We start from the raw sequence: 117,031 nt of genomic DNA on the forward strand, positions 1-117,031 counted from the left end.
TAGTGTATGTCTATACCAATCACCTGAAACTTTCACTGAAACTGGTTTTATTTTAAGACGTGAATGTTTCTTTTTGTAATCTTATTGGGGTGTTAAAGTGTTGACCTTAACATATTTAATGGGATGTTCTTTCAAAAACGTTCAAACGTACAAAAAATATATGAAGAAGCATTCAATTCTTATAATTACATTTGTATGCTATAACCCTGAAAATATACAAAATTTCCGTTTTTTTTCAATAAATTAGTAACATTGTCACAGAGAGCACGGGCGGGCGGGCGGGCGCCGCCGCCACAGTGAAGTGCAGTCATAGCTGTTGTATTTTATACGCAAATAAAATAATATTGCATGGAGGGCTTCAGTCAAAATAATGGATTCTGATGAAACATATATGTACTGTAATTATACATTGATACAAATGTTTCTGATTGATATGGTTATTTTCTGTATATATCTGGATATTAAGAAATTGATAGTAGCCAAACATTTGACAAGATCATACAAGAAACTAAAAGACGATTTATTTATTTATAGATGACAAATTTTTAAAATAGCATTTTATCAATTTGTGGGAAAGGGCGGGAAATAGTTCGTACGACTGGTGCCAGATGAAATGAAGATGAAATACACTGCTTTCACACTATAGTGCATGTAGATATATCTAAACAACAATCTGTTAGAACACAGTAATGTCCGCTACCAACCAATGTGTACGTTTCTCTAAAAAAGACTCGGATTATTAAAATGATTTTCTTAGTTCGTTCTTATAATATTGTTCTCAAGAGCAAGTCAAATGAACAAATGTTTTTGACGGACATAGATTAGGAGACCAACCGCCGTATTTACATTCGTCCAATCTGATTTCAGTTCCTGTACAATTCACTTTGTTCATAACAGCAACAACCTCTGTGGTCAGTACATGTTCATCACTGGGCGAGGATAGAACACCATCTTCATATCCTAACTGCCTACAAACAACTCGCGAGTTTTCCGCTGACCAGTTAGTTGAACAAACCCGTGACCATTGATCCATGTGATGAATTTCTAGATAACCAGCGTTTCTGCTATTGGATTCATCGTCTACTCTTAATCGAACCATGTGGTCTAAAATTAAAATAAAAGGAAAAATTGCAAAATAATTTAGTAAAACATTGGCATCTAGACTCTTACCGATTTAGAGAACTTCACAATATCGAAACCCATAAGTCGAATACTAGGATAAATGTAGTTTAGTGTTGTGTGCTGTTGGCCAATTGGTTGTCTCATTTACGATAACTTTTTATTCATACGTTATATCAATGACAAGAGATAAATTTGACTTATAAAGATACACAGTTCTTATTTAAACTCAAGTTGAAGACTTATATTATATTATGTTTTGCGCAATAAATTGGATGTAGAATTATCATAAAATTATCGAATTCAGTTTTGATAAATTAAATTTTCTATTACTGTGTTATAAGTGAAAACTTTAAACTACGGTATTTCGACTATTTGGAGTGAATGAACGGACTTCCAGGATACGTCAATGAGATCATGCTGCGGCATATTTTTCTTTATTTCAATGTTTATATTACAAAAAAGAAATACCACACTCCAACACGGACTACATCTAATTAAAATATATCACTTACACGACCACTATTTCATTTCTATTTATTAATTGCAATGTGATGGTCTCATTTATTCAAAGGTCTACCAAAACATACACTTTTTAATATACATTGTATTGCAAAACAAATAAATAATTTTCTTATCAAAACTTACCCCTTTAGAGTTAAATTAATGTATAAGACCTGGTAACCTAACACGAATACTACATGTTCATACACAACTGATTAATTAGTCTGGTATTGCATATGTTCGTCTTTGGTTTTGTTCATTTTTCAGTCAAAATAACTTATAGGATTTTGTTCCAAATAATATTTGTAAACTACGTCAGACTAGTACTGACCATGACTGGACAAGATTGAAAATACGACATGTTACTACCGAGCGAGACCGGACAATATTATCAGATTATTACATGGCATTTTTCATATCCGATGTATTATTACCCCGAAAGCCGACAACCCAAGGGGTGATATTGACCGAGGGCTGATAATACATCTGATATGAAAAATCGAAATTTTTATCATATGTTTCAACAATGGTGAAAAACGTCGGACGATAATATCAGATTATTACATGGCATTTTTCATATCGCATGTATTATCAGCCCTAGGTTCAATATCAGCCCAAGAGCCGCATGGCTCGAGGGCTGATATTGCCCGAGGGCTGATAATACATGCGATATGAAAAATGACATGTTATGATCTTTTTATCATATGCTTCAACAGTAGAGAAAAATAACAGATTCATATATTGATCCTTTTACGTGGTTCCCGAAGTTTAAAGAGTAAAAAAGTTCACGGCCGTCGGACCTAAAATTTGATACATTCAATATCAAATCTTTCTATCGTATGCCTCAACAGAGAGAGGGAAAAAAAATCATTATAATATGGACGAATCTACAAAAAAAATAATTCAACAATACACATAATGATCATTGTTTGGAAAAGTCAACTTTTTAAAGAAACTTTCTAAATTATGTTTCAGAAAAACTTTAAAAAATGCATTTATTAAATAATTTGTTTGGTTTTTTTTTTTTTTTATTATTATTATTTTAAACAATATACTTTCCAGTATTCAAGTAATTGTTTTGTACACTACTTTGTAATGTTTTTCACTGAAAACGTAGCACTGAGGTGTATTTTCCGGAATTGGCCGAGTATTACCGGAATGCCATGTGATAACGTTACGGAAAGGCATGTGATAACAATCGAAGCATGTGATAAACTTTTCATATCAGCCCGCTAAGCACCAATTCAAAAAATATGGAATTTACGTCAATTTAATGCTATTATCATACGGTAAAATCTATATGTTATTTAGTCTAAGTATATGATAAATATATTTACATATGATATCCAATCTACGCTTTACTCGAAAAATACACCTCATTTGAAGCTACAAAACAACAATCAAACAAGAACAAACTGTTTTCATCCTGCATGTATTATAAAAGTGGTATACATGTACCTATAATACAACCAGTTGTTCCTGTGTGACTCTTTAATTATACGTTACTTACCACAGATGACTGCGAAGTCTTGTTTGTGGTCACAGTGCTCAGAATGGATCATTGGATTTACAATATCACATTGTCTTGTATATAGACAGCTAACATTCATTTTCCAGAACATTCCACTTCCACTACCGAAGTGACCATTTCCCGCCGAATTTCCTCCCATGTATCCAAGGTGGCGACAAATATAGGCTGCCTCAATGTGGCCGAACCTCCCACAAAGAGTTCCCCATTTGCCCTTCTTGTAAATTTCTACGCGCCCTTCGTTGTCTCTGGCACCTCCGTTTAAAACAATAAAAGGTTCTGCAAAACAAGAAAATTCGATAACTCAGTTATTATATTCTGCATTGATATACACTACAAATCTATCATAATTTTAATGAAATCTCTTACAAATTTATCTTGTATCGATGGTTATGATAATATCACGTGTTTCACAATAGTTGCCGGTACGATATTACAGTAAGTCTGGAACTGCAACCGGAGTATGGCAATGCCAGTTACAAATACTTATCTAAGCTAAGACAGCAACCCGTTGCCACATATAAGTAAATTAAACTGAAATGTGGAGGTCAACATATAGTCACCAAAACAAAAGACATACTTAAGGAATATATACGATTTGTCTTTTTGGTTTGTTTATATGTGGAATATTGGTCTGCTCTTTGTCTAGTGTTTACAATTGGTAATGTCATACTCCAGTTGCAGTTCCAGACTGGCTTTCACATCGTACCGCCCACTGGTCTAGTCAACACACTCACTTTTAATGCTGTAGGGCTTTATTTGAAAAGTATATGAGGCACAATATCATCATTATCACAAAATTAACAAATCATGAAATTAAAATTTTTAAAGGTAAAGGTCACTGTTAATTGAAAAGGCCAAAGGTACCGTTTGATGGTATGTGATTCACAGTATGATGAAACCAATTATCAAAAGCATTTGTCATGTGTTTAGCAGAAATGGCTTATAATTTCGTTTTTATGTTTGTATTCTAAATTTTGTTTGAGCTTCAAGTCTATCTGAAAAGTCGAACCCTTTTCAACTGAGTTAAACATATGGACAACACCACACATTCGATATGAGCATGTCTCAATTCAGGACCCTGTGAATCGGTGGTTGTCTTTGGTCACTTTTTATCATGTTTGTTTTAAATCTGATTGATATACATATAGATCCAGACTCCTGTGTCCATGCTTTGCTAACATGCCTTGTATTAATATAAGCAAAGCTTGGATACAGGATAAGTATATCATGTATATATTTATATATATCAAAATTAGATTGATTTGTTTTTCGTTTGGTTTTTTTTCTGTTTTTTTTGTATACATGGTATACATAAATCAGTTGTTTTTTTGTTTGTTATTTACTCGGAATATCAAACATTTTTTATGTCTTTTATGCCTTTCAAAGCCTGCAACGCAGTATGTGTTTTGCTCATGTTGAAGTTAGGACTATATATATATATATTATACTTGCTTACATTTTTATCATCAAAACACTCAGACGATTTTTATTAAAGAGAAAACTAATATACTGATGGCAAGTTAGTAAATAGATACCTGGTTCTCCTAATAATCGGGTCAATGACGGGGTCAAACGTTCGAGCTTGGTAGCTGACTGATAGATGTAGTTAAACATTCTGGTGAAGTTTTCAACTGCAGCGAATTTCTCCATTCCTGAATTACCGCTGCCTTTAAAGTCACCGAGACCGTCTAGAACACCCTGTATGTTCACAGAATTGGCTAATGTATGATTAACTTGCACTTCTACAAATTGTAAATTATGAAAGATGTAAGGAATCCACCGCGTGTTAGACGCCACCGCCTCTATCATCTGTAATACTCCCTTTGTAGCATTTAACAACAACTCAAAGTCATACTCAATAAATCCATTGACGGTCGGTGGGCTTTGGTGATTGGTATCGGTTTTCTGACTTTCCTTTAAACGATGAACCTCTTTCAGAAGTTCAACAACGGTTGTTTTCAGAGAAATCTGACTAGTTTGGGCCAAATCTGTAACCAGTTCCACTAATTGTGATCCATTTTTTAATACTTGTTTAAATTCAGTAATAGCATGTACAGGAATTTCACATTTGGACACTTGTTCTGACAGTCTGTGATTAGATACTTTAGGAGGATTGGTTGAGGTCGGTACAGCTTTATATTGGTGGCTACAGTTCGTTATATTAGTCTGCTTCTCCAGAAATTCCCGTAGATCGTCGCGAATACTTGTTTGGTCTTCGGCAACTGTTTCCGTGGCACCAACGATCCTCTCAACCAAATCACCCGTATGATAGTAGTAAGACATTGTTCGTTTAACATCATCATTCAAGCTTTTCAAAGTTACAGTCAACCCATTCATGACCTGTAAGGTTTTTTTATTTGTAGATTCGTCTTGCATGTACTTTAAGCTACTAAGAGTGTTATTCATCACAATATCTACCTTTTCTTCAAACTTTTCAAGAATGTTTGAGCAGTTAGGTTCTCTTACTTCTTGTATAATATTACGCGGTAATCCGTTTTGCATTTTCTGTGCTATTTCATCAGAGGACCGATTAATCACAGAAACCATACTTTGAAGGCTTTCCAGTTTCTCTGTGAATCCTTTATTTAGATAATTAAAGTTTTGTTCCATGGCATCAAACATCAAATTATTGGTTTTCTCAACTGCTTTTAAATCTTGCTTCATCAAATCTACAGATATCTTTACACCTTTGTTTTCGACATCCATCAATCCCACTTGCGAATTCATTGCTTGTAATACTTTGTTGACAGAATTTAGATTTGAATTGACTATTTTGAATTGTCTTACATTATAATACTGCAATCCGTTAACTGACCTTTCTAAAGATGATATCCGTTCACTAAGAGAATCAAACTTATCGTCGACGATTTTTAACATAGAATCTACCACAGTCCTGTCAAGCTGTTGGAAGCTTGTTAGTCCAGAATAGGATGTTTCCACGGACTGTGCCCGTATGCTAATAATTCCAAGGAATACAACAATGCTTATGATATTAGCGTAAACGTCCATGTTTATCCTGTATCAAAGACGTTTTAGTTCACTGGGTGTATGTATGTTATTGAATTATATTAATTTAACACAGGAAAGTATCATAACAGAAGCAACCGCGTTTCAAGTTTCAAGTAGAAAATTGACCACGAGGAAATACGTCACGATCAGAGGTTAAAGCACCTCGACTATGATGATCCTTTCAAATTACTCAACACATATTACTTAATAGATCCATTGTTTCTAAAGGGTCACTAAATTAGTTCTCCTCGGTCATTTTAGTGATATCTTCGGAACGACGTCATCTAGTGTTATATTACACTTTCAATTTCATGCACAATTAATGTCTTATTAAAACCACATATAATGAATTCAGCATCAGATGAATTAATCACAAGATAAGAATACACCTATGTGTTGAGAAATCTGATCGTCTCTGTCTAATCATCTGATTAGATTCTGTGAAGATAAGCACTTCTTAAAGATCGCATACCTTTACAGTGTTTCACTTATTTTCATTAACTTAGGTATGCTAATTACACATAGTTTGTTGTATTTCAAATGCATTTTGGTCATTCAAGTGAACCTGTTCATTGTATCAAACACTTTTAACATCTTTTGTTTATGTTTCAGATGAAATATTACTAGCAGCGTTAACAAAGACAAGTACTATAAACACTGAGAGTGTTTAAATGGATGTACTCTGCATATCTTTAATATACAATTTTATTTTATTTTTCAAAAATAGTTAAAAAAAAATAATGATGATGATGTTGGAAGGCTGTTTATAAAGTACATTGGCAAATTAAGTTCGTACTCGTGACTTTATAATGTCCAGTGTCAAATTAAATTCATATTCGTGACAAGAACATATTTATTATGAAGGGACAATGCAGTATCATGGTATCCTGATTTGTACTAAACCAGCTTAATGTGCTGGCTCACAAGGTAATAAATATTTCTGGCAGAAATGTAAAATAGTAAAATAAAGGACATGTTCATTTTTTTACAGAAATATTAAGGACCTGGAAATTTAGTTGCGGACAATATATACTGACATCGGACTAAAATATAAGTTACAATTGAGCGTAGTATATTCAAGACCCTAGTTAGCTAGTGTTGTCGCTGTGAGGCACTGTAGAATATAAACAAAGAAGATGTGGTATAATTGCTAATAAGACAACTATCCAACAATTCCAAAATGAAGCCGATTTAAGCAGCTTTAGGGTACCGTACGACCTTCATAAGTCTTGATATTACAGAGACTTCGTATCCATAAGCAGGACATACTTATCCCTTAACTTCACTTCAAGACAACCACTTAATAGGCTAGCTAGAAGCAACAGTCGAGGCCAAACTAAACGCATCGCAGTCTATTTTGTGGTATAAGCCATATGCGCATTCACGGGATGCAAGTGTCTCCGATTTCCACTTCAAATTAATTTTTAATAAAATATTTATATATCACTGATTATATGTTTACAACTAATTGTAGCGAAATATCCAAGAGAAGCAAAAACGTTCAAAAATTTGACACATCTTGCATATCATTATGATAGCAGGTTAAAAATCCGACATAACGTGACTTACTGGTACGAAGCAGAGTTCATACCCATATGATTTAAAAGAAATCTTATTCTCGACCTGAAAATGTCTGTAATATTTGGCTCTTGACAATAAAAGAGGGGCATAAAAAAAAGTCCTCACCCAATCAATAATATCAGCTTTTAAGAACAATTTATTTATTTTGCCCAGAAAGTGGCATTGACAACATAAACATAATCACAGTGGTAAAACCATACATTAGTGGTCACAGAAGTTTCTCAATACATGCAAGATCATAGTGGTTTAACCATATACATGTCATAATGGTATAATCATACATTCAAGGTCACAGTGGTGTAATCATTCCTTCAGAGTCGCAAGGGTTATACCATATATTCATGGTCACTGGTTTAACCATACAAACAATATCACAGAGGTGTAACCATTTATTGCAGGTCACAATGGTTAACTCATACATTCATGGTAAGAAGGGTGCAACTATACATTCACGATTACAGTGATATAACTTTCATTCATGGACACATCGGTTTAACCATACATTATGGTCACAGTGGTGTAAACATATATGCAAGGTCATAGTGGTGTTAATACTATACATGTAGGATCCTAGTGGTGTAACTATACAAACATAGTCTCAATGGTGAAACTTAACATGCATAGTCACAGTGGGTAACTGAACAGTGTAACTTAACATGCATAATCACAGCGGTGTAACTGAACATGCATGATCACAGTGGTGTAACTAAACATGCATATTCACAGTGGTGTAACTAAACATGCATAGTCTCAGTGGTGAAACTTAACAGGCATAACCACAGTGGTGCAACTAAACATGCATAGTCACTGTGGTGTAACTAAACATGCATATTCACAGTGGTGTAACTAAACATGCATAGTCTCAGTGGTGAAACTTAACATGCATAACCACAGTGGTGCAACTAAACATGCATAGTCACTGTGGTGTAACTAAACAGTCATGGACACAGTGGAGTAACTAAACAGTGTAACTAAACATGCATAGTCACAGCGGTGTAACTAAACATGCATGATCACAGTGATGTAACTAAACATGCATATTCACAGTGGTGTAACTAAACATGCATAGTCACAGTGGTGAAACTAAACAGTAAACAGTCCTGGGCACATTGGTTTAACCATAGAATAAGGGTCACAGTGGTGTAGCCATAGATTCATGGTCACAGTGGTTTAACCATACATAAATGGTGACAGGGATGTAACCATAGATACATGGTCACAGTGGTATAACCATGAATACATAGTCACAATGGTTTAACCATACATAAATTGTCAAAGGGATGAAACCATAGTCACAGTGTCGGAACTATAAACCAATGGTTACAGTGGTGTACTATACATACATAATCAGTGGTAAAACCATACATTCATGGCCATTGGTTTCACCATCATAAATGGTTACAATGGTTAACCATACATACATGGTCACAGTGGTTTAACCATACATTCATAGGAATGTAAACATAGATACATGGTTACAATGAGTTATACATACAACAATGGTCACAGTAGCTAACTTTACGTAAACTGTTACAGGGATACTACCATAGATTCATGGTCACAGTGTCATAGGAAATCCTTAATTACTGGAGTAAAATAGCTTTGTCATAACTATTCTATTTGTGAAAATATTCCACATTTTAGTTTCCCCTGTTTAAATGGGGGTGGTTGTGATGTTTATACACCTTAAGCCACATGTTTTTTTTAATGGCACAATACAACTTTGCACTGATGAATGAAGGATGCAGATGTCAGTGTGAACTATTTGTCAGTTCTCTATTGGAAATATGTTTATTCCCAAGAGCACTAATCTGTAAAATATGCAGAAATATGTCATTTATACTATTACAAATTTCTCTCTATCTGCTATATTTTTCAGGAAATTAAAACAAATCTGTGAAATTTGCCCCAAAAAATAACATTTCTGTAGCCAAATAACATTTCTGGAGTAAAAACTTCAAATCAGGTTGTACAAATTTTCTAATCAAAGAGCAGATTGCTCTGAGGGATACGATTGCCATTGTTTTCATTGATACATGTATTAGTATTATTTTCAAAAATAATTCAACTGCACGTGTAAAATACTCGTGAAATGTAATTTACGTAATCTGAAAAGTTATTTAACTTTAAAAATAGCCAATCCTCGATACGAGTGTATGAACAATGCACTTGTTGTATTTTATTTTTGTACTATCAATTCGAAGTTGACTTTCCACAGCAGTGACTGAGAGTGAGAGAAGGTATTTCACTTCGTACCTTATCACCTATTTTCCTACGTGAATTCTAGGTGGAACCCCATTCCTAACTCTTTAAATATTTAATTTCCTTTGGGTCAGTGGGCATGACTCCTTTCTGTACACATTCCTCTGTTTAAATTGCAATCGGTTTTAATATAATACGACGTCTATCGACAGAACAAGTTAATTTTTCTCATGGAATGTATCGTCGTTTGACGAAAGTTACTTACGGAAGGGAGACAACTCGAAGCAATAATATGGAAGACTCCACTTTGGCTGAAGGGGTGTTCCAGTTACACCTTTACGTTGTGGACTACATTTATTTTAATTTAAATGATGCATATGATTTAAAGTTATGCAACAACAATAACCCTCAATAGCAGACAGACATAGAAAGGATCTTGTGAGTTTTAAATTAATCAATGGAGTGGGGAATCCAGAGCAACCATTCAATCTGATACCCCTTCAAGTCAAGAAAACTATACGAATGCATATAATTATCTAAACAAACCCTAGACTTGTGATTTGTAGCAAGGACGTATATTCAATGTTAATTAAACGACCTCCATTTCTTTATGGAAGTACAATATCAAATATCAGTTTCATAATGGTGCCATATAAGAAAACTCCACTTCAGTTCTTATATGACAGAATTTGATTAATCGATCAGAATTCAGAGAACTCTCGCATGTTATCAAAACTGGGGAATTCCCTGTGACGTGTTTCTAAATTTATAAAACCACTAAATATAAATACTGCCTAATTCTGATTTTCCGTGTTGTTAAAAAGACGCATAAAAGTCAAGGGAAATATATAAACATGAAGATTATGAGAAGAACATTATAGGACAGTTGTTTAAATTCAATCCTTTTGTTTTTTATACCATTTAAAGCAAGACAATCTCAAGAATCTGAGATGTTCCTTGATGTTTAGAATAAAACAGTTGACGTGAGGGCATGGCCCTGAGTCAATGGTATAAGTCTACAGATTGCTTAAAAGCAATCGTATCCCAAAAATTACACATAAGGACTTTAACCTCCTAATTAATTTGTCAATGTCAGATCATCTCTTACCACCTTTTTTTTTACAGATTTTTAATAGCCAAAAATTTTGATTTTACTAAATCTTTATATGTCCAGTTTTCTGAATATTCAACACCAACTAGACCAAGAAATTTTGATCTTTTTAACCCATTGCAGATTTGCTCTATCGGGTGGGTCTAGGTGAAGTGGTTATGGGCCTATACCCCCTTTTCAAAAAAAATATTCATGAATTAAACACATACTCTGATTTCTTTTTATACTGATTCCCCTATCCATAAAATTTTGTTTCTCCGCCATATTTGACTCTGCAATTAGTATCAATTGTTGATCATGTGATAAAGTGAAATTGTCAAAACAAAAGCGTCCAAAGACCTTAAAATCCTCTCAAGGCGTCTTGGACACATTTTTTAAACAACCAAAACAGTACATGTAGGTGATTCTAAACATGAAATGGTTGTTTTGTGTGACACTTCCCAAATGGCTATTCTACATCTTCCCCGATGCTGTTAAGATCCATCCAATCATTTGAATATATCATAAACAACTAATGGAGGAAATTCAGCATAAAAAATGTCAAACTCTGACACTTTAACTATAAATATACATGCTCCAAGTCGGCAACTGTTACATGAGTGCATTTCATTTATTAATCTAATTTTTTTTGCAAAAAAAAAGTCCAAATATCCTAGAAATGCCCCTGCTATCTGCTCTAGTTTTGTAGATATTAGCATATAAACTGTATTTTACCTATACATTGTATATTCTATTTTTATCAACAGCAATCATGTTTGTTAATTGATCAAATCCCTGAATACAATTTTAAAACTAAATACTAACATTTGACTCAGTAGTTTCAAAAAGATTTTTTCAAAAAGTGTCCAACATTTAACAGATGACGAATAATTGAAGACCTTTAAGGCCAGGTGAGCTAATCATAACTTTTAACTACTGATTTATTTTAGGGAAAATTGAGAAAAAAAATCAATTCATCCTGCTTCTGAATTTCTCATTTTATTCCATGAAATTTCTTCCCCTATGTTTCTTCCCCTATGTTTCTTCCTTTGTTTCACAGCATTTTCAGTCACACATTTGAATTCAACAAATACAAAAAAATAAGTGGCACAAATTAGTATCAGTTTTGGAAATTAACCAATTAAGTCTTTCATTGCATGGTGCACTATAGCAATATATATATAAACTTGATATTTTTGATTTTTCTATCATAACATTTCTTCATAATACATAGTTATAGCTTTATCTACATCCATTTGTGATCTCTCTATATAGTATTTAGCAGCTTCTATATTGTCTGTATTTGTCACAACGAGAAAGTCTGTTACTAAAGAATCAATTACTTCTTCTATAGGGTCTATATCATCTACAAACAAACAAGATGACTATATTTATTGTTATAATCATATAATAGTTCACTGGATTTTGCAGCTGGTTTGAAAACAACCACCCAAGTAAGTTCCTCAGAAAAAAACTTTTCTTTAAATGCATAGTTATGTTGCTTAGAGCTCCTAATATATTTCTACATCTATAGCTCAATCAATAGTCAATCAACAATATACAAGTAACTGGTATCAAATGTTTATAATACATTAATAAGATTATCTCCCCTTACACAAACAATAAGATTGTCTCCCCTTACACAAACAACAACTTAGCTATGTGACAATCACCTGTTTCCAGTATTGCTACAATATAATATAATATGTTTTAGAAGTTAATATTATAGCCACAAATTCTATACTTTAGTTATCAAAAAACAATTGTTCCCTATTGGAATTTTGAAACAAGACAAAAAGTAATTATTTTAGTCTGTTATTTCATAACAAGTCATGTTGAAGAAAATGATTTTATTTCATTTTTACTTTAATCTAATTCAGGATACAGACTTTTCTGCAACTCACAGAAAAACCAAAAGTGGAATAGAAAGAAAACCAACTGTGATAGGAGAATTATACTTGGAGATCAACAGTCAACATTTTTTGACAATATTTACCATCATTTGATTGTATGCTATCCAGTTTCTCTTTATGTGGTTGTATGCTACCAGTTCTCTCTTCATTTACCTCTAATGATTCCTTGACATCACTCTGAAATTACAAAAACTTATCAATTTATTGTTGTTACATGTGATACAGACAGGTGCCTAGCTTTCAGCTGTAAGGATAAAACTGAGATATTTGATGTTGTTAAATTTTAGAACATAATGATATATTTATCTTCAAGGTAAATCAAAAAGTAAAAATAGCTTTCCCCCTCCCCCCCCCCCCCCAAAAAAAAAATAAAATAAAAAATAAATAAAAGACACTTCCATAAAAAAAACAGTTTTTGGTACATATTTTCAAATGCCATTTGAAAGGTTAAATAAAACATGACCATTATCATGATTATAATGTATTACAAAATGCAAACCTTAGAATCTCCTTTATGGAGTTGCTGTAATCTGAGATATAGGTCTCTGTCCTTTCTCTTTTTATCCTAATAATGTACAAAACAAATAATGATTTCAACACAAATCTTTAAAAAACCATTGTGCCCATAGAAATATGCTGAAAGGAGATTGACAAGTAACAGTGGGAATTACAACTAGAATTTTCTACTGTCTCTTAATTAATCTGGCACTCATTTGATTTTTAAACAAAAATTCAAAATGTTCCAATATCAAAAGTTTTATGATGCTATCATAAATCTAAACTTTCTGTATGTACCTCATCTGGGGGAATATATTCTTCTCCTTTCTCTATACAGCGTTTCCTTCTGATTGTCTCCCTTATTTCTTCTATCTTATCACTATGGGTATCATCTGCCACAGTCTCTAAATCTAAAATAAACCAAAGTTTGACATTTACAGACATTTTAAGTGATCTATGTATAATTTTTCTTCATCCCTTGATCAGGTATACCATCAAACTTTTAACTAAACTTTGACTTATATTAAATAAAAAGAATGTTAGTGTTTGTTATCTCCCTTCCCTCCTTTTTATTTATAAGATATGATTCTGAAACTAAATGATCTTTAAGACCATGTTTTGTGGAAACTGACCATTATTAGCAAATATATGCTGTATAATTGATACCATATAATGGCAAAAAGCTCTATTTATAACATAGCACTGCTCAATATAAGTAAAAATTATGCATCTTGACAAGCATGACCTGACTAAATCAATGTTTATATGTTAAAATCAAGGTAGACAATCTAATACAACACTGTTCTGTGTGTATAGACAGTGATTTACTAACTGTAATGTTAGACTTACTACCATTGAAAGGACTAGGTGATAGTGTTTTCAGTTCTTCATCTCCTTTTGAATCGAGTTGAAATGATATGATATACTCTATCATAGCACGCCTATTCTCATATACTACAAATTCATTGTAATCTCTAGGGCATCCCTGTAATATAAAAATCATTGTTTTTTATGTCTTTTTTTTAATATAATATCTTTCTGCATTTTAACAAAATCGTTTCACTTCAATGATCATTAAGTTACTATAGTTATAATATTTTTTTCAAATAGGAATGGATAATGTTTTTTTTAATACATATCAACTTGAACATAAGCAAACAGTTTGTTTAAAGAATAAAAAGGCTTTAATTTGTTTATTTGTAAGAGGTACCCAAAGGATTTCTTACCACAACAGAATCATAAAACCTCCATCCAGTCTTTACATTAGGTTTCTCTGGCTCTCTCTGTAAAGTTGTATCATATTCCCCTTTTGGAAAATGCTGTTAAAATAAAACAATAATAATCAGACCTACATGTAGTGTGTCCTCTTGATTTATTGTGTTTGGGTTGCTGTCTCAATGATGCTACTATGGACTCATTATTATTCGTTTGATACCAATTTTCGTTGATTTCAGGGGTACTTGTGAACAACAAAGGAGTAGGTTCAGTAAGACTCCGTTTTGGCCCCAAAATATTGCATTTTTACAAAATTAAGTAACCTCATTGAATTTATTGAGGATATCTCTACTAGTGCAGTGACAGAATAGGAAAATGTCGATTAATAAAAGAGTTTAATTTCACTTCATGGTATACGGCTAAAAATTGGCACAGTCCTAGAAAAATGATTTTACTTGAATTTAAGATTGGTCGTCAAAAAGTTGTATGGTGCAGTTTTTTTTAATTTAATTAAGCTTTTAGTCAGCAAATTTGACTTTACAGATCATTAGTGGCATGCAGTTTGGCTTTTTATTCAAAAGCTGTCCTCGAATATCTTTCTTTTTTGTTTTATTTAAACATCAGACATAATGCTTTATGCATTAGGCGAAAAAGATATTTCTGAAAGCCATTTGATGACAAATTATGAAGGTAAAAACTACTGTAAACAGGGACATTTTGTGTTTTACCTGATTCCAACATCATACAATAAATCGCTGATGAATGGATTATATCGTATTTACTATAAAGTATAAATAGAACTGCAATTTTTCTTTTCATGTACACATGTTTTCATGAGGTAAGATAGTTTAAATCGATATTTTTTAAACTTGCAAAAATCTCTGTTATTCAATTATTTACTCTTAAAAAAATCTGGATAGTTGTGTCCCGTCCATGATTGGGCTGAATACATAGTTTTCATGTAATATTTTGGACATGATATTTATTGTTTCTGTTGATGTTTTATTGTTTTGTTGAATTATTTTGGTGTCCTTAATTATTTTTTAATGTTGTGTTAATATGATTTAATTACATAAGAGGCAAATTAAGTGTTTCAGTTGTTTAATTAAGAAATAGGGATCCGACAAAATCCAAAATAAGATTATAAAACCAGAAAGTCCGTTAAATCTTTGCTTCAATATTTCAAATTAAGCAAACATTAAGTTTAATCCCTTAAATAATTTTATTTTCTTAACTGCCGAAGTGGAATAATTGATTAATTTTACCACTTACAGTAAATCAAGGTATTTTGACAAAGTTGATTGGTGTAATGATGAAATTTACCCGAAATTACGTGGATGATTGTGACTTTAGTTCATTCACAGATGTACATCTATTATAATGGTTCATTGTAATCGTTTGAAAATTGTTTATAATAAAAGTAGATACAAATGATGCATAAGTCTACATAACATAATGGTATTTACAGTTCGCACTGCAATTTGAAATGCCTTTAGACCTTTTCAAAGACCTAAAGAAAACCATTTTGCTTAATTAGTTCTTTGATTTTAAATTCAAATATATTGAAGTTTTCCTGTCTCTCTTTTACCCACACATCAGTCAGTCAGTATTTGTATTTCCTAGTTAGCTTTTGATAAAGGATGCTACAGAAACTAGAATGTTTGCTTCATATCTTGACCCTTTCTTTGATATTGAGACATATTAACGACTACAAACAAAAATCTATGAAAAACTTAAGAGGGCGATTTTAACTTTCCAATTGTCAATTTCCTAATGTCTCAATGTACTACACACCTCTGCGCTATCGTATAATGTGCACATATCTCAAATGATACCTTCCGTTCGTGCATGTTGGGTCAATACAGACTTCATGAACAGGGATGTACCACTGACTACTTAAAACAGGCAGCAGACTTTGAGGGATATTCAAACATATTAGTCGACAATAATATCAAAACCGCATGGTAAAAGTCGAAGAACAACGTAAATGACAAACAATATTCTACAAAACTATACATAGACCACCAAAGATCAACATGATACATAATAAAAACTATAAGGGTTATCTCGCGTGCCCCCGGAAGGTTAAGTAGATTCTGTTTCAATTGTGACATCTGAGTGTCGTATGTGGAAACTTTTTTGTGACATGTACTTTTAAAATTATGAAGAAGTACTGGCGACTGAAATAGACACAAAATAAATTTGATAACACTGTATCACGAATAATGTTACCTATAAGCTCTGTCATGACCCAACTCACTAGCAACATCTTTTGCAGTTGAAGATGTTTAGATACTACGTATCAGATCAGATCTGAAAATTTGCAATTAATTTGTGTTACATTTCTGTTTGTAACATATTGATACTTTTGATTCGCATGACACAGGCTACAAGGTTGATGAAACAAAACTGAACTCTTTTTTGAAACTTTTGGAATTTCCCAAGCTTTTGTTTATAAACATAAACATCGGTAAACTACTGTTGCCTCTAATGTTTCTTTTAGACATACAGATAAAAATAGCAGCCGGTCCTAAGTCAAGAAATCGAAGTCACGGCTATCAAAGGTTGTGCTCTGTGAACTATTGTTTGTCTGTGGGGGTTTTCCTTTTTTTGGCCATGACATTTTCGGTTTAATTTCGACTTATGACTTTAATGTCCCTGAGGTATATTTCGTCTCTCTTTCATATGCTTGTATCTATTGGAAAAAAAACTACAACCAAGACAAGGAATTTCATTTTCTTAAACAAAACATTTAAGTATAGGCTGTCTAATGCTTATTAGTCATACAGCCACTGTATTCTGAATCACAAGAACATTCACAGAAGAAAGTACCGACAGCAGTGCAATAAAAATGCTAACCCTAGTTCAGATATCAAATCCATTATACAGACCAGACTGTAAGGCACAATGACCACAACAATCAGGAATATTCTGCATACTACAGTCATGTGATCATAGCTAGTGTATACTGCCGATCAGGGATTGGTTTTTTCTTGACTTTTGTTTAGAGATATTTTGAGTTGCAAGCAGCAGGACACGACGTTAGTTTTTCAATACAGGGTTCAATTGATATTTGTTGTAGAGATGCTCTGATCTTTCAGACGTGTATGTCCCCAATTTATAGATTGATATGGCCAAAAATGTATTTTGCAATGACGAAATGATTTGAAATTGATGTCCAATGATGCTGGATAAAAGCCCGCTATATGTAGTACACACACATTTGACCACCACTCTTTTACAATGCACACAACACGTTAAATGTCCGAAGTTTAACATTCATATTTGCAATATTATTATAGAATTCGTGGCCTAAGAATTTTGTTGTGTTCTTTAACCACTATGGACCAATACTGACATTCCAGATTTGCTAAACCTTCCACTTATGGACATATAGTATTCCAGCCAAGGGTCAGAACATCATAATATTGTTCCCACATTACAAAAGTCATTTGAGGTTTGTATTACTGATTGAAGTTACGTATATTTAGTGCTATGTTAAATTAACCTGCATAGAAAACAAAATATTATCTTAGGTCACTTAATTTGGGATTGAATAATCGAAACTTTCTCCATTTTCAAACGACTAAAAGGCTGTTCTATCATAAAACATATACTTTTAAAGTTGTTAGTTTATCTTAAAATGATTAATATTCCTTTAAAATACAATATAATTTAATAGAAATCGTCATGACATTGTAAAAATTCAATTATAAGTATGTTTTGAAATAATTTTCAGAAGAATCTCAAAGTACACATATTTCCATATCCAATGATATATGATATAGCCGTATACCATTTTTGACCATTAAAATTTCATCAACCCGACTTTGGTCATCATCCTATACACTGAAGTATGATTTATTGAGGATATCTGTACACTAAAGTATGATACTGAAGTTAATTTAGTGAGGATATCTCTACACTGAAGTATGATTCATTGAGGATATCTATAAACTGAAGAAAGATTTATTGAGGATATCTGAACACAGAAGTAAGACTTATTGGGGATATCTGTACACTGAAGAAAGACTTATTGTGGATATCTCAACACTGAAGAAAGATTTTTTGAGGATATCTCAACACTGAAGTAACTTATTGAGGATATCTTTAAACTGAAGAAAGATTTATTGAGGATATCTGAACACTGAAGTAGGATTTATTGAGGATATCTGAACACTGAAGTAAGATTTATTGAGGATATCTCAACATTGAAGAAAGATTTTTTGAGGATATCTCAACACTGCAGTAAGACTTATTGAGGATATCTTGAAACTGAAGAAAGATTTATTGAGGATATCTGAACACTGAAGTAAGATTTATTGAGAATATATGAACACTGAAGTAAGACTTATTGTAGATATCTCAACACTGAAGAAAGACTTATTGGGCATCTCTACACTGAAGTAATATTTATTGGGGATATCTGAACACTGAAGTAGGACTTATTGAGGATATCTGAACACTGAAGTAAAACAAGATTTATTGAGGATATCTGAACACTGAGGTAAGATTTGTTGGGGATATCTCTACACTGAAGTAAGATTTATTGGGGATATCTGAACACTGAAGTAAGATTTGCTGGGAATATCTCTACACTGAACAAGATTTATTGGGGATATCTCAACACTGAAGTAAGATTTATTGAGGATATCTCTACACTGAAGAAAGACTTATTGGGGATATCTCTACACTGAATTAATATTTATTGAGGATATCTGAACACTGAAGTAAGACTTATTGAGGATATCTCAACACTGAAGTAAAACAAGATTTATTGAGGATATCTGAACACTGAAGTAAGATTTGTTGGAGATATCTCTACACTGAAGTAAGATTTATTGGGGATATCTGAACACTGAAGTAAGATCTATTGGGGATATCTCTACACTGAAGTAAAAAAAGATTTATTGAGGATATCTGATCACTGAAGTAAGATCTATTGTGGATATCTCAACACTGAAGTAAAACGAGATTTATTAAGGATATCTGAACACTGAAGTATGATTCATTGAGGATATTTGAACACTGAAGAAAGATTTATTGTGGATATCTCTACACTCAAGTAAAACAAGATTTATTGAGGATATCTGAACACTGAAGTAAGATTTATTGGGGATATTTCTACACTGAAGTAAGATTTATTGGAGATATCTCTACACTTACCTTAGATTCTCCAAGAATAACTCTACACTTGAGTATGTATGACTCTTCTAAATCTTTACTGTCTTTTGCATAGTGAATGCATTTCAAAGGATTGTCACTAAAAATAATAATAATAATAATAAATCAACAAACTAACAATTGAAACTAGAGGCTCTAAAGAGCCTGTGTCGCTCACCTTGGTCTATGTGAATACTAAACAAAGGACACAGATTGATTCAAGACAAAATTGTGGTTTGGTGATGGTGATGTGTTTGTAGATCTTACTTTACTGAACATTCTTGCTGCTTGCAATTATCTCTATCTATAATGAACTTGACCAAGTAGTTACAGTGGAAAATGTTAGTAAAATTTTACAAATCTTGTGAAAATTGTTAAAAAAAAATGACTATATAAAGGGCAATAACTCCTTAGGGGTTAATTGACCATTTTGGTCATGTTGACTTCTTTTTAGGTCTTACTTTGCTGTACATTATTGCTGTTTACAGTTTATCTCTATCTATAATAATATTCAAGATAATAACCAAAAACAGCAAAATTTCCTTAAAATTACCAATTCAGGGGCAGCAACCCAACAACAGGTTGTCCCATTCATCTGAAAATTTCAGGGCAGATAAATTTTGACCTGATGAACAATTTTCCACATGTCAGATTTGCTCTAAATGCTTTGGTTTTTGAGTGATAAGCCAAAAACTGCATTTTACCCCCATTGTTCTATTTTTAGCCATGGCAGCCATCTTGTTTGGTTCACGGGGTCACCGGACACATTTTTATAACTAGATACCCCAATGATGATTGTGACCATGTTTGGTTTAATTTGGCCCAGTAGTTTCAGAGATTTTTCTAAAAGATAACTAAGATTTACGAAAAATGGTTAAAAATTGACTATAAAGGGCAATAACTCCTAAAGGGGTCAATTGACCATTTCGGTCATGTTGATTTATTTGTAAATCTTACTTTGCTGAACATTATTGCTGTTTACAGTTTATCTTTATCTATAATAATATTCAAGATAATAACCAAAAACAGCAAAATTTCCTTAAAATTACATATTCAGGGGCAGCATCCCAACAACGGATTGTCTGATTCATCTGAAAATTTCAGGGCAGATAGATCTTGACCTGATAAACAATTTTACCCCATGTCAGATTTGCTCAAAATGCTTTGGTTTTTGAGTTATAAGCCAAAAACTGCATTTTACCCCTATGTTCTATTTTTAGCCATGGTGGCCATCTTAGTTTGTAGGCAGGGTCACGCCACACATTTTTTATACTAGATACCCCAATGATGATTGTGGCCAAGTTTGGTTTAATTTGGCCAAGCAGTTTCAGAGGAGAAGATTTTTGTAAAAGTTAACGACGACGGACGACGACGACGGACGACGGACGACGGACGCAAAGTGATGGGAAAAGCTCACTTGGCCCTTCGGGCCAGGTGAGCTAAAAAGAAATAGAACATGCAAACAAACAAATTTGCTATTGCTAATCAAAGGGCCCACAAGGAGCAGAACACTCAACATTAATTACATACTTAATAATGATTACATGTGATTAAGACACAATGTTATAGAATTATATTTATTAAGACAACCATGTTTATCTTTTATACTATCTATTGTTATAGTAAAGGTCTACAAATGCTGTGAAGGAGAAAAGAGCATCCAGTAGAAGCAGGAAATTGCATTTTATTTAAACTATTTGAATGACTATTTGTTTTAGTGCAGATTCAAATGAAGATCAAATAACATTCTTCATATTGAAGGTAAATGCAATTTCTTATATATTTGTAATTCAATAAATTGGATTACAATTATCAAACAATTTTATTTCTTTACCAATAACTGTCCTTTTCAAATTATCAGGACTATCTTTAATTGTCAAATTAATTGTAAAATTTCCTTAAAAGTCAGAGCATACAAACCTAAAATAAATTCCTTTTCCGAAGAAGCCCATTCTACTCAGCCTTTGATCTAATCCTTCTTCACAAACACGAGACTTGTCAACTTTTGTACCATGGTATAAATATTTAATGTTCATATTAAACCCTGAAAAAAATAACTAGTTCTATAATAGAGAAATTGATCTACATGGAAAATAGCAGAAATAAATTTTCTGAATCATGAGTTGCTCCCCTTTTGTAATCTCTTAATATTATTTATTAAAAAATCACTTACATCTGCAGATGTATCGCACTTCAAATTTTCTAAATATACTGTGGTTTCAACTTTTAATAACAAAGGTACTAATAGTTCAGTTGTTACAATGCAGGTTCTTGGTAGAACTTATAATTGTCAGTTGAGAGCAACCCCATGTCTAAAAGTCCTCATCTATACATTTGTATATTAGAAATTTCACAAAATAAGCACCATATGCATAAATGTAAATTGTAAATTATGTTTTTCAAGAGAAATAAATCGGGTTAGTTAATACTTACCTAACTGCCGATGTTTTTTTATATGTTCTGTTTCAGATTTGAATCTGTCTAGAAGATGAATATTTTCTAAGCGTTGAATTTTAGTGATCTGAATGCCAGCACTTTTCATTTCATCACATATATAGTCATACTCTTTTTCTCCTGGGGTTAATGTCACTATATCATAAATACTTTGTTCACAATTACTGGTCCAATTAACAGGGATTCCATGTTCATTATACGGAAAAGGATTGAGTGATTGTGAATGCTTTGCATTACTAGATGAACATAAATTTCCATCATGTAATATTGCTGATTCATCCTTTGTTAAAGTACAAACACCAGCATTATCTGGTAACCTATTTGTTTTCCTTAGTCTCTGGTATTCCTGATGTGATATTGTCTCCCTTTGTAATAACTCTTCAAGTTCTTCAGCTACTCTATCTGGACAACTTTCTACTTCCGAAGTACAATTTAATGAATCATTAACCGTGTCTGTTTCTGAAGTTTTAAATCTGTCTTTGCGTCTCATTTTTCTTTAATTTCTGTTTTGCCTAATTCAACTCTACAATTTTTAATCTGTAAAAGCAAGCTTTTCTTCTACAAAGAAAAATATTCTTTTGATAATTTTTAACAATGTAGTTAGTCTCCCTTACTGACATGAACTTTAAATGGTCAGTTCTATATCCCAAACAACTTCAGAGAAAAATCTTTTTTTTTTTTCTTTTTTTTTTAATAAAACAAATCTTTTATTGCACATTTCTCTGCTGTTTACAACTTACTCGACTCACAGCATTCTGTAGGGTATCCCTGTAAATTAGTTACTGTTTAACCAGGGAGATTATACAGTAAAAATTATATCTATTAAACATGATTAGTTATACAATATTAATATTCATATATAAATACATTGATTTTGACAATTTGTTTTTTACAGTTTCGTCATATTACGTAGTTACGGAATTTGTACTATCTACAATCTTAATATCAATACATGTTTTTAAAAATTAACATTGTTTTAAACTATTGCACCAAGTTTTATATATTCATAGGACATGAAAATATAAACAAAACTAATCACAATTGACTTTCACAGTATATACCCATGAGGCAAGCACACCTCTGTGCACTGACAGAGTGAACGAGCACTCACTTTATTTAAGATTTGAATGACTCTTTTTATAGTTTATTGGGGTGTAAGTAATAGTAATCCCACGAGGACGTGGTGTGTCAGTGTAAGATCCCCACAATGGCCTGAGGCCAGAGGGTGATCTAACACTAACACACCAAGTCCGGGTGGGATAACTATTTTACATCCCAGCTATTTCATTTTAAAAGAAAAACCTACTTTATAATGCCACACAACCATTATTATATACTTTATATATTTCTATATAATATATACCCTTTATGACCCCCTAACATATGAAACCATGTCAACTCGCCCCACTGGATAATCAGCCCTCACTTATTCACCACTTTCTAAAAAATTGCCCCACACTTGTTTACAAACTCAACCCACTTATGAAAAACGGTAAAATCCCATTGTACAACCAGTCTGACAATTCGCCTTATTCTGACTTACTTATTCATGAAAAGGGTTAAAATACCACTGAATAAAGGTCTGCCTACTCGCCTCCACTTATGAAAATATCTTGCTTCCTTTAAATATGTTAAATTACTGAAAGATGGTATGAAGTTGTCCTGGTCTAGGAGTATGTGTCGTGGGTTGATATGCTAAAGGTTTTGAGTTAGAGTCCCAGCATAGACAATGGATTTTTTCTACATAAATTTTGAAAGTGTGTCTTTTCTCAATAAATAATTCTAAGTTTTATTGTGGATTAGGAATTCCCGCCAAAATGTTACAGAACAAAGGAAAGCATGCAAAACAAAGAAACTCAAGCTGGGGTGATCTGGTAGGGGTGATCCGGATCAGATCACCTCTGGTAGAACAAAGGAGCTGGGATGTAAATACATAGACCAAGGCATATATGTTATACAATGTAATTACAGCTTCTGAATAAAGTAATACAATTAGATCTCCTGTAGTTGGTGATCGCAATACTGGTATACTAGTATTGTGCACAATACTGGCATAAAATTTTTGTACCAGTATTGTATTCCAGTATTGTACCAGTATTGTGTCCAAATTCTATGTGACAGTCTGAGTTACTCGTTAATACAAAAATCTTACTGATCTTACCAATTCAAAAAGGTGTGAAAAAAAAAGATTTGTGTAATTTGCTAATTATTATTTCTGGCAACAGGTTTCGTGTTAGAGATGTTTTTTTCCCTTTTGATTATGGACAACAATACACCTTATTGCTATTTGTCCGCCATTACTGGATATCACACAGGTTCCCGTAAAATTTTGACGTCACAATACAAAATATCTGACGCCACAATGGAAAAGTGATTGTTCTATGCGTCAAAAGTTCAAGCGGCCGGGTCAGCCGGGATTAGCGATAAGGTGTATGGACACAGAGTTCGTGAAGTGTCAGTCCTCAGGATTTTACCACCAAAATTTTGCATAGGACTGACACAATTTTAGTATTTTTCAATAAAATTAGTAGTGAGGACCAGTAGATTTTCTTCAAGGACCACCAGGGAAAAAAAGATTTCGCGAACTCTGTGGACAGTAGAAAGGGTGAATACCCAGAAATGTCAACTATAAAAAAAAAAAAAAATCACAGTAAGAGACATTTGTAAGGATGATATTCTTGGGGATGCCACTTTTGTTTAACATGTTTAATTCTAATAATTTATAAATTGATGTTGTAAAGCTCAGATACATTCTTACTGTAATTACAAATTGTAAAAGAAAACCTGTGATCGTGTCAATTGATCTTTGACAAATCCTTGTTCACGACTATAATCGATCCTCAAACTATCCCTTCAACAAAATTATGCTTTTATTTTCGTGTAAATCAAAACCTACGTTTTTCTACTTTCATTTCTTCAAATTGGTAATTTGACATCCGGTTTCACTTTCGTTTTCACTCATGGACTCGACCCTAATAAATTCCGACCTATCTGTAGGAGAGACGAGTCAGAGTTGACAGAGAGAGAGAGAGAGAGAGAGAGAGAGAGGAGAGAGAGAGAGAGAGAGAGAGAGGGGAGAGAGAGAGAGAGAGAGAGAGAGAGAGAGAGAGAGAGAGAGAGAGAGAGAGAGAGAGAGAGAGAGAGAGATAATAAATATATTACAAATATAGAAATTCATTAAAATGTAAACCAGTCGTGATAAGAAAAGATAAGAAAACTTTATTTTGATTCGGCATAAGTACAAATAAGCAACACAAGCTCAAAGGAGCTTTTGACCGAATTTAAAAACATATAAATAACATCAAAACATGATTTGATAGCTGGTACCATAAAATATTCAAAAAGAATTGTAAGGGTTCCGCGGAACCCAGTGTCTCGCCTAATTTTGCTGTTAATCGCAGGCTCAACAAAAATGAGGGAAAAATTAATAAAAATATTCCTATTGACACTATCTTTTGACTAAGCTGTAAGAAGCTTCTGTCCAAGTTTGGTCAAAATCCACGATAGCTAAGTTTATGAATCTAATAAATGTTTGAAAAACTTTAACTGCAGACCGTATATCTTGTTAACTGGAAGAAAAACTAAGTCCATTTATAAGTAAAATGCGTAAAAACGGGTACAAAACTTTAACAAATTTCCTTCTAGATACTAGCTTAGGATCATAAACAAGACTCTTTCCAAATGTGTTCCAAATCCGGAATAGTTTAAGAAAGACATTTAAAATCTAAAAAATTTAACCACAGAGTGAATATTTGTATGTTCGATGGAATATTTGTGAACGCCGCCGTCAGGCCACGACGACGCCGACAACGGCATGTAGGATCGCTATGTCTCGCTTTTTCGACAGAAGTCGAAGGCTATACAAAAAGCGCCTTCTTACATAGATCATATCCTTAAAGCAAAGGTTATGATCTATGTAAGATTTAACATATAAAATTGAGAATGGAAATGGGGAATGTGTCAAAGAGACAACAACCCGACCAAATAAAAAACAACAGCGGAAGGTCACCAACAGGTCTTCAATGTAGCGAGAAATTCCCGCACCCGGAGGCGTCCTTCAGCTGGCCCCTAAACAAATATATACTAGTCCAGTGATAATGAACGCCATACTAGTTTCCAAATTGTACACAAGAAACTAAAATTAAAATAATACAAGACTAACAAAGGCCAGAGGCTCCTGACTTGGGACAGGCGCAAAAATGCGGCGGGGTTAAACATGTTTATGAGATCTCAACCCTCCCCCTATACCTCTAACCAATGTAGAAAAGTAAACGCATAACAATACGCACATTAAAATTCAGTTCAAGAGAAGTCCGAGTCTGATGTCAGAAGATGTAACCAAAGAAAATAAACAAAATGACAATAATACATAAATAACAACAGACTACTAGCAGTTAACTGACATGCCAGCTCCAGACTTCAATTAAACTGACTGAAAGATTATGATTTCATCATATGAACATCAGGCACAATCCTTCCCGTTAGGGGTTTAGTATCATACCATCATAACATATATGAGAAGAACATAACCCGTGTCATGCCAACAACTGTTTTTAGAATAAATGTGTTTAGTTCCGATGCAAAGACCTTATCAGTGACTCAATATTAACACCAAAATATGCAATTTTTAATGACTTGACAACAGTATCGTAATTATATCCCTTCTTAATAAGTCTATTCAAAGGTTTTGTAAGTTTCTGAGGTGAATACTCACACCTTTGTGCTTTATAAAGAATATTTCCATAAAAAATTGGATGTGAAATACCTGAACGTATTAGAAGTCTGCATGTTGAGCTATATTTACGAATGATGTCTTTATACCGATGATAAAATTTAGTAAACGTTTTGACTAGTTTGTGATATCGAAAACCCTGGTGTAATAATTTTTCAGTAATACATAAATTTCTCTCGTTAAAATCTAAAACATTGTTACATACACGAGCGAATCGTACAAGTTGAGATATATAAACACCGTAAGATGGTGACAAGGGAACGTCACCATCTAAAAACAGATAATTAACGATAGGAAATGAAAAATCATCCCTTTTATCATAAATTTTAGTATTCAGCTTTCCATTAGTGATATAGATATCAAGATCGAGAAAAGGGCAGTGGTCATTGTTAGTATTAGCTTTATTTAAAGTAAGTTCAACAGGATAAATTTCATTAATATACATACTGAAGTCGTCATTATTGAGAGCCAAAATATCATCCAAATATCTAAAAGTATTATTAAATTTGTTTATCAGATGTTGTTTCGATGGGTCTTTGCTTATTTTTGTCATAAATTGTAACTCATAACAATACAAAAACAGGTCCGCAATAAGTGGTGCACAGTTAGTCCCCATTGGAATTCCGATAATCTGACGATATACGGAATCCCCAAAGCGAACAAAAATGTTATCTAGTAAAAATTCAAGGGCATATATAGTATCAAAGCATGTCCAATTAACATAGTATTTTTGTTTCTTGCTACTAAAAAATGACCTAAATGAGTTTGAACATATATATTCACATTCTGATTTTTTGAATGCCCATTTAATTAGGTGTGTGATTTTTTTCTTAATGAGAATGTGAGGCAATGTGGTATACATTTATTATTAATATGCACGAACTGTGAATTTACAGTCATTTCCATTCCATGACTTTAAAATATATTTAAACTAACTGAATTTAGCATTTTTCTAAAATCATCAAGAAAATCGTTCCATAAAACAGCAACTGTATATTTAAAAGTTCTAACCGTAGGTTGATGTTCGAACTCTAAGTATATAAATCTAAAATCATATTTACAATCTTTCAGTATGTACAACTAAATTATGTAAAGATGGTGGTGATAGTTCATATATTTTTTTTTTAATCTTTCAATAGCTTTATAAATATTTTGATATGAGCGTCACTGATGAGTCTTATGTAGACGAAACGCGCGTCTGGCGTACTAAATTATAACCCTGGTACCTTTGATAACTATTTACACCACTGGGTCGATGCCACTACTGGTGAACGTTTCGTCCCCGAGGGTATCACCAACCCAGTAGTCAACACTAAAACGTTTAAGTGTTGACATGAATATCAATAATGTGTTCATTTTTATAAATTTTCTGTTTACAAAATTTTGAATTTTTCGAAAAACTAAGAATTTTCTTATCCCAGGCATAGCCTAAGCCGTAAACTTTTTGGAATTTTGAATCCTCAATGCTCTTCAACTTTGTGCTTGTTTGGCTTTATAAATATTTTGATATGAGCGTCACTGATGAGTCTTATGTACACGAAACGCGCGTCTGGCGTTCTAAATTATAATCCTGGTACGTTTGATATCAAACTATTTACGTATTATGCAAAAACGTCCAAATTTCAGTGATTTAACCTTTGCTCGTACAAACTATTCATCAAATTTAAAAAAAAAAAATAAGTTCCAAAATGTAACCTCAATAAAGAAACACATGTTTTATGGTACGTTATAGTGTTAGTTACGTTAGCAACAGCCAGAATTAAGGAAACTAAAAGAGGCTGGTGTGAAGGGTCGCACATCAGCCAAAGTATTGGACCCTAGTAGAACTTATCCCTTGGATGTAGACAAGAAAGAAACTGACTCTTTTAGCATGGAACTGTCAATTGTTTACACGGGGAAGATTGAAGGAAGACAGGTGGATATGTGAGTCGATACCAGTTCAGTTTATACACGGAGTAGTTTGTGCACGAGTGATAGGTACAAGCATGCAGCAGGTAGTAGCAAGGGACATCAAAAGGTCGTTTCACCAATAGAGAAAACACAACTTAGTATTTGTATTGGACAGGAAGTGGAAATACAGCTAGAAAGAAGCTAGGGACCTGGCACAGGAATCCATATTTGGGGTTGATTTTATGAGGGCATATAAATTGATTATAGACTTTGATACTATGGCATTGAAAACAAAAACAACAAAAAATTGATCAAAGAAAGGAAACGCAAATCTTGCGGATATCATAAAATCTGCAAAAACAGAAGTGATTTCTGCTGGTAGTTGTCTCAATGGCACTCATACCACATCTTCCTATATCTATGGACATGAAAAGATTATTGGCGGGAAATTTCTTGCTAAGGGCAGAGGAGAGATTATGACGACAAATTATGTCGGTATAATTGAATCAAAATTAAAGCAAACAAATGAGAAACCTGTACTGTTAGCGCGAAGCCTTGTAACGTTCCAAAACTTTACTGTATCATTGAGGGTAGCTTTTCCCAGTGAAGAAGTGACAGTCTACAAAAATACTACACAAGGGATTTTCTCCACGATTGTTGAGGTCTTTGATAAAGACATGGGTGTTTGTTGTGCGGTAAACAGTTCTACTGGGAGCAAGAACACATTTGATAATATTCATGTTAATCGCATTAGATCTTAGACAAAAAGAAAGACCCAATTCCCTATTAGAGGAATACAGGAACATTTATTTTCAAAGGGACCAGCTGATCTTTGTCAAACCTCATAAGTGAAACACCACATTGAAAGAGAGCGTAGTTGTCCTCTGAGACAAGGGATATGAAGTGTGCCTATACACAAACAAAAGAAATCAAAGATCACATCGACACCATGTTACAAGGAGAAATTATTCAGCCATCATGTAGCCATTAGGCAACTCTTGAGATTTGAGTTCCTAAGAAGGATGGTAGTACCAGGTTTTGTATTGATTATCGCCGGATAAATGCAGTCACTGAAAAGAATGCGTACCCATTACCACTGATAGACTAGACGTTGGATTGTCTTGCAGGGACCAAATTATTCTCTTCTCTTGATTTTGTTAGTGGTTAATAGCAGATAGAATTAGATGCTCTAAGCAGAGAGAAGAGTTCTTTTACAACCAACTGGGGACTGTGCGAGTTTAATGTCATACCGTTTGATCTCTGTGGGGCACCAAGCATATTCCAGAGACTGATGGAAATAGTTCTGGCGGGATTACAGTGGGACCTGTGCTTAGTTTACCTGGATGACATTATCATCTTTAGTCACCTTTTTGATGAACATTTAGTCAGACTCAAGGAGGTATTCAAAAGAATTCGAAGGGCACACTTGAAGTCAAATAAACTCATCATAGATACCAGGATTAAAACTTTATATTTACGACAGACGCACGTTTCCTCTACATAAGACTCATCTCACCAACTTGTTTCTTTATTATTATGAGGCTGACTTCATGCAGGAACTTCTTAGGAAGAAAGATAAGAAGTTAGCAATATCCTTTAACTCTACTTTCCGCTATATAGATGATGTTCTTTCACTAAACTATTCAAAATTTGGTGACTATGTGGAACGCATCTATCCAATCGAACTAGAGATAAAGGATACTACAGATACAGTTAAGTCGGCTTCATATCTTGACTTACATCTAGAAATTGACAATGAGGTTCGGTTGAAAACAATAATTTACGACAAAAGAGATGATTTCAGCTTTCCAATTGTGAACTTTCCATTTCTAAGTAGCAACATTCCAGCAGCACCTGCATACGGGGTATATATCTCCCAATTGATACGATATTCCCGTGCTTGCATTTCCTATCATGATTTTCTTGATAGAGGTTTGCTGCTCACAAGGAAGCTATTAAACCAAGAATTCCAAATGGTGAAGTTGAAATCATCCCTTCGTAAATTTTACGGACGCCATCACGAGTTGGTTGACCGTTATGGAATAACCGTTTCAAAAATGATATCGGATATGTTCCTTACGTCGTAACTACAATCCCCTTCCATTTCATGAATATGACCTACCGAATTAGACTATTTACCGGATTTGTAATCACATAAGCAACACGACGGGTGCCACACGTGGAGCAGGATCTGCTTACCCTTCCGGAGCACCTGAGATCACCCCTAGTTTTTGGTGGGGTTCGTGTTGTTTATTCTTTAGTTTTCTATGTTGTGTCGTGTGTACTATTGTTTTTCTGTTTGTCTTTTTTATTTTTAGCCATGGCGTTGTCAGTTTGTTTTAGAATTATGAGTTTGACTGTCCCTTTGGTATCTTTCGTCCCTCTTTTCTTTTCCAAATGTCATTTTTTTAAATCAAGAACAAGAATGTGTCCTTAGTACACGAATGCCCCACTCGTACTATCATTTTCTATGTTCAGTGGACCGTGATATTGGGGTTAAATCACTAATTTGGCATTAAAATTAGAAAGATCATATCATAGGGAACATGTAAACCAAGTTTGAAGTCGATTGGACTTCAACTTCATCAAAAGCTACCTCGACCAAAAACTTTAACCTGAAGCGGGACAGACGGACGAACGAACGAACGGACGGACGAACGAACGGACGGACGAACGAACGGACGGACGAACGGACGAACGGACGCACAGACCAGAAAACATAATGCCCCTCTACTATCGTAGGTGGGGCATAATTAATTGTTTATGTCATGTTATTTCGGAAAAAGGTAATGAACCCGATGAAGCAAAACCCAAAGCCGTTAAGGACTGGAACCCTTCCCTCCGAAATCTGCAACATAGGTTCAGCAGATTTTAGGATTCACCTCGTATTCTAGGCGATTTGTATGAAAAAAATATATTGCATCTACATTATACAAGCTCACTCAACAAAACACCATTTATTTGGACGAGGAGACTAACGACGGCACCTATTTTAGCTTTTCAGCACAGTGACTGTGAGTTCATACTTGCTTCTCATGTGAGTGATTTGGGAAAAGGCGCTGTCCTCTAACTGATCTAGAACTAAAAGGAAGTCGTCATAGCTTATTCGAGTCGAACATTGAGCAAATCGGAAAGGAACTACTGTACTACGAGAAAAGAGCTTTCAACATTAAAGTTTTTTTTAATTAAACAATGTCGTCATTATCTGTACGGCAAGAAATTTAGGGCATACACAGATCACAAAGCACTGGAATGGCTTTTCCTCTATGAAGGAACCGTAAGGACACACTGCTCGTTGGATCACACAGTTATCCGAGTATGAATTTTCTATAGAACACAGAGAAATTCAACGTCATAGAAATGCGTACGGAATGTCTAGAATACTTTGTCACAAGTGTGGTAATGATGATAATAATATCGCTACCTGTGCTGTAAATATGTCATTTAGTTATTCACAGAATAATACGACTAGGAGACCATTAGAATTGGTGAATACGTCAGATGGTTCTAGAACAGCATGTTGTAACTCTAGAATCACTGATACGCTATCAACGTTAAGATACCAGTCATCATATAACAGTTTCCAGACATTGGGAAAAGACGACCAGAATTCCTTGACGTTGAGGGGAAGAGTTGGTTTAAGACTTGTGGAGCAAATTTGACCAATTGTTATTGCACAATAAAATGTTATATATAAGATGGGAAGATACAAGAAAGAAGAACTTAAATTGAAGATGGTTGTGTACCATGTACATAAACTAATGAAATATTATACAACCTAAACACTAGGGGACATTTTGGAGTGTCAAAAACATTTGGAAAATTTTCTAAAAAGATGTTATTCTATCTCATTTTTATCGAGCTTGCAACTTTGGTCACAAAAGCGAGACATAGCGATCCTACATTCCGTCTTCGTCGTCAGAACACAAATGAAGCATACATTCTGTCTTGATTTATCTGCATTACTCGATCCCTAAGACAAATACACGAAAGAAGTTTAACACCCCTTAATACTCAAACAGAACACTATAGCCAACCATTTTATCCAAAACTTCAAACTTATGCCAAATGCTTTAGTGAAAAACTTTTTTGAAAGACTATAAATGAAAACCCAACTATATTATCTCCCCATAATGATAGAATGTTGAGAAGTTAACCAGAGTTATCTTACATTGATCACAGAGAGGGGCTAGCAAACAATTTTCAATTATAGATTAATTAACGTTAAAATATTTGTTTCCACTTTAAATGAATGTTACTTTATTCAAATAAAAGTACTTTGTTAGCTAAATCTACTAATTTTATTACTAACGAATGTAGAAAAGGTTTATATCCACTTCATTTGAGCTATGGTGGAGAGTGGTTTCATTAGTTATCATACCAAATCCCTTTTTTTAAATGTAATTTATGGTAACCAAAATTCCAGCACTAATAATTTAAGTGCATAGCGAGACGAACTAGGAAATGTAAACATTGTCAGATGGAGCCATGCAAAGGCAAAGAAAATTAAAAATAGTGAACGAAAAAATTTCCTTTTTGTCTATATTTTTTGTATAGAGTTTGACGTTCGAAACGGAAATATCTTAATATAGGAAAGGATTATTATTGCTGTTTATATAATAGATTTATGTGAAGTATATAAGTTCTTTTGGGTAAATTTAGACAGTATATATAGATCTATCTATGTAGATAGATTTGTATATTTTCAAGCAAAAATATCACGAAGATAATATGGTTAGTGTTGTAAAATGAATCGATTACATGAAACTAAGACAGGCAGATATTTACCATAAACTGCGATCTATAGCAACGGAGTTACAAGGCTACATGAGTAACAGCAAATACATTCGCACTTATATTTTCCCGAAGACCATATAATCAAAAAGGTTAACATTGTATGGGTAAAGATTGTGTGGAATTGTAATGTAAATAAACTCATCATAGATACCAGGATTAAATTGTGTATTTACGCCAGACGCGCGTTTCGTCTACAAAAGTATTTAAAAATTCCAAACCGTCGACTGAATTAAAAGAATAACCAAAGGGACGTGATTCATTAAGAACAAATTACACTACACACATAGTTAGTTCCAAATAAGTTTCAACTTATTTTTTATATAAAATTGCCGCCAATCAAGCATATGATACATATTATTTACTCAACTTTGTGAAACAGCAAAAAAGTCGTATTTATATAAGTAGCGGTGTATGTTGATTCTGCAGATGCTTTAGTGAAGGGATACAACTTAAAGTATTCGAGTGTTGGTGACATACATCAAATTCAGGAATTTTTTTAAACTCAGTTATGCCGTTTGGGGAAAAAAATATAATTATAGGCATTTTCTGTTTGAAGCGCTCTTTGTAAATGCATGCTAGAGGTTGCATGTAAGTTACAAAAGCGCGTCATGTTGTGTTTGTCGTTGTACGTTTCTCTGTGACGAATGTTCTAGCGTGTGTTTGTGCTGTATTTCTGTCACGTAGTGTTGCCATTTCAGCTATGTTTTTTAGCATTGTCATAAAGTGGGAGGTTTTTCTAACCATTGAACCAGGTTCAATCCCCATTTTCCTTAAAATGTCCTGTACCAAGTCAGAAATATGGCAGCTGTTTATATATAGTTCGTTTATATGTATGTTGGCGTTTGTTTTTGTTGCACTCCAGTGTTCCTGTTGTTCCTTTGTTTTCCTCTTATAGTTGATGTGTTTCTCTTGGTTTTAGGTGTAACCCGAATTTGTTTTCTCTCAATCAATATATGACCTTTGAACACCGGTATATTACTATTGCCTTTCTTTACATAGTTCTATGATTTGAATAAAATGCCTTTTAGAACTTCGCCAACCTCACATTTATAATTACATACAATATAATTACCGAGAAGCCTTGATTTATTTGTTATATTTTGTAAGCTATCCCAATGCAAGGATCCTATCATTAAATTGACCCTGAACCTGTTGACAGATCAGAGGCGGCGAATTTAAGGGGGGTTGTGTCTGGAAATGACTATTACTAAGGCAGATCACTTAGCTATATGAGTATAACAGGATAATGAATCAATACAAACAAAGGTAAAATAAGTTAAAGGTGAAGTTTAAAAAAGGTTTAATGAAAGTGGGCAGTATGAATAAAGGGATATGTTCAGTGTATGTCAATGAGATAGCAACGGTTGAACCCGGCCAAACACATTCTGTTAAAAGTCATTTGCTTTTATTCTGACACCTGCAACGGTAATAACAATATCCTGGGACAATCAATATCAGAGACAGTTAAATAGCACATGGTGTCTGAAGAAGAATAGAGAGCAAATTATCAATAAAGTCTTTCTACATGAATAGTCATTAGTATTATAGCAGTGTTCAGGAAACACATCACTGTAATAGATGAATTTTGGACGTAATATAAACTCAAGTAGCTATAAGGCTCAGGAAATGTACTATTCAATAACATTAAAAACCCAACGTGCAAAGCAGGTAAAGCTACTGCATGATGTAGGAACAAACGAGGTCAAAAGTACATACTGGTTTTCAACAGTGTTATAACAAATACCAAAGCTTCAAAACAGTTTAATTGTTAAGTCTGTCATTTCAATACTATTTAGAAGTTAACGTTCTCAATACCTTTGTACTTCTGTATTTTCTGTTGGCATAACAAAAGGTTTTTGTTTGGAGAAGAAAACAAAATATACTTTCCGTCCAAGAAAAAGCAAAAGTACTGTAAATACGCAAGATATCAAGGCAATCAGAAGACGCTGTTTTATGCTTAGCTTGCGATGGTCTGAAACAACAACTAAAAAGTTTATTGCGTGACAAATTTCACCATTGGAGGATATAAAACATCCATATGTTCCACTATAACTTGCCTGGATATACTTTAATGTCAACACTGTCAAATTACTCGATAAATGAGCGCCAAAGTTTGAGTCACCATTAGTAACTAGGGGAACTTTATTTGGTATAATCCAGTTTATTTTGGAATCCGCGGAAACATTACAGTTTTTGTGGAAACAATAAAATAAACGCGTTGTTCCAAAATCAATTGTTAATTTAGTTTGCTGAATGTCCGTTGAAGAATCAGCAACGTTTGTGATTAATATTTTACGATACAGTCCATTATGGCAGTTGTTTACGCTGGAACTCACAAGCTGACTATTCTCCGCGTCAGACAGCATTATTGACACAGTAAACCACAATAGTAACATTCCTAAAAACTATCACTGTTCTCTGCGTCAGATAGCATTACTGACACCCAATAGTAACATTCCTTCGAACTATGATATCTAAAATAAAAGAGTAAACATTCAAATATATATATGAAATTCATAACTATAAAACCCATGGTAATTCTCAATTGTTAAGGGCAGTACACATCTGAGTTGTCGTTTTTGACGAGTTATCTTATTTATGACAATTTTTTCGTGAAATAAAAATGGCACTCTTCAACATTAATTTATTTGATACTGGTTGATTGTAATGTAAGTGTTGATCAACTCGTCCCGAACATGGCGTGATATGCTCAAATTGACGTTTAACCAGCAACAGCTATCACTCCAATGGAATTGCGTGTTATTTATTAGTCTCTGATTGTGAATGATGGATTATGTCTTTGAAGGTTTTGCCAGCACTATATTACTGCCACCTATCAGAAGGTATCGTAAGCGCTTTGCTGTTTTAGTATACCGGATACAATTTCGATCATTATATATGTGTATATACATTGGTTAACACGATTACTATGACGAAAAGTTGTTTTTCACCGTCATATGTACTTGCCATTTTGCATGAGACACACATGGAAATGACTGAAAATGTCTGTTCAAAGTACCTGGCGAAACATACAATTTTGGATTACAACAAGAAAGGACGAAAGAAAAATAGATAAGTGTTGGAATAAATACAAATCTTTAAATGGTAATACAAAAAAGTAAGTACATAAACCTACCTACAACACTGCGATGTTCATTCCTGAATGGAGCTATCTTAATTAAGATAATATACATAACAATACACAGAGGTATATTCAAATGTCACAATGTACAATAACAAAGTAACATCAAAACATATTTCCTTTCCAATATCCAATTAACGTAATTACTTCAACTGTTATGTACTGTTAATGTACAACTGTATCTCGGATAAGTTGGATTACAGGTTTAATTTCAACTCAACTAGTAGAACAAGCTAATATAACTATTGAAGTTTTACATTCTAATTAATTTGAGTCTGTACCTTTCCAGTGAACAATTCTTAGAAACGTGATACTTCGTGTACTGATTACGATCTTTTCAAGCTAAGTCTAACACAATAGTAATGCCAATCTCAGTCTTGATATCCAAAGTTTCAGTAATCGAGAAACCCATCAAAAGAGCTGACACCAAAACGTTCATATTGAAAGTGTAATCAATAAAAAGATAAGACTACAAATACAAATGCTGCGTTCACATGCTATTAGACTGTTATCAATCAATTCATTACACCGGAAATGTAGACAAAAACTAATAGATTTTTTGGAGAACTACAGTTAAAATTTACGCAAGATTTTATGGTTTGTAAATTTGTAATAAATGAAGTTAAATCTTTACTCATCACTGAACTGTTGTTCGTTTCAATGATGATGTTTGCACATTTCACTTTAAAAATATTAATAAAGATTATCGCTGGTCATCTCAAAGAGAAAATCAATTAAGTCGAGATGACCAATGATAACCTGTTTATTGCTATTTTACCTATGACGACATTGTTAATTTCATTGACAACGGCTCTTGTGCCCTAAGTTTCTAGCGATAATTTTCATATCAATCTACTGTGCTGAGAAAGGAACTTATCAGTCAGTAAGGTCAATGAAAAATTTCGTAAAATTGCGATAATTTAAGTTATTTCCAATACTTAGAATAGCCCAAATGGGTTTAAAGAGCATATCATATCTTAATAAAGAACCGCATGTCAGATGGGAGTTCCGGAATTACCATATCTCTATACTCCAGTAGACTCTTGCTGAAACTTGACATGTCTTAATGAATCATAAAACAAAGTTATATGACCAATCTATCCCATTAAATTGCAAGTTATGTTCATCTTTTATTGGCTCTTTTCAGCACACATGTTTGACATACAACTTTAGTACATGAAGTCTATGTAAAGTGTAAAATGTACATTATTAATTTTAAATGTATTCACGTCTTCGGAAGATAAAAGGACTTGCTAAATTGCTTAAACACATGTGTTATATCTCTTCTTTGAAAAAAATATATCTTTATTACTCCATTTATTTCACTTGACTGGGCGGAGTTTAACCGATTCGCTCACAATAAACCAGTCCATCTATATGTTAGCGGCAATAAGTGAAATTAGGCATTAAGCTTAAATCCTAGGCAATAAGCTAACGCCTAGGCATTAAGTTATTGCCTGAAATTTTCAGGCATTAAGCTTATTACCTGAAATCTTATGATGATTATTCATCCTATTTCCGAACATAATTTTAGGCAATAAGTGAAATCTGGAATTAATGCATATTTGGTGATTTATTCTTGATATAAAGGAGTTACTTAATTTATTTCTAATATATCATGTGTAAATATACATTCATTTGACAGATCTTCAAATTAAGTAAGTTTATTTAGTAATTTTAGCAGTTAAAAAACAGAATTTACACATACTTTTTTCATGTTTTTGTGATATTACAAAATATTAAAAAGATTTAAAAAAGTGATTGTTATAATCCAATTAAACAAGGGGGAGATTCTTTAAATTAATTTTAATATTTATTTGAAAATTTTTTCACTTCAATGTAGTCGAGCTGATTTATACTGGTCAAAAGTAGACAAAATTAAAATGTGTTTTTCTTGCTCACACCATTTTTCATTTTTTTTTATAGGATAAGTAAGTTTTCTTTATTAACAGTTTCACAACTTTTTATCAAGTTTTCATATTTTTAGATTATTATTTTAATATAGATAACATATCTTATTAGTGATTTTATTTCCAGTCTCTTGTGGAGTGTTGTGACACTTCCATTTCAGCTCCCTGAAAGCATGATTTTACTGATTATATGTAAAATTTTAACTATTTGCAGTTAGTTTGTTCAATTCTAATATAAAACGTAGTTACATTATTTACTTATGTTTTGTTTCATATAGTTTACAATGTACAAATTATTATAATTTAAAACTAATATTTATTTTCTGATAATTAGTCGGTTTTTAAATTAAAGTTGTTGGTTAAATTTGATACAATATTAATTTTTTTCATTTGCTATTTTTTTTACGTCAATACACGGTTAGGACATCCTAGCTAAGATAATCATCAGATAGCTTCAAAGTGCATGCTGAGACATGTCGTAAGTCGTTCCTAATTTTATCATAATTTCTGTCCTAGGAATATCTTATAGGATCGATCTTAGGACAGTTTCGATAAACAGGCCCCAGTTCTCATAATGTTATTATTTTACAAATATATTGTTATTTAAATGAATAAATGTCTTTTATTTATTTGCATTTATGTTTTAGGCATTAAGCTTAATGCCTGCACATATTTTTCAGGATTTAAGCTTAATACCTAGGATTTAAGACTAATGCCTAACATCATTTAGGCAATAGACTTACTGCCTAGGCGTTAGCTTATTGCCTAGGATTTAAGCTTAATGCCTAATTTCACTTATTGCCGCTAACAATTTTGATAGATGTTTTAGGATAAACTCATCAATGAAGTGTCCAGTCATTGTTTTGTAAATTCCTTTGATGACACTGATAGTTGATTAGAAATCAGTAATAATTATAACGGCAATCAAATTTATCACACACATCTTCAAATATACTGTCCTTATGCAAATTAAAACGTAAGCTCCGCCCGATCAGGTGAAATAACATTGGTAATACACATAACAATCATTGTATAGATCATACATATATGACTTTAACCACGAAAACATTTGTTAATGAACATGATGTCATGATGAACCAAATGTATCAGACTCATCACATTATAGTGGAAAGAATTTGACCTCATTATGAAAACGAGGTGAAAGCAAGATAACAACTCAGTTCATTCATTTTTACTCCAAAAAAAACCCACCACATTATTAAAAAGTATAATGGTACACTTGCACATTTTAGAGCTACATTTCAACGTCAGTATATTGTACCATAGTAGACAACCTATATTCATCTTATAATATATAAGTTTTAGAGTTTAGAGTTTTAGCAGCATTGGTTTGTACAGCACCAGTTCAAAACTTCAACTACCACTGGTTTCTATTACAGAGGAGTTTAATGTCAACAAAACCAGACGTCATGATATTAAGGGACGACAAAGTGAAAGAGGCAAATGTTGAGGTCAGGACAGGAAGGAAAAGGGTGACCAAGAGCGCTGTTGAAGATGCAGAGAGCCCATTGAGACATCGAGACATAGTGTGAGTGGTTATATCAGTAAGACTTGGTTTTGGCAACATTCAGCAACCATTATGGCAGTCAGCAGACGCAAGACATAGAAGGGAACTTGTTCAGCAAGAAGTTCGTCGTGGGGAAGAGGAAGATCGACAAGTTAGAGCCGTCAGTATGAAACAACAAGGACAATATATGAAATCGGAGATGGCAAGACAAAGAAAGATCAGTTGGAACGCGCTGGGGAGAATGGACGGACAATAAGTTTCCTTCTTATATCAGTATACTACGCACTACCAACACCCTCAAACCAAACAATATGGAAACTGATTGAAGACCCTAGTTGTAAGTTGTGTGGTAAGCCAGCAAATCTAGACCATATTTTGTCATCTTGCAGGACAGCTCTGAAGGATGGCAAATATACATGGCGCCATGACCAGGTCCTTCGAGAGATGGCAGCAGTCTTGGACACAAATGTAGAGGAGGAAGAAGACTAAGATGGAGAAGGGACCAAAGTTCATCAACTTCAAGGGAGGTGGAGAGTCATTCAAAAACACATACAGCAAAGCCAGTCATATCCTAGCAACAGCAAATGACTTAGGAGATGCAAGCAGACGTTGGGGGAAAAGACCATCTTCCCAAAAGAGATTTTAACGAGGCATGCCTTTTAACAACAACCATCAGACCAGACATTGTGCTGTGGTCCAGAATCAGCAGACATGTCATACTTGTAGAGCTGACAGTGCCATGGAAATCAAGACTGGAAGAAGCCCATAAGAGAAAACTAGCGAAGTACCAGGAATTGGTAACAGACATCCAAGAAAAGAATTGGGGCATATGGTATTTTCCAGTGGAGGTAGGATGTAGAGGCTTTGTTTCTCAAACTTTTTGGAGAGCCTTGGGGTCCCTAGGACTAACTGGGCCAGTAAGAAGCTTGGTAGGAAAAGTTGGAAGACAGGCAGAGGAAGCTTCTAGATGGGTATGGAGGAAGAGCAGTGGAAGAGCTAGCTGGTTCCTAGATGAGCCTGATGAACTCAGCCGGCGCACCCCCTGGAGATTGTCGTTGACAGCGCCGAAACAGTCGAGGAGAGGGGATCCAACTGAGCAGTGAAAACACTGTATTTAAGGTATTAACGGAGTAATTCTCCGGTTATAATATGTTTACCAACATCAAACGAAAAGAATGGACCATATATAGTTTTTTACACTTACCATTTGTGAGTCAAGAGTGCACACCCTGAAATACCTCGCCTTCTTTACTAACCATTGATATTTTTTTATAGTCCTAAAGATAAAGCTTTACTACAACTATCACATAAACTTAACATGATCCCAGAAAATGAGGTCAAGGACTCAAGGTCATATAAACAGAAGGAGAAGTACATGTACACCTTACAATCATTCAATACACTAAATAGAGTTGACCTATTGCTTTTAGTTTCTAAGAAACAGGACCTACAAAGAAAACCTAAACATTGAGGTTAAGGTCATACCTGCCATTTGAATGTATACCTTACAACCATTCCGTACACCAAATATAGTAGACCTATTGTATAGTATCAGAAAATCGGACCAAAACACAAAAACTTTAACCATTGAACCATGAAAATAAGGTCAAGGTTAGATGACAAGCTGCCAGTTGGACATGTACACCTTACAATCCTTTCATACACCAACTATACTACGGTACCTATTGCCTGTAGTATTTGAGTTATGGACTTGACCACCAAACCTTAACTGCGTTCACTGATCCATGAAATGAGGTCGAGAACATGTGAAAACTGTCTGAAGTGAATGAGGACCTTGCAAGGTACGCACATACCAAATAAAGTTATCCTATTACTCATAATCGGAGAGAAATTAAAATTACAAAAAAATTCTAAGTACTGAACAATAAACATTATTCCTGTCACATTTTGTCTAGGTTGGTTTAAGGTAGTCTGAAGATCAACATAAAATGAAGATTTACCATATTAGGTCAATGGATTTTTGTACTAGTAAATGGTTTGAAGATTAATGTTATTTGACTCTTGATAACATTTTACTGTACTCTACTTTCACCAAAATGTCTTGCAGCTACTGTGTTCTTGTCCTATGATTTTACTGGGGTTCCATTATTACTCTGTGGTACAATTTTTTTGTTGATTTCATGGGTACCTGTGAGGAGCCTGTAGTTCTGTTGTTGTTGTTGGTTAATGTCTGTCATATTTGTTTTTTGTGAACTGTTTTGTAATAAATTAGTCTATTAGTTTTCTCAATTGAATTGTTTCATATTTTTCAAGTATGGGCCTTTTATATCCGACCTTACGGTTTCCTATAATTGATTACTTCCACTTATTTTGAACTTTGGTGGATTGTTGTCTCATTGGCAATCATACCAATGTTCAATGAAAAACAAATATTCTTTAGACTTGTATTCAGAGTTTTTTATGAAGCCATGAAGGTATTGGTGTGTTAAAATTACACAGACTTGTCTTAAATGCTATTTTGATTCTGAAAATCATTTCACTCACTAATAAAATCTTTTAGCTGAAGTAGCACAAAACAATCTAGCTCTCTAGAACTGGTGCCATTAAGATACTTCTGATATAGTAATATCAAAGCCTGAGATACATCGTTTCTTAATTAAATCACATTACAAGAAGAATAAAAGAAAATAGATATTATTATTTTAAAACATGATAAAGACATATGTATATATATATTAGTGTAATAATTTACTTTTCGGTTGGAGAATGGCATCGTTGTTTTAATGTATCTACGACAGATGAAGTTAATTCTGATAAATGTTGATGAATTCTAAATATATCCTGAGTTTTCAAGTCCTTCATGTTCTCAGTTTTACACTGTTCAACTAAACTTTGTAATGTTGACATCATAGAAATTTTGTCAACAGATTTTTGTTCTGGATCAGTTTTCAGTCCACTAGATGTGCCTGCTGTAACTGGAACTGACACCATTGTTTCTGCTGTAACGGGATCTGACACCATTGTTTCCATGTCATCTGTGGTGGGTAATGTATGATCACTAGTATGTAAAATAGTTTGAATTTCAATGTCTGCTTTATTCAGATTAGATACTGATTTGTCACCAGTTATACTGTCTGCATTATCCACTGTAGATTTATCATCTTTTAGTTCAATAGGTATTTCTGCTATTGAAACTCCACCGTCAGCTTGCATGTTTTGTAAATCTGATGTTGAACCTTTGTTGTCAGCCATATTGTTTTTTAAATCTGCTGTTGAAACTTTGCTGTCAGCTTGTGTTCTTTGTAAATCTGGTGTTGAAACTTTGCTGTCAGCTTGTGTTCTTCGTAAATCTGATGTTGAAACTTTGCTGTCAGCTTGTGTTCTTTGTAAATCGGGTGTTGAAATTTTGGTGTCAGCCATATTGTTTTTTAAATCTGCTGTTGAAACTTTGCTGTCAGCTTGTGTTCTTTGTAAATCAGGTGTTGAAACTTTGCTGTCAGCCTTATTGTTTTGTAAATCTGCTTCTGAAACTTTGGTTTCAGTCTGATTTTTTGGTAAATCTGTTGTTAAGTCCTGAATATCTGCTTTATCTACCTTCTGTTCCTCTTTAGCATTTCCTGAGAAAAAAAAACCAGTAGAAAAATAAGAAAGGGTAGTTTCATTGCAAATGAGACAACTATCTACCAGAGACCAAATAACATAGAAGTGAGGAACTTCAAGCAAGTTTTTACCCTTCAAAAAACCTTTGCTTTAAATATATTAATATAATATTGAAACATAAGCAAGCACAATGTCTAGCCAGCTTTACTAATTATGACTGAATTATATGTCAAAGAAATGTCATAAATTCGATAATGAAGTAATTTCTGGATAACCATATAAGGCATTTATTACACCCATTCTTTTGACCAGTAATGAGAAAATGCAAAAAAAATAATGATCATTAAACATGCAATTAAAGTCAAAGTCAGGTGCCCCCTGTCAGTACATACATGCACACCTTCTATGGACAAATATAAATAAATAAATGACCTTTTATTCAAAGTATTTTAGATAATGACATGAACATAAAAAGGTTATGTTGATCAATGAACTAGGTAAATGATATTAAGGTAAGTTGTAACAACAAGTTGACATGCACACCTCACAATGATTATTTAGATAACATCTTGTTGACATTTTACTAATAACAAAGAAATGGATCACTTTGAACAATAACATGCTTTCAATATTTGTTTCAAATATGTGTTTTTATATAATTCCTGTTCATTTATCATTATTTTTTGTTTATATCACAAATGTGAACCTTGGGTTGACATTCTGTCTCTTTGTCTCTCATACCACTCAAAAGTATTTTTATTTCATACTTATTTTCCGGAAAATATACGTTTCCTACGTATTTGGTTTAATCTTTGAAAATTCATATTTCCGGTTTGCTTGCAGATTTGTAAACATAAAATTTTTATTATTTATATCCATAGGTAACTAGTTTTACACATGAGATTTACACAAAAACAACTGACAAATGGTTGCAATAGTAAAGGGTGTCCCATACATTTATTATCATAACTATAGTATTACCAGAATCTTAAACATAGAGAATATAAATATGTTTCTCACTTCTACACTCGTAAATTGAAATTTAAGTCGAGTTTACAAATTTCTGTCTAGCATATTCTATAGATTAGTCTAGTCAATATCACTGCGCATTATTCAATTTTGTCTGAAATGCAAGCTAAATAGTATCCTACTTTTATTTATTTTTCTTTTGTTTTGTTTTGTTTTCTACATTTCACAGTCTCACAATTTACAATTACTGCCCACATCTTTGTAACTGTAAAACAAAGATTATTGCATGAACACAGACCTTGCTAAAAAAAATCAACAGTATCACAATATAAGTGATAATTGATATCGTTAACATTTGTTATTTATCAATGTTTTCCTATTGTATATATGTTATGTACATGTATGTTTTGTGTTGTACTTTATTTCGTCTAGTTTTGAGTGTCCTGTTAATCAATGCATATGCCAGCTTTTGGTTTCGAAGGTCTGTCCAAAGTGTACATCATGTGCTTATGTTTCACTATATATTCATTATAAGTTTTGATAGTTTTGACTGATCAATGTTTTTAACATTAATCTGTAAATTTGTAAACTATAATATTAATCACAAAATAATCCTCCCTATAATCATAAAAAATGTTTTTTTCCTCAGTAATATTATACAGTTTTTGTTACTGGTTGCTGGAATTGAGCAAAATCCAGGTCCAGATCAGAGTAACAAAAAGAATTTGAAAATAGTACACAATAATGTGTGTAGCTTACTTCCTAAGTTAGATCTCATTAACAATGAACTACATGAGTATGACATTATTTGTATATCAGAATCTCATCTTGACAAGTCAATTACCGATGACCAAATTAAATTAAATGGGTTTCATAAGCCTATAAGGTTAGATAGAAATAGACATGGTGGAGGCGTGACCATTTATGTGAAAAATAGTCTACATTTTATTATACAGAATGACATATCTGTAAGCAATCTTGAGTTGCTTTGGGTTGAAGTGAGGAATTATAGTAATGAAAAATTTTTAGTTGGTGTTTTATACCGGCCTCCTAACTCTAATTCTAATATATGGGACTTATTTATTGAGTCAGTAGATAAAGCACTTGATTGTAATTTGCCAATTTTCCTTTGTGGTGATTTCAATTGTGATATGATGTCAAACACAAGTAACTCTTTTAAAAAGTTACTTAACCGTTTAAACTTAGAAAATGTTGTTTGGGAGCCTACCAACTTTACAACCCAAACTGGAACTTGTATTGATTTATGTGTGACTAATCGCAAGAACTTAATTAAATCAGTAACTGTTCTTACACCGATATGCAGTTCTCATTCTCCTGTTTCAGTCGAAATTTCATTTAAAACTTTTAAACAACACTCGTTTAAAAGACAAATTCGTGATTTTAAGCGTGCAGATTATGAAGGTCTTAAAAACCAGTTGAATGATACTGACTGGGATGATGTTGTTTTTAATTCAAATAATATAAATGATGTTTATATGAACTTTGTCAGAACATTAGAAAGTACTGTAAATAGATATATACCTACTAAAACTATTACAGTAAGACCAAATGATAAACCTTTTATGAACAACTTAATAAGAAACAAGATAAGACATCGTAATAGAATTCACCACAAAGCGAAAACTTCAAATAATCCAGATCACTGGAAAAAATTTAGAGAAATTCGTAATGAAATTATCAGCTTAGTTAGAAAGGCAAAAGAAGATTATAAGTGCAAACTGACATCTCAACTTATTGACAAAAATATTCCTCCTGGTAAATGGTGGCGCATTGCCAAGTCTGTATCAAATTTTACTAAAAATAGAGAGTCCCCCCCTTTTTTGGAACATGATGGCCAAATTTTTATTCATCCATTGGACAAATCAGAGATCCTGAACAATCATTTTGCTAATATAGCTAATATTGATACAGAACCAGAAATTCCGGATAATAACGAGCCTCCTCCATGTCATTTAAATAAATTTGTCATCACTGAGAAAGAAATTTTAGATCAGTTAAAAATCTTGAATGTTAACAAACCAGCTGGACCTGACGGTATCAGTCCTAGAATTTTAAAAGAGGTTGCTAGCTTTATTTCTAAACCATTAACTAAGTTATTTAATATGTCTCTATCAGTCAAACAGGTTCCACTGTTATGGAAAATTGCACATGTTAATCCTATTTTTAAAGGAAAAGGTAGTCCACATTCAGCTCTAAACTATCGTCCAATATCTGTTACTAGTATTGTTTGTAAGATTATGGAAAAAGTTCTATTTAAACATTTATATAATTATATGAGAAGTAACAACCTTTTGTCAAAGTTTCAATCTGGATTCCAGCCAGGTGACTCTACTGTTAATCAGTTAATTGAAATATATCATAAAATTATTAGTAATATGGATAGTGGGAGGGATGTAAGGTTTGTATTTTGTGATGTATCTAGAGCTTTCGATAAAGTTTGGCATAAAGGACTTTTATTTAAACTTAAACAATCTGGCATAAATGATCAGCTCTTATCTTGGATAGAAAGCTATCTTTCAGATCGTCAACAAAAGGTCGTTTCAGAAGGTTTTTCTTCAACTCTAAAAAGTATACATGCAGGTGTCCCCCAGGGATCAGTTTTAGGACCCTTTCTGTTTCTTATTTATATAAATGATATAGTAAATGACATTTCTAATGATATTAGACTTTTTGCAGATGACACCTCTTTATTTGTTATAGTAGATGATGATCCTGCTGTAGCAGCTGCTTCTTTGACTGATGACTTGGATGTTATCTCAAATTGGGCAAAATCATGGGCTGTTCAATTTAACTCTAAGAAAACCAAAAATATTGTATTTACAAGAAGGGAAAGGGAACACCCACCTGTATTTTTTGGGATAAATGGGGAAGAGGTAGAGAAAATAAATATTCACTGTCATCTTGGGATAACATTTCAGTCATCAGCTTCATGGAACTCACATATTGATATTATTTATAAAAAAGCATGCTCTCGTCTATCCGTGCTTCGTCAAGTTAAGCATTTATTAGATAGGAGTTCACTTATACGTATTTATTATGCTTTTGTTAGACCTATATTAGAGTATGGGGATGTTGTATGGGGCAATTGCTCCCAGCACGAGTCTGAGCTTCTTGAAAATATTCAGATAGAAGCCGCTAGAATAATTACAGGTTTACGACGTAATTCCTCCAGACAAAAACTTTATATTGAATTAGGTTTAGAAACTCTGGAGAATAGACGTAACAAACATAAGCTTGTACTATTCTATAAAATATTAAATGGGATGACACCTGCATACTTATATGAGTTAGTCCAGCCATATCTTCCCAGACAAACCCCTTATACTTTGAGGAATGAAAATAACACTTTTCATCCGCCGCTTGCTAGAACTAGCTCTTATTTCAATAGTTTCATTCCTTCCACTATAAGACTTTGGAACAGTCTTCCTTTGAGTTTACAAAAATCCCCAAGTTTGGGTATATTTAGAAGTGGACTGGAACAGTTTTATAGGACTGATGATATATTTAAACCCTTCAACTATGGGATAAGGAAACTTAATATAAGTCATTGTCAACTCAGAAATAATGCTAGCAACCTAAAATCTCATCTGTTTAATCAATTCTTATCCGAGAACACTTTTTGTGCAAACTGTAATCACCCTGTTGAGGATAACAAACATTTCTTTTTCATTTGCCCTAAGTACAATGATGTAAGACAGATCCTTCTTGATTCCATTAACTCCATTGCTGATAATGTTGATATAAATATTGAATTATTACTTTTTGGAAACAGATTATTTTCATATGATATGAATATTGCTATTTTTAAATCTGTTCATAAATATATCAGTGACACTCAACGTTTTGTTTGAAACTAACTTATTTTTTGTTTCATTTAGTTTTATTTTTTATTTTTTTTTCCTCCACTTAAACATTAATTCATTTAATCCACTAAGCAAGCTTAGTGTCTCTTTCAAGCCATATATATATATTTCTAATGACTTATAAAGGATATTTACATGTTTCAAGGTTCTTAAATACATGATGAGTAATTGCCTATATACTTAAATATACTTTGCATTTAGTAAGTAACACTGTAAACATATATTTGCTCGTGTGTGCTCATAAGTAGCATGCATGTTCCACTACATGTATATTGCATTATTTTAATACAGTTGTTATAATTGAATTATACCTTGAACATGTAATATGGAGAGAGCTTTTATAGGCTGTGCCTGTTGCTCAATCCTTTTCATATCTTAATGAATAAAATATGTTTAAAATCAAATCAAATCAAAATCAAATGGATCCAAATGTGAAATGAGAGGTCAAGATGACAATGATTCTATAGATTAATTACATCTGAACATGAATTACAGTAAATCAGTGTCCACTCTATTTCTAAATTTAAGAAAGAATTAAAAAACAACAGTCCATTAAGTAAAATTGAAACGTTTTTATATTCAAGGAAACTGAATATTATCTTAACGCAATTGCAATGTTCTGCTTCATTCTTCAACAATGACCTATTTAGAGCTTATACTATAAATGATCCTTCTTGTCATTGTGGGTCAGATATTGAGGATGTCTACCATTACTTTTTTGTTTGTCCAACAAACTGGAAATACACATCATGTAGAAAAACCTTATTCAATAATCTTAACTGTCTATCCGAAAACTCTGTTTTAGATACAAAACTATTAATTTGCCGATACTTGGACCTTTTTTATCTAAATTTTCAAACATGTTCACAAAATTTCATAAAAAGGTCAAACAGATTTCTTATGCCTTGATAAAGCGTTATTGTTACTGGCACGGAACATCATCGTCACAGTCTTCACACTTAACTTTTGAGTCAACAAGCCAGAAGCTTAATTTTTTTAAAATTTTAGTTGGATTATGTTGGCTTGTAAAGAAGAACTTTAAAAGCCCGAAAGCAATTTTACAAGTCAATGCCATAGGACTTGTGGTTAAGCGTGAAGACTGTCATCATCATCAATACACACGTCATCGTCACAGAATTATATGACATTTCAAACTTTCTTTTTCTCTCTCTCCTCTTTTTACCTATGAAAGCTAGTATTATTTTCTATAAACTGTTTGCTTTATATGCATGTCCATTATGTTATACTATTATTGTAATTTTATATTGTATTATGGAGATAAATTCATTTGTATGATTTCTTGTGTCTAATTCATTTTGCTTTAATTCAGCAAATAAATTATGTTTCAACAAAACAGTAAATAATATAACAAACATTGCCGGTTTTTGAAATGATAATGCTAAACAATGAAAAATAGTAAAATATTCCACAAAATTAAGTTGGAAAATAAAAGTAAGTACATGTTCATATACGTAGGAGATGTATCCATTTAAAAAAAAAATGGTGGGATATGGAATGGTTTCTATCTTAGGGCTATTCCAGAAAAAAATGTATGGGGGGGTTGGAAGGCACATTGTATTAATAATACATGGGTGATGGGTATCAGAGCAACTTTTCACACTATAATGCACTATAATTCTCAATTACAATTGTCTGGGTGGCGGGTGCCGACAAAAAATGCCTCCCAACCCCCCCATACATTTTTTTCTGGAATAGCCCTTATTCCTTTTCATATTGAAACTTGTTTTGCTGGAAGATACTTGTACAATTATCTCATGCAACTTAAAATGTGTAGTTACCTTGTTTTTCCTGAGTGGAAACAGTTTTAGTCTGTTTAGCACCTGTTTGTTCTTCATACTTTCTGAGAACCTTCCGTACCACAGATACTTTAGGTGATCTGATTGGTAATTCATCTACTTGTTTTTCTGTCAATGATGATAAATCTCCTATAGTGTGAATATTCCTTGCTTTAACTAGTTGTCCCAGTCCTCTTGCCCTGAACAAATAAAATATATGCAACATCTTTTATTTAATGAATTAGCTTCTGTGGTCGTTAAGCGTGTGAAATGTATTTTTTTTCTATGGTTAAAAAACCAAACCACCCCCTTCCCAGCTTGCCATACACAAATCAAAGAGCTGATAGCTCTGAAGTGGAAGAAGGTGAATAAAAGGTAACTTGAATTACCATAAAAGCAGCCCCACTTACCCAGGCTGCTTTGTTCCATTATCGTTAAAATGTATTTTTTTTCTGCAAACAAGAAAAGGTCATAAGTACATGGATTTCCCATCCGTACAATCATTTTCTATGTTCAGTTGACTATGAAAATTAGGTAAAATCTTTAATTTGGCAGTAATTAAGAAGATCATATCAAGAGGAACACATGTGTACTAAGTTTCAAGTTGATTGGATTTCAACTTCATCAAAAACTACCTCGACCATAAACTTTATAACCAGAAGCAGGACGGACGGACAGACTAGAAAACATATTGCCCATAAATGGAGCATAAAAATAGTAAGACTTGTTACATACCTGCCAACTTTTGAAAGTTCCCATATGGGTTTTTACTGCACAACAACAAAATTAAAGGTTACAATTTTTAGCGATGTATTTTGCAAGATCTGGATTGTCTAGAAAAAGTGTCATATTTGTATGAACTTACATGACTTACATGCCTTTTCCTTAAGTCTGTTTGCATAATTCTACTTATATATTAAATGGTAGAAAAATTATATATGAAGCTAGCAGAAGCTAGACTATTAGCCTAGTTGCACATATTGTATGTTGACTTCTAACCAATTATAAACAAATTTAATATATAAACTTCAATTTAATCCTTGAAAGGAGGTCTAAATTAATAAAATAATTTATAAATTTTAATTTTTTTATTTGTCCAAAATCATTTAAATTCATTTAATCAACATCCTTTTATGATTATTTGATTAAAATATTAATCATTTATAGTCTTTTTACCATTTACATTTTTAAAAGCAAAATAACTGAAAACAGGATAAAACAAAGGGAAGTAACAAAAAAGTATTTCAATATTCCCAATACACATCGTTTTGATAACACAACGGTAGTTAGCCGGAGGTAAACATCGTTGATTACCAGTATGTTTGACACCCAAGCTGTAAAGTGAAGCCATATAATTATACATCTTCTTTGATGTTCAGGTAAAATTTAACACAGGTGTCAATTACACCCGTACAGTAGTAAGAAATGATCAAATATGGCGTCTGAAAAATTTCATACACGGGAGTTTTTTCTCCTAAACGGGAGGTTCACATGTATGTTACGAAGGGCATCTAATTCACATGACAAAGGAAACCCATGAATAAAGATAACACTTTATATATCCTTTTTATTTATATAAAAATAAAATCTTCTTGTCTGCAGGATTGCAAATTCGTAACTTCAAGGGCGAACTTGTAAACAGGGCGAGTTGTACCGATACCAAATTCACGCATGCGTAATACAAATATCTACAGTTAAAACATCCTGTTACAAGTAAACAAATTACGTTCATGTGGATGAGATGAAATCTAATAATTTACATAAATAAAAGGGTCATATTTACGATAGTGATTGTTTTACAATCATAATTTACAAATTAAATGATTCAGATGCCCAATCATGTGTAAAAATCGGTGTCAGGAATCTAAGTTGTTTTGAAATTGTAATACACGAAATGAATGCGGCATACGGAGACTCAAAGCCAATGGTCGGCCCCTTAAGTCTTCAGAAGACTTGACGTCTTCTTCCACTAAAAAAACATACACCAATGTCTGCTCAATTTTTCCATTTGAGAACCCTTTTCCTTTGTATCTTATCTACTGTGAGAATTTTACTATTTGTGTGGTAACCATCTTGTTTTTTTTGGGTAATAACAAGGGGCTCCAAGGTGCCTATTTTGCTGACCTGATTTACATTATATTGACTTAAGTTCCTTTAAGATGTTTATAATTAGTAATCAAAGGTACCAGGATATTATAAAATGAGTGATTTGACACCTTTTAAAAAATGCCAATAAAAACACACAACATATACTTTAATCTTTATTCAAAATCATGATTAGAGGTTCTAATAGGGTATTCTCATTATCAATCCACTGAAGTTACTAATCACTTTTAATTGTAGTTTCAGAGAAGTAGACAATGGGGCCAAATAGATGATTGTTTATAGAGAACCTCTCATTCATGATTTTACAAAGTTCATACTAAGGACGTGTTCACATTGACCTAAACTCGGTGTTGTGTAAGTGTAAATCACACGTAAACTAAACAAAATAACGTTCCCATTTATAAAATTCAATGTTTACATGTAGTGTAAAACATATTTTGTCTACATGCAGTCGATGCTCGATGAGGCCTTGTGTAGATTAACTTAAAAAAAAGGGGGGGGGGGTATTTTGTTAATTTATCTGAGCCAGAAATTTTTCCCCGCAAACGTTTTATTCCAGTTTTTTTTCGATGCTGGTAATCAATTTCTTTTTTAACATGTAACACTATAATGTATGGGGAAACTCTGATTTAGAATATTTTTGTATCATCTGTAGGACCTTTTTTCGTTTCATTTACAAGTGTGAACAAATCTTATGTACAGGTAATTAAACAAGGTGTATAGATGTGAACAAATTTAATGTGAAACCAATGTCCAGTACATTAAACTAATTGTAAACAATGTACATGGTGTTTGGTGTGAACACGGCCTAAGTTTACTGTACATGGCGTTTGGTGTGAACACGGCCTAAGTTTACTGTACATGGCGTTTGGTGTGAACACGGCCTAAGTTTACTGTACATGGAGTTTGGTGTGAACACGGCCTAAGTTTACTGTACATGGAGTTTGGTGTGAACACGGCTTAGATAACTAATTGTAAACAAGTTTACTGTACATGGTGTTTGGTGTGAACACGGCCTAAGTTTACTGTACATGGAGTTTGGTGTGAACACGGCCTAAGATTCACTGTGGTGAACACTTTTTTAATTGAATTTGAACCAAATGAGAATTATTTATAGACTACTTTCTGGACATCATTCCTACAAAATCTGACTAAAATTGGCGCAGTATTTTTAATTATAGCACCAATTATAAATTCTTATGTAGAGGTAACAAATGCCTATTAAATATTAAGAATGGTATCTATGTATCAAATAAGAATCACTTGTAGAAGACTTTCCTTTCCTTAAAAAATTTAATATTGAGTGCAGATCTCTAAAGGTCTCTTGATAATTATTCCCCCTTTCTCTTAATCTCTATTAACAATTGTAAAATCAGTGGTCCCTTAATCTGAGAAAGGTAGAGGTTATAATCTAGAACATACCACATGGATGATGTCAACTGTGGTAGAACTTTATCTACACTGACAGCACAACTTTGGAGTTCAGGAAATACTGCATCTGAAGTGTTCAGTTGAGATTGTTGGGTACTGGCATAACTACTCTGGCTCATTTCACTATCTTTTTTACTCTGAAAACAAATGTAAACAAAGTTAACAAACTTGTATATGAGTAACTGCCAGATAATAACTACTCTGGCTCATATCACTATCTTTCTTACTTTGAAAACAAATGTAAACAAAGTTAACCAACTTGTACATGAGTAACTGCCAGATAATAACTACTATGGCTCATATCACTATCTTTCCTACTCTAAAAACAAGTTTACACAATGTTAACAAATTTTTGCATGAGATACTGATAAGTATTGCAATAAGCAAAATCTATTTAATGTCTTTTTTAAATCTATCTTATAAAACATCTTATAACCTATAGAAACAGCTCTTGCTAGCGGCTACCATATTTCAATACTTACTAATTCAGAATCTGTTACTTGACTCTCACTTACTGAGGATGTGAAAATCTGAAATATTAAAAAAATATATACACATTTCTGCATTATATCTTTCAAATTTTATTTTAATTATCATTAGTTAAAATAATTAAACATTGACATGTTGTTATAGTGTCATAGATCAAGGTTTTTTTTGTTCAGTGTATATTGACTTGTGTTAATATGTCCTGTGATTGAGTTTAGCTATTTCAATTAATATTTCATAGTGTGTCTTTCTATGTTGTGATGTTACTATTGTTTCGGTTAAGAGTGAAGGTTGGTTCCTACTTAATAAAACGTTTAAAACTGCTGCATTTGTTTGCACCTGTTTCGAAGTCAGGAACCTGAAGTTCAGTAGTTGTCATTTGTATATGGGGTTCATGAGTGTTTCTCGTTTCTTATATACATTATAGACTGTTGATTTTCCAGTTTGAATGGTTTAACACTAGTCATTTTGGGGGCCCTTTATAGCTTACTGCCAAGGCTCTGTGTTGAAGACCATTCTTTGACCTATAATGGATTTCTTTTAAAATTGTGACTTGATGGTCAATGAAATAATGTTAACTATATCCCAAGTATAGTTGTGAATCAAATTCACCAAAAAGACAATTTTTTTTACGGCATTAAAATATATCTGTACAATTTTCATTTTACATATCAAATGATGAATTTATATCTTTAGAACTGGACAAGACATATAACATGCCACAAAAATAATCTTGGAAAAGTTCTGGTTAAAGTATATCTGCCTCCATGCAAACCATATGAAGCTGTGGATTTTGTTTTCTAATTCTGAGTCAATCAGTATCTCAATATCTAACTAAGCAGGTTAAAAACATTTAAATAAATAACATAACATACAATTAACAAACCTTTTCAAGTGAGGATGAGACTTTAGATGATGTTGACGATACCAGTGGAGACGATGGTCTCTCTGTTGTTTCAGTCATCTGTTTGGATTCTGATAAAGGTGTAGCAAATGATACTCTTCTTTGCTATAATTCAAAAAATATTATGATGTTAGAAGTTCCAACTGACAACTTTTGACACATTTATATCAAAATAAACTGAAATTATTCTCTCAATCATATTATCATCCAAAAATATCAATGTTATATTGGTGTTCACTTTTTAATCTAGCATGTAAAATTTCAGAAACACTGAATATAGAGCACTTGTGTTACCTCCAAAAAAATAATCTGAGTGAATAAACTAAACATAAAATGTATCAATATCTTTAAAGGTCAGCTCTTATATTATTTCCCAATGTGTTTACATCAAATAGTCAGTATTTTGTGTAATAATAATATTTCCCTTGCTGTATTACCCATGAAAAGGAGAACATTAAAATTTTCTCCAATTAGAGTTTTAATTGGTCAGATTTAGATGCTTAACTATCACATTTTGTTATTTATAGAAAATGCAACCTTTGAAGTTCAACCCCAAATCTGTGATTACTTTATATACTATTTACATATTTATTGCTGTAAACGATTAAACTGTACCTTTGAAGAAGGACGCTTTTAAATATTTATTGTATATAATTATGAAATTGTACCTTTGGTGGAGGAGATGGCGAGTCCTTTGCTTTCTCTCCACTAAGTCTTCTTCTTTTCAATATTCCTGCACTTGGTGAAGCAGATGGAGAGTATATATGGCCTATTTTGATTGGATGAAAACTTTTACGCTGTCTTGGTGATTCCAGACTTAAGGATCGGATAGTTGGTTTAAGTATGCTACGCCTTGCCATGATTGACCTTTTCTCAAATTTACGTGATACTGTGATCAATTTACTGTCGGAATGTCTATCAGCAAAGGTTAAACCTTTTCTTTTATTTATTACATCTGGAGTTTTACGTGGAGTTTCATCCTGCATCATATCATTAAATTTTTTCAGATTATCAGGGTTAATAATTTCTTCTGGTTCATCAACTTTATCACTTGTAGACTGAGATTGAGATGGTATAACAATCACTTCATTAGCTTCAGTAGTAAGTTCTGACAAAGCACCTTTTTCGTCTTTTTCTTCTTCTATCTGTGTTATATCTTCACTGTTCCTTTTGGTCCTTTTTGATTTAGATAATGATAACATATCACCTGGCGACTTCTTTATACCACGTGTACGTAAAGTTCTACCTGAGGATCTTAACCTTTGAGACAAAGGAGAAGTCTTCCCTTTCACAACCCCTGTTAATTTCTTTGGTCTGCCCTTTTTGCACTTATTTGACAAACCCTCTGGTGATGAAAAATTTTCTAAATCTGAAGTTGGACTGACATCTTTTGGTTTCAATGAAGAAAGGGGGACGTTGTCATCGCTTTCACTGTTAAATGATGTTGACATTAAACTGGTATCCAACTTTTCTTCTGACTTATTGTTTATATTTTCTGAACATCCATTTGTATTTTCAGAATTGTTGGTTCCATTAATCCCATTCACTTGTTGATTATCATTGCATTTCTTTTGAGCATCATTATTTTTATAGAGACTATCATCTTTCTTGTCTTGATTATTTCTCTTTTCTCCACCATCACATTCATCAGAACTTTTAACTTGTTCACAATTATTTTCAGAGCTTTGTATTCTGTCTTCCTGGCTACTTGAACTCTTATTACCATAATCCTGGTCACCTGAATTTTTGTTATTATCTTCTTGATTACTAGAACTCTGATGACTGTTTCCCTGGTCACCCAGAACCTTGTCTGCTATCAGTTCAGATGATTTCAAAGTGTCACCAGAAATATTGTCAGAATTTTTGTCTTCCTCAATTGCATTAATCTGATCTTCTTTGATGGAATCCTGCACATCTTCAATATCTATAGATTCTATTATTTGTTTGTTCTGTTTAATCTGATCAGAAATGTCATTGACTTCTTCAGTCAGATTTTCCTTGATAGATTTAAAGATATCCTCACTTTCCTGAACTTCAGATTCTTTGATTGATTCTAGCTCTTTTTTTTGTGTCTTTAAAGTCTCCTTGTCGTCATCAGTGTCTAATTTTGTATCTAAATCAAGTGGAATGGCTGTCTTACCCTTTGTTAAAGATCTTCTTTGAGCTACTTCCTTTTTCTTTTTGGTTGTGCTAACCCTTGTAGGTGTGTCTGTAATTGAACGATTTTCTGGTGTTTTCTCCATTTTTTGTTTATTGGTAGTGTCGGATTCAGGTGTTTTGTTAACTTTTAAATGAATTTTACCAGTCTCTGCATCTTCTGTGAAAGATTCATTAAAATCAACGTCCATGAAGTTATCAGTCTCTGTTGTTAACTGTCCAGACTTTTTCTGTTTGAATATTTGACTTTGTTCATTAATATTAGTGTTATCAATCTGAACATGACCAACTATAATTACATTGTCATTAGCTGATTTTGATGAAGAGTTTTGAAGACATTCTTCCAAGGAAATTAAAGCCTGGCTTTCCTCATTCCTTAATGAATTAATTTGTGATGATTCTGAAGACTTTTCTGATGGTGATAATTCAATTTTGGTTTCACCTTTTCCATCCTCTTTTTCAGGTTTTTTACCATTTGCTACAGGGGTTTTGACCTCCGAATGATTTTTTCCTCTCATAACTCTCCTTCTTTTTGGTGTTGATACAGAATCAGAAAAATTATGTCCATCCATGCCAGAATCTTCTTGACTAGAATTTTCTTCTTTTTTACTTGTTAAAGAAGCATGTCTTCTTTTACGTCTTGGTGGTCCAGCACTTTCTGGAGATAATTTTTTTGGTGTTTTCTGCTTCCTTTTTCTAGCAGAACCTATGGTAGGAGTAGCCAAAGTTGGTTCTAAAAGAGGATTATACGTTCCTGGATCAGATTCTTGAGCACTTTCACAGGTATCTGTTTCAATAACAACAGGGGGACTTTTGTCAATAGATTTGACAGATTTTTCTGCTTTGGTTGTTGTTTCACTCAGTGTAGATTCTAAACAAGGGTTATATTCCTGTGAATCCTTTTCAGTAAACAAACTTTCAGAAGCTGACAAACTTGCTTGTTTAGACTCACTTTGTTCAACAGAAAATCCTTGAGAGGCTGGTATATCCTCATTCTGTGCTGGTTCCTCACTTTGTTCAGGTTGAATTGGTTTTAAATCAGAAAAATCATCATGTTCATGGAGGAAAAGTTGAGCAAGTTCTTTGTCACCACTTCTGTTAGAAGACGGATCACTTGAACATGGTGTAAGACTTGAAGTTTTACTTGGTCTTCCACGTCTTCTAGTTGGAGTCAAACTTGAACTTGTGCCATCTTTTCGTGATGGACTATACTGTAGTATTTCATTTTGAGTCAGCTTCCTTAGTTTTAATACTGGTGTGCCTAGTTTGACACTTTTATTTGAAGTAGGAGAAGCCGGAATGAAATTAGAGTCTTCACAGAGGTCAAGGTCTAATTGGTTTACTGGTTTAGGTGGAGTTGTAAGAATAGGATTCAATCCTGTTGATTTCTTTGGAGACTGGGTCTCTTCAATCACAGCTATGACAGGGGATAGTTTACTTATCTTAGTTTTGTCATTCATTTTATCTAGCATATCAGTTGTTGGTTTCACAAAAACTGTATCATCATTTGGTGGCTTCATCTTTTTAGGAGACTGTGTTTCGTCTACAAGTGATATTGATAAAGATGACTGTGAAGAAATTTTCTCTTGTGATGATAGTAACTTTTTGGATGCCTGGGAATCTTCTGATGCTTTGTTGTTTACAATCTTATCATCTTTTTTGCCATTTTCAATAGATGATCTACGTGTTCGAACTCTTGGTGAATTAAAAACATTTGTTGATTTTTTTCCTTTTGTTTTTTTCACATTACTTTCAGACTCTGATTGCTTTGTAGGAGATTTAATTATCCAAGAATCTAGTCTTCTCTGTGAAGGTGACGGAAGGCCTTCCTCCTTACAAGGAGAATCCGACTGTGAGGATTTCCCAGGGGGTGACAATCTAGGTGTACCTAATGACATTAGCTGCTGAACACAACTGATTTCATCCTCTTCCCTGCCCATTAATGACTGGTGATCATCCGACTCATTCTGTTTAGTAGGTGTACCTTTTGAGGCAATGCTAGGTAACATACTTTTGATGACATTAAAGTGAGCAATATCTTTCTGTGAGGCATCAGGACTTGTAGCATCAATGTTGATTTCATCAGAAAACCTGACAGATCTCTGATTGGTTTTAGAAGTCCCCTCTGTATCATTTGTGGAAGACTTTTTCTTGTTTCTCTTCCCATGTATACTTGGTTCTCTCTTCTTTACCTCTGGTTTTTGTGAGGATTGTTCATCTTTATCTTTTTCTTGTTTTTGAGTTTCAAACTGAAAACAAATAAACAACATTTGTGTATCATGATTTAGTAGGCCAACATGTGGTTTTATACTGCTTAGTTTATATATGTGAAAATTATGTATCAGCAAACAGGGACAGGTGTCCAAAACATCTGGAAAGGGCCCAATCTTTACAACTCATCACTGTCAAGCTGCAGACCAAATATAAATACATTAGTTGTAGTTCTTCAGAATAAAGATGGAAATATGTGTTGGACAAACAGACAGGCAAGAGGATGGTATTACAGTCACAACTACCGTATAGTCGGTTATATCCACAGATGTAAAATTTCAAGATTTTCATTTTAATAAGGTATAGGAAATATTTTGGCGGTTTCCAACTTTTATCAATACCTTTACATGTATATTTTTTAATTTGGCGGAATTAATTTTGGCAATTTTTTCCTATCCGCGATAAAAACCCAGTATACGGTATTAGTAAGGGGGCAATACTAAATCATTGTTTTACATATTCAGTGATAGAGACATGAGGCAGAGAACAATCTTCTAAAGCTTTTAATGACAAACATCAGACACCTGCCTAAAATTATAGATAATATATCTCTTTTATCTTCAACAACAAAGTTTTATAAAGTTTGTTGTCATGGCATCATGGACAAGTGACATGCCTATTTCAGCATTTGTCCAAAATTTAAGTTTTGATCCATGTTATACTGTTCATATGGATGTAAATTAATTGTATGTAGTTAATCAGTTCCTTGTTTTAAATTCTGTTTTAATACATTTATTATTTGTAAAATTTTTACATTTTTTTTACTTACATTTTTGGCTGGTAAAATCTTTGGTAGCCTATAAAAAAAGCATGTATATAATCTTAATGTTTCATTGTTGTTTTGTTCATTTCTACAGTTTTAAAAGTTCTTGATAAATTTCAATATTTCACTAAAGGTGGTTCGATCAATATATGCACATTACCAAGGAAAGTCACTTTGAATATGGGTAAACCATCTCAAAAAGGCAATTTTAAATGATCTTACACTTTCATTGTAATCAAACTCCCAACTTTAGGTGAGATATTAAAGTGCTTTCCACGGGTCCCATGGGTGTTTTCTAAAAACATCCCCAAAAAAATGAAGTCATATCCAATTTTTTCCCCCAAATAAATGTGTGAATACTAATTAGGGGGAGATAATCCAAATGTAATTTCCAATTACATAAATGTTACGAATTAATATAAAATAGGTAATTAAACAGCAGAATTCATTTAGGAAATAATATTCTTTTTATCTGTGAGAATTATTAGCCATTGCATTTTTTCACATTTTTTTTATGTCAGGGCCTTTTATAGGTAACTATACAGTATGGGTTGTTCTCATTGTTGAAGGCCTTTCTGTTGAAGATAATTGATTACATTAAGTTCATTTGAACTCGGTGGATAGTTGTCTCATTGGCTATCATACAACATCTCCCCCCCCCTTTTTTTATTTTATAAAGAATCATTTTCAACAAACAGATGTATATTTTATAAATGTGTGCAATTCAAACAAACTTTTCTTTATTTCTAAGGTTCTACATACTGTGATTGTGACTGAGAATTGCCTGTGTTGAAGTGGGACATCAAAGAAATATCTTGAGAGGCATCCAATGTGTTGTACATAGCTGGTACTGTCCTGAAATAATACATACTTTCAAATTAGTTCTGTATATGTGTACACAGTTGACACCATTCAGGAATATTATGTGCCAAAATTAGATCAACATATAAAATTGAGAATGAAAATGGGGAATTTGTCAAAGAGACAACAACCTGACCATAGAGCAGACAACAGCAGAAGGTCACCAACAGGTCTTCAATGCAGCGAGAAATTCCTGCGCCCGAAGGTGTACATATATTCAATATATTCATTTCACTATCAGTAGACAAAGCACTACCCTAATGTCCTGTGGAAAAATGTGTACAACTGCTAGGAATTCTTCTATTTTTATTTTAGATATGATTCTCTGACTAGTAAAGTTATTTAATATCTTCCCCATGATAAGTAAAGCTATTTATTCAATCAACATTTGACATTATTCTCAATCTTTATAATCTTTTTCTAAAAGATTACAATTAATTTGATCAAAGTTTTGAACACATACCTTTTTTCTTTGAAAATTTCAATTTGATGTTCTGTCAATGGGTTCCTTTTAGGAGGTGGTGATTTTATAACTACAAAAACCTGAAAAAAACATTACTGTCAAATCATTTCTTTCATTTCAATATTTAATTCATTGTTCTTTTATTTTATGAAAAGAGTGTTATATATATTATTGTTCGGACAGATGAACAGATAATGTGAAGGCAATTAAAGTTTTGAACGCTGACGTGAAATCAATACATGCATTAACAAGTTTTCTTGCATGTTTTATTATTTGTATAATGATAAGAATAAAAAGTTTACAACCAAATTTATTTATCAACCAATAAGATCTATCTTTTGGCATTATCATAGTATAAAGGTGGATCACTTACTTCATTCTGAAAGTCATCGACTGGTAAGATTTTCTTCTTTGCTGAGTTTGGTGTTTTTTCTACTGGTTTGGCTGAAGATTTGTCCATGTGAGGTGATACTGCTTTCTTGAGAAAACTTCCACAGATCTTATGAGGTGATGGTATTCCAGGAATATGAGGCTCTGGAGCTTGGGAATCCCCCTGAAAGATTGCACAAAGGTTAGTTGTTTGGAATCTTATAAAACTATCTATATACGTCAAATATGAACCGATACTAAAAGGTCAGTTTAAATAATATTCAAGTCACATTTGTACATTGTTTATGACTTTAACATGGAGTTTTCGACAGAATAAGTATCAAAAACACTTAACTTTCATGAATTTGTTATCAACTGATAGATACATTGTACTCTCACAATATCAAAGTCCCAATCCCATTATTTTGGCAAAGATCAGTGGAGCAAAACTAAATTAAAACCCTATCTGTAACTCATAGTAGACTCACATACCAAAAATGAGCTTAATATGCCAAATTGATTAGAAAAAATAGTCTGCATAACTGTTCATTTCAGAATAACTGAGAAGGATTATTATATAGCCACTACCCTTGTGTACTGGACCATAAAAAAGTATACGACTCAGTTATAATTCAGTCATTTTCCTTCCTAAGTTATTTCATATAAGTATTGAAACTCAAGAATACCAAACATGTAAACCAGTGGATTAATTATAATGAAATGTATATATTTTTTTTACCTGCGTAAGTTCACTACAAGGTGTCTCATCTACAACATCTACTTCATTATTAACAACCCAATTTGGTAAACTGATTCGAAGACGGTGTTTCTTAGTCATACTCTGTAAGAGCTCACTACAAGGAAAAAAAGTATTATTTATTAGACTGAAAACATCACATACTTTTTACATGTATTACATTTTCTGTGTACCAGAAGAAACAAATCCTAGTAAAAAAATATTTTTTATTGTACACAAATATCTTGCAGTTTCCATGTCAAACAAAATGTTTGTTAATTGCTGGTACATTCAAGCGATAAAATGGTTCTGATGACAAACTATTAATAAGTATCTCATCTAGAGGAAGTTCATGGTTTTGAGAGATGAAACTATTAAATGTTACAGACCCAAGACTTTTCAACTATTTCAATGGGGGTCCTGTTCTAAATGTATTGGTCCAAAATTTTTGAGTGATGACACTAAATTTATACCTGAGACTTTCTGGATAGTCCAATGGTGGTCCTGTACTAAATGTATTGGTCCAAAAGTTTTGAGTGATGACCATTATACTACGTCTAGGATGAGATAATGTGGCCTCTACAAAAGGTGATATGATCTTCAGAAAGTCGGAGTCCACTTGTCCATTGTAGTGTTTCTGTATGCTATTACATATAGTCTCAGTCATTTTCTCTGTCTGAAATCAATAAATTTTTTTTTATAAATAATCAGATGCATCACAAGTGACTTTTAAGAGGGGGGAAAGGACCTGTATCGGGACTCTGGGATTGGGTGTTTTTAAGCTCTGGATTTCGGGATTGACCCTTTCAGGATCCAGGAATTCTTTTTTCGAGTTTCACAATGTCAGATAAATTTAAATTCGTGACCTCAGGATTTCATGTTTTTAAGCCCAGGATTACGGGATCAGGATCCCTACGACCCCCCTCTTTTATAAATTAATTTTGAGATTTATTATAACCTGTCAATTCACCAATAAAATAAATTCTATTTTGAAAGGCACAAATAGTTTTACTACTTAAGCAATTTCAGTGGTCAACCAATGTTTTTTTTATTACACCTTCAATTAATGCATGTCAGGATTCCCTCCACAGTTTTGGGTTGGGATACCTGGTGTTATAATATGGTATATAATTTTAAGTTCTCTCATTATGATGTACAGGTCTACTAATTTTCAAGTCGATGGGATTACAACTTCATGGTAAACTACATTGACCAAAAGCTTTAACCTAATCAAAGCACTGTAAGCGCTGTAGGCAGTTAACCAAAAACCAAGGCAAACATAATTATGAAAACTGTGGCACTGTTGCTTCAATTTTTGTTAAAGATTTTTAAAAAAGAACAAACATTAAACATTCATATATCATGTATATTGTACATTTATGTTCATTTAATGAATTAACCATTAAGGCAAAAAATTCATATTTTATCGACGTTTTCAAAAGCAACACATATATCAAGTATATTTTTTCATGATCATGAGTCTGCAGTGGTACAAGTTCGCAATGATTGCAGTTGTTCTAGTTGATAATTAACGTTGGTATTAGTTGACTGTTAGTAGTTCAAGTTAACTATAGTACAAGCTTGTTTAAGTATCATGAATGGACTTGCTTCCCTTGAAAGAAAACTGAGATTGTTTTCTACAGTACAAAAGTTACGAGACCCAAATCAGACAAATATTTACTACTACAGGGATCAAAGGTGGGGTCTACCTGACCTGCCCATAGTAAATGTAAATGACCCCCCACCTTCACCCTAAATCCATGATGTGTAAGTTTTGGAACTAGAGGCTCTAAAGAGCCGGTGTCGCTCACCTTGGTCTATGTGAATATTAAACATAGGACACAGATGGATTCATGACAAAATTGTGTTTTGGTGATGGTGATGTTTGTAGATTTTACTTTACTAAACATTCTTGCTGCTTACAATTATCTCTATCTATAACAGTAGTTTCTGTGGAAAATGTTAGTGAAAATCTACAAATTTTATGAAAATTGTTAACAAGAGTGCACACACTGAAATGTCTCGCCTTCTTTACTAATCATTGATATTATGTTGATAATCCTAAATACAAAGCTTTATTACGACTGTCACATAAACTTAACATGAACCATGAAAATGAGGTCAAGGTCAGTTGAACCATATGCCAGGCAGACATGTACAGCTAACAATGCTTCCATACAACAAATATAGTTAACCTATTGCTTATAGTTTAACCCTTTCGCCGATGAGTCCCGGTTTACCGGGATTCACGCTTGAGACAGCTGACGATGAGTCCCGTTTTACCGGGATCGGAATACATCTTTTATGTTTCCCGCTCAAAACAGTGCAAACATGAGTTATCTTTCTTTGATGAATACCCGGATGAAAGTGTAAACATGGCGCTTCCGTTTGTTGAAAACCGTGTCAAAATCAGACGAAATTTACGAGAATTTGAAATGAGGGAACATTTTTTTTGAAAAAATATGGAAGAATTGAAGCCAAACTAGTATACTTTTTTGACAAAAAATGTCGTTTTATGTACAAAACACTTAGAATGGACATCTTTCAGTGTGAGGAATTTGTACTGCCTCATAAAATTTTTCAAAATTTTGCCGTTTTGGTTTAAACAAGAGTGCACACGCTGAAATGTCTCGCCTTCTATACTAATCATTGATATTATGTTGATAGTCCTTAGTATAAAGCTAAGCTTTATAACAACTGTCACATAAACTTAACATTAACCAAGATAACTAAACATAGACCAATGAACCTTGAAAATGAGGTCAAGGTCAGATGAACCATGCCAGGCAGACATGTACAGCTAACAATGCTTCTATACAACATATATAGTTGACCTATTACTTATAGTTTAAGAAAAATAGACCAAAACACAAAAACTTAACACTGTGCAATGAACCGTGAAAATGAGGTCACGGTCAAATAAAACCTGTGCGACTGACATAAAGATCATAAAATATTTCCATACACCAAATATAGTTGACCTATGGCATATAGTATTAGATAAAAAGACCAAAACTCAAAAACTTAACTTTGACCACTGAACCATGAAAATGAGGTCAAGGTCACATGACATCTGCCCGCAAGACATGTACACCTTACAATCGTTCCATACAACAAATATAGTAGACCTATTGCATATAGTATGAGAAAAACAGACCAAAACACAAAAATTTAACTTTGACCACTGAACCATGAAAATGAGGTCAAGGACACATGAAATCTGCCCGCTAGACATGTACACCTTACAATCATTCCATACAACAAATATAGTAGACCTATTGCATATAGTATGAGAAAAACAGACCAAAACACAAAAATTTAACTATAACCACTGAACCATGAAAATGAGGTCAAGGTCAGATGACACCTGCCAGTTGGACATGTACACCTTACAGTCCTTCCATACACTGAATATACTAGCCCTATTGCTTATAGTATCTGAGATATGGACTTGACCACCAAAACTTAACCTTGTTCATTGATCCATGAAATGAGGTCGAGGTCAAGTGAAAACTGTCTGACAGACATGAGGACATTGCAAGATACGCATATATAAAATATAGTTATCCTATTACTTATAATAAGAGAGAATTCAACATTGCAAAAAATTTGAACTTTTTTTTCAAGTGGTCACTGAACCATGAAAATGAGGTCAAGGACATTGGACATGTTACTGACGGAAACTTCGTAACATGAGGCATCTATATACAAAGTATGAAGCATCCAGGTCTTCCACCTTCTAAAATATAAAGCTTTTAAGAAGTTAGCTAACACCGCCGCCGCCGTAGCCGCCGCCGGATCACTATCCCTATGTCGAGCTTTCTGCAACAAAAGTTGCAGGCTCGACAAAAATTGACTATGAAGGGCAATAACTCCTTAGGGGGTCAATTGACCATTTTGGTCATGTTGACTTATTTGTAGATCTTACTTTGCTGTACATTATTGCTGTTTACAGTTTATCTCTATAATAATATTCAAGATAATAACAAAAAACAGCAAAATTTCCTTAAAATTACCAATTCAGGGGCAGCAAACTAACAACGGAATGTCCGATTCATCTGAAAATTTCAGGGCAGATAGATCTTGACCTGATAAACAATTTTCATGTCAGATTTGCTCTAAATGCTTTGATTTTTTAGTTATAAGCCAAAAACTGCATTTTACCCTTTTGTTCTATTTTTAGCCATGGCGGCCATCTTGGTTGGTTGGCCGGGTCACCGGACACAATTTTCAAACTAGATACCCCAATGATGATTCTGGCCAAGTTTGGTTTAATTTGGCCCAGTAGTTTCAGAGGAGAAGATTTTAGTTAAAGTTAACGCCGGATGACAACGGACGCCAAGTGATGAAAAAAGCTCACTTGCAGGTGAGCTAATAAAAAGGCAGGTAATTATAAAACAGTTGGTCAAAAATTCTTGGGCTTGAAAGATATGTTTTCTTAAAAATGAGCCGTATCAAAATGAAAATTTTTATAGGACCAGATATAATTCCAAACATAATTAAGGTAAATTCTTTAAACCTACTAATTTTTTTCCATCAATAAAATTTTATAATAAACAAGAAATAATTGTAATATAATGCTGTTACATAGTCTCCCAAATAAAGCTCCCATAATTATTCATTCCCATGGTAGCCTGACATTGGGCAAAGTCTAGTACACATTGGTTAAGTCTAGCAAAGTGATATGCATATGTGACACCTATGAGATTGACCTTGAATGTCATTCATTCTTTTAGAAATGACAAACAGGAATGAATATGGTTTATGGGTTGGTATCTCAATCTTTTACAAGTTCTCAAAACACACACAAGAGGGGTGGGGTGACCCTAGGGACTACCCCTATATTTCATTTGATTTTTTTTCATTGTCCCATACATGAATATATATGGTTTAGGGGTAGGGATCTCAACTGTTATCAAGTTTTTAAACAGGAGGGGATGGGTGACCCCAGTGACTTCCCCTATATTTCATTTGATTTTTTATATTGTCAAATACATGAATATATATGGTTGAGGGTGGGGATCTCATCTGTTGCCAATTTATAAAACAGGAGGTGTTAGGTTGACCCTAAGGACTCTCCCTATATTTCATTTGATTAGTACTTTTGTCCCATACATGAATATATATGGTTTAATTAAAAGGTGGGAATCTCGACTGTTTACAAGTTCACAAACAGGAGGGGTGGGGTGACCACAGCGACTCCCCTATATTTCATTTGATTTAGAGGTGGGGATCTCAACTGTTTCCAAATTTCTAAAACAGGAGAGTTGAGGTGACCGCAGGGACTCCCCCATATTTAATTTGATTTGTTATAGTCCCATACATGAGTATATATATATATATATGGTTAAAGGGTGAGGATCTAGACTGATTCATAGTTCTCAAACAGGAGGGTGTACAGTGACCCTAGGGACTCCCTTTATAATTCATTTGATTTGTTAACTTGTTCCATACATGAATATATATGGTTTATGGTTGGGGGTCTCAACCGTTTTCAAATTCTCAAACAGGAAGGGGTAGAGTAGCCCCACAAACTCGGAGTCTTCACCTAAATTTCATATGAGAGGGGATAGGAGGGGTCCTGATCCCGAAATCCCAGGCTTAAAAACACGAAATCCGGAGGTCCCAAAATTCGAAAAAAAGAATTCCCTGATCCCATAGTCCAGATAAAGGTCCTATCCCCCTCTCATATGATTTGATATGTATTGTCCCATACAAGAATGTATATGGTTTAGGGGAGGGGATCTCGATATGTTTCCAAGTTCTAAAAAAAGGAGGGGTGGGGTGACTGCGAGGACTTCCCCTATATTACATTTGATTTATTATATTGTCCCATACATGAATATATATGGTTTAGGTTGGGGATCTTGACCTTTTCAAAGTTCACAAACAGGAGGGGTGGGATGACCAAAGGGACTCCCCCAGTAATTATTTGATTATTTATATTGTCTCATACATGAATATATATGGTTTAGGGGTGGGGATCTGGACTGTTTCCAAGCTCTAAAACAGGAGGGCTGGTCACCCTAGGGACTTCCCCTATATTTCATTTGTTTAGTTATATAGTCCCATACATTAATGTATATGTTTGAGGGGTGGGGATCTCATCTGTTTCAAAGTAATCAAACAGGAGGGAGTGACCCAAAGGACCCCACATATATATCATATGATTTGCTTACATTCAGGTATCATATAATCTAGTTGTACTATTTGTGAAAATAAAGTAAGAAACTTCCAGCTATTTTAAATGACCCTTCAAAATTGAGAAAAAAAAATACCCATTGAAATTGCAGGAACCTGTTTAGACTTTAAAAGCATCTCACATGCATTATCAACATTTATCACTGATAAAGAAAATTTATACTGTCACCAGGAACATATTTATTGTTAGATATACTGTTCCCAGCTGTCACATTCTATTGGATTTTGACATTAACATTTGTCTGCATTTTTTTCTTTAACATATATCTTTTTGTTTTCAATTCTAGTGTTTATATTTATTTACCATGCATAGATGTATTTTGTCACCTGTATGGAATTTTTTTAGTTGATCGCCAAATCCGGAATTACTCTTATCCGCTTCCGGAATCGGATCCGATATTGTAATTGGCATCCATTTTGTTTTCAATGTTGTTTTTGTCAGTCAGATACAATTTTACTCGAATTTACACATTATTTGTCGGCGATTTTCTGTATAAAGCTAGTGGTTGAACAAAATGAACATCGCTGTCATGAATAATGATGAAAATAAGTTTTGAGATCGTTTATTTGGAGATTTTGGTAAAAAGGTTTGCAAAGTTATTTATTATTTTCTTTCTAGTGGCATGTCGGGCGTAGCTAGTAACCAAGTCGAAAGTCCGACTGCAAAAGTGGATGGTCACGGACCTCAGATCACCGCTAATTTGAACCCCTGTCTACATACGCAAATTTCGTCTTCTAATTTAAAATTGCCGCCAACAGTATGAATTTTAATACACTACTGACGTAGTTGACTACATATTGATGACAAACAATATTCCTACGACTTTTGCCATTTGGGAAATCTAAACTACCTGTCTTTAGAAATTTTCGGCGATTAAATATTTCATACATTTGTTCTTTGACATCTTAGCCAAAAGCTCAGGGGATAATAAACTACATAAGGATTCCTAATGTGCTCTACTTCCTACGTGCAACTTCAAAACTTTTGGATAAATCGACGATCATTTAAGGTTTTTCTGGTCATATTTTTTGTAATCCAGAATTAAAAGTATGAAAAAACTGTTCAATTAGTTATAAATAACATACTATTCAGCTAGATAATAACAATGGAACATATTCAGCATTTATTGGGTAGAACACAAATCTAGGGTGCTCGCATAAGGCAGCTTAACTGTCTAAAAGTATGAAAAAACTGTTCAACTAATTATAAATAACATACTATTCAGCTAGATAATAACAATGGAACGTATTTCAGCTTTATTGGGTAGAACACAAATCTAGGGCGCTAGCATAAGGCAGCTTAACTGTCTAATAATGTACTGCATGGAATTTAGAAAACATAATGCCCCTCTGCTATCATTGGCCATAGACAGTACAGAAATGAAAACCCTTTAATATGATTTCATCATGTATTTTTTTTTTAAAGATAGCACTGATTGAACATTTCACAGGAGTTAACCAAGTGTAATTTGTTAATAAAATATACACACTATTGAAAATCTTTGTAATTTGTTAATAAAATATACACACTATTGAAGATCTTTGTGATTTGTTAATAAAATATACACACTATTGAAGATCTTTGTAATTTGTTAATAAAATATACACACTATTGAAGATCTTTATGATTTGTTAAAAAATATACACACTATTGAAGATCTTTGTAATTTGTTAATAAAATATACACACTATTAAAGATCTTTGTAATTTGTTAATAAAATATACACACTATTGAAGATCTTTGTAATTTGATAATAAAATATACACACTATTGAAGATCTTTGTGATTTTTGTTAATATGCTAGACAACCAAAATGTATCCCTTGACAAAATGTTCAAACTTATTTCTAAATGTCCTTGCACATAATAATCTACTGACCTTTTTAATGAATGGTACACCAGACCACCCACTAGATAATTTATAGAGACCAGATATGGTATTGACTGTCTTCTCTAGAAGTTTGACCAGAAATGTTGAAGATGTTATATGAGAATACAATATTGTTATTGTTTCAAAAACAGTTGAAAGTATACTGGTTAGATTTGGAGATCCACCATCAATTTTTCTTGTCAGCGATCTCAACTGAAAATGTAATGAAAAAGGAATAACTCAAAGTTTGACTTTAGCAACTATTTATATTTATGCAAACATGACTTCATATTAAAAGACTAAACATTTTGCATATGTAATTTTTTTTAAATGTTTGATAAAATATGAGTAATTCATCTGTAATATATAGACATTTTATGTCAGTCCATAGTATTTACATGACCATCATCCACTTTAGTTCTAAATGCAATACTTTTCACTACTATTGTAAACTGTTATCAGCCTGTAATTTTTAGAAGTGGTTGTCCTTTGTAGATATCTTAATTTTCGTTTTTAAATTGTTACACATTATATCATCGCTCTGCCTTTTTAAGCTGTCTATACAGGGTTTTGTTCATTGATGAAATATGTACAGTGGTCTATAACTGCTTAAATCAACTTCATATGGACTCTGTTGGATAGTTGTCTCATTGCATTGGCAAACATAACACATCTCCTTATTTTATATTGTGGATATCTTTTTGGAGAGTTTGTGTGTGTGTGTGTGAATACTTTGAAATGAGAGTAAAATTGTGAAAATTCAAAAACTTAAGAAGGTTTGATACCTTTTGTGGACTAGACATGAAGTCTTCTGTTAACTCAGAGAAGATAACACTCAAATGACACAGCAGGTCAACAAATGACTGTAAATTTTCTAAAGGTTTCTGTTTTTTCTTAGCCCATTTAGCTGGACTTATACCACCTAAAATTAGATTTCAGAATGAATATAACATTTAGAAATGGTCCAATCTATGATTATCACAAAATTATATGTCTTTCAACAGCTGCTGTTTGCATAACTTTTGTAAACATGTAGATAAAATAAAATCTATGAATTAAATTAACTTTACTAAATACAATTATTTTAAACAATCATAGAAAACCCATATTTCTATTAAAAGTAGAACTTTAAATCAACAAAAATAAATTACTGATCATATAATAATATTCAATGTTAAATGCAATGAAAGAGCCAAAACATGTTTTTTTTTGTCTGCAAAAGTACTATAAAAAGTATTTCAACTTCAACTATAAAAAACATGAATTAATTATGTTTAATACAATACATAAAATTGTAAAAGTATTTAACCCTTATCAAAGAACAACATTCATGGCTATAGTCAAGCATATGAATGACAACACCTCAGTTATACCTTTCCACTTTTATGAAGCAAACTAAAACACATATTTGTATTGACATGTACTGATGAAAACCTACCTATATTGAAGTTTCCAGTAGTTCCTACAGAACCAAAGTCCATACAGTTTATCATCGCCAAACACCCTTGTGCTACAAAATCTAAACCATTCAAATTCTGAAACGGGAAATGGATATCATTTTTTTTATGTTTATATCATAAGATGTTTCTAAAATAATCAAGACTATAATACACAATAAAATTTACATCACTACCATGAAAAGGTATTTGTTCACATATGAGCTTAGTGAAAATATTTGAGAAACAAGAATGTGTCCTCAGTACACGAATGCCCCACTCGCACTATCATTTTCCATGTTCAGTGGACCGTGAAATTGGGGTAAAAACTCTAATTTGGCATTAAAATTAGAAAGATCATATCATAGGGAACATGTGTACTAAGTTTGAAGTCGATTGGACTTCAACTTCATCAAAAACTACCTTGACCAAAAACTTTAACCTGGAGCGGGACAGACGGAAGAACGGACGCACAGACCAGAAAACATAATGCCCCTCTACTATCGTAGGTGGGGCATAAAAACTTTGCTGTTTTGTTTTAAGTTGCTTGCACATAAAACTCAATGGATTCTTTGAACATATTTTAGGATTAAATACATGTACATGCATATGGTGAAAAATTCTATGGGTAAGAGTCCAGAAAACATTTTAGTGACAAGTGTAGATGGTACATTATTTTATGAGCAGTGGGGATTCCATTTAAGTGCCTAAAAACCTATGATTTTGTTTCTGGAATAACACAATCAACCATGCAAATGTTAATTCAAACCTAGCAATTCAGCAAAACTTTTGAAAAATGTGAACCTTAAGTCATGAAATATATTGCCTCATTCAAAAAGAAGATAAATGTAACAAGTGTAGCCTTACTAGGAAACAGTCCTTTGGTATGTCTTTGAGTATTATATGACACAACTCTTCACAGCAAACATTGGATTCAGCTGTGGTCACTAGTGCTGAGAGACGAGATAGGGTGCTATATAACTCTGTCCAGGTCTTCACCATTGTCTTGTATGTTGGCTGAAAACAAAAGTATATAGTTAACCTTTCCATACACCATGTTTTCACATAAAAGCCACACAACAACAACAACTATGTTTCCACTTAAAACTAAGATTTTTCTAAAATAGAATGTTTTGAATCTGCTTATTAGTCCAATATATTTTTTTACACAAATTATCATGTAATCAATTGAGTATAATTGACAAAAAAAATAAGGCAACCTATTGTTATATCCCAACTCACCTGAATGTAATACGATGAACAAAAGGAAAATAACACAAAATGTCAGACTCAGACAACTTCTGAAACATATACATTATCAATGTTATAAAATTTTGAAATAACTTGTCACAAAGTGCTTTTGAGAGATAAAGAAGAGATGATATATTTAACAATAATACTTACTGCCTCGACAGCATGTGTCATCTTATATTTGACGGGAAATGTCAACATGTTGTACATACAATCAAAGTTGTGTTCTAATGAATCTCCTTGGTTTATTTCATTGGTCTAAAAATACAATAATTAGCAAACATAAACTCATACATTAAATTTATACACATATATCACATAAAGTCTGATTTATTCTTACAAAGATTTCAAACATACTTTAATGTGGGATAGTCACAAATATACAATAATATTTCGTCATTAATAAAACCATATTGGGTAACAAATAAATTTAAGAATTCAACATAGTCTTTTTTAGTCTACAAGATGTACTATGAGCTATTGTTTACTCATTGTACCCCTATATATATGTATAATAGGTAAGACTAGTAGTTATTGAGAAAAATGGGACAAACATTTCATACATATGCATGACCTTGCATATAAAGCTTGTTGAAAAAAATATATAACATAATTGTGTTTCTGACAGGACAGATGTGAACCAATACATTTGCACCTACTTAAGAGGACATGTATACAGGCCATAATCTGGCCATAAATAACAATTTAAGTCCCAAAGAATTTTGAAATTTGTTAAATCTTGACCGGGTATAACAAATGAATGCAATGAAGAAATAATGGCTAATGTTTTTCTGTTTGATCATATTTTGAATAACATACTTTTGTTATCTGATCATGTAAGCAGTGAGCTAATCTACTCCATAGTCTCCAAATACAATCTGGTTCCTTGATGAATTCTCTGTTCCTACCCAAAAGCTCTAACACCGACTGACAGAACTCTAGGTAACCAGTTCCATTCTCCAAACCAACAGATGTTAAATTACTGAATATGGTCATATACCTTAATAAAAGAAAATATAAAACATAAATTAAATAGTATTACAGTCACACTTATATGAAGCAAGTCAATAACTTCATAGACCTGTTAAAATAATATAGAAAAATCTTTCTGGCTAGCTTTTGTCATGCTATTTTTTTAATTAGTTTATCGCAATATAAGATTGCTATATCTGGGCTATTGAACATTTAAAGATGACGAAGAGAATAGTTATTTCAAAGAGAGCAACTTTTCTTAAATCACCATAATTGAATAAATTTCACATGTTATTTAGAAAAGCTTTAAATTCTGTTTAAAATTTAAAAATAAATGGTATTGAAAAATTAGGATGCTTATTGGTATAAAACAGCTAATAATGTCCACTAATTCATTGAAGCATCTGTTGTAATTTGTTACTTACTTTTCACTTCTCTGTGATCTGGACAAAACAGAAGGAGTTAATAAAAGTTCCATTAGAAACAACGCAGGACTTCCCTGAAATATACAGTGGATTCCTGTTTAATACATCATCTCTTTATTGACAAATTCATGGCAAATCGTAAAAATTTTCAAAACCAGAAAACATTACTAAAAGTATCATGATTGAGATTTAATAATGAAATTTGACTAACAAATCAATTTTACTAGCACTTGATTTCTTTATCAAATCTGCTGCTCAATGCAATTTTAGTTATTATCTTTAATTCTTTTCATCTTAAACTTTTTTGGTCTATTTTTTCACTGTACAATTTAGTTATATTTTAATACAAATTTAATCTGAAAACATTAATTTTGGTGTTCTGACAGATTAACAGCATCCTTATCTTGATGTTCTGACAGATTGACAGCATCCTTATCTTGATGTTCTGACAGATTAACAGCATCCTTATCTTGATGTTCTGACAGATTAACAGCATCCTTATCTTGATGTTTATATACTATGATTAGAACTGACTGACTGCCACAGCTAAGGTGGTAACAATGATCTGTCACAGCTAAGGTGGTAACAATGATCTGTTACAGCTAAGGTGGTAACAATGATCTGTTACAGCTAAGGTGGTAACAATGATCTGTTACAGCTAAGGTGGTAACAATAATCTGTTACAGCTAAGGTGGTAACAATGATCTGTTACAGCTAAGGTGGTAACAATGACCTGTTACAGCTAAGGTGGTAACAATGATCTGTTACAGCTAAGGTGGTAACAATGATCTGTTACAGCTAAGGCGGTAACAATGATCTGTCACAGCTAAGGCGGTAACAATGATCTGTTACAGCTAAGGCGGTAACAATGATCTGCCTCAGCTAAGGCGGTAACAATGATCTGTTACAGCTAAGGTGGTAACAATGATCTGTTACAGCTAAGGTGGTAACAATGATCTGTTACAGCTAAGGTGGTAACAATGACCTGTCACAGCTAAGGTGGTAACAATGACCTGTTACAGCTAAGGTGGTAACAATGATCTGCCACAGCTAAGGTGGTAACAATGATCTGTTACAGCTAAGGTGGTAACAATGATCTGTTACAGCTAAGGTGGTAACAATGATCTGTTACAGCTAAGGTGGTAACAATGATCTGTTACAGCTAAGGTGGTAACAATAATCTGTTACAGCTAAGGTGGTAACAATGATCTGTTACAGCTAAGGTGGTAACAATGACCTGTTACAGCTAAGGTGGTAACAATGATCTGTTACAGCTAAGGTGGTAACAATGATCTGTTACAGCTAAGGCGGTAACAATGATCTGTTACAGCTAAGGCGGTAACAATGATCTGTTACAGCTAAGGCGGTAACAATGACCTGTCACAGCTAAGGTGGTAACTATGACCTGTCACAGCTAAGGTGGTAACAATGATCTGTTACAGCTAAGGTGGTAACAATGATCTGTTACAGCTAAGGTGGTAACAATGATCTGTTACAGCTAAGGTGGTAACAATGATCTGTCACAGCTAAGGTGGTAACAATGATCTGTCACAGCTAAGGTGGTAACAATGATCTGTTACAGCTAAGGTGGTAACAATGATCTGCCACAGCTAAGGTGGTAACAATGATCTGTTACAGCTAAGGTGGTAACAATGATCTGTTACAGCTAAGGTGGTAACAATGATCTGTTACAGCTAAGGTGGTAACAATGATCTGTTACAGCTAAGGTGGTAACAATGATCTGTCACAGCTAAGGTGGTAACAATGATCTGTCACAGCTAAGGTGGTAACAATGATCTGTTACAGCTAAGGTGGTAACAATGATCTGTCACAGCTAAGGTGGTAACAATGATCTGTTACAGCTAAGGTGGTAACAATGATCTGTTACAGCTAAGGTGGTAACAATGAACTGTTACAGCTAAGGTGGTAACAATGATCTATCACAGCTAAGGTGGTAACAATGATCTGTTTAAGATTCTATAGTCTGTTTGTTATGAACTTCCTCAAGCCACTGTTAACTGAGAAATTAATGCGAAATTGTCTTCCAAGTGATGGATGACTCTTTCAATGGTTCAGTATTTACTTCCCTTTAATATGTACCACTTACATGTATTTTCTCCCCATTACTAATGTTGTAAGCTGTAGAGGACAAGGATTTTCTGGGTAAACAGCAGACAGCATCAAACATTGTCTAATAAATACAAAACATTGAATTTAATATGTACCACTTTGTACATAGATATATTCATTACAATAAATCATAAACAGGTATTAATACAAAAATAACACATACTACATAATAAAAAATACAACAACTTATGAAAGGAATTGCCATAGATAAACAACTGTATGTATTACTGTGGGTTCACTATTAATCGTTGGATACACATTTTTGTGGGTTAAGTGGGTGTAGGTGAACCATGAATTCAAAACATCAACAAATTACAAATTTTCTATAGGCTTTGTATACTGAGATTAACTTAACCCACTAAATCCAATACACACGGAAATAAATGAATCCACAGTTTGTTATTACCATAGCCTAATCATCACAATTACTAGAGTATTTTAACTAACGAACTACTCACCCAGATTTTTGGAAGGTGTAAAGCCTGACTCAACACTAGAGTTTGGAACTGTGTTAAGAAGAAGGAAAACATTTCTTTAACATCAGAGGTGATTCCACTGTCAAGGACATTCTTAATATGTGCTATCAATGCAAACCAAATATGATGTAATACTGCCTCTGTAAAAAATTTAAAAAGTAAACAAAATGAATTAAGATTTTCCTTGCTTTAAATTCAATCCTTAGAAGAGGTATGACAGGTGTTTGATTAATACATGGGAAATACTTCAATATTTGCTGATTGAATTAAAGGAGATGTCTCAATGAGACAGCAACCATACAATATAAGAAACCACAAAAAGACACAAAATGCTGAACTCTTTGAATTAATTGCATCACAATTTACTCAATGATGAAAAACTCTTTCACATCAAACTGACCTGTTGTAAATTCAAACTTTAATATGTCTATAGTAGCTGTGATTAGTGGTAGTGAATGCTTCAGGAAAGCTGCTGGTCCGGTTAGAAATTCTATTTTTGGAGATTCTGAAATAAAACACAAATTTTAAAACAACAAATTTGATTAAAATAAAATGTTAGTGTTTTTATCTATACTGACTGATGTGATACAACATTTGTCAAAAATATTAGTATTATATATTATGTACATAATTTATGAAATCTCTGTAATTTAAATATTTTGATATGAGCGTCACTGATGAGTCTTATGTAGACAAAAATGTGCGTCTAGCGTACTAAATTATAATCCTGGTACCTTTGATAACTATTAAAGGATATTGAAACAAGAGGCTGTCACAACGACAGCAAACCGGATTTATTAACATTTATTTGTGTCCTGGCAATATCACAAGAACCATTACTGATGAATGGTGACAGTGAAAATTGTCAATATCAAATTTGACCTCCATTTTGTCATCAGTATCAACATATAGTATGGTATTAGTTTTCTGTTTCGCTTTTTCCAATCATATTGTGTTGTAAAATGATGCCCTTTATGGGTTCTTGATTAGATTAATAAAATTCTTATCTTATCTTATCTTATCTATTAAAATTTGAAAAGCTTAGATTGAATGGTCCATGAGTAAATGCAACAACGTGAATGGAAACGCCATTTTACGATCTTTCAAGAACCATAACTCCTGAACGGTAAAAGTCAAAATCGTCATTATTGAACTTGACCTCTATTTTGTCATCAGTAACAACATATTAAAATTTCAAAAGCTTTGGTTGAATGGTTCATGAGAAAATGTACGGACACGACGGGAAACACCATTTTTCAATCTTTCAAGAACCATAACTCCTGAACGGTAAAAGTCAAAACCGTCATTATTGAACTTGACCTCCATTTTGTCATCAGTAACAGCATATTAAAACTTTAGTAGAACAGTTCATGCATAAATGCACGGACACGACTGGAAACTCCATTTTTCAATCTTTCAAGAACCATAACTCCTGAACGGTAAAAGTCAAAATCGTCATTATTGAACATGACCTCCATTCTGTCATCAGTAACAACATATTAAAATTTGGGAAGCTTTGGTAGGACAGTTCATGCATTAATGCACGGACACGACTGGAAACTCCATTTTTCAATCTTTCAAGAACCATAACTCCTGAACAATAAAAGTCAAAATCGCCATTATTGAACTTGACCCTCGTATAGTTGTCAGTAATAACATATTACTTTGGTAGAACGGTTCATGAGTTAATGCACGGACAACATTTGATTGCTGCCCGCCTGCCAGCCCGCCCGGCCGCCGTACATCCCCAAATCAATAACCGACATTTTTGTCACAAAAATCCGGTTAATAATGACATTGTTCATTTCATAAGAACTGACCCTCACCAATGCAAACTTGATAATATAAACTATAAATATCTGTTCCTCTTACCTAATTGATATTTAACAGCTGAACCACCAATATCAGAGGGAAATTCTCCAAAGAAATGACCTATAACTTCCCATGCATATCTCTGTAGCTTATCAAACACAGGTAATCCACTAGTAGAATTAGGCAGGTTCAGATGTGGTGTCATTGGACTTATACCGGTCTGCATACCTGTCAACAATAAATTGCATTCTTTATCATTTTTATATCTCAAGAATATCATCGAAAACTACATACAGTGAAACCTTTACAGAATCTAAAAGATTTTACTATAGATTTTATGGAGAAGTTTGTTCAATTCAGTTTCTTACAAATTTAAGCTAAATATCAATTTTGTTGATTAATTCTGTTCATATATGTTCTATTTTTAATTTATTAAGTTTTCGATTGCTCAAAATCAAATGTTAGCTGAAAAAATCCAAAGTTTGTAAAATACATAAATAAAATGACAGATACATCTGAGGTTTACCAAAAATAATCATACTGTTTTATAATAATATCCTGTTTAAAAAAAAAAGAACCTACTATGGTATGTTTTTTTCAAAAATAACAAACCATATATTTGCAATAGTCGACTTCAACTGTTTATTACTTTTAAAGGCATAGGATACAGTTTTGATCCCAAAGTTACATTTTGATAAAAATTTCCATATAGACTATTTTTTACCTGATTAAATCAAATATGTAATAAAAAATATACCTTCATGTGCTACTTTTTGAGTAAAATGAGGTCGAAATTTTGTATATTTGCTCAAATTCTGATTTGTGGCCTTATTTTCCCTTTCGAAAGAAAGACATAACTTTTTTGTTTTACTAGATAAACACAAATTGTTTTTTGTTAAATAATTTGTAATTTCTGTATTTTATAAGTATCCTAATAAAAAATTCATTTTTATTCAGAAATAACTCATATTTGTCAAATGTTCATGAATGTAGAAAAAACATCATTTTTTGCTGTATATTTATCAAATTTAAAAAAATTGCACTATTTACATTTTCATGAAAATTGGCATACATAATCTTCTAGGGTAATCAAAACAAATGGCATTTAAAAAAAGAGGGGTTCATGAGTAAATGCACGGACACGACTGGAAAAGCCATTTTTCAATCTTTCAAGAATCATAACTCCTGAACGGTAATAGTCAAAATTGTCATTATTGAACTTGACCTCCATTTTGTCATCAGTAACAACACATTAAAATTTGGGAAGCTTTGGTTGAACAGTTCATGCGTAAATGCACGGACACGACTGGAAATGCCATTTTTCAATGTTTCAAGAATCATAACTCCTGAACGGTAATAGTCAAAATTGTCATTATTGAACTTGACCTCCATTATGTCATCAGTAACAACATATTAAAATTTGGGAAGCTTTGGTTGAACAGTTCATGCGTAAATGCACGGACAAGACTGGAAATGCCATTTTTCAATGTTTCAAGAACCATAACTCCTGAACGGTAAAAGTCAAAATCGTCATTATTGAACTTGACCTTCATTTTGTTGTCTGCAACAACATATTAAAATTTGAAAAGCTTTGGTTGAAAGGTTCATGAGTAAATGCATGGACAACATTTGGTTGCCAACCACCCAACTGCCCGGCCGCCAGACGTACATCCCTAAATCAATAACCGACATTTTTGTCACAAAAATCCGGTTAAAAATCAGTCAAAAACTGAATCTTTTCCCAATAAGACATAGTTTGATGTCGCGAAAATAACAATTTATGTTAGCAACCTCATTACCTCCCCTGTAACTGTATCGTATGCCCTTAATGTGTCTTGTACAATTAAACCTAATCTACTAGTGGGACCAAGTTATATAACTTATTTTACTTACGAGGAGTTCCAGTTGAAGTGCTGGTCTTGACAGATCCTCCAAGACACAAATTCAGTAAGGGCAAACATACCTAAATATAATAAAATCATTAACCAACTCTGAAAAAACTTTTATTAACCTATTTCAAGTTTGATAAAAATTCAAAATCACCCGATTCTTATCAATTTGTTGTATAATACTAATAGAGCAAAGCATGTTTTATGAAAGTAGCATTCCATGAAATACATGGATACCTAAAACCTACAACTATCTCACTCTTACATTGCAGTACAATATTTAAAATCAAAATTTGTTTTTTGTTTTAATATTGTTTTGTATATAAATCAAGCTGTATTGCTTTTGAAACCTTCACAATTTCAGGGCCCTTTATAGCTTTCTATGCCATATGGGTTTTCCTTATTGTTGAAGGCCAAACGATGACTTATGGTTGCTACCTTTTACATCATTTTGGTTTCTAGAGGAGAGTCGTCTCATTGGCAATCATACCACATCTTTTCATATTGATATGGTATGTTGATTGAAATTATTTTTTGTAAGATTTTACAGAAAGGACCTGTTCTATAAAAGTTGTCAAGTTTTTTTTTAAAAGTAATATAGTCAAATGGTTGGTTCTAGGACATATTTTCTTAATAAACATATATAATCGGTTTTTACAGTTTCATTTTAAAAATCAATGTCATCAATATCAAATGCTTAATATTACCTGAAATTGCATGATCCTTAATGTGGTTTTACTAGCATTTATTTTTGAAAGTTGAATTTATAGAATAATAAAGTTTTTGATCAATGCTTGGACATTTACTGACCAATTTTAAAGTTAATACACAGACAATATTTAAAACCAACAATTCATACCTGGTCAAAATATACTGCTGCCTTGCTACCCAGCTTGGTTATGAAGAACCACCATATTTTAAACTTTTCCACTGCTACTGGCTCAGTTTTAGCATTGTTGAACTTGAAAACTTGCATTATCAACTTTATACGTTTAGAATCGGATAAAATGCCTGTAAAAATAAATATCCAAGTACACATTTCATGAAAACTTGCATTTGTGTATATGTTATATAATTTAAAGTATTTGTGAATTCAGACAATCGCCTTTTCCATCAAAATTACCCAGAATAGAGGATGAAAAAAGATGTGAAAATAAAGAATTTATTGTTTTGCATTATACACTGATACAGTTTAGTTGATGTATAAAAACAGTAACAACATCCAAAAATACCGTTTAATGAAAACCTTGTTTAAATCTGATAGTCAATAGGGTCAGACAAGAATTGTATGTTAGCAATGAGAAAATTCTTAAAATTTACAAGATATCAGTTGAAATTTTTATTATCTGTTTCTGGAGTTGTAAATACACTTATCATTTTGAAAAATTCTTTTCTTCTAAAAATTTATAATGTCAGTTGAGAAATTGAGTGTTATTTGGTTCTATAATGTACATACTGATGTCAGTAGAGAAATTAAGAATCAACTGTTTCCATGCTCTGAAAGCTTCGATCTTTACTTCAGCATTTATACTTTTAAATCCTTCCTCTACTAACGGTAACATCTGGTTGATAAAGTTTCCATAATGTAATTCCTGAAAAAAAAAGAAAAACAAATAGAAACAGATAAATACAATTTTGCATTTATACACATTCAGTATATAGCTTTACCTCCTATATCAACAATACATGATCAAGATGCTTGAATTAAAAATAAAATTTTCAGAAATATTTCCTTTCATTTATAATTAAATTCGATGGTTAAAATAGGATATATATTTAAATCAACATTTCTTGTATTTTTAGGGTAATCAAAGTAATACAATGTCAAATTTAAAACATACAAGAAAAACATGCTTACCCTATCAGCATTTTTATTGTTAGTATATATACAAGCTGCTAGTATTTGATAAGGCCTCAATTTACATTTCACTGCATTCAATTAAATGATGTGAAAATTACTTAAGAAAGTCTGTGAACAGCAGAAGAACTTAAAACTATTCCAACTAAATGCTTTTTATCAACAAATTAAACGTGAAAACTTGAAATTAATTCTAAATCAGAAAATAAGATAACATCAAAAGATGAAACCATGTCCAGCATGTTCCAATATGTAAATAGTTTTAAATTGTAAATGAAATTAAGTTCAAAGACAGATGTACATGTTCTTTTAATAAAAAAAACTGGCAGACAAATCACTGATAACATCTCTTTAACTTGTTCTGTGCAACACATTATATAAACCTGAAAACTTGAGAATGAGATCCCTGGAAAAGGCAAGAAATATAATTCATCCAACAAGTCAGCTATCAAATATATTATTGACCTCATGCACATTTATTTTTCATGCATAGTTGCAAATAATCCTAATATAGAAATCTTGATATTGACCAAGTCTAAGCCTTAGAAAAACTACAGAAGCAAAACTTTAATGTCAAGGTTAGGTGACAACTTTATAATTTGGTCTCACATAAACTTTAACCTATTTGAAAAAGGGATACCATATAATGGTATTTTACAAGGGTTGATCCAGTCTGAATGTTCAGTCCTTTAAAGAACTGATGCTACTTTTATCATCAAAATAGAATAAAAGAGGGACGAAAGATACCAGAGGGACAGTCAAACTCATAAATCGAAATAAACTGACAATGACATAAACCACTTTCCATGATTATCAGGGAACAAATATGTGAACAGTCAAAATAATTTAAAACTTTATCATGAATTTTGTAACTGACTTATTTACTGCAAATATGTGAAGGACAAGCAAAACAGTCCAACATGACAGTTGAATGTTAAAACAAAATCTAATATTGTATCCTGTTACCTGCAATATCTGAAAAAATAAATCACAAAAATAACTGAAACTTAGCTTTTATACAAGGTGAAACATTTTGTGTCAATTAAAAGGGTTTTCTAGGACATGTGAAAATATTCATTATGCTTAAAAAAATCTTCATACAGAAATGCATAAAAAGTTCATAGCACTTTTGCTTATAAAATTGTTTTTATTTCTTCAATTTTTAGTTAAATTCTACTATTGATGTGAAATTTAAAAATCAACATGGGAACAAACAGTGACAATTCTTGAACTAATGCATGTGTTGTTTGGTCACTCAATTTTTAATATTTGAATTCTAGGTTCTTACATTAGTATTCTACAAATAAACAAACATATACTGTTGTTGTAAAATATTGAACTATTATAAATTTGTTCAGTAAAGGTATGATTTATTAAGCTATTATCCAGTATAACCATGTGAACTTACCTTCCCCAGAACATGCACATACAATGACCATAATCTTAATGCATGTACTTCCTGTTTCTCGCTCATCATTTTCTTTAACTCTGGTCCAATGGCCTATAATATATAACATGTTTAGATAGGTTAATATTGTCTACTGTAAATTTGATTTTTAAGTTTGTTACAATCTATCCCAAGCATTATCTTTATAGGAGCCTAACAGTTGATTTAAGTATATAATTTGTAGGCTCAAATTCTACTTTGCTTACCTTGTATCTAATTATATGTTTGATATAGTCAATTGGACAATCCAGGAAAGACAGTGTTCCAGCTAGGCCGTTTTCAGAGGGCGCGGCGCCCGCCCTTTTCCGAGTGGCGCCCTGTGCCCTTTTTACAGTTTCAAGGGCGCCCTGCCTTTTTTGAAGATCGATTGCATATTAATTTGCGTATTGATATGATACGCTAATTACTAAATTTTACCTGGGGAAAAGATTGACTTTGTTTACCACCCCAAGCTAATCAATGGTTACAACTGGTGTCATAATCTGTTGTTATAGGTAATCCGTTTATCGGATGGGTCATTAATGATCATCAACATTAATTCGTTCAAATAGAATCGGTCAGTCAGCAATTATCTTTGAAGAAATGTGCATACAACAACTTGGGCACAATTTGCGATGTTTACCGTAGTTTCATGGAAGAAACGTAATGACAGAAAGTTGGAAAACCATTATAAACTCGTCGAAGACATTGTTTTACTTGTTTTCTGTAAAATAAACAGAAAATTCAGATGTATTTGTCATTGACTGCCTTCATTTTTGATACGAAAATAACAAAATCGGCCACCATATTGTGACCATATTTACATCATATTTACGTACTGTTTATAATCCTCCAAAGAAGGAGCACACCCGAATAAAGAAAGATAACTCAATCTGATTTTTTTCCTAGCATTGAGTAACCCATTTACATATTCTAAAATGGGTCTCCATACTTCTTGCTTAAGAATATATATGTTTAGGTATTTATTTTGAGTTATGGGAAAAGTTACAGAGGGTCTTAGTAGCAGTGTTGGTAGGGTGCCTTGGTCATCTTTTTCTGTATTCTTTATTTTTGATACTATTTTTCACTGTTGCTTTATATCCTAAAATTGTGAATTTACTGAGCACAGCTGTTTTGTGCTGTATTGCCATCAAGCACAGCAGGGGTAGAAAGGTGAAACTGGTAAAATGTGGTAGACCATAGAAACAGTATGAAACAGATCTTCTTTCAAAACATACTGCATATAAAGTTCAACTGTGCCAAGCAATGATAAAAAAACTTGTGTGACAAGCTGCTTGACAAGTTTTTCAGCCTTAAAAGTAGAAAGATAGAGTTCTATATGGGCTAAAGATGTTGTTCTTGTATAACCTGTGATTCAACGAATAAACACAAATGTTTGATTAACATCTTTTATTAAAATATGCCCTTTTCATATTATCATATCGCGCGTTAAATGCCCTTTTTCAGGATTGGCACCCTGCCCTTTTGAAAACCTAGCTGGAACACTGAAAGAGAACATAGATATAATAGATATACTTTCATCCAAGATGGGTTCTAATTGGTAAAATGAGATGACAGACATCAAGTTTGCTATCCCTCTTTGTCAGGTAAGCCAATATTAAATGTTAAGTGCTTCTAATTATGATATGTCTCCTACAAACTGCATAACAACTAAATATTCAAATAATCAGATTTTTTTACTCAAATTTAATTATAATCTATTACTTGTATGCAGAAATTTCCTTTAATTGTAATAGTATATATATCATTTTATTCTGGTATCACCGGAAGTTGAACAAAGGTATACAGAAATCAAAGAGCTGAAGAGCTCTGAGGGAAAAGACGGCCATTGTTTCAATTTTTAGGGGGGTATCTTTTGATAGTCTACATACAAAGAATGAGCAAAAGAACAGCTAGAACATATAGAAAGGCTGACAATAATGAAACTAATTGTTGTCTATTGTTATTTCATTTCCTTAGTCAAGAATTCATCATAGAGGCAATTTGGACCAATGAGATCTGCACCTTCTAAATGAAAACATTTGATTAAAGTTGGGAGTTAATTATCTAAAATTCAATTGAATTTAACAACTGCTACAATATATTTTAGAAATTTAATTATGTACACCTGAACGGCAGGCTAAGACCATTCTCAATTTTTTGTGACAGTATTCTCGAGAAAGTGAGGACTTAAAAATCTATTCAGTTTTAATTTTCCATTGATAGAGTTCCCAGTTACAACTCTCATCACAGGGATACATGTTCTTATAAAATCAAATATGATTGATATAAGCTGTGTGAAGTTTGTTTCCAGATCCCACATTTTGATATATCTGTAAAATTCATGAATAAATAGCTTTAAACTACAAAAAGCAATATTTAAAATTTTTTTTTTTTTTTAAATGACCACTACAATAATTATGTTGGTATGCAAAATTATTTTTTATTTGACTACTTATCATATATATATATACTTAATGTGACATTTTTAATGTTCAGATACATTAACTTTCATTTTAGTGGGTAGTTACTCATCAATTGAGGTGCTCCTTAATTGGACATTTTCAATTGGCAGTTTATGGTTCATTGTCCTAAACCGCAACATTGTTATTACATCTTTATCTTCAAGTACAGTACGCCCAAGGAGTTTGTAATCCCAAACTCCATACTCCGATATTTTTCCTGGTGTAACACCAGGAAACTCCGACATCCCTCCCAAAATTCTCGGAGAAATTTGGGAGTATTCCCTCCGACTTCCGTGTAAATCCGCTACCTTTTGTTTATTGTATTAATGTAATTAAACAATTGTATTTCCTGTCTATTGATTATCAGGTTATATCTGATTGCTTGAAACAAATGAAAGATTAAAATAAAAAGCAAAACGTTGTTGTTAATTCTTTCAATTACTCTGTACATTTTAATCAAGTTTTTAAACAACTATATTTGATTTTGACTTCCGTTTTTTTATCAGTAAATAAATATTTAATTCACTAAAAGAGATATAATTGTGCAACAATAAACGGAGACTAACGTTGAATAAATGAGGGCAGTTTAAAGAAAAATTACACGTCTCAAAGTTTTTTATACTACAAGTAAAAAAGAAAATATTATTCCTTATCTGTTATGCTAATAATTCTACGCCATTTCCATTTTACGATTACAAAATAAAAGTTTTAAAATCCAAAACGTTGTTGTTAATGCTTTCAATTGCATTAAAGTTTTATAAAAAAAATCTATACTTGATTATGACCTCGTTTTTTATTTATCGGTAATTGATATAACTTACGAAAAGAGACATACTTGCGTGAAAATAAACGGAAACTAACGATGAAGGTATAAAATGTGAGCAGTGAGTTTAAAGAAAATTACGTGACTTAAAACTTGTATATGCAAGTAAAAAAGAAAATACTATTCACCATTCGTTATGCTTAATAAGTCTACGGCATTTTCTCTTCACGATTAGCATTACTTTAGGATATAATACATTTCGGCTACAACAGGAATACTTCTATAGCTGCATCAACTCGTCGTTGCATAATATTCATTTACGCACAATGAATGTAAACCTTTGTGTTGTATTTAGAACAGTTATCTTTAAATATTTTTAAAACAATTAATTGCCGTGGGAAGACGACACGCATCTCAGTGATCAACAGTGCGTGATTGAACTTGAACTTGACTTCGCTCACAATATTGAATGCTAAAAATAGTGACATCAATTTTGTCCACGAGATTTTTATTTGGCGGGAAATAGTATCATGTAACAGTAAACTCAGGTGACCTTTCTGGATAACCGTGGGAAAATGCATGTAATGATTGACATTTGTGTGCGTTAAGATTGAGGCTCTAGAAGGTCCTTTTACAATTGATTAACCGGATTCTAAATTTTATTCCTTTTCTGAATAAACGAACATCAGCCTTTTATTTATACGTTTCTCAGTCAACAGAGGACATAAACCTGGACATTATTTATACTTCCATAGTCAACACTATACATTAATGGTAGATGAAAACAGGATGCATGTCGTTCAGTTCCTGATGGGCGTTGGTAGAGATCCTCTGTGAAAATGTGTCGATCGTAAAAATCCGATCCACATTTTTTTTTACATATTTCTTTCTTGTACGATATAATTTCATTTTAATATTCTATAGTATAAATTGTTGAAATACTTCTTTTTATATTTCGCCGAGGACTTTTAACGAGCAGTAAAATACGGGTTGCGCCAATCCAATTTTATTTTTAAATAATAAAAGATCAATAACAGATCATAACAGATAAAAAACACATGATTTTATTTCTTCATATAATTAAATAAGGTTGTGATGATTGTGTTGTGTCTGGGCGGGGAATTATCTCAGTATTTATGAATATAGGGCTGCCACATTGCATACAAAACTATTTGTCACTTTACAGTTTCTTTTTTAAATTCAAATATTTCAAGTCGGTAATCTACCGAGGTAGTGAAACATAATATTTTACATTTCAAAATAAATTAAAAGTAACAGAGTTCACTTGTTGGTCCGATAAATTAACTCTAGGGTTTGATTTAGATTGGACAAATTACCGTAAAAACATCATTTTGTTTTAAGCCAGTTGATATTAATTATATAATATTGAACTATTAATGAACCGGATATTCACTGAGTAGGTCATAAAAGGTTCTAATTGTGGTAAAATCATCTTTGTTGAAACTTTGTTGAAAAAACAAAAATTATGACCTGATCGGACTATAATGAAAATACTAAATAAGTGTTTTATTCGTATTTTTATACGTTTTTACGTTTTATTTAATATGACAATGACATGGGCATATACATACAAGAATAATTATCTTATTTTAAATAAAAATGTCACATTTTATCTGACAATGAATGGACATTTAAATAACGTATTTTAAAGCACACAGGTGCAATCAAGATCGATTAAATGTACAAAGGTAATAAATCTGGCTAATCCGATTATGATGTCACGCGTCATTAATTTTCAGTTCATCCGATGGGCAATAAACCAATTAACAGCCACGCGGTGTTGGGAGAGAATCTTTGGAGGAAATTGGGAGTAGAATCCGTGATTCGCGGTGTCACACCGCTACACTCGGAAATCGGTGATAAAAGTTCGCGATTACAAACTCTCTGGGCGTACTGTACGTTAAGGTGACATGTGTTCGAAATTGTGTGATGTCTTGTATAGGCGATAATTCAGGGTTTTAGGCGAATCGTTTACCTTTCCTGACCATGACTGTGTAAACTGATCTTCTACAGTGTTCTAAGTCTTTGTTTAATTATCGATTTAAAAATTTGATGTTAGGTGATGTGTTTTGGAACGCCCATAAGTAAGAGAATCCACAATTGTCTAGAATACTTTTCATCTTGTCTAACGATCGCAATCGAAATGTTGTTTCTTGTGCTAACTTGAAAAGGTATCTAAACATTACAGCAGCAGGCTTACTTTCTTTACCGGTAATTAACTTTGTCCAATAAGATACAATTCTAGTTTTTATATCTATTTCTAGGGGATACAGACCCAGTTCTTCATAAATGAAGTCGTTTTGAGTAGATGGCTTAAGATGTAAAAGAAGCTTAAACAAGAATGTGTCCTCAGTACACGAATGCCCCACTCGCACTATCATTTTCCATGTTCAGTGGACCGTGAAATTTGGATAAAAACTCTAATTTGGCATTAAAATTAGAAAGATCATATCATAGGGAACATGTGTACTAAGTTTGAAGTCGATTGGACTTCAACTTCATCAAAAACTACCTTGACCAAAAACTTTAACCTGAAGTGGGACAGACGGACAGACGAACGAACGGAACGGACGGACGAACGGACGCACAGACCAGAAAACAAAATGCCCCTCTACTATCGTAGGTGGGGCATAAAAATTTAGTTTGAACTCTTTTTAGTACATCTATGTTTTCGTAACCCCATATTTCGCATTCATATAGCAGAATAGGTTTTACCAGTAAGTCAAATAAATCTACGTGGCATTTAATTGATAAATTGTGAATTCTTCCCTTCCTTAAAACTTCGTACATTGCACTTATTGCTTTGTCCTTTAGATGTTGTTTGCATTGTTTAAAGCTGCCTGTTTTGCTGAAAATAATTCCTAAGTAGTTAAAAGTTTTTTAAAGTTTCAATATGATGATTGTTGAATCGGAAAAGGGGAGGGTTTGTTGTTCTTCCTTTGAAAAAATTAAGATCTTAGTTTTAGCAACATTTACTCGCATCTTCCTGGTTTCGCAATACTTTTTAAATTTGTTAAGTGCATGTTGCAGTTGGTCAGGTGATTCTGCCATGATTACAGTGTCATCTGCGTAGAGATTTATGAATAATTTCAGTAAAGTTCCAAGTTTTTCCTCTATATCTTTACTTATTGTGTTCAAACCTAAAACATTTTCCGAAATGAGATAGTCTTCTAGGTCATTCAAGTATAAAGAAAATAAAAACGGTGACAGATTTTCTCCTTGTCTGACACCTATTTCACAAGCAAACCGTTCACAAATTTGTCCATTATAGCTCAAGCTGGATTTAATATTCTGGTACATGCTAAAAATAGTATTAAACATTTTCCCCTTTATATTGTTGTTCAACATTTCAAACCATAAGAAATTACAAATGCGCAAAATAGTTTCTTTTTTGAGTGTTGTAAAACTTCAATTAGAGAGTTCAGGAGAAACTCGCAATCAATTGTTGAGTATTTTTCTAGGAAACCATTTTGATTTTCTTTAAGAAGAGATGTTTGTTCTGCGAATTTTTTAAGCATTCATTTAAAACCGCTATAAAGACTTTTCTGAAACAGCTCACAATAGTTATTGGTCTGTAATTTTTGGGGTTGTGTTTGTCACCTTGGTCTTGTAGACAGGTTTTATCATTCCTTGGACCCATTGTTTGGGGATTTTTCCGGAGTCGAAAACTAGGTTGAAAATTTTCACATATATGTCTATGAGAACAGGGGCGAATGTTTTTAAATATTCATTAATCAGTTTGTCTTCGGTGCATGTCTTGTTATTTTTCAGATTTTTCAGCGCTTTAAGAATTTCATGTTTTGTCTGCTATTTAACTCATCGTTTATTTCTTCGTGGGCAATATTACTTTCAATTTGTTGTTCTTCTGTATCATCTCGCAGATCACTGTTTAACTCTTTGAAATATGAGACCTATTTGTCAAAATCAATATTAGGCTGAGCTGTACTTTTTTTCCTTAGCATCCTTTTGCTTTAGATCATCCATTTTCTTTCGGAAATCGCTTCTGTATTTCTTATAAGCTTTGTTCATTGTATTTTTATATCTCTTCTCGGCATCTGAAACAAGTACATGCTCTGTGGAACGGTGACTTATTTTTATTTCGTTTCATCTTACGAAATTCTGACCTAGCGGCTTTGCAGTCATGGTCAAACCGCGGTTTATTTTTTCTATTTTCTGACTTCTTTCTTGCACAGACTTTAAACCCTAAAGTTTTTCCCGCTGAATTTATTAGCACTTTGCCTATTTTACTGATAGGTAAAACTATATGTTTGTCACAAATCAATTGTTGCAATAATTCCCAGGTCTTGAATGTAAGACACATTGAATTTTTGTGTTAACTTACCACTTTATATTCATCCAAAATTGGTTTCGACCACAAACTGATATTGTCCTTTGTAAAGACTTCCCTTGCTATTGATAAAAGTTGAGATCCAATCTGGGGAACCAGATGAACCAATGATAATAAAGTTGTCTTTCCCCAGTCCCCAAGGTTCTCTTTCATCCCTTCTGTGTCTTGCTGATATAACCTGAAATATATGGCCTTCTGTTAAAATGTTGGTTCTTATTTCTAACAATAAAATTACAATTTGAAAAAATAATACAAAATCAAAGTTAATTCCTGTAAAATTTCTTATAAGTAGCAAATCATTAAAGAAGTCTGTGATTGCTCTATTGTCATGTTTTTTCTTGTTCCATTTTTCTTAAACAATTATTTAAAAAACGAAAAATTATCTAGTGCTGATTGTTTTCTCATTTGAGTTTTCTTGAAAAGACTTTAAATATTTCAGTTATTCAGGCTAATAACTTATTCATATTATAATTTATTCCTGAAAACCTTGATGCATGTTATTCACATTAACTTATCACTAGTTTAACTCTAATATTGTACCTTATAACAGCTTTAGAGGCTTCATTTTCTACTGTAGCAGATTTACTGATCCATCTGTTCCATACTTTTCCAATCGCTTTTATCAACTTGGTCAACTGTAAATTATAATACTAGCTAGAAGTAAGTCCATATATGTTGGTGTAAAAAGGTCAAGGGATGGAAAATGATGTTCAGAAACATTGTTCTGGTTGGAAACAAATTGTGGTTTGCTATTACAGGCCTCGACAATAATGCTTGTCCGATACCAGAGGGAAAAAAGGTCGGACAAGTAAAAGCTATGTCAAGCTTGTCCGTCGGGACAAGTACAATATTCAGCAGAAAATAAATTTAATCCAACTTTGATGAACAAAGTAATAATAAACAAAAAACAAGAAAACAAATATTAATTTGACATGTTTCTGCATTCTGTTTATTCAAATGCAAAACCTTTTTCTTCAACATGTTTTCTTGCAATCGATAATTTTCAACTGGTTCTTTGTCAGGTACTTTTTAACAGGTAAAAGGTAAACCAGTCTTACTGATCGGAATCAATGATGCGCTTTGTAGATAAGGTAACTTTACAGGACAATTCATCACCTCGACAGGTTTAGCTCCAAGTTTAATAGACAGTTAGTTTGGCACAGTAGGAGACATATTTAGTAGACATGATTGATAGACAGTTTGGCAAGGCAGGAGACATTTCGGGACCATGGACCAAGACAAATCAGTACCTCATTTTGCTACCATATACTGTTCCTTATAACAAATACCATACCGGGAATTTTTTCACACAAATATTTTTTTTTTATTTACCATAAAATTCAGAAAATCATTTTTGATCATATAGAAATAAACAATACTGACAATATGGTGACCTAAAGTTGTTAATTTCTGTGTCATTTGGTCTCTTGTGGAGCGTTGTATCATTGGCAATCAGACCTTATCTTCTTCTTTTTATTGATTGCATTTCAATAAACTTTTTCAACTTAAAAAATACAGGATACAAATCCAATGAGTGTAATGGCCTATCAGATGGTGCCTCGTGTTGAGAGTCTAATGAGACTGGCATTGATGAAAAACTAGAACCTCTAAGTCCTGTGACATGACTAGATTCAGTTGTACTTGACTCATATTTTTTAAAAGTATTTCAAATCAAAAGAAATACATGTACATCAAGTCCTGTCTTTTGTTTAAATTCGTTTTGTTCCTTTAATCAACTACAAATGTAAAAAGGTTGTTTCAAATAGAAATTTTTTGGACAAGTAACAATTTAATTCGGACAAGTACATTTTAGTTTATACTTGTCCTACAGTACAGGACAAGTTGAAAAAAAAGTTATTGTAGAGGCCTGTATTACTCCATACAATGCAATTAATTAATGGCTATTTAATATCAATTGGTAAATATATATAATTAGATAGAAATGAGCATACTCAAGACCATATATAACATGTAAATCAGATATGAAAATTCTCTTGTAAGTACTAAACATATACCTAGAGTTGATTTTTTGTATTTACTAGCTCACAAGATAATAGTCTGCAATAAGCCATATTCCCCAAAACAAAGATTATTCTGACACAGAGCTTACTCCTAGTATATGTTGTGTGATAAGAAGAGAAGCAGCTTGTACACATTTTAAAGTGTTTGGTTTGAACATACATATGACTCCTCATTTTACAAGTTCCAGTAATGTCAAAGTTAAGCCTGACCTTTAACTCCACATCAATTAAGAACTTGATTCCCTATAAACCATTGTTCTAGAGTACAAGTTCGACTCACCTCAGATTTGACAATAAAATCACTTAAGACTTGGTTCCCTATACACCACAATGCTCTAGTACATGCTATTTTATCTTCACCAAATTTTACAATACATTTTTCAATGGCAACCAAGCATTTAGTTTGAAGTGGATATCCTAATGACCTGAAATAATTTTCAAGATAGAAACATTTTTAAATGTATTATACATGTTTTTTTTTATTAAGAAGTTAATTTAACTTTATTTGTTTAGATACTTTGCTGAATTAGGGGATTCTGAAATTAAAATATTCAGTAATTATTACCCAAAAATAAAATTGTAAAGGCCAGACAGACAGGTGCATCACTACACAATCCACAATTGAGTGCATTGAAATGAGGGCTCAGTTACAAATGTTACTGTAAAAAGAGGGTATATAGTGTTATGTCATTTTGATCTATAAACATAAATATACAGTAATTATACTGCTACTATGAGTTCTGAATTCATTTCTTACCTTACAATGTCTTTGTCATGAAGACAAAACCCTAAGACATGTAGGGCACCATGGCTAACTTTGAGATGACTATCCAAAATATCTCTTATTGCCATGGTTACCACCAGTTTTCCATGCTTAGACAGGTCAAGGTCAAACAGTGACAAATCATCATCTTTCATGTGCCTGTAAAAACAAAAGAATGTCTCTATGCATTGTACACGTTGTTGTAGCTTGAAATAATAATGTGTACAATATAAAATAGTTAAGTTATAAAGTATTTTCCTTCAAAGGGTCACAAAAATAGTAGTGATTTTAAATATTCAGATCAAGAACATAATTCTATAACATTGTAACATTACTGGAATATTGCCAACATTTTACTTTATTACTAAACAGTAAAATTAAGAATGGAAATGGGGAATGTGTCAAAGAGACAACAACCCGACCATAGAGCAGACAACAGCAGAAGGTCACCAACAGGGCTTCAATGCAGCGAGAAATTCCCGCACCGGGAGGCGTCCTTCAGCTGGCCCCTAAACAAATATATATACTAGTTCAGTGATAATGAACGCCATACTAAACTCCAAATTGTACACAAGAAACTAAAATTAAAAATAATACAAGACTAACGAAGGCCAGAGGCTCCTGACTTGGGACAGGCGCAAAAATGCAGAGGGGTTAAACATGTTTATGAGATCTCAACCCTCCCCCTATACCTCTAGCCAATGCAGAAAAGTAAACGCATAACAATACGCACATTAAATTCAGTTCAAGAGAATTCCGAGTCTGATGTCAGAAGATATAACCAAAGAAAATAAAGTAGCCTTGATTCAGACATGTGCTGATGGCTGCTAGATCATACATTCTGTGTCATCGCACAGAAGAGAAGCTAGTTAACTATAATTTAAATTGAGAATAAGATAGCTGTGTTTCCTTATGTGTTTATGGCTGCTGGATTTAAACTTTCTGAGTCATCACACAGAAAAGAAGCTAGTTCAATATATCTACAATTTAAATTGAGAACAAGATAGCTGTGTTTCCTTATGTGTTTATGGCTGTTAGATTTAGACTTTCCAAGTCATTTTATAGATATAAAGCTAGTTTTATAGCTGCAGGATTTAAATTGAGAATCAGAAAACTACAGTTCCCATGTGTTGATGGCTACTGGACTTACTTTGTCACCTGGCTGTAAGCATCAGCTTTGTCTTCATGGCTGCTGTTGTCTTGCTCTAAAATGGCTATTACAGCTGCTAGATTTATGTCTACAGACTTTGTTGTGGCCATTCTGAAAGTTAAATAAATTTAATTTAAATATATTCATAATTCTACATAGTGTGTGCAAAGTTAAATTTATTGATCAACTGATATTAATGTCTACAGCAGGTCAAAAGAATGATAATTTAATATTCACAAGGCTCACACAACTTTAGGATCATAGAGAGAATTGACTTTTTTTTGAAACTGATAGAGAAGTGGTGAGCGCTCCTTTGAGCATGGCACTTCAATGTTTGGTCAGGCCATACTTTAAATATTTTGGTTTATCCAAATCCTACCCAAAAGGCTGAAACAGTGGGTAGATAGGCAGGCATTTTTTTCTTTGACAAAGAGAAATTAAAGTGTCAAATGTTTTTTAGTCTTCAAGCCTATCTGATTTTATCCCTCTATACAGGTGTAAACACCATATAGAGAGTTTGTTCCAAACCCATTAAAAAATATTTCAAGCAACGCACTCAGGTGATTTGGTGAGTGCGTTGCTTTAAATATTTTTTTAATTGTTTCATAATAAAGTTAGATCAAATTGGCCAAGCTGTAAATACAATTTATTTCGTGTTTTTCATTTAAAATCTTCAAGGTTTTTCTCATACCAAGCTAAATACATTCAACTGGAATTTGAATAAAAAAATTAGATGCGAATGGACCTAGGGAGCAAACGACAAAATGTGTGAGGTGGGAACATGAAGGGTGCAAAAGTGTAATAGGTGCAAACTGACAAGACTCAGGGTTTGAAATTAACAGGGGCCCACTCGCCAATGGCCATGATGGCCCCTAATATTTTGTGTGGGCTACTTAAATTTCTGCTTTTCTTTTATAGGACTATATCATGTATATGTGTGGGCTACAAAGTTAAAGCTATGGGCTACCATGCCAAAATGTTAACTTTAATTCCTGTACCTACATTACAGAACCATAATAATAAATTTGCTTTATTTAGAGTCGGCAAGGTATATGTACACAAACAGAGACAACATAAGCTCTAATGAGCTTTTAACTGACATACACCTAGTCCAAATAATTATGACGTCTTAAAAGGCTATTATAATTTTTTTCTTTGACGCCTTACTTCGATAATAGCCTTTCAAGACGTCATAATTATTTGGACTAACATACACCTTATTGTTATTTGTCCGCCATTACTGGACATCACACAGGTTCCGGCAAAATATCTGACGCCACAATGGAAAGTGATTATTGTATGAGTTCAAATGGGACAGATTCTCAGGTCAGCAGAGAATAGCGATAAGGTGTATAAATTATTTGGAAGATCATGGATTCCAAGATTGGCAAGAGAATTTAGTTTCACAGGTTTATTTGAGAATTTTTTTTAGGTATAAACAAAAACATGGTCATGCTGTTAAAAGGTTATGATAAATCTGAATTTTCCTGTATTTGATTTACTGTAGACACATTTGCAAATACTAATTTTACAAATTACAATGCAGCTAAATAAATTATGGCGTTGTGAAATGTCGACTTTGACGGTGCACAGTATGTTTCCCCCACATAATACCAACATCGAATGCATTTTAACAGGTGTGTAATTATAATTTTTCATGATTTTCTTTGTTTATTTGCACTAATTTTTATAAAATGTAAGAACAACATACTTATTTCAATGTGTATTCATGGCCTGTTGTCCGCGGGAAATGTACATTTCGTTGATTTTTGATTGGCTAACATGGTCAGGATGTCTAAAATCATAACTAAAAGTTGCACCACTACCGGAATGTCTATTTCCGGGCAGATGTTTACTCCTGTTTAACATAACGCAGATCAACGCAGAAAAATCATGTCAGAATTTATCAAAAATAATTAAGCTTAATTTGGTCCCCTCTAAGACATAATCAGTTTTTGTGAATGATACTTTTTTTCTATGAAGATCCTTATACCATAACATTAATGTCCCGATGCACATTTTAAGTATGCACCCACCATGCCATATAGCACCTAGGTTGGTCCCCTCCGTAAAACATTCAGTATGCCTTCGGAATATACAAATCAAGAATTCATTAAGCTAATAAAGTGCAAACTATCCAAGACTCAGTCGGTAAATCAATAAAACTCTGAATAAAATTGAGAATGGAAATGGGGAATGTGTCAAAGAGACAACAACCCGACCAAATAAAAAACAGCAGAGGGTCACCAACAGGTCTTCAATGTAGCGAGAAATTCCCGCCCCCGGAGGCGTCCTTCAGTTGGCCCCTAAACAAATATATACTAGTCCAGTGATAATGAACGCCATACTAATTTCCAAATTGTACACAAGAAACTAAAATTAAAATAATACAAGACTAACAAAGGCCAGAGGCTCCTGACTTGGGACAGGCGCAAAAATGCGGCGGGGTTAAACATGTTTGTGAGATCTCAACCCTCCCCCTATACCTCTAACCAATGTAGAAAAGTAAACGCATAACAATACGCACATTAAAATTCAGTTCAAGAGTAGTCCGAGTCTGATGTCAGAAGATGTAACCAAAGAAAATAAACAAAATGACAATAATACATAAATAACAACAGACTACTAGCAGTTAACTGACATGCCAGCTCCAGACTTCAATTAAACTGACTAAAATACATATTATGATATCTATTGTCCCACTAAATTTCAAGCTATCTCAGGCTTTTGTTAAACAAATAAATCACACGGGATAAAAATTCTAAACTGTAAAAAAAAAAACCGTCAGTTTTCATATTAATGTGTTAAACAAATAAGGATGACTATATTTTTTGATATCACGTTTTTAGCAATTAATGCTAGCCTATATAAAAAGATTAATTAACCTCGGATGAACACATCAAACGATTACGATCCATAAGAAGGCACAAAAGGAGCACCACCACCCCAAAGGTTAAATTAACGATAGCCGCGTGGAAACGATATTTGAATATTCCCGTGTGAAACTGACACATTCAAATCACTGAGAAAGGAACAATTGTTACGGTTAATTCAATTTAATATAAAGGTGATGTGACTTGTGCAGAACATCTTTAATTATTATACCTTACATATATTTTAAACAATTCTATTGGGTGAAACGGTATCACGTGACATGGAATAATTCAGTTGTTTTTCATTCAATTGCAAGGAAGGACGAATAACCCTAAAAATTTGCACCAGCGGTGAATAACCCTATTATTCACCGGTGAATAACCTTTTCAGTTTGTTGATTTGTACTTGAGTTACCTCCCATGAAAATGACGTCACAGACGTAAATAAACAAAATGGCAGCGTGCACGTTACACTGGAAGCCCACCGAGAGAAATGGAAATAAGGCAGTGGTCATGAAAAGAGTGCCAGCAGCCGTGTCTCTTATAAACGGTCCTTTTCAGGGCCATCAATATTTTACAAAAAGATTCTACCTTTGTTGTACATTCGAGAAATTCTAGAACACAAAGCCGTAAAGGTATTTTCAGCTTGTGTGTTTGTGATGACTGTTGTGTAAAGTCTAAAGAAGTGTTCGAAAGGCCTTTCCAATGTTAGTTCGGTATAATAAAGCAATTGTGGCCCCTTAGAGTCGATGAATATCCAAAATTGTCAACCCTTACAAGTTATTTCACTTCGGGCTGCACCCTCAATGAAATAACCTTCTCGTGTTGACAATTTTGGATATTCACCTCTTCAACGGGCCATAATTGTATAATGTTGCATGATCGATGCGTGTTTTAATATATGTGTTTTGAGAAAGAAGCTCTGTAATCTTTTGTTTAATTCGATAAAAAAAAATCAACCATAAGCTATATGGTATATGGAGTGCTCGGCGCCAGTGTATCAGAACACTATATGGTAACCCTATTGGTATGACAAATAGTGAGGAAATTGTCAAATATTCTGTATAGATATATATATCTCAACAAAGATAGTGGATATACTTTTGAATGGTTGATTTGTATAAAAAATCTTGAATAGATATAGATTTTCAAATATTTTGATAAATCATAGTAATTACAGATTTAATGCAAAATTGTTAAAGTTCAACATGAAATAAAGAATTTTACCAATTTCAACAGACATTGAAATCAGAAGTGAAAAACTCTCCAAAAGCATCATGTTATTAATTATTTAATGAAAACTTTGAATTTAAACAACATCTAGATTATATATTAACGTATAAAGATAAAATAACTGTATGTATGTAGAACTGGAAATCAACGGGCATTGCAAAGGAAAAGGGAAAAGGAAATGAAGTGTTTTCTGTAGTTGTTGAGAGATAGGTGATACACTGTACAGCTCTAACAGAAAGTAGAAGAGATTTTCGAATTAATGTTTTGAAATTCGATTGGCAATTTATTTTTCAAAAAAATATTCGAATATTGAAAAATGTGTGAATTGACCTGAATTATAAATACAGAAGTATGTTCTTCTGGTTGATCATCAATTTCTAATCTTTTTATGTTCTTTTAATACAAACTTTTCATGCGCAGAATCTGTATGCCATCATATCCTTTCTTTGTACCATTAAATAAAGGCAACCACTGTTCATCACTTGTATACGAAATACAAAAACTTTAAGTCTCTTCCTTTTAATTTTTATGCCATTTGATTTTTCCCAATATCATTATTTTTGGGGGCCCAATATCTAAATTCACTTTAAGATATATTTACTCCCGTTAAAAAACTCTTTTTCTAATGCGCTTTGCAAAACTTCAATCGTCAATATTTTGTACATCTCATATTGCTTTGCTTGTATTGATAGTTTCACCTTCCTACTTCATTCAGTCAAATTAACAAGTAAAAAACAAAATGTAAGAAAAGTTTTAGTTTTCCTAGAAAATAATACAACAATGACATAATTGTCCTTTTATAGATTTGGATATCTCAGTTTTAAACGGGAAAATAATAAAATTTACAATACAGAGCGATTTTTCGTCCCCTTTTGTTAATTTTCCTTTCCTTTTTTGGACTATAATGTTTGTTTGACCCCTTTTTTGGTGTGTGTATCTCTCACCTCGTTCGCGATTCCCTTGCCTGTAGTAATGTTTTATAGAATGAATCGTCGTTATCTATGTTTACCTTGTAAAACATTATGCATTTCGACACAACATGTTACAAAAGTCTTTACTTTTTTATTCTCAGACAAATTGTTTGGAAGTTCGACTTATTTGTAGAAACCTTATTACAACCGGGGTATCACATCTCACATTTACGGGGGTGCTGTTTATAGAGTCAGTAATTTAAGAAAGATCCATGTGAATTTATTGATTTGCAACATGTCGATAAGTATATCTTTACACTACGTCAATGATTTTTTCCGACTGTTTATCACCGTGAAGAACACCAAGTGCGAGATTTTTGTTATGTTTGACACAGGGTGTCGGTTTTGAAGCGGAAAAAAAATCGATCAAAATAAGAAAAAGCATAAAAAAATCCTTTTTAGGAGTTGTAAGCACCAAATAATGTAACGGAAGGAATCTAATGATAGTCTATTTCCTGCAGGCAGAAGCAAACGATTCCAGAGCTCATTTTTCACACCTCACCCATGCAGTTTGCCTTTTTTGTAGATTTTAAGACTTCATATGCAAGTTTCAGGATTATTTAAGACATTTTTGCGATTTTTTTCCTTATGATTTATACAGAAATAAATTCCTATAATAGATTTTAATCAAATGCCAGCTTCTTGGGTCAACATTTATTGGATTTAAAGTAATTTTTTTTTATCGTAATGTAATTTGCCGCTCGAAGTGTCAGATTTTGCGTCTCAAGAGAACGAAGGATTTATTTAAAACTGAGAGATTTGCCCATGATTTGGCCTTTATTTGAAAGTTTATAATTCAAACACAACAATTTTGTTATGACCAAGGACTCGTTACAAACGTAATGTATGGTATTTCATTTGACCCAATTTTTTATTAGAAACTTCTTCCTAACCATGATAGTAACTGAAAACGAATCAAATCATGTTCAGGTATAAAATAAAACATACTTTGAGGCCCTTTCTCTATTTCTAACATAAACTGATTAAAACAATCACATTACTTAAAACACTAAAAAATTTGGCCAAATTAACTGAAGTACCTTAAGTTTGTGACGAGGCAATATAACTAAGTAAGTAAGTTTCAATTACAAAGTATAAGACAAAGACCAAATTATAGGCAAACATATTTTTTGTTTTAACAAATTTCTTAGCCCTTCAGACGAAAAAGCTGACACCCGAGCGACACATTATATTTTTATAAAACATTTATAGTACAACCAATAAGTTTTGACCAAAAAGCTGGCAATTGGTTAAAGTATATGATAGGAATACATCACCATATACATCATACAGGGAAAATCGCCAAAATGTTTTTTTATCCTGAAGTTTGCATATGAAGCAGTCTAAAACTAGGAAAACTGGGGAGAGGTTTTTGAGAAAACGGAGCACTGAAAACGTCTGCTTTGGCTTGATTGAAATAGATTTATGATGCGGTTCTTCTGTGCAATACATTATTTGGTGCATTTATTTCTCGAAAAGAAATTTTGATACCTTCACTTATCTTGGTCGATTTTTCTCAGCTACAAAACCGTCTGTGGCTTTCGACATGGTGTTTATGAAGTCTGACTAAATCCATTTGATATGTACTGATGGATATTTTAGTCTTATTTCTTTTGAAAGATCATTGATACTTTAATTTTCTGTCATTTTAAAACTCTAAATAAATATTGAATATAATAAGAAATACTATGATTTTTTTCGCTCCTATGAATCTACATATATAGATTTGGCAAAGCTTTATGAATTTTTATTTTCAGTGGTTTCAACATTGTATTTGATTCGTCCTTCCAATTGTTTTGATGCAAGAGCACTGGCAAGAAGAAGACGTAAAGTGTACTAAATCACAAACCTATAATCTTGAATGCGCTTTCACATCCAATGCATTAATATTACTGCTGTTGGACGTATTTGTCAGCCCAGAAGTCACCGTACCTTTGTGATCACGTCATGAAATACCTTGATTCAGTCGTTTTCTGTTCATTTTCCGTTTATAAAATTTGTGTAATTTTTCGAACCATCAAGGAGGTTATTTTACCCGCCGGCATAGATGGTCAATATCACTTATTTGTCATAACTTTTTGTTGAAATTTTGTTTCTGTTTTCAATGCTTTTTAACGCCGTATTTATATTAACATTTTAACTTTTGTAATTCGAGCGGCACTGCTTTGTCTATTATAGACATTATAGTTTGGCGTACCCAATTTAAAGCCTGTTAACTTTGATAATTTTATTACAACCACGTGCACTGGGTTGGTGCTACTGCTTGTGGACATCCCCCCCATAATATCACCAGTCTTGTCGACACTGCTGTATTTATATAAAATATCGTTGATACAATGATTTTCTTTAAATGAATGTTGAATTATTAATTCGAGTCACTACGGTTTTTTTTCTACCTCAGGCACATATGGACCTTACCTAGATTATTCATAACTTTTTTTAATTTTGTTTTTCGAAGATCTTCAACTTCACATTTGATTCACAAATGTTTTGGTCCAAGCGACAACGCTGAGTCTTGTGTCGACGAAACGAGTATCCGGGTAACCAAATCAGACCAGTTTTAGTTCTTTGATGAATGTTTACCACTGGGTCGATGCCACTACTGTGGACGCAACCTCTAGCACAAGTGTCAGCATATTCAATTGCTTGTTTAGGGTTTGACACACTCCGACATATTGGCACTCATACCCCGGCTCATACTTCTTATTCTTACATCTATATATATAGTTTTAGTCAAATTGTAAAAGAACTTAAACGCCGTTTTTATTGTTAAACTATTTAAATCTTGTGTGTCTCCAGGCACAGCTGATCTACGCCAGATTTGGTGTTTTTTTTTAAATGTTTTGTTCCTTATACTACTCAACTTCGTACGAATGTATTTGTTTTTGGACTTTCAATTGTTTTAATTCAAGTGACATATACATAAATTTTATGCAGACGAAATTCACATCTTACGTTCCGAATCATAAGCCAAATATCTTTGATGAGTTTTTTCTTCTTTCAAAGCATAATTGATCAATTCATTCTGGACTCAAAGAATCACGTATACTATCTAATAACTGTAAGATAAGCGCATTTTCTAGGAAGATATTTAAAAAAATCAATGGATGACGGAGTCTGGTTTTTGTATGTTGACTATGAAAGTTTACTCTATTGTTACGTAGCCTCATGCTGATTAATCATGGGCATGTACTAAATCGTATGTACATATATCACAGTTTTTCAAGGTGTTAAATTTGTGCTACGCCTAAATCTGATTTACAAAGTTTCTTGTTTGTTCTCTTGATTTCCCATGTGTCGTAAAATTTTAACTTAGTATGAACTTGCCAGACAAATATTAAGTTAATAAGATGAACATGTTAAGAGACACCAAAACGTTTCAAACATTTCAGTTCTCCAACGAGCGGCGTTATATTATCAACCAACAATTTGAATCATAAAATGAAGGATGTGCAAAATTGCACGAATTTTTCTCCGACTAACTACAGAGTGCCCTCATACATGGAAAATTAAATGGGCAAGCGATTTCTTACCCATTAATCTTATTTGAGTCGTTGAAATGCAAACGCCGGATAGCAAAATTCCTCATCGCATGTTCTATTTTATATGAAACACTTTATTTCAGCACCCATCTTGACGTAAGAATAGAATTAATATTGATGACAAGGAGTTTTCAAACGACCTTGACTACCCGTAAGGGCCTTGTACGGTCGGCTTTATTAAGTCATTAACTTTTTGCTTGATAATACAATTCTTCATAGTTTTAATCTGTAAACAAATTTAACTGATTATTGCTAGGCTGGAAGGAAAGTAATACTCTTGAACTTCAAAAATTTCAATAAAATGGATATAAATTAATAACCATCAGTGCACATTTCAATATATAAAACTTGACCTTACTCTTCATGCACAAACTAAACAAACAAACAACGATTGTGTCATGTATTCACATTAACAAATTATAATACTGATATTCTAAAGTACAAACAAGTAGGATTTTAACAGCACAGTCAACGAATTGCAAAACAAAAATAAAAGAAATAGTTATTACGATACAATCACAATTTTGGAATGTCTCTAGGTTCGATACGCATGCTTTCTGGTAGTTCTTTCTTCCTTCTTTCTCTTTCAGCCTCTATTGCCTCGTGATAATATCCATAGTAATCTCCTCTTCCTGCTCTCTGCGGCGGCGCCCAGGCATCAGACTTAGGCCAGGGATCTTGGAAGACGTCTTTTGGTGGCATTGTTGGTAAATTCCTCGTGTATCCTCCTAGTCGGAGATCTGGAATTCCAGTCTGTTTTAAACCAACGTCCTTGTGGTAATATGCTGAAATACAGAAACAATATAATCATGCTTTTACCTGGAAAGTATGGAAACAACAAGAAAAATGTATTCAATTGAAAATGATACAACTCTAACTTATTATTGAAAATACGTAATTGATTTTACCTTCAGATTTTTTTCTTGAAACAAGATTACTCATAAGTGCAAATTTGAAAAAAAAATGTAATAGATGGGGTCACTTTAAGAAATCATAATTTTTACAGAACACACGACTTTATTAAAGAAAGAAGGTATTTCCTGTTAAGAAACCGGATTCCTATGCAATGCTAAGAAATGGTTCCTACCACCAGGTGTGTCTCTGTTCCTCATGAAATCCACCCACTGGTCCTCAGACTGCATGTCAATAGCATCACGTTTGGTATCTCGAGGTAAGGACCTGTACTGATGGTACTTAATCCAGTCTATCTCTGATGGAACGTAATGAGCCGCTCCCATGTAGATGTTAGACTTTCCATCCCCACTTAGATAGTTGTGGGTAGGTATCGGGTTGTGAGGTCCACGTTCAAACAGATTCACACCACCACTTGTACCAAATTCTTTACGATGCATCTTTATTATCTGAAGAACAATATTTGATACATAACTGTTTATATCAAATGCTAAAGACTATATCAATAAACTAAACAAATATTAATTTCACAATAATAACTAGTGAGGTTCCATCCAAAATAACTGTGAAAGAAAAGGTTTCAATGAACATCTCGGAATCATTTGGTTAAGATTCGTAGATTATATTGTCTATCTTTAATATAATGAACGATAGTAACTTTATTTGATGACGGTTTGAACCTTCAACTAGAATGCTTAAAGGGGTAAAAACCTTATCATTTCTCGACCACTCTCATGTGATTAGTAAGTAAACTATAATAGATTTTCAAGTTATTCGTGTTTAATGAACAATACCGCAATTTGCTTTTCCATGTAAATCAGATTAATATATCTATAGAACACTTTTTAATTCAATCAAGTTAATTACTTTTTTATCAAAGGAAACAACACATCAACTGTAATAGCAGCTAAGTGACATTTTTGTAAGATATTTAACAGTGGCAGTGAAATGATTGTCCCTTTCTCCTAACAAAATTATACTACTAACACAGTGAACATACTTTTTCTTATTCTACAGAAAAGAAATTACTTCGTAGGAGGCCGTTAATTGCCTAAACTAAAAAAATATCAATTTAGATGTCAAGTTAAAAGAAATAAAAAAGCTTATCATAAATAACGCTGATAACAAATCTATTTAATTTGATGTCAGTATTAAATGTGTGGAAGCATTTTACAAGCCAAAGAGCTGATCTGTCAATCAAAGTCACCTTAGCATGTATGCATTATTACCAATGCTTTGTAAAAGACCGAGCTGACCCTGGGAACAGTATATCAAACACTATATGTTCCAGATTGACCTGAATGTGCCAGTTCACATGGAAACAGTTCAGACCCAGAAAGATATTTCACACCAGACTGATACATCGTTGCCAAGTTCGTGCTCATGTTCATAAAATGCAACATGCTAAGTAGATTAAATCACTGATCAAATACCAATTTCGACATGAGAACTCATTTTGAATCCGCTAGGGTTTTTATTTACAACCTCCCTCACTCGAGGCGAGGAGTTTATTGAAAAGATTGGAAAACTACAGGAACAGAGATGTGCCATTGCATATCTTAATGGTTTTTTTAAACTATAAACAATTAGTCAAGTAAAATATTTTCATATTTTTTCAGCTCCAAATAATAATATTCCTGTTTTTTTATTTAATATAAATACATTTTCTCTTTTGTAAAATACCTTTCTGGAGTCACGAAAAAAAAAATCAGTAAAATAACCCTAAATACAGAGAGAGAACTTAGTATCTGGGAAGTGCTGATTATAGGCATGACAACTTTCCTTCTTGTATTGAACAAAATACGTGTTTTGTTTGTTTGTACGCTCTGCAAGATATTGTGCTTTTGGTCAAGTATCTTAGAGATGTTATTTTCTACAAATACGGCACACGAAACTGAACACGGATTTGTTGAATATTGTTTAATAATTTCAGTCATTTTTCAAAATATAGGTATTCAACTTGTTCACATTTTGTTTAGGGGCCAGCTGAATTCTGTCTCCGGGTGTGGAATTTTCTCGCCTGTGTTGACGGCCTTAAGATGTTTTCTACTCTTTGGTCGGGTTACTCTCTTTAAAACATTACCCATTTCCACTCTCAAATTTTGATTTAACGACATCTCAATAAGGTTTGTCTAGGTTAGGCATTTTATAAATTGCCTAAAAATTCAGTCATTGTATAAAATGTCTAAACTCAGAAAATGCCTGCATCATATACAAGTATAAAAAGAAAATGAGCAAACCTGCCTTGCCCTCTACGGGTACTCCGGCTCCCTCAAACGATAAAATTTGACCACAGTGAAAAAGTGAATTTATGCTGAAATTGGCGTAAATACCAAGAATTAACATGATTAATAAACAAATCAATTATATGCCATCATTTTTATATTAGCGTCAAATCTGAATTATTTCCCTTTGTTATTGCATCGATTTTAAAAGATTACTTGTTCTGCTTGTTAATCAGTCATGCTCCTATATTATTTGGGCTACAGCCTCTTTGAACTATGATTTGAACAATGTGATAATAATATCATTATATGTATTTTTAACAAAGTATCTAAGTTAAGACGAACGTCTCCTTACTGTATTGTAAACTTACCTGACAAGGTAAAGGTATACCGTTATCACCAGGTGTCGTGATTAAGTGTACATTAGTAACCAATAATGTCAACATCCGGCGATCAATTGGAGATATAACTGTTTTAACCGGAAAAGAACGAACATCATCTATAAACGTTCAGATTTTAAAAGGTAAAAAAACAATAAACAATATATGAGCATTGTCACATACATATCTATCCTGATTGTGAGAATTTGATATAAGGCTTAGTATTCTTAAAAGCCGTATCATCACAAAGGATATCAAATTACATAGGGTTTAAATATCCCGACAGAATATGTGTATTGTTTACATATTAACATGACTCTAAAATTGATTGTTAAAGAAGTTGCACGGACGATGAATATGTGTGGCGTTCGTAGTTCGCACTAAAATCCCATGTTATGCTTGGAAATTGTCTTTAAATTTAAGGTGACAGCGCTGTTACTGATATTCTTCATCTAAACTGAAATGTTATGAGTAGTTGAATAATAATATATATATTTTTTTTTTTATGTCTATAAATGTAAAGACGAATTCAAGCACTGATGTTTTCTATTGCACTATTGACAACATTACCATCGAACAAAGCATAAAAACACAGGATTTAAAACAAATTTCAAACTATATTCAAATTAAGCGAACTGGGAAAGGTATAAAACAAAATGTCACAAGTTTATTCACTTATTAAACTTAGTATTAGCTTCTATATTTTTTTTATTAGTTTACGTAAAAGGGCAAATTCTACGGTTAGCTGTATTATTTATTTATAGCTGAACAATGTATAGAGCAGAATTCGGCACGAGTGGAGGTACAAATATTAGAGAGCGAGGGCCATACAACTCTACTCCATTTTACAACTATCTCAGCGGAACTGGAAAGTCGCATGTCTACCGAGGTCCTGCGTACTATGTTCCATCAGAGAACAGATGGATGGCATTCCACGAATACCGATCATTACCACGTGAAACCAAAAGAGATGCTATTCTGTTCGAGTCTGAAGATGATTGGGTGACATATCAAAGGAAAAGGGATGCCGAACATCCACCTTCGGGTATGATATACTCATTAGATAATAAAATACGGACCATGCCTATATTTGTAATCGTAGAGGTATTTATTCTAGAATTTATCAACTGATTAAAATATTATGTCTTTCTTTAAAATATGGTTACCAAAAAGTGTCACTTAGAAATTAAAATTATTCCCATTTCGGACTTCCTGTTGGGTATATCATGTTTTACTTGTAATCTAGAATATATGTCATTAACACCCGAGATTGAATATAATTAAAATATAAATGAATGAAAATGATATCTTTTGCATAGATATTTTTCAACATTCAGTTTCAAAATTGATTTTGTAGGTATATATATGTCTGGTGTTCCAACACAATACACTGGTGTACCTGTTCCAACTTTACTACCATCGCAGTCTTCAGCGTGGAGTCGCCGTTGGACAGGATCAGGTTACTACTTACCTTCCGGAAATAAATGGTTCCGTGACCAGGACAGTCCAGGAATTCCGAGAGAATCAAGATTGTTTATTAACGAAGAGGATTGGATAAAATTTAAATATGCATCAGACAATCCTGTTATGCCTAGATAATTCAGACATTATAACTTTTAATTTTTTATTGCAATTTCGATAACTTTTGAAAACAGCATGATATGTTGATAAGTAGACTAACATACCTTAATGATATTTGCACGCAATGGGATATAAATGTGTTGTTTTTACATTTGTCATACCATTATCGGATAATGCATGTGGTGCTTATAAGAAAGCTAGAACACTATAGTATATATATACGACTCTTTGTTTCCAAAATGATATTTTATTCCAAGGTAACCTTAATTAAACAAACGTTGTTAGATTACTGTTGAAATGGTAATGAATCAATTACGTATCAAAAGCGACTTTCTTATGACTTTCAATATAAATTAGAGAATATTATATTCAAACCAAGTATTTCTAGTAGTCTTTCACATAAAATGGTGGTAAACCATTTTTGTTGTTTTTGTTTATTGAATAAATTTGTTATCAGCATTATATATGTGTCTTTAATAATATGATTTTTTTCTTTCTACAAATCCAAAATTCATTTCTTTTAATGGTAAATTATATCTCAAGTTGTAATTGACAGTTGTAGTAGGTATGAGCATTAGTTACCTAACATGCAAGTATAGTTAGTCTACAATTCTTTCAAAATTATATTAGCTTTTGTATGAATGAATGTGAGGTATAGTTGAACACTTTAGGTTTGTCATTTATGATGTTACTATGGTATGACCAATTTAGCAATTTTATACGTAGTCTTTGTGACATCTTAGTTTAATCTTGAATTCAAGAAGTGTGAACAACTCACACAAAACGAATACTTATTTAAAACACTTGTTATTTTGAAAAAATCTAAAGGGAGTAATTTGATAGATTTAGAATACTTTTTAGGTTTCGAATTCTAGGGGCCAAAAACGTGTACTTTCCATAACTTTCCGTAAAATTAACAAAACAAAATATAAATGATAATGACGTCCCATCAAGAGGTAGATGCATAGAATCTATAACCATAACACAGTTAAAGCAACTCGTAAAGGCAATGTGGTTGCTGAAAGGTCCATCATTTAGGGCACTGCGAAAGGTTGTTTTGTGTAAGATAAATTTTCATTTCTGTAAAACTGCATATTTCACCAGATGAAAGCACGTATCACAGTCAGCTGAAAATATCACATCAAAAACGGTTAAACTGTTGTTACATCTTGCCTTTATCCTCCTCTTTTAGATGACAGACAATGTAATTATACCAAAAAATGAATATTGTATTGATAATGATATATTGGTTTGATAATTGCAAATAGTGCTTTAGTATGGTACAAGCCGATCTGATGTGATCGTAAATGGACCAACTATCCATGTTCAGTTAAGCTGAGATGATTATTTACTATCTGACTCTCTATAGAGTGCACGGCCAAGAATGTATTAGAATTTATAATTTCATTCTAAAGAATTCAGCATTTACATTATACAACTACCTCATCGTTGACTGCTCTGTCGGTACGATCACAAAACTCTTGACGAGTACTTTTTAAAAATATATATACCAAATATACCAATAAATAAGCAGAACGGTAGTGTTGAACTGATTCAGAAGCTAAATGAGAATAATCTTATTAAAACGAAAGCAATGCATGCATGGATGGAAGTGAAAAGAAGGAAACAACTATACAGATAATTTTGAGGTTGCCCAGTATACACCGAGACCGCCCACTCGGTAACATTGGAGAATATATATGCTTAAAGGCAAGACACACATTGGAGGTACATTGATTGACATCTTTACAACCAATGAAGACGATATTTAAAGGTGTACTTTGATGGTTTCGCGGTGAGTCAAAACACACACATGTTTTGTTCAGCTCTGCCATATGGGAAACAAGTGTAGTAAGTTTTATTTGAATGTCTGATGTATCAAAAACTAACTGATAAGGTTTAACATTTGACAACAAATAATATTCCTATAAAACAAGGGATAGACATATGCGTGGTGGTGCGAGTAAACACACTGTTCTAGACATATGCGGTTTCAATATTAAAATCTGGGAACTAAATAGAATCTCAGTAAGATACCATATTGATTTAATAGGACTTGCCGAATCTTTTTCGAAAACAAATTCAAAACAAACCAAACTTTATTGTAGGAAAATGTTGATCAGATTTGAAAGATAAAGGGCGTCTTGGAAGACTAATTATTTCAGACGAATCTCTGATTAACAGCCTAGACGATATTTACATATTTATATTTATTGAAAAGTTATCGTCTTTAAAACATGTTTGTTTCGCCTACATTCAATCGACAGAGTAGACAAATTAAGAGCTAGTGAACAGTTCAATAAATATTTCACAATTGGTTCCAGTGATAACGACGATCATCTTAACTGTCACTATACCCCTTTACTGGCGTCTCTTTACTTTAAAAGTAGTGAATAACCAATGGGCTATTTAAGGCTCTCCTTTTCAATAAAGTGGAATATGGGCTGGATTTCACCATTATGATCGAAGACGACGATCTTGACTTATTTAGTGATCACGTTTTAGAAATCAGCAATTTGTGAAACTTACATGCTATAAAAAATACAAGCCGTCAAATAAAGTTGATTCGAACATGTAAATGACTAAGCAACAAAATTTATAAGAAATTCATTGAATTCTTTCTTCCAAAATTCTTTGAATCTAATATACTAATACCATTCTAAGAAATCGTTTTTTTATTTGTTACTAAACTGTTCTTCTTAAAAGTGATATAAAAAAAAAATCAGAACCCTAGGAAAGCTTTTAATGTTAGAACCTGTTGACAAAGCAGTAATGTGTTTTCTGCGTTTGATCATGGAAGTTAAATGTCCTTATTGGTTTTAAAGATTTTTTTTTCTTTTTTTTCTTTTTTTTGAATTTTCAAATATTTTTGCTCATCACTGACGAGTCTTTAATTGTCTAAATGCGCATCTGATGTAGAAAGAATCCCAGGCATAGATTACCTTAGCCGTATTTGGCACAACTTTTTGGAATTTTGGATCCTCAATGCTCTTCAACTTTGTACTTGTTTGGCTTTATAAATATTTTGATATGAGCGTCACTGATGAGTCTTATGTAGACGAAACGCGCGTCTGGCGTACTAAAATATAATCTTGGTACCTTTGATAACTATTGGTATTGTTAATACTACTACCTCATATGTCTCCAAGGACAGGAAATAATGATAATATGCAAGGTATCAATTTGATGACCAGAATGTTTTAAAACTTTGTTTTCAGTTTGTGTCTGTATCAATCTCCTTTATTTTTCGTAAAAAACCATATAACGGCTTTATGCTATCGCTTATATAATGCCCTGACTTTCACCCGGACTTATAAAAACGACGTCATAATGTATTATGGCAAGGCGCTTGTAAGTTTGACCCGAGCTTATAATGTCTTCTTCTGATAAGGTAGAAATACACTGAAGAAAAAATAATTTTATCCATCAATAAAATATAGCTGTTAATCTTACAAGAAAAATTCCTGCATTGATTTTGGATGATTTAAGACAATTTTTTGTTTTTTATGCAAATTTACGTATTGAATTGTTTCAGATGGCGGGGGCTTTTATATGGTCGGCTATAAAAACCCTCGACATATGAAACAATTCAATATGTAAATTTCATAAAAAGCAAAAAATTGTCTTAAATCATCCATATGTGTTTTTCTCATTGAAGATGACTATACGGCATCTTCGCCTAGCCAAGGGTTACGATCCACTCCCGTTCTGAAGTGGATCGTAACCCTTGGCTAGCGAAGATGACTATACGGTTGCCTATCCTATAAATGCTTACATCAATTTCATTTGGTTTTGGCTGATAGTTGTCTCATTTACAACCAAATCCGATTTTCTTATTCTTTTATATATTTTGAAAGGTATCAGAAAATAAGAGATGAATGTTTTCAAATTCTAGTAAAAATTCAAGATATTGAAGTTGTGTGCAATTCTTATCATAAAAATCTGTGATTAACTCATTTACCGTAACTCTACTTCAAACGGTATGTTATCTGAACGAAATTATCTGACTTTAGTGATTGCAATAAAATAAAAACAGCTACATGAAACAGAATTGTTCTTAAAAATCATTCGCGTGCATTCAATCGCCCAAAAGTTCTTACTGCGACTGAAAGCTAACCTACGGTCAATAAATATGAGGATTACCGACATTCTGTCTTTACAGTGGGTCATCATCAAATTGTAACAATAAAATTGAGAATGGAAATGGGGAATGTGTCAAAAAGACAACAACCATACCAAAGAGCAGAAAACAGAACAAGGCGTGCTTCAGCTGTCCAAAAACTAAAATGTGTACTAGTTCAGTGATACTGGACGTCATACTAAACTCCGAAATATATAAAAGAAACTTAAATTAAAAATCATTCAAGACTAACAAAGGCCGGATGCTCCTGAATTGGGACAGGCGCAAAAATGCGACGGGGGTTAAACATGTTTTTTTTAGGTCTCAACCCTCCCCTATACCTCTAGCCAATGTCGAAAAAAACCCACACATAAATACGCACAGTTAAACTCAATGCATATTATAACAAGTTTTTTCTGTTTATGGAGTATTAAAAATTCGTAAGTTGAGTTCCTTAAAGGTGAAGTTGGTCATAAGGCTTGATTGTAAAAAGGAAAAAAAACCCATCTACTCCTTACACGACAGTACCATATATGCTATCCAGCATAATTTTCCTATTTGATAAAATGTTCTTTTTATAGGTAACGACCACGGTTTTAGAACAAGACGGTTTTGTTATTAGTAATTCGTGTATTAATTTTTTGTTCATTTTGGAGATGACATATACGACAAATGATTCGTATTTAATATGCAGACTTACTTTCCCTCTCTTATCACAGTTAGTTCTTGTTATTATTGACTTGGTGACTGAATAAACTCATCATAGATACCAGGACTAAATATTATATATACGCCAGACGGGCGTTTCGTCTACAAAAGACTCATCAGTTACGCTCGAATCCAAAAATGAAAAAAAGGCCAAATAAAGTACAAAGTTGAAGAGCATTGAGATCCAAAATTCCTAAAAGTGTTGCCAAACACAGCTAAGGTAAGCTATGCCTGAGGTAGAAAAGCCTTAGTATTAAAAAAAAAATCTAAATTTTGTAAACAGTTAATTTATAAATATAACAATATCAATGATAATTCATGTCAGCACAACAAGTGCTGACTACTGGGCTTGTGATACCCTCGGGGAAATAAATCTCCACCAGCAGTGGCATCGACCCAGTGGTTGTAAATAAACTCATCATAGATACCAGGACTAAATATAATATATATGCCAGACGCGCGTTTCGTCTACAAATGACTCATCAGCGACGCTCGAATCCAAAAATGAAAAAAAAGCCAAATAAAGTACAAAGTTGAAGAGCATTGAAATCCAAAATGCCTAAAAGTGTTGCCAAATACAGCTAAGGTAATCTTGTGACGACACAATGAGACAACAAATGATCTTTAAAGCTAGTATAATGAGAAGAATTTTTTTTTTTAGATCTTTCATTTTATATGCTATAATTATATTAGCACTGTTTTCTTTTTCGTTTGTTAGTGGTCTTTTAAAAGGGTTGGGTTATGGGCTTTGCTCATTATTGAAGGCCGTACGATGACCTATAGTTGTTTTAAAATGTCTGTGTCATTTTGGTCTCTTGTGGACAGTTGTCTCATTGGCAATCATATCACATCTTATTTTTTTTTATATTGAACGTTTCATTTTGATCTATGCTGTATTGAAAATCGGTGGAAAATTTTTATTTCTTAATACACGATAAAATATTTCAGCACTGATCACTTCACCGCGTATATGTGTAAATTTACCTGGCAAAACTAATGCATGATTTCAGTATTACGAGATTTAGTGCTTTACTCGTGGCTCTGTACTAATTACATCCCATCATTACCAGATCACCCCAGTTTAAGTTTCTTTGTTATGCATGCTTTCCTTTGTTCTGTAACATTTTGGCGGGAATGTCAAATCCAGTATAAAATTTATAATTAAGGGATTCGAACTCAAGACCTTTAGCATATCAAGCCACGACACATACCACTTCACCAGGACGACTGGGTACGAACTATCAGAAATTTAACATACTTAAAGGAAGCAAGATATTTTTATAACTGGGGCGAGTTGGCAGACCTTTACTCAATGGGGTTTAAACCCTTTTCGTTAAATAAATGAGTTGTCAGACTGATTCTTCAATTTGATTTTACACTTTTTAAAAGTTGGGCGAGTCGGTTACAAGAGTGGGGCGATTTTTTCATAAAGTGGCGATATAGTGTAGGCCGATTGGCCAGTGGGGCGAGTTGACATTGTTTGATATCTACTCGTCGTGTAAGGGGTCATAAAGGGTATACATCATATAGTAATATATAAAGTACATAATAATGGTTGTGTGGCGTTCTAAACTAGATTTTATGAATTGTAAATGGTTTTTCGTCTAATCTAAAACAGCTGGGATGTAAAATAGTTATCCCATTCGGACTTGGTGTGTCAGTATACAGTGGCGTAGCTAGGCCATTTTTAAGTGTACGCCCGAACCTCGGCAAGGGGTCTGAGGGCCCCATCGTGTCCAGGTCATAGCACCTGTTGGTAGTGGGTTCGAGGGGCAAAGCCCCTCTGAAGTGAACGAGTTATCAAGAATGAGATACCATTTCTGTCAATAAAAACTCACCAATAGCAACATACTTAAGAGTCTATTTTGTTTATCTTTTATGTTTGATTTATTCATTGTGTTGATTTGGTTTTAGAGAAAATGTCCAAACCAGTTACTCTAAATATGTTTAAAAGGAACCATGGGGTAAAGCAATCACTCAATCAAGACCCCTTTTCATGTGCAAATTTCGTTAATGGACATGAAATAATTAATTTTGATAGTTTTTGGGTGTCTTATGAAAATTTGTGAAGGTTTTCGTAGAACCCAGATCTCGCCTGGGCCTATGATTGCTTCCGCAAAAAATAATCCATTTATCAGTCCATTCCAGGATTTAAGAATTTTAAACATTTTCTT

At 33.0% G+C, this 117,031-nt stretch overlaps 6 protein-coding genes and 1 long non-coding RNA gene across 12 annotated transcripts; 2 read left to right on the forward strand and 5 right to left on the reverse strand.

Annotated features, from left to right (window-relative positions):
- Positions 1-504: 504 nt before the first annotated feature.
- LOC139513662 (uncharacterized) lies at positions 505-6,967 on the reverse strand. The gene is made up of 3 exons (XM_071302353.1): positions 4,690-6,967; positions 3,134-3,430; positions 505-1,104 (listed from the first exon to the last, which is right to left on the reverse strand). The coding sequence occupies exons 1-3, from the start codon at positions 6,161-6,163 to the stop codon at positions 779-781; spliced, it is 2,097 nt and encodes a 698-aa protein (XP_071158454.1). The 5' UTR covers positions 6,164-6,967; the 3' UTR covers positions 505-778.
- A 5,049-nt stretch (positions 6,968-12,016) lies between these two features.
- Positions 12,017-25,254, reverse strand: LOC139513663 (uncharacterized). Of its 5 annotated transcripts, none has more exons than XM_071302355.1 (10): positions 25,176-25,254; positions 22,259-22,837; positions 21,746-21,869; positions 19,829-19,925; positions 14,674-14,766; positions 14,297-14,432; positions 13,745-13,857; positions 13,449-13,514; positions 13,033-13,126; positions 12,017-12,402 (listed from the first exon to the last, which is right to left on the reverse strand). In XM_071302355.1, exons 2-10 carry the CDS (start codon positions 22,767-22,769, stop codon positions 12,245-12,247), a joined length of 1,392 nt encoding a protein of 463 aa, XP_071158456.1. In that variant the 5' UTR covers positions 22,770-22,837; positions 25,176-25,254; the 3' UTR covers positions 12,017-12,244. The 5 variants fall into 5 exon arrangements, with proteins under 5 accessions (XP_071158456.1, XP_071158455.1, XP_071158457.1 ...); XM_071302354.1 differs by having other exon boundaries at positions 25,064-25,217; XM_071302356.1 differs by having other exon boundaries at positions 25,047-25,185.
- A 10,189-nt stretch (positions 25,255-35,443) lies between these two features.
- LOC139513664 (uncharacterized) lies at positions 35,444-37,332 on the reverse strand. Its single transcript, XR_011662495.1, has 2 exons — positions 36,835-37,332; positions 35,444-36,172 (listed from the first exon to the last, which is right to left on the reverse strand). It is a non-coding gene; the product is annotated as an uncharacterized lncRNA (long non-coding RNA).
- A 3,542-nt stretch (positions 37,333-40,874) lies between these two features.
- LOC139511120 (uncharacterized) lies at positions 40,875-41,381 on the forward strand. The gene has a single exon (XM_071297693.1). It carries the CDS (start codon positions 40,875-40,877, stop codon positions 41,379-41,381), a length of 507 nt encoding a protein of 168 aa, XP_071153794.1.
- A 1,536-nt stretch (positions 41,382-42,917) lies between these two features.
- LOC139513665 (telomere-associated protein RIF1-like) lies at positions 42,918-98,114 on the reverse strand. The gene is made up of 33 exons (XM_071302360.1): positions 98,024-98,114; positions 96,313-96,423; positions 95,157-95,321; positions 94,680-94,824; positions 92,919-93,013; positions 92,373-92,556; positions 84,764-84,856; positions 82,954-83,089; positions 82,357-82,508; positions 81,502-81,571; positions 79,669-79,836; positions 78,197-78,301; positions 77,779-77,936; positions 77,298-77,381; positions 75,191-75,264; positions 74,613-74,793; positions 73,947-74,051; positions 73,410-73,559; positions 72,545-72,641; positions 71,892-72,028; positions 71,116-71,319; positions 63,509-63,711; positions 63,039-63,153; positions 62,304-62,483; positions 61,931-62,010; positions 61,369-61,461; positions 60,613-60,640; positions 56,084-59,821; positions 55,398-55,520; positions 54,508-54,555; positions 54,017-54,162; positions 50,492-50,688; positions 42,918-43,856 (listed from the first exon to the last, which is right to left on the reverse strand). The coding sequence occupies exons 2-33, from the start codon at positions 96,420-96,422 to the stop codon at positions 42,988-42,990; spliced, it is 8,433 nt and encodes a 2,810-aa protein (XP_071158461.1). The 5' UTR covers position 96,423; positions 98,024-98,114; the 3' UTR covers positions 42,918-42,987.
- A 7,203-nt stretch (positions 98,115-105,317) lies between these two features.
- On the reverse strand, positions 105,318-108,563 carry LOC139513632 (uncharacterized). 2 transcript variants are annotated; one of them, XM_071302298.1, is made up of 3 exons: positions 108,440-108,563; positions 106,019-106,292; positions 105,318-105,716 (listed from the first exon to the last, which is right to left on the reverse strand). In XM_071302298.1, exons 1-3 carry the CDS (start codon positions 108,512-108,514, stop codon positions 105,448-105,450), a joined length of 618 nt encoding a protein of 205 aa, XP_071158399.1. In that variant the 5' UTR covers positions 108,515-108,563; the 3' UTR covers positions 105,318-105,447. The 2 variants fall into 2 exon arrangements, with proteins under 2 accessions (XP_071158399.1, XP_071158400.1); XM_071302299.1 differs by having other exon boundaries at positions 108,424-108,444.
- On the forward strand, positions 108,467-110,491 carry LOC139513633 (uncharacterized). Its single transcript, XM_071302301.1, has 3 exons — positions 108,467-108,591; positions 109,213-109,493; positions 109,806-110,491. Exons 2-3 carry the CDS (start codon positions 109,220-109,222, stop codon positions 110,045-110,047), a joined length of 516 nt encoding a protein of 171 aa, XP_071158402.1. The 5' UTR covers positions 108,467-108,591; positions 109,213-109,219; the 3' UTR covers positions 110,048-110,491.
- Positions 110,492-117,031: the final 6,540 nt, after the last annotated feature.

This window comes from Mytilus edulis, chromosome 2, assembly GCF_963676685.1.
Source record: "Mytilus edulis chromosome 2, xbMytEdul2.2, whole genome shotgun sequence".
In the NCBI taxonomy this organism is placed as follows: Eukaryota; Metazoa; Mollusca; class Bivalvia; order Mytilida; family Mytilidae; genus Mytilus; species Mytilus edulis.

Excerpts from the sequence above, each read along its gene's own strand:
- LOC139513662 (XM_071302353.1), bottom strand. The coding sequence starts at position 6,163 with ATGGACGTTTACGCTAATATCATAAGCATTGTTGTATTCCTTGGAATT. Across the intron at positions 3,431-4,689 it reads CCGATTATTAGGAGAACCAG|AACCTTTTATTGTTTTAAAC; the intron begins GTATCTATTTAC and ends CTTGTTTTGCAG. Across the intron at positions 1,105-3,133 it reads AGACTTCGCAGTCATCTGTG|ACCACATGGTTCGATTAAGA; the intron begins GTAAGTAACGTA and ends TTTTAATTTTAG.
- LOC139513663 (XM_071302355.1), bottom strand. The coding sequence starts at position 22,769 with ATGAGACGCAAAGACAGATTTAAAACTTCAGAAACAGACACGGTTAAT. Across the intron at positions 13,858-14,296 it reads ACCTAGTCCTTTCAATGGTA|ATTTAGAGACTGTGGCAGAT; the intron begins GTAAGTCTAACA and ends GGTTTATTTTAG. Across the intron at positions 13,515-13,744 it reads AATATATTCCCCCAGATGAG|GATAAAAAGAGAAAGGACAG; the intron begins GTACATACAGAA and ends GTACATTATTAG.
- LOC139511120 (XM_071297693.1), top strand. The coding sequence starts at position 40,875 with ATGCAAGCAGACGTTGGGGGAAAAGACCATCTTCCCAAAAGAGATTTT.
- LOC139513665 (XM_071302360.1), bottom strand. The coding sequence starts at position 96,422 with ATGGCCACAACAAAGTCTGTAGACATAAATCTAGCAGCTGTAATAGCC. Across the intron at positions 63,712-71,115 it reads GTGTACCATTCATTAAAAAG|ACAGAGAAAATGACTGAGAC; the intron begins GTCAGTAGATTA and ends TATTGATTTCAG. Across the intron at positions 54,556-55,397 it reads TCTCATCCTCACTTGAAAAG|ATTTTCACATCCTCAGTAAG; the intron begins GTTTGTTAATTG and ends TTAATATTTCAG.
- LOC139513632 (XM_071302298.1), bottom strand. The coding sequence starts at position 108,514 with ATGTTGACATTATTGGTTACTAATGTACACTTAATCACGACACCTGGT. Across the intron at positions 106,293-108,439 it reads GTATACCTTTACCTTGTCAG|ATAATAAAGATGCATCGTAA; the intron begins GTAAGTTTACAA and ends ATTGTTCTTCAG. Across the intron at positions 105,717-106,018 it reads GAACAGAGACACACCTGGTG|CATATTACCACAAGGACGTT; the intron begins GTAGGAACCATT and ends TCTGTATTTCAG.
- LOC139513633 (XM_071302301.1), top strand. The coding sequence starts at position 109,220 with ATGTATAGAGCAGAATTCGGCACGAGTGGAGGTACAAATATTAGAGAG. Across the intron at positions 109,494-109,805 it reads TGCCGAACATCCACCTTCGG|GTATATATATGTCTGGTGTT; the intron begins GTATGATATACT and ends TTGATTTTGTAG.